The sequence below is a fragment of the Nycticebus coucang genome, chromosome 10 (assembly GCF_027406575.1).
Source record: "Nycticebus coucang isolate mNycCou1 chromosome 10, mNycCou1.pri, whole genome shotgun sequence".
In the NCBI taxonomy this organism is placed as follows: Eukaryota; Metazoa; Chordata; class Mammalia; order Primates; family Lorisidae; genus Nycticebus; species Nycticebus coucang.
This window is the reverse complement of record NC_069789.1, coordinates 115,157,809-115,283,796: the sequence shown is the minus strand read 5'-3', so window position 1 is coordinate 115,283,796 and position 125,988 is coordinate 115,157,809. Positions and strand designations below refer to the sequence as shown.

General features: G+C 49.8%; 4 protein-coding genes across 9 annotated transcripts; 2 read left to right on the top strand and 2 right to left on the bottom strand.

Moving 5' to 3' along the window:
- Nucleotides 1-8,197: 8,197 nt before the first annotated feature.
- Nucleotides 8,198-29,691, bottom strand: TSKS (testis specific serine kinase substrate). The gene is made up of 11 exons (XM_053607772.1): nucleotides 29,522-29,691; nucleotides 28,872-29,100; nucleotides 15,022-15,117; nucleotides 14,737-14,820; nucleotides 14,376-14,486; nucleotides 13,552-13,838; nucleotides 12,783-12,977; nucleotides 12,210-12,383; nucleotides 10,824-10,959; nucleotides 8,502-8,626; nucleotides 8,198-8,373 (listed from the first exon to the last, which is right to left on the bottom strand). Exons 1-11 carry the CDS (start codon nucleotides 29,689-29,691, stop codon nucleotides 8,217-8,219), a joined length of 1,764 nt encoding a protein of 587 aa, XP_053463747.1. The 3' UTR covers nucleotides 8,198-8,216.
- A 13,923-nt stretch (nucleotides 29,692-43,614) lies between these two features.
- On the top strand, nucleotides 43,615-85,717 carry AP2A1 (adaptor related protein complex 2 subunit alpha 1). Of its 2 annotated transcripts, XM_053604577.1 has the most exons (24): nucleotides 43,615-43,830; nucleotides 59,240-59,308; nucleotides 59,431-59,573; nucleotides 59,784-59,977; nucleotides 68,087-68,216; nucleotides 68,761-68,862; nucleotides 71,510-71,618; nucleotides 78,869-79,019; nucleotides 79,358-79,526; nucleotides 79,661-79,798; nucleotides 80,063-80,245; nucleotides 80,983-81,080; nucleotides 81,324-81,555; nucleotides 81,644-81,811; nucleotides 81,899-82,059; nucleotides 82,395-82,460; nucleotides 82,774-82,830; nucleotides 82,935-83,017; nucleotides 83,138-83,228; nucleotides 84,161-84,283; nucleotides 84,369-84,485; nucleotides 84,573-84,642; nucleotides 84,786-84,920; nucleotides 85,293-85,717. In XM_053604577.1, exons 1-24 carry the CDS (start codon nucleotides 43,764-43,766, stop codon nucleotides 85,368-85,370), a joined length of 2,934 nt encoding a protein of 977 aa, XP_053460552.1. In that variant the 5' UTR covers nucleotides 43,615-43,763; the 3' UTR covers nucleotides 85,371-85,717. The 2 variants fall into 2 exon arrangements, 1 of the variants encoding a protein (XP_053460552.1); XR_008382973.1 differs by lacking the exons at nucleotides 84,369-84,485; nucleotides 84,573-84,642; nucleotides 84,786-84,920; nucleotides 85,293-85,717 and having other exon boundaries at nucleotides 83,138-84,052; nucleotides 84,162-84,285.
- FUZ (fuzzy planar cell polarity protein) lies at nucleotides 85,506-101,404 on the bottom strand. Of its 4 annotated transcripts, none has more exons than XM_053604582.1 (11): nucleotides 101,283-101,404; nucleotides 92,056-92,177; nucleotides 91,707-91,791; nucleotides 91,433-91,501; nucleotides 91,039-91,143; nucleotides 88,632-88,829; nucleotides 88,380-88,475; nucleotides 87,750-87,856; nucleotides 87,613-87,677; nucleotides 87,460-87,534; nucleotides 85,506-85,984 (listed from the first exon to the last, which is right to left on the bottom strand). In XM_053604582.1, exons 2-11 carry the CDS (start codon nucleotides 92,136-92,138, stop codon nucleotides 85,761-85,763), a joined length of 1,107 nt encoding a protein of 368 aa, XP_053460557.1. In that variant the 5' UTR covers nucleotides 92,139-92,177; nucleotides 101,283-101,404; the 3' UTR covers nucleotides 85,506-85,760. The 4 variants fall into 4 exon arrangements, with proteins under 4 accessions (XP_053460557.1, XP_053460553.1, XP_053460556.1 ...); XM_053604578.1 differs by lacking the exon at nucleotides 101,283-101,404 and adding an exon at nucleotides 92,431-92,719; XM_053604581.1 differs by lacking the exons at nucleotides 87,460-87,534; nucleotides 101,283-101,404 and adding an exon at nucleotides 92,431-92,709.
- An 87-nt stretch (nucleotides 101,405-101,491) lies between these two features.
- On the top strand, nucleotides 101,492-121,409 carry MED25 (mediator complex subunit 25). Of its 2 annotated transcripts, none has more exons than XM_053606674.1 (18): nucleotides 101,492-101,683; nucleotides 101,779-101,824; nucleotides 102,106-102,230; nucleotides 109,757-109,855; nucleotides 110,554-110,674; nucleotides 111,117-111,279; nucleotides 111,427-111,557; nucleotides 111,833-111,920; nucleotides 112,013-112,206; nucleotides 112,656-112,784; nucleotides 113,336-113,421; nucleotides 113,497-113,554; nucleotides 113,684-113,791; nucleotides 116,066-116,254; nucleotides 116,641-116,712; nucleotides 116,835-117,053; nucleotides 117,336-117,516; nucleotides 119,652-121,409. In XM_053606674.1, exons 1-18 carry the CDS (start codon nucleotides 101,550-101,552, stop codon nucleotides 119,894-119,896), a joined length of 2,388 nt encoding a protein of 795 aa, XP_053462649.1. In that variant the 5' UTR covers nucleotides 101,492-101,549; the 3' UTR covers nucleotides 119,897-121,409. The 2 variants fall into 2 exon arrangements, with proteins under 2 accessions (XP_053462649.1, XP_053462650.1); XM_053606675.1 differs by lacking the exon at nucleotides 119,652-121,409 and adding an exon at nucleotides 117,940-118,072 and having other exon boundaries at nucleotides 101,499-101,683.
- Nucleotides 121,410-125,988: the final 4,579 nt, after the last annotated feature.

Sequence of the window (125,988 nt, the reverse complement as noted above, 5' to 3'; positions counted from 1 at the left end):
AGGAATGCCTTGATACTTGCCTTGCTGAGTTATTTCTACAGATGGAACAGACCCCAAGTTGCAAGAACATAGGAGATCCTATGATGTTAAAGAGGAAAATAACAAGTTTTTGAATGTTTATCTTGAACATGATCCCTTCTCTGAAATCCTTTGGAAATTCTAAGCTTTATCAAGAGATCTCTTCGACTTTTTCAGATAAGCAATCATTGCCTTTCCCTAATGTTTATTAAAGCTCTGGTTTCATGTCATATTGCATTGGTCAGTGTCTCCAAAATAATATAAACTCTGATGTAGTGAGAAATCTAACTCCATACCTGATTTGACCTTATGGTAACCCTCTTCAGAACTTAGGTTTGATCATTTCCTCTCTAATTCTCCCCTACACCAATTTCCCATTCCATAACTTCCATCTTTCTCAATTGTTGTCTCTAGGAGAAACATAGAAGGAGCTTAGGAGTAGACAAATATGTTGGAATACTGGTTATTTCACCCATATGTATCCTTTGTATACCTTTGTAAATGATTTATCTTTCTGGAGCTGTTCTTTCCTCTATGTCTTAAACAAGTCAGTTCAGGCTACTACACAAAATACCGCAGACTGAGTTCCTTAAACAATAAATAACATTTATTTCTCACAGTTCCATAGGTTGGTAAGTTCAAGCTCTAGATGCCAGCAGATAGAGCTCACGTCTGGTGAGGCCACTCTTCCTGGGTTGTAGATGGCTGCTTTCTTGTATTCTTGGGGGAGAGAGGAAGAGAGGAAGAGACAGAAGAAGAGGAAGATAAAGAAGAAGAGGAGGAGGAAGAGGAAGAAGAGGGAGAAGAAAAAAGTGGGAGGAGGAAGGAGGAAGAGGGAGAAAGAAGAAAGATCTTTTCTTTCTTCTTGAGACAGAGTCTTTGCCACACTCTATAGAGTACTATGGCATCATAGCTCAAAGTAACCTCAAACTCTTGAGTTCAAGAGATCCTCTTGTCTCAGACTCCCAAGTAGCTAGGACTACAGGTACCCAGCACAATGCCCAGCTATTTTCTTTTTTAGAGAAGGGGTCTTGCTCTAGCTCAGGCTGGTCTTGAACTCCTGAGCTCAGGCAGTTCACCCACCTCAGCCTCCCAGAGTGCTAGGATTATAGGCCTGAGCCACTGAGCCCAGCCAAGGAGAAAGATCTTATCTGTTCCTCTGTTAATGGAATTAATCCTCTGTGGAGGCTCCTCTCTTTTGACCTTACCTAAACTTAATTACCTCCCATAGGTCGCATCTCCAAATGCCATCACCGTGGGGGTTAGACCTTCAAGATATACATTTGGGGGAGAGGGTTGACATACTCTGTCAATAGCACTCTGTAAAATGAGAAGGATTATTCATCTTCTGAGAGCTTTCAGTTACCAGTTCTCAACATCTTTTGGATAGAAATGAGATTACATTTAAAAAGCTCAAATTTCCTAGTTTTGAATGTTTAATTCTATTGGGGAGAGTAACATCTTTATATAATAATATCTTACAAAGTATAAATAAGGTATAACTCCATTAAGGTCTCTAACTTCTCTTGATAATGTTTTAAAGTTTTCTATAAAGAAAGTGGCATATTGGCTCGGTGCCTGTGGCTCAAGTGGCTAAGGTGCCAGCCACACACACCAGAGCTGGCAGGTTCAAATCTAGCCCAGGCCTACCAAACAACAATGACAACTGCAACCAAAAAATGGCCAGGCGTTGTGGTGGGCGCCTGTAGTCCCAGCTACTTGGGAGGCTGAGGCAAGAGAATTGCTTAAGCCCAGGAGTTGGAGGTTGCTGTGAGCTGTGATGCCATAGCACTCTACGCAGGGCAACAGCTTAAGGCTCTGTCTCAAAAAAAAAGAAAGTGGCATATCTTTTGTAAGATTGCTAGAAATTTTTGAATGTTAAGCTTCTTGGTACCTTTAAAACTTATTTACCTTTTTTTCAGCTTTACTTGCTAAACTCACTGATTTTTTTTTTTTTTTGGATTTTGGCCAGGGCTGGGTTTGAACCTGCCACCTCTGGCATATGGGACCCATGCCCTACTCCTTGAGCCACAGGTGCCGCCCTAAACTCACTGATTTTTAAGTGTGTGTTGTTGGGTTCTCTGTTACTCTGTATGTGCACGATTATGTCAACTAGGAATAGTGATAGATTTTTTTCCCTTCCCAATTCCTATATTTTCTTACCTTTATGCAATGGTGCTACAAAAATAGAGGTGAAAGGGTAATGATTAGGAGGATATATGAAAGGAATTTGGGGGTTGCTGATAATGTCCTAAAGCCTGGTACTGGTTATGAGTGTGTCCATTTCATGATAATTCATTGAGCTGTTTGCAAACTTTTCTATTAATAGTATACTTCAATTAAAAGTTTTTCTTTTTTCGAGACAGAGTCTCAAGCTGTTGCCCTGGGTAGAGTGCTGTGGTGTCACAGCTCACAGCAACCTCAAACTCTTGGGCTTAAGCAATTCTCTTGCCTCAGCCTCCCAAGAAGCTGGGACTACAGGTGCCCGCTACAACGCCCGGCTACTTTTTTTGTTGTTGCAGTTGTCATTGCTGTTTTAGCAGGCTCAGGCCAGGTTCAAACCTGCCAGCCTCAGTGTATGTGGCTGGCGCCCTACCCATTGAACTATGGGTGCTGCCCCAATTAAAAGTTTTAAAATAGGCGGGGCACCCATGGCTCAGTGGTTAGGGTGCGGGCCACATGCTCTGGGTTCGAACCCAACCCGGGCCTGCTAAATAACAACAAAAAAATAGCTGGGTGTTGTGGCAGGCACCTATAGTCCCTGCTACTAGGGAGGGTGAGTCAAGAGAATCACTTGGGCTCAAAAGTTTGAGGTTGCTGTGAGCTATGACGCCATGGGACTCTGACAAAGGCGAAAAAGAGAGACATTATCTTCATAAAATATAAAATAAAATAAAAGTTTTCTTTTTTTTTTTTAATTTTATTTTTAATTTTATTTTTTTGTGTGTGTGTGGTTTTTTTTTTTTTTTGGCCGGGGCTGGGTTTGAACCCGCCACCTCCGGCATATGGGACTGGCGCCCTACTCCTTGAGCCACAGGCACTGCCCTAAAATAAAAGTTTTAAAATAGCAATACAGGCCCTGCGCCTGTGGCTCAAGTGGCTAAGGTGCCAGCCACATACACCTGAGCTGGTGGGTTCAAATCCAGCCCGGGTCCACCAAACAACAACGATGGCTGCAACCAAAAAATAGCCGGTGTTGTGGCAGGTGCCTGTAGTCCCAGCTACTTGGGAGGCTGAGGTAAGAGAATTGCTTGAGCCCAGGAGTTGGAGGTTGCTGTGAGCTGTAATGCCACAGCACTTTACCCAGGGCGACAGCTTGAGGCTCTGTCTCAAAATAAATAAATTAATTAATTAAATAAAATAGCAATACATATTTGCTATTATATATGCTACATACAGCATGCATAAAATATGTCCCAAAATTTGACATTCTCTTCAAAACATGCCTGCAAATTCTTTTTTTTTTTGCAGGGGCTGGGCTGGAACCCACCACCCTCAGTATATGGGGCTAGCACCCTACTCCTTGAGTCACAGGAGCCACCCTGTCTGCAAATTCTTTGACGTATGCCTTGGGTATAGTTTGGGCTTAGTGTCTTGTTTCTAATGAATATAAAAAGAGAGAAATGATGGTAGGCAACTTCAGGGACTATATCATAAGAGGCACTATGGCTTCCTGCTTGTTCTCATTTACACCACATGTTCTGGGAGAAGTTAGCTACCACGAGAAACTGAGACCTCTGGCCAATGGACAGCAAAGAACTGAGGCTCCAACCCAGAGCCATGTGAGTGTGCCCTCCTGGAAATACCTCCTGCAGTCCCAGTTAAGCCTTCAGATGAGTGCAGCCTTGGATGACATCTTGTCTGCAACTTCATGGAGATGCTGAGTCAGATAAGCCACTCCCAGACTTCTGACCCTCAGAAATTGACATATGTTTGCTATCTTTTTTTTTTTTTTTTTTGAGACAGAGCCTCAAGCTGTCACCTTGGGGAGAGTGCTATAGCATCATAGCTCACAGCAACCTCCAACTCCTGGACTCAAGTGATTCTCCTGCCTCTGCCTCCCAAGTAGCTGAGACTATAGGTGCCCACCACAATGCTCGGCTACTTTTTGGTTGCAGCTGTCATTATTGTTTGGCCGGTCCAGGCTGGATTCGAACCTGCCAGCTCAGGTGTATGTGGCTGGCGCCTTAGCCGCTTGAGCCACAGGCGCTGAGCTGATATGTTTGCTATCTTTTTTTTTTTTTTTTTTTTTGCAGTTTTTTGGCCGGGGCTGGGTTTGAACTGGCCACCTCTGGCATATGGGGCCGGCGCCCTACTCCTCTGAGCCACAGGCACCACCTATGTTTGCTATCTTAAGTGACCAAGTTATAGGGTATTTTTTCACAGAGCAGTAGGCAACTAAAATAATTATCACACTAAAAAATGCTGACTTGACTCAGCTCCCATAGCTCAGTGGTTGGGGCACCAGGCATGTACACCAAGGCAGGCAGGTTGGAATAAACAATAATGACAACTGCAACAACAACAAAAAAATAGCCAAGCGTGGCAGGCACTTGTAGTCCCAGCTACTAGGAAGGCTGAGGCAAGAGAATCGCTTAAGCCCAAGAGTTGGAGGTTGCTGTGAGCTATGATGCCACAGTACTCTACCCAGGGTGACAGCTTGAGGCTCTGTCTCAAAAAAAAAAAAGAAAAATAATTCTATACTCACATCTGAGTACAGAGACAGTCTCACTTTATTGCACTCGGTCGAGGGTTGTGATGTCACACAGCTCACAGCAACCTCCAACTCCTGGGCTTAGGCGATTCTCTTGCCTCAGCTTCCTGAATAGCTGGGACTACAGGCGCCCACCACAACTCCTGGCTACTTTTTTGTTGCAGTTTGGTCGGGGCCGGGTTCGAACCCATTACCCTTGGTATATGGGGCCAGAGCTTTATCTACTGTTCCACAGGTGCTGCCCTTGTGAAGTTCTATCAGCCGAATCTATGAAGCCAAACAAACTAAAACACCATTTTGATAGCAAGCATCCAAGCTTTGCCATCAAGGATACCAACTATTTTAGAAGCAAAGCTGATGGACTTAAGAAAGACACTTGACACTGATGGCAAGTACCACAAACAAAATGTAGCAGCTGTTGAAGCTTCATATTTGGTGGCACTCAGAATCGCCAGAGCTATGAAACTTCACACCATTGCTGAGTATTTACTGTTGCCAGCGTCCAAAGACATTGAGTTATGATCAGAGACGAATTTGTTACGATATTGAGTGCAATTTCCTTATCTAACGACACTGTCCTCAGAAAAATAGATGACATGTCTGCTGATATTCTTGGTCAGGTAATCCAGGGAATTAAATCTGCTCACTTCCAATATTTAGCATCCAGCTTGATGAATCTACAGACACTGCAAACTGTTCACAGTTACTGGTTTATGTGATGTATATTAATGATGACTTTAAAGATGAGTTTCTTTTTTGCAAACCTCTTGAAATGACAACTACTACACAGCGATGTATTTGACACAGTTGGTTCATTTCTGAAAGAGCGTAAGATCTCTTGGGAAAAGGTTTGTTGTGTTTGCACAGATGGTGCTTCAGCTATGCTAGGATGTTGATCTGGATTTCAACATTTGGTACTGAATGAGTCACCAAAAGTCATTGGAACTCACTGTATGATTCATTGGCAAATATTAGCAATGAAGATGCTGCCACAAAAGTTACAAGAAGTAATGAAAAGCGATTTTTGTTTTGTTTTGTTTTTTGTAGTTTTTGACCAGGGCTGGGTTTGAACCCATCGCCTCCAGCATATGGGGCTGGCGCCTACTCCTCTGAGCCACAGGCGCCACCCCAAAAAGCGTTTTAAGTTCTGCCAATTTTGTAAAGGTGAGCACTTTAAACAGTCGACTGTTTTTGCAACTGTGCAATGAGTTGGATGTGCCAAAATCAATGCTCTGCTATTTCACACTGAAGTGAGATTCTTTTTTTTTTTATTGTTAAATCATAGCTGTGTACATTAGTGCAATCGCCTGTACCCATTCTAAGATGCACCATAGATGTGGCCCCACCCATTACCCTCCCTCCCCCAAAACCTCCCCCCTCCCTTCCCCTTCCTTGGCCCTTTCCCCATAGTCTTGTGCTATAGTTGGGTTATAGTCTTCATGTGAAAGCTATAATTTAGCTTCATAGTAGGGCTGAGTACATTGGATAATTTTTCTTCCATTCCTGAGATACTTTGCTAAGAATGAAGTGAGATTCTTATCGAGAGGAAAACGTTTATTGTGTTTTTTTTAGGAAAAGTTTTAAAACGTGTTTCTGAGCTTCATGATGAACTCAAAACATTTTTTAATCAGAAAGCAAGACCGCAGTTCAAAGCACTTTTCAGTGATAAAAGTGAATTGCAGAAAATAGCTTACTTGGTTGACATCTTTGCCATCTTGAAAATTTGAGTTAAATTTTTATCACTGCAAGGACCAAATGCTACATGCCTCGATTTGTCTGAAAAGATCCGATCATTCCAAATGAAACTTCAGCTTTGGCAAAAAAAAAATTGGATGAAAATAAAATTTACATGTTGCCTACCTTATCTGCTTTGAGGAACATGACATTGAACCAGACAAAAGGATTATGATGATAATTTCTGTGAAGAACACTTGCACATGCTTGCAGATGAAATTTCATCAGATGAAAATTCATCATACTTTTTTTTTTTTTGCGTTTTTTGGCCAGGGCTGGGTTTGAACCCACCACCTCTGGCATATGGGGCCAGCGCCCTATCCCTTTGAGCCACAGGCGCCGCCCCTCATCATACTTTCTAAATCTACCTGACACCCCGTTTGCACTCACCAGAGTCCATTCACAGTCAAAGTTGAAGATGTTCCTGAGACAGCACAAGAGTTCACTGAATTTATTAACAGCGAAGCAGTGAGAACTGATTTCTTTACAATGCTAGTTACAAAATTCTGGATCAAGTGTTCAGTCATATCCTGTTCTGAGACTGTGTTGTGCCTTCTTCCCTTTCTAACAACATATCTTTGTGAAATAGGGTTTTCCAGCTTGTTAGTTATCAAGTCTAAATACAGAGGTAGACTTGTTGTGGAAGGTGATCTTCGTTGTGCTCTTGCAAAAACTGCCCTGAGAATTTCTGATCCGGTGAGAAAGATGCAATCTCAACCTTAGCACTGACATTGGCTTTTTACTCATACTGTCACAAAATGTAGCAATGTAGTTTACTGTTGTTATATTAATACTGTTACCCACGCTACACCATGCTTCAAGACAAAATTTCATTCATTTGTAATTAGAAATAAATATTTCACAATATATAATTACATATTGTTTTTGTGATTAATCACTATACTGTAACTATGTTTAATTTGTAACCATGAAAATACATCCTGTATATCAGATATTTACGATTCCTAACAGTAGCAAAATTACAGTTATGAAGTAGCAACGAACATAATTTTATGGTTGGGGGTCACCACAACATGAAGAACTGTATTAAAGGGTTATGGCATCTGGAAGGTTGAGAACCACTGTGTTAAGGAGAGCCGAATCCCTTCCCCATGCCCTTGTCACCAAGGTATTATATTACCATATAACAGGGGGTTTTTTTGTTTGTTTTTAAGAGACTGAGTTTCACTTTATGGCACTGGGGTAGAGTGCTGTGCCGTTACAGCTCACAGCAATGTCCAACTCCTGGGCTTAAGCAATTCTCTTGCCTCAGCCTCCCAAGTAGCTACAGGTGCTTGCCACAACGTCCGGCTATTTTTTTGTTGCAGTTTGGCCAGGGCCAGGTTCGAACCTGCCACCCTCAGTATATGGGGCTGGCGCCCTACTCACTGAGCCAAAGGCGCTGCGGAGGTATTTCTTATAGTTACAGAGTACTCCCAGCTTAATTCTTGCTTCTCCTTCCCAAGAGCCATATAGTCTGCTACAATAGTGAAACTCTATCTCAAAAAAAAAAAAAAAGAAAGAAATGCTGACTGGACAGGCCAAACTGTCCCATATAACCTTATTTCCAACTCCACCTCCTTCTCAAAGCACCATAAACTAAAACCCCTTTCTGTAAACCAAGACACTCTGGTTTGAGGACGAAATAAATCATAGCAGGCACAGGGGTGGTATGTGCTATCTGCACCATTCACTAGCCCTCTTTTGGTGCTAAAAAGGAGACAGAATTCATGCCAGCATGAGGGGCCATTTATTGTTCAGGGGCTGGGCCCCCACGTTTTGGGGGAGTTCCCCCACCACTACCTCCCCCCATTGTCCCTGCGGACCCCTCAAGAGGCAGGTTGCTGAGTTGGTCGTGGAGGGAGCACATCTTCAAGTGTAGATAGTCCAGAGCGGCCACCTTCTCCCTGTAATGACAGACAGTGGGGAATTGGTGCCCACAGGACTAGGTGCTGGGGTGCTGGAGCCGAAGGAGGGGTCAGGCCCTTTCCCTAAGACCTCACCCTCCTCCCACGCCCTCTGCCTCCTTCCTCACTCCGGCTTCATCTTGTCCGTCAGTAGCAGGTTCTTGGCCCGCAGAGCCTCGTCTTGGGCCAGCCGAAGGGTGGAGCTCAGGGCCTCTGCCCTGACATGTTTGGCCAAGGCCTGGCGCTCCAGCTCCTGGGGAGAGGAGTGTAGGCGCGGCTGGGCTTGCTGGACTGGGCTGGGGGTGGAGGGGGAGCTGGATCGCGGAGGGCAAGGGGCAGGGTCCCATGGGCCCACATTCCTTCCCAGAGCATCCCACTATGCCTTGAGTTTGAGACTGACTCCAGCACTCCATAATGCAGTGGCCTTCCAAATTCCTTCATGCTCCAAAGCTGGGTCTGTTCCACTGTCTGCCCCCTAATGTACTGGTCCACATCCCAACAAGCACTGAATCAGTATCTGTCATATGTATTGTCTCCTAAGCCAGTGAACAATCCTAAATTTGATATGTGTATGTGCCCTGGTATTCTTTTTTCTGAGACAGAGTCTCACTATGTCATCTTTGGTACAGTGCTGTGGCATCACAGCTCACAGCAACCTCAAACTCTTGGGCTTAAGCGATTCTCTTGCCTCAGCCTCCCAAGTAGCTGGGACTACAGGCGCCTTCCACAACACCTGGCTATTTTTGTTGTTGTTGTCATTGTTATTTAGCAGGCCCAGCTGGGTTCGAATCCGTCAGCCCTGGTGCATGTGGCCGGTACCCTAACCACTAAGCTACAGGCACCAAACCTGCCCTGGTATTCTTTCTCATGGTGATCTTCTATATTTCATAATTCACAAAACCCCAACCTCCTTATCCACTGGAATCTCACATTAGTACACTGGCTCTACACACCCCACAATGCACCAAGCCCCATATCCTCTCATGTACTGGTCCTGTAGTTGCCTCATCAATGTCCTGTATTGCCTCACTGGCCTATTTCACCCACTACAATTTGTAACCCATCATACACTTGGCCAATAACCCATAACACGTTAGTTTTTTTGCATGTGTGACAGAGTCTTGTTCTATCACCCAAGTTGTATAGTGACATTGTCATAGCTCATAGCAACCTCAACTCAAATCCCTGGGATCAAGTGATCCTCCTGCCTCAGCGTCCTGAGTAGCTGGGACTATTTTTTTTTAAGTAGAGCCTGGGTCTTGCTCTTGCTCAAGCTTGTCTTGAACTCCTGAGCTCAAGTGATCCTCCTGCCTTGACCTCACATTAGATCTTTTTGTTTTTTGTAGAGACAGAGTCTCACTGTACCGCCCTTGGGTAGAGTGCCCTGGCGTCACATGGCTCACAGCAACCTCTAACTCTTGGGCTTACGCGATTCTCTTGCCTCAGCCTCCCGAGCAGCTGGGACTACAGGCGCCCGCCACACGCCTGGCTATTTTTGTTGTTGTTGTTGTTGCAGTTTGGCCGGGGCTGGGCTTGAACCCACCACCCTCGGCATATGGGGCTGGCGCCCTATTCACTGAGCCACAGGTGCCGCCCAGATCTTTTTTTTTTTTTTTTTTTTTTTGAGAAAGAGTCTCAAGCTGTTGCCCTGGGTAGAGTGCTGTGACATCACAGCTCACAGCAACCTCCAACTCTTGGGTTCAAGAATTCACTTATGAATTCATAGGTCTTCTTACCTCAGTTTTTCCATTTTTAGTAGAGACAAGGTCTCGCTTTTGCTCAGGCTGGTCTCAAACTCCTGAGCTTATGCAGTCCACCTCGGCCTACCAGAGTGCTGGAATTCCAGGCATGAGTCACAGTGCCTGGCCCTCACATTAGATCTTAATATTCCACAATGCACCAGGACTCAATCTCCATCTATCAACTATTAGGCTTAAGTCTGTTATGAAATGCGCCATAAAGAGCTGTGGTTCCATTTCCCATAATGCATTGGAGCTTACTGTGTCCTATAGGCATTGAGTCCCCTATCTGACCACAGTATACCTGACCCCATTGACCCCATATAAGGCACTGCCTCTCTTAAGGTCTACAGAAAATCAGGCCCATGTCCCATGAAGCTTCAGACTGGTGCCTGTCTTCTGTGTCCCACAATGCACCAGATCCAATGTCCCATACTACTTTGGGCCCAGGTCCATCAGCCAAGGTTTCATAATAATCGGCTTGTGACTCACTAACCACCAAATTGCTTGTCCCTCCCCATAAGCATCAGAGCCAAATCTTCCCCTTGTGCCTGCTGTTCACAGCCCAGCCCCTCCTTTCCTACCACACTGCAATAGGATCCTTGTACTTGGGGCTCCTCTCCCCCTGCCCTAACATTAAAGTAGGGGCTCCTCTCCCCCTGCCCTAACATTAAAGTAAAGCAGGACCCAGTGGCCCATGGTCCCTGGTACCAGAATCTTCTTGTGTAGCCTTTGGCAGCTGGGGCAGGCAGGAGCCAGGCCTCTCTGCTTCACCTCATCCACTAGCGGGGTCAGTGCTCGCTCCAGCAGCTGCTGCAGGGACTCCGTGGACAACTGCTGCCCCTGGCTTGGGGGGGAATGGTCACCAGATGAAAGAAACCCAGTACTAACTCCATTCCCAGGATTCCCCATGCTCACCTGTCCAACCTCCATCTGGCCCCATTTCCACCCTGTGCAACCTTCTTCCCAAGCACAGGGCCATCCTATAGTGAGTGGATCAAGTGTCCTGTGGTTTTCACAGTGTGGGGAATTCCCACAGTGCCCTGGGTATCCCACTCACAAAGGGGGACAGCCCATGATTTCCTAAGGCCATCAAATCTCACATTTGGGGAGTGTCCCTTTCCTGCAATGGACCAAGCATGGTATCCGTTGGCTCCCACAATACATCAAGGGCTCAGTTTCCCAACAATGCACTAGGAAACACAGCCTCTCACCGTATACCACATCCCAACCTCCCCACAAGGCCCTGAAAATACATGAGGCTTGAAATTTATTAAGGCTTTCTTTTTTTCCTTTCCTTTTCTTTTTTTTTTTTTTTTTTGTAGAGACAGAGTTTCACTTTATTGCCCTTGGTAGAGTGCCGTGGCGTCACACAGCTCACAGCAACCCCCAACTCCTGGGCTTAGGCGATTCTCCTGCCTCAGCCTCCCGAGTAGCTGGGACTACAGGTGCCCGCCACAACGCCCGGCTATTTTTTTGTTGCAGTTTGGCCGGGGCCGGGTTTGAACCCGCCACCCTCGGTATATGGGGCCGGTGCCCTGCTCACTGAGCCACAGGCGCCGCCCTTTTCCTTTCCTTTTCTTTCTTCCTTTTTTTTTTTTTGAGACAGACTCTCACTTTGTCACCCTTGGTAGAGTGCTGTAGCATCACAGCTCACAGCAACCTCAAACTCTTGGACTCAAGCGATTCCCCTGCCTCAGTCTCCCAAGTAGGTGGGACTACAGGCACCCACTACAATGCCTGGCTGTTTTTAGAGAGAGGGTCTCACTCTTGCTTAGGCTGGTCTCCAGCCTGTGAGCTCAGGCCATCCATCTGCCTCAGCCTCCCAGAGTGCTGGGATTACAGGTGTGAGCCATCATGCCCAGCCTATCAAGGCTATCTTGAGTTCCTCAAGACATTAATTTTACTTTGTGGGTGGGGAAGAAATGTGACTCCCATAATGCATCAGGACTGGCTGGTCCTGCAATTAATTAGAACCCCTGCCTCCAAAGTGAGCAACCCCCCCATCCCTAGCTAATGCCCCATCTCCTTCAACATTTCCATTTATAAGGTAACCTAGAATTCAGCTGGAGATAGGCCCCATCCCGCCTTACTTACCTAGCACAACGGGTACAGGAGCCTTGGGAGGACCGATCCAGGTTCATGGAGAGATCAGACCCCCTTCGAGAATTCTGAAATTGCCGCCCCAGCTCTTCCAAAATCGGTTTCACTGGGCCCAGCCCCTCCAGTTCACTCCGCAGTGAAGCCACAGACACTGCTGACCGCTCCACCCTGAGACATCAGAGTAACCAGTGCTGCTGGTCGCCTCTAGAATTGTATAACCCTGGCAAAGCTCCACCCATTAACTAGCCCGGCGCTTGGGTCTCCATCTAGTCCGCAATTCTCCGTTCTGCCTACGCCTCCCTACTCCGGTTGGCTGCTCCTTTTGTATTTTAGTGTCTGGAATGTCCATTCTCGCCCTTTAATTGTATTTCCCCGTCCCACTTTTAAGGTATAAAACACCTGTACTTGGCTCCAACCTTCAGGCCTTATTAGGTACGGCCCACCCATCCTGCTCTCTATTGGCACTTCCCATCTGGAAAGCCTGGCCGCAACTCATTGGCCCATCCCTTTCCCTTAAGGCCTCGCCCTTCCTACAACCGCACCCCTCGCGCCGATCCCAGCCCTTACATGGTGCAGAGCTCGTCCGCCCGACCTCTCAGCTCCTGCAAGCCCCGTGCCGTCTGCGCTTGCTCGCGCTGCGCTCGCTCCCACTGACCCAGGAAGCCGTCGAGCCTGCCACCCAGGCCCCCGAGCAGCCTCAAGGCCTCCTGCACCGCCCCCTCCTCTTGATGCCACCGGGCGGTCAGCGAGGACACCTCTCTCCTGGAAGGGTAGAGGGAGGGAATGGGTCTGGACTCGGTTTAGACATCGGCCCCCCGCGCCAGGACCATACTGGTGGCAACAGACTCACAGGGTTCCCAGATTCTCTCGGTGAAGTCTACTTATGTCCTCCAGAACTCGGCCTTTATCACTTTATCAACAGTCCTAGCCTTTTCCCGGTCAGGTCCCCAAGCTCCACCCTGGCTCTTCCTGAAACTGCCTCCTCAGGGCATCGCCCACCCGATCTTGCCCCACCCGGCTCCTCCAGGACTGGCCTTCTCCCAAGCCCTGTCCACCTCAATTTAACCACATGCGAACTTTCAGCCCCCAGCCTTGAACTAAAAAATTAGTTCAAGTCCTCCCCTCCCAGATCACAACCCCCAGCTAGTCTCCTTGGGAACCCACTCCTGGGCCCCACCCCCTATGACGTTTACGCTCCACCCTTTGGTCCCTCCCACTTCAGCTCCCCGAGGCTCCGCCCCAGTGCCCCGCCCACCCCAATTCCTCGAAGCCCTGCACCTGTGTTGCGCCCATTTCAACCTTTTGAAGCTCCCCACCCCTTTGTGTCCCGGCTCACCTCAGCTCTTCCAGGCCTGTTGATACCTTCTGCAACTCCTGCTCGCTCACGTAAGGGCCCTCTCCTGCCCGGGGGCCCATTCCCCAGCCGCCGGGGGCCAGACTGCGCGGCCGCGGGGGTTCGTCCGGGCTCCCAGGAGGGCCCGAGCAGCCCTGGGGCTGGGTAGAAGGGCCCAGGCCGTGCCGGGAGAGACCGGCCTCCAGCTTCTGCTCTAGCTCCTGCAGCTCGGCCTCCTGCCTCCGAGGCGTCTCATCCTGCAGTTGCTGTTGCAGGTAGCGCAGCTTTTCCTGGGCGGGGAGGGAGAGCGGGCGGGGTCGTGACGCGTGGCCCCTTTTCTCCCGCAACCATCTCCGCCCCAGGAATCCCCGAGATTGGAAAGTAGATGCACGTGAGGACAGGATAGTGGGAAGTCCCGCTTGCTGTCATTAGGGAGGGGATGCACCATTTGAGGTCCTCTGCTAGCTTGCCTCCAACCCTTCACCCCTCTGGTGTCAAATACCAGCCCTTGACTCTTAAGAAGAACTGAAGCTTTCTCGACATTTCGTTGGAAAACTTGTGTGCATGTGGGCAGCAGGGCCTTCTTAGTCGAAGTCCAACTCGAGTCAGACTTTCTGGGACTTGATGACACTGCATGGAGGAGTCCCCTAGCTGGTGTTGGAACCCCTTTCAATTCCCTCTTATTAGTGGATTCTAAGTGTGACCGTGTTCGAAGGGGCAGTGCGATGGCGGTGGCAGGGTAGCAAGACCCAGCTAAAGTGTACCTCAAGTACTCGTGCGTCCAACTTCCTCCCACAAGTCCTGGGACACCCCCGCCACCCCCTTACCTCCAGCAGGGCAGAGTTCTGCTTCAAGACGTTGGTTTTGATTTCAGCATCTTCCACCGACCGGGTCACCTTCCGGCAGTTCTCCTGGGTCAGGATACCAGGGCAGGAGCCCTGCCTTCCCATTCCAGTTCCTTCTCCAGACCCTTAGCCTTGCTATCTCCATGTAGGCTCCGCCCCGCACACTAGACACACCCACTTACCAGCCCGTTTCCCCTGGCTAACCAGAGGCCTTGGTCCTCAGCAACACCTGTCTTGGCTCCCCCTCTGCTTTTTCCCGTCTCGCTCAGGCCCACCCAGTCCATTCCTCTCTTTTCACGCTCATTCCTTCTCCCTACTCAGCTCCCATTCCCTCATGACTCACCTTGAGTTGACTACAGTACCCCTCCAGTTCTTCAGCCTCTTGACGCCTTCTCTCTAGATTCTCACTCAGCACGGAACACTCACTCTAGAGCAAGGAAGGGAGGTGAGGTTAGCCAGGGAGCCACAAATGGACAGCCCATCCAGAGAGGATCTGGGCCTGGGAAGGTCCCTTTTCCTCCTGAGCCTCAAGCTCCCTAATTGGGTTATGGGTGCATTGGGCAGGCTCTTAGAGGGAAACTTTTCCTTGGATGGAAGGGAGGGATAGGGGGAGAGAAGGTCCTCACACCTGCAGGGTTTGCACATGCTGGTTAACCCGGGTGGTCTTTTCCTTCAAGCTAGTGATGGAGTCTTTGGCGCGGACCAATCCACTGTTGACTCCATTCTGGGAAAGAATGAGAGATAGGTGGGCCCATGGTTAATTGGGGGGAGGGGGGCACAAACCTCAACCCCACGAAAAACTCTAGAACTGGGACACTGTGTTTATACCTTGATTTTGCCCTGGAATGGCTGTGTGACTTTGGGCTAGGGGCTGAACCTCTTTGATTCTTAGTTCCTGCTCAGTAAACCAAAGGGATGGACTATACTGCTTTGTGGTAGTCTGAGAGGAAGAATATGTAGGATCCAGGAGGGACTGGGGTGCTCAGACATGTTGGGAGAAGAAGTATGGTCTCAACCAAACACTGAGAGAAGTGCCCTAGGGACCCACACACATAAAAAAATAAAGTGTTAAAATACATACTCCATCTTTCTCTTCAGGAGCAGAAGAATGATAAAGGAACCCACTTTCCAGATTTGAGTACTCTCTATGCACCAGATCACTTACACGTCTTCTCTTTCATTCCTCACAACCACAACTTTTGAAGTTATTTGGCTCATTTTGCAAAGGTACTGGCCTCACATACCGAGGGTGGCGGGTTCAAACCCGGCCCCGGCCAAACTGCAACAAAAAAATTGCTGGGTGTTGTGGCAGATGCCTGTAGTCCCAGCTACTCAGGAGGCTGAGGCAAGAGAATTGCCTAAGCACAGGACTTGGAGGTTGCTGTGAGCTATGACACCATAGCACTCTACCAAGGGTGATAAAGTGAGACTCTGTCTCTATAAAAAATAAACAAATAAATAAAAGAATTTTAGGGCGGCGCCTGTGGCTCAGTCGGTAAGGCGCCGGCCTCATATACCGAGGGTGATGGGTTCAAACCCGGCCCCAGCCAAACTGCAACCAAAAAATAGCCGGGCGTTGTGGCGGGTGCCTGTAGTCCCAGCTACTCGGGAGGCTGAGGCAGGAGAATTGCTTAGGCCCAGGAGTTGGAGGTTGCTGTGAGCTGTGTGAGGCCACGGCACTCTACCAAGGGTAATAAAGTGAAACTCTGTCTCTACAAAAAAAAAAATAATAATAATAAAGAATTTTACAGGCCAAAGATAACATCTTCTACCTTACATAAAGTATGTTTTCTGATCTCAGTGATGTCAGTAGAGCAATCAGAAATCATTATCAGGCTCGGGGCCTATAGCACAGTGGTTACAGTAACAATCACATACACCAAGGGTTTCTGGTTTGAACCCAACTGGGGCCAACGAAACAACAATGACAACTGCAACAAAAAATAGCCAGGCACTGTGGCAGGTGCCTGTAGTTCCAGCTACTTGGGAGGCTGAGGCAAGAGAACAGCTTAATCTCAAGAGTTAGAGGTTGCTGTGAGCTGTGATGCCTCAGCACTCTCACTATGTAGTGATATAGTGAGACTCTGTCTCATTAAAAAAAAAAGCAATATCAGAAAGAATATGGAGAACACACAAATATGTGGAAATTAAACAACACACTCAAAACACCAAAGGGTCAAAGAAAAAAATCACGAAGGAAATTATAAAATTGTTTGGGATGAAGAAAAATGAAAGTACAGCATTCCAAAATGTAAGCATTGCAACAAAAACAATGCTTTAAGGGAAATTTATAGGTGTGACTACATTAAAAAAGATGATCTCAAAATCAATAAGCTAATGTACCATCTTAAGAAACGAAGAAGGGGGTGGCGCCTGTGGCTCAGTGAGTAGGGCGCCGGCCCCATATGCCTAAGGTGGCGGGTTCAAACCCAGACCCGGCCAAACTGCAACAAAAAAATAGCCGGGCGTTGTGGCGTGCGCCTGTAGTCCCAGCTACTCGGGAGGCTGAGGCAAGAGAATCACATAAGCCCAAGAGTTGGAGGTTGCTGTGAGCCATGTGAGGCCACGGCACTCTACCAAGGGCAGTACAGTGAGACTCTGTCTCTACAAAAAAAAAAAAAAAGAAAGAAACGAAGAAAAGAGGCAAACTAAACCCAAAGCTAACAGAAAGAAGGAAATTATAAATATTAGAGCAGGGGAGAAATGAAATAGAGAATAGAAAGACAATAGAAAAAAATCAACAAAACCAAAAGTTGATGTATTGAAAATATCAACAAAACTGACAAATTGTTATGGAGACTGACCAAGAAAAAAAAGAGGAAACTAGGAGAACTGAAAAATCTGAAAAGACCCATAACAAGTAAAGAAATTGTTAGTAATTTTAAAAACAAAATCAAAAAAACTTCTAACAAAGAAAATCCCAGGACCAGATGTCTTTCCTGGTGAATTCTACCAATCTTAAAAAAAGAAATGGCAGGCCAGGCACAGTGGCTCATGCCTGTAATCCCAGCACTTATGAGGCTGAGGCAGGTGGATTGCCTGAGCTCACGAGTTTGAGACCAGCCTGAGTCAGAGTGAGACCCCATCTCTAAAAAATAGCTGGGTGTGTGGCAGGCGCCTGTGGTATTAGCTACTTGGGAGGCTAAGGCAAGAGGGTCACTTGAACCCAAGACTTTGAGGTTGCTGTGAGCTAAGATGCCATGGCACTCTACCAAGGGTGACCAAGTGAGATACTGTCTCAAAAAAAAAAAAAGTGGCACACAGTCATCTCAAACTCTCCCAAAATATAGAAGAGGGAGTAGTTTCTGACTTATTCTATGAGGCCACTATTGCCTTGGTACCAAAATTAGATAGAAACACCACAAGAAAATAGAACTACAGACCAATATCCTTTATCAATATAGTCACAAAAATTTTCAACAAAATGCTAGCAAACCAAATCCAGCAGCATATAAAAAGGATTATACATCATGACCAAGTGGGAACTATTCCAAGAATGCAAGGTTGGTTCAACATATGAAAATAGGGCCGCCGGGCGCGGTGGCTCATGCCTGTAATCCCAGCACTGTGGGAGGCTGAGGAGGGAGAATTGCTTGAGCTCAGGAGTTCCAGACTTGCGTGAGCAAGAGTGAGACCCCCAACCCATGAAAAAAATGGAAAAACTCAGCCAGGCACAGCAAGCACCTGTAATTCCAGTGGCTTCTGGAGGCTGAGGCAGCGGGATGTCCACAGCCCGAGTCTGAGGTTGCAGTGAGCTACCATGACCATTGCACTCTGCTCAGGGGCATAGGGTGGGACTCTGTATTAACAAAAAAAAAAAAGAAAGAAAGAAAATAGGGCCAGGCAGGCTCAGCACAGTAGTTGCAGTGCCAGCCACATGCACTGAGGCTGGAGTGTTCCAACCTGGCCCGGGCCAGCTAAAGAACAATGACAACTACAACAAAAAAATAGCCAGGCATTGTAGCAGGCACCTGTATTCCCAGCCACTTGGGAGGCTGAGGCAAGAGAATCATTTAAGCCCAGGAGTTAGAGGTTGCTGTGAGCTGTGATGCCATGGCATTCTACAGAGGGCAGCACGGTGAGACTCTGTCTCAAAAAAAAAAAAGAAAGAAAGAAAAAAGGAAAAGAAAAGAGGACCCAGCAAGGTGGCTCATGTAGGTAATCCTAGCACTCTGGGACCCTGAGGCAGGTGGACTGCTTGATCTCAGGAGTTTGAGACCAGCCTGAGTAAGAGTGAGACCCCTTCTCTACTAAACAGAAAAAACTAGCCAGGTGTAGTGGCATATGCCTGTAGTCCCAGCTACTCAGGAGGTTTAGGAAAGAGGATCTCTTGAGCCTAAGACTTTCAGGTTGCTGTGAGCTATGATACCATGGTGTTCTACCTAGGAAAAATGAAAGAAAGAAAGAAAAGTACACCTAGTAAACAGAATAATCTGGAAGTGATGATGTATGAGTTAAGGGGCTAGTTCATAAAAGAAACTGTTTCAGGCTCAGCACCTGTAGCTCAGTCGCTAGGGTGCCAGCCATATACATCAGAGCTGGCAGGTTCGAATCCAGCCTGGGCCTGCCAAACAAAGACAACTACAACCAAAAAAATAGCCGGGCGTTATGGTGGGTGCCTGTAATGCCAGCTACTTGGGAGGATGAGGCAAGAGAATTGCTTAAGCCCAAGAGTTGGAGGTTGCTGTGAGCTGTGACACCACAGCACTCTACCCAGGACAACAAAGTGAGATTCTGTCTCAAAAAAAAAAAAAAGTTGGCTCAGTGCCTGTGGCTCAAGTGGCAAAGGCACCACCCACATACACCTGAGCTGGCAGGTCTGAATCCACCCCAGGGCCGCCAAACAACAATGACGGCCGCAACCAAAAAATAGCCGGGCACTGTGGCAGGTGCCTGTAGTCCCAGCTACTTGGGAGGCTGAGGCAAGAGAATCACTTGAGCCCAGGAGTTGGAGGTTGCTGTGAGCTGTGATGCTGCAGCACTCTACCCAGGGTGACAGCTTGAGGCTCTTTCTCAAAAAAAGAAAAAAAGAGAGAAACTGTTTCAGCCAGGCACTGTGGCTCATGCCTGTAATCCCAACACTTGGGAGGCTAAGGTGGGTGGATTGCCTGAGCTCACGAGTTCGAGACCAACCTGAGCAAGAGTGAGAGCCCATCCGTTAAAAAATAGCCGGGCGCTATGGTGGGTCCCAGCTACCTGAGTTTGAGGTTGCTGTGAGCTAAGATGCCATGGAACTTTACTGAGGGTGACCAAGTGAGACGCTGTCTCAAAAAACAAAACAAAACAAAACAAAAAACCTGCCTTAGCCAGATGAAATGGCTCACGCCTATAATTCTAGCACTTTGGGAGGCTGAGACAGAAGATTTGCTTAAGATCAAAAGTTCGAGACCAGACTGAGCAAGTGCAAGACCCATCTCTGTCTATATTTTTTTAAAAATTAAAATTTAAAGGAAGGAACTATTTTCTATCTGTTGTCTCTTGTTCTGGTGAATGATAGTTGCCACGTCATATGCAGCCATCTATGGCAAGGCCCATGTGTCAAGGAATGAACTGAGGCCTCCAACCAAGGTGCCATATGAGGTGCCATCTTGGTAGCACAACCTCCAGTCCCAGTCAACCCTTCAGATGAATGCTACCCATGCCAAAATCTTGACTGCAACCTCTTGAAACACACTGAACCCGAGGTACCCAGGTGAGCTGCTCCAGGTCTGTTTGAGGTTTTGGGGTAATTCAAAGCAATTGATAATCATTACACAAAGTGCCTTTCTTTTTTTTTTTCTTTTTTCTTTTTTGCAGTTTTTTTGTTTTTTTTTTGGCCGTGGCTGGGTTTGAACCCACCACCTCCAGCATATGGGGCCAGTACCCTACTCCTTTTTTTTTTTTTTTTTTGTAGAGACAGAGTTTCACTTTATGGCCCTTGGCAGAGTGCCATGGCATCATACAGCTCACAGCAACCTCCAACTCCTGGGCTTAAGCGATTCTCTTGCCTCAGCCTCCCAAGTAGCTGGGACTATAGGCGCCCGCCACAACGCCCGGCTATTTTTTGGTTGCAGTTCAGCCGGGGCCGGGTTTGAACCCGCCACCCTCGGTATATGGGGCCGGCGCCTTACCGACTGAGCCACAGGCGCCGCCCAGCACCCTACTCCTTTGAGCCACAGGCGCTGCCCATTTCTTTTTTTTTTTGAGACAGAATCTCACTTTGTCACCCTTGGTAGAGTGTTATGGCATCTTAGCTCACAGCAGCCTCAAACTCTTGGGTTCAAGCAATTCTCTTGCCTCAGCCTCCCAGGTAGCTGGGACTACAGGCGCCCGCCACAACACCCAGCTATTTTTTAGAGATGGGGTCTCACTCTTGATCAGGTATCTTTCTAAACTGAAGAGTTGGAATGCCTATGCTGAAAACTGAGGGAACAGATCCTGGGGACTGCTCATTTCTCCCACTTACTAGTTACATGAACTCAGGGAGGGGAGTTCCTGTGTTTCCTGACCTGTAAACTATAAATCTGATCAACAGCTACCTTAACAGGGTTGCTATCGGCACAAACATGTGCTGGCACAGAAGCCATTGGTCAACACTTCTCTGAAAAAAACGCAGTTGCAGCCAGAGGCCCTGGATGAGAGTTTTAGGAAGGCAGAGACTGCCAGCCTTTGCTGAGAAGTAAATGCCATGGTAGGAACAGCCAGGGTCTTGGGACACACTTCTGCTCGGCCACCCACATACTGTGAAACTCTCAGCCAACCAATTTCCCTCTTGGAGCCTGCCTCAATTTCTTTTCCCGTAAAGTGGGAATAATGATAGCTTGTTTAGATGGCAGTGAGGAAGGATAAACAACTTGATATAAGAGCCTCGCTCATAGCTCAGTGGTTAGGGTGCCGGCCACATACACCGAGGCTGGCGGGTTCAAACCTGGCCCAGGCCACCTAAAACAACGATAACTGCAACAACAACAAAAATAACCAGGCATTGTGGCAGGTGCCTGGAGTCCCAGCTACTTGGGAGGCGAGGCAAGAGAATTGCTTGAGCCCAGGAGTTTGAGGTTCCTGTGAGCTGTAACGCCACAGCACTCTACCCAGGGTGACAACTTGAGACTCTGTCTCAAAAAAACAAAAAAACTTGATACAATCAATAAACCTAGTACAGTGATGAGTATCAGTGCTGTTATAAGTAGGCGACAACAAAGCTGGTGCAGCAGCAGGTGCCTGTAGTGCCAACTGCTCAGCCAACTGCTCAGAAGGCTGAGGCAAGAGGATTGCTTGAGCCCAGGTTTTCACATTGTCGTGCCCTGTAACTGTGCCTGAGAACAGACACTGCATTTCAGCCTGGTCCAGTGTGGGTATGATGAAGTGAGACCTAATCTCTAAAAAATAACAATTGTTGGGTGCAGTGGCTCAAGCCTGTAATCCTAGCATTCTGGGAGGTAGAGGTGGGCAGACTGCTTGAGCTCAGGATTGGAGACCAGCCTGAGCAAGAGTGAGACCCTGTGCGTACTAAAAATAGAAAAACTGAGGCCAGAGGAACTCTTGAGCCCAAGATTTGAGGTTGCTGTAAGCTACAATGATGGCATGGCACTCTACCCAGGGTGAAAGACTGAGACTTTGTCTAAAAAAAAAAGAAGAAAGAAAAATTATAATGACAATAGGACAGCATCTACAGTAAGGGAATTTAGCAACATATACCCTCACTGTGGCCTCAGAGAAATCTGCAGACAGTGAGCAGGGGTCCAAAGAATTGTCCTGTCAATCTCCAAAAAGCAGTATAACCTTCTTAGCTGCATCCTTTAGCCTCCAAAAAACATCATAGCTTATGACAGGAGCCAATGCTGTCTGCTGTGCCATCCTCCTGCCTCCCTCTTCCTACCTGGTACTCATGACTCTCTCTCCATCACCTCCTGTTTCACTGATCCCCACTTCTCTCTGGTGTCTGTTCTTTCTCTTTCTCGGGGTCTCTGTTCTCCTTCTCTATCTCTGGTTTTCTGTCTCTCCTCACTGGTCTCTGCCGTCCAAATCTCAACGTCTGTCTCCCTTTCTCTGAGTCTCACTTCTTAGGCTTTTGTCCTCTTTCCCAGGTCTCTGTCCCCCTTTCCAGGGGGGACACTGTCTCCCACAGTTTCTGAGTCACTGACTCTGTCTTGCTTCTATGTCTTCCCCCCTTTGCCTTTTGGTCTCCCCTTTCCTGGGCCTGCATTTTCTGTTTCTTGTTTACCTTTGTCTCTCTGGGTCTCTCCCCACCCTTGGAGTCTCTATCTTTCCCATCTCCAACGTCCATCCCTTTCTCCAGGTCTTTATTTCCCTCCTCTGTGATGTCTCCATCTCTCTAGGCTTCTATTCTCGTCTGTGGGTCTCTGTCCCCCCACTTTGGGTCAATTTCCTTTTTTTATCTCTAAGTCTTCATCATACCCACACTGGACCAGTGACACCCTCTCTCTGGGTCTCTGTCCCGCCTCCCCCCAAAACAAGTCTCTGTCTTCTCCCCTCTGAGTCTCTTACCCCCTGTTTCTGAGTCTCTGTTCCCCCCACCCTGACCTCTGTCCCCTCCATTTTCTGAGTCTGTACCCCCCATCTTTGTCCCCTTCCAGCTCTGCATCTCTATCCCCACCCTCCTCTCTCTGGGTCTCTGACCCCTTCTCTCTCTGGGTTTCTGTTCCCCGGGGTCTCTACCCCTTGCTTTTTGCCTGTCTCCAGCTTTCTTTCTGTGTGCCGCTGAAGTGCTGGGTGATGGAATCTGCTCTTGCTGTTCCTCCTCACCTCTCCTGCACGCACCAGAGGTGTCTGCTCTCATTACTTTTTCCATTTCACAGGGAAGAAAGCTGAAGCCCAGGGAAGCTGAAACTCCCAGCAGCACCACTCAGCTGTGTCAGGCCCAGGGCTCTTTCTCAGGCTTCACCATCCACTGGGGGATGAGACTCAGAAATAGCTCTGGTGGGAGGCAGACAGCTGTGAGAGCTGCCTGAGACACTGGCTCACGGAGAAAGGGAGGAAAACTGTTCTGTCTGGGGGAGGAGATGTCTCCAGGGCTGTCCATTCTATCCCCAGTGCCCTCTCCCTGCTCTCTTCTCTCCAGCTGTTCCTCCTTCCCCACCCCTGCTGGCCTCCTCTCCTGTCCTCAATGTGTCCCTGTAACTGTCCCCTCACCTGGCCTAGAAGTCTTAGGGAAAGGACTTTTGCTTCAGCATCAAACCCACTAGCCGTGTAGTTCTGGGTCTGCAGCTTATAAGCTCTCTGACATTGCCCTTGCAAAGGTTACTCTACCTCTTTCTACCTCAGTTATTTTTATTTTTATTTTTTTTTGAGACAGAGCCTCAAGCTGTCACCCTGGATAGAGTGCTGTGGCATCACAGCTCACAGCAACCTCCAACTCCTGGGCTCAAATGAGTCTCCTGCCTCTGCCTCCCAAGTAGCTGGGACTACTGGTGCCCATGACAATGCCCAGCTATTTTTTGGTTGCAGCCATCATTGTTGTGTGGCGGGCGCAGGCTGGATTTGAACCTGCCAGCTCAGGTGTATGTGGCTGGCGCCTTAGCCATTTGAGCCACAGGTGCCGAGCCTATCTCAGTTATTTTTATTTTCATCTTTATCCTGGGTAATTTTAACAATTCCCTTATGGAAGTTACAAGAGAGGAAAATGAGATCCCCAACATAAGGAACAAAGCATGGCACCTGCCATGTGGTAGGGCAGCAGTTCTCAACCTGTGGGTCGCGACCCACAGGAACTGTATTAAAGGGCTGTGGTGTTAGGAAGGTTGAGAACCACTGTGGTAGGGGATTCCTAAATAGAATGGAGCCCAAATCTCAAGTCCTCTCTCTCTCTCTTCCTTGAACCTGTCCTGACTCCCCACTGCCCTCAGGAGAAAACTCATTTCTCAGCTTGTGTGGCCTGTGACCTGGCCTCCTCCAGCCTCATCTCTCTCACATGCCACATGTCAGCTTTTAGGGACCAACTACAGCTTCCTACCCTGGGTTCTTTTTGGCTCCTGTCCATTTGCACATGCTGTTCCTGATAGCTGAGACACCCTTCCCTGCCACCTTCCTTATCTTCCTTATCTTCAAGGTCCAAGTGTGTGTGGCCTTTTCTAGAAAGCCTTCCTTGACTATGGCTGGCTGGGCCATGGCTTCCCTCCTCAGGGTTCTCACAGTGATCTCTACTGTTCCCATCAATGCAAGATGACACACTTCCCTGTACTCCTAAGCCTGGCCTCACCCCTGTCAAGCTGTGTGACCTTGGGTATGCTATTTAACCCTTCTGGGTCTCAATATCTTCCTTGCTGCGTGAATGAACTATGCTTCATTCTCACAGCCCCCTCATGAGGTGGGGACTGTTGCACCTAGAATTCTGTCTTGGGTGCTGCTGCATTTCCTACTTCTAGACCAGTCCATGGCACATCGTAGCCATTCAAGAAATACTCGTTAAAACAACAAATGCATGGCTGGGTGCAGTGGCTCACACCTGTAATCTTAGCACGCTGGGAGGCCTAGGCGGGTGGATCACTTGAGCTCGGGAGTTAGAGACCAGCCTGAGCAAGAGGAGAGACTCTGTCTCTACTAAAGATAGAAAAACTGGCTGGGGGCGGGGCACTGTGGCTCAAGCTTGTAATCCTAGTGCTCTGGGAGGCCAAGGCCAGTGGATAGCCCTGGATTCACAGGTTTGAGACCAACCTGAGCAACAGCAAGACCCCCGTCTCTAAATTAACTGGGCATTGTGGTGGGTGCCTGTAATCCCAGCTACTTGGGAGGCTGAGGCAAGAGAATTGCTTGAGCCCAAGAATTGGAGGTTGCTGTGAGCTATGATGCTATGGAACGCTACCGAAGGTGACAGACAGAGTGACATTCTATCAAAAAACAAAAAAAAAAGGCATGGATTTCTGTTTTACAGATGGGGAAACAGACTCCCAGAACATAGAAAGGGCTCTGTGGAAAAAAAAAAAAAAAAGAAGTCACCAAGACTCCTAGAAGTCATCAAAAAATACAGTAATGTTTCAGGATATAAAATCAATGTCCACAGGTCAGTAGCCTTTGTATACACCAATAACAGTCAAGATGAGAAGTTAATTAAGGACACAACTCCCTTCATCATAGTTTCAAAAAAAATGAAATACCTAGGAATATACCTAACGAAGGAGGTGAAGGACCTCTATAAAGAAAATTATGAGGGGCAGCGCCTGTGGCTCAGTGAGTAGGGCGCCGGCCCCATATGCCGAGGGTGGCGGGTTCAAACCCAGCCCCGGCCAAACTGCAACAAAAAAATAGCCGGGCGTTGTGGCGGGCGCCTGTAGTCCCAGCTGCTCGGGAGGTTGAGGCAAGAGAATCGTGTAAGCCCAAGAGTTAGAGGTTGCTGTGAGCAGTGTGACGCCACGGCACTGTACCTGAGGGTGGTACAGTGAGACTCTGTCTCTACAAAAAAAAAAAAAAAGAAAATTATGAAATCCTCAGAAAGGAAATAGCAGAGAATATTAACAAATGGAAGAACATACCATGCTCATGGATGGGAAGAATCAACATTATTAAAATGTCTATACTTCCCAAAGCAATCTACCTATTCAATGCCATTCCTATCAAAATACCAACATCGTACTTTCAAGATTTGGAGAAAATGATTCTGCATTTTGTATGGAACCGGAAAAAACCCCGTATAGCTAAGGCAGTTCTTAGTAATAAAAATAAAGCTGGGGGCATCAGTATACCAGATTTTAGTCTGTACTACAAAGCCATGGTGGTCAAGACAGCCGGTACTGGGGCGGCGCCTGTGGCTCAGTGAGCAGGGCGCCAGCCCCATATACCGAGGGTGGCGGGTTCAAACCCGGCCCCGGCCAAACTGCAACAAAAAAATAGCCGGGCGTTGTGGCGGGCGCCTGTAGTCCCAGCTACTCAGGAGGCTGAGGCAGGAGAATCACCTAAGCCCAGGAGTTGGAGGTTGCTGTGAGCTGTGTGATGCCACGGCACTCTACGGAGGGCAATAAAGTGAAACTCTGTCTCTACAAAAAAAAAAAATAATAAAAATATAAAAAGACAGCATGGGGGCGGCGCCTGTGGCTCAAGGAGTGGGGCTCCGGTCCCATATGCCGGAGGTGGCTGGTTCAAACCTAGCCCCGGCCAAAATTAAAAAAAAAAAAAAAAAAGACAGCATGGTACTGGCACAAAAACAGAGACATAGACACTTGGAATCGAATTGAAAACCAAGAAATGAAACTAACATCTTACAACCACCTAATCTTCTATAAACCAAACAAGAACATACCTTGGGGGAAAGACTCCCTATTCAATAAATGGTGTTGGGAGAACTGGATGTCTACATGTGAAAGACTGAAACTGGACCCACACCTTTCCCCACTCACAAAAATTGATTCAAAATGGATAAAGGATTTAAATTTAAGGCATGAAACAATAAAAATCCTCAAAGAAAGCATAGGAAAAACACTGGAAGATATTGGCCTGGGGAAAGACTTCATGAAGAAGACTGCCATGGCAATTGCAACAACAACAAAAATAAACAAATGGGACTTCATTAAACTGAAAAGCTTCTGCACAGCTAAGGAGACAATAACCAAAGCAAAGAGACAACCTACACAGTGGGAAAGGATATTTGCATATTTTCAATCAGACAAAAGCTTGATAAGTAGGATCTATAGAGAACTCAAATTAATCCACATGAAAAAAAGCCAACAATCCCATATATCAATGGGCAAGAGACATGAATAGAACCTTCTCTAAAGATGACAGACGAATGGCTAACAAACTCATGAAAAAATGTTCATCATCTCTATATATTAGGGAAATGCAAATCAGAACAACCCTGAGATATCATCTAACCCCAGCGAGAATGGCCCACATCACAAAATCTCAAAACTGCAGATGCTGGCGTGGATGTGGAGAGAAGGGAACACTTTTACACTGCTGGTGGACTGCAAACTAGTACAACCTTTCTGGAAGGAAGTATGGAGAAACCTCAAAGCACTCAAGCTAGACCTCCCATTTGATCCTGCAATCCCATTACTGGGCATCTACCCAGAAGGAAAAAAATCCTTTTATCATAAGGACACTTGTACTAGACTGTTTATTGCAGCTCAATTTACAATCGCCAAAATGTGGAAACAGCCTAAATGCCCACCAACCCAGGAATGGATTAACAAACTGTGGTATATGTACACCATGGAATACTATTCAGCTATTAAAAAAATGGAGACTTTACATCCTTCGTATTAACCTGGATGGAAGTGGAAGACATTATTCTTAGTAAAGCATCACAAGAATGGAGAAGCATGAATCCTATGTACTCAATTTTGATATGAGGACAATTAGTGACAATTAAGGTTATGGGGGGGAGGAAAAGCAGAAAGAGGGATGGAGGGAGGGGGGTGGGGCCTTGGTGTGTGTCACACTTTATGGGGGCAAGACATGATTGCAAGAGGGACTTTACCTAACAATTGCAATCAATGTAACCTGGCTTATTGTACCCTCAATGAATCCCCAACGATAAAAAATAAAAAAATAAATAAATAAAAAAGAAGAAAGAAGAAAAAAAGAAAGAAAGAAAGGGTTCTGTGAATGCTAGTGAATCTTCCTGGCATCATTATGATCCTAGTTATTCTTGGTGTAATTCTCAGCGTCAGGGTGGGGCTCAGTTCAGGTCTGGCTTAGGAGAAGCCTGATGAGGGGTAAGGTGTGTGCGAGGGGTGTGGGGGTTAAAGGAGCACTACAAGCTTTTTTCAAGAATTTCTAGATCCATAAAAAAGAAAAAAAAATTTCTAGACCTTAGCTTTTAGTTTTGCTCCAAATTCATAGGTGACCCCCTCAGAGAACTCCTACTTATCTGTCAAGACCCAGTTTCAACACTGCCTCTTTCAGGAAAGTTTCTCAGATGCCCCCAGCTGGTTTCAGAGGCCCTCTGACAAATTTCACAATGGAATGGAATGGAACCTCAGTCTGTTGCCTTCATCAGATGGCGATCTCCACAGAGGCAAGGACCCTACCTGAGTCCCATCTATGAGTCAACCCTCACCTGGGACACTTGGGAGTGATCAAATGAACTAATAATAACTGACTCCCAGATTCACGGCTGGCTGTCAGGAAAGGAGGAAGCAGCTCCTCTTGGTCTCAAGGAGTGACTAGAAGTTTCTCATTTAAAACTGGGAACACATGGGTGGCACCTGTGGCTCAGTTGGTAGGGCGCCGGCCCCATATACTGAGGAGGGTGGCGGGTTCAAACCCAGCCCCGGCCAAACTGCAACAAAAAAATAGCCGGGCCTTGTGGCGGGCTCCTGTAGTCCCAGCTGCTCTGGAGGCTGAGGCAAGAGAATCGCTTAAGCCCAGGAGTTGGAGGTTGCTGTGAGCTGTGTGAGGCCACGGCACTCTACCGAGGGCCATAAAGTGAGACTCTGTCTCTACAAAAAAAAAAGAACTGGAAACACAGGGTGCCCCCTCTCCTTGGTATTTGCCCACTACCAGGTTGAGGAGCCTGTTTCTCCCCAGCTGGGGGCCCCTCACCAGTATTTCTGTGATGTCTGGGTCATCAGGAACCCAGGGTTGGGTGGGGGAGGCGGGGGGCCCGGGCAGTGCAAGTGGGCCACTGCTGTCTTCTGTGGTTGAGTCTGTCCCGGAGGAGTCAGTGGGCTCCATGGCGGCCAGGTTGAGCAGTGACACATTGGTGCAGGCCGAGGACCGTTTGAGGTTCAGGCACCAGTGCATTGGCTCGTGGGACGTCCGGGGCTCCACCCTGGAGAGGAGAAACAGGCAGGAAGGTGGAGATGCAGCCCCACCTGGTGGGGCCTCTCCTGCCTTCCTGTCCCCACATCACTGCTCCCTCTGACTCCAACCTCACTGCCTACTTTCTCCATCTGCTCCTTCCTCACTGCCTACTTTCTTCCCCCTTCATCCGTCCCACTGGCTGGCTAAGTTCTTCCTTCACTAGCCCCCCTTCTTCTTCCCACTTCTCCCTCCCTCCCTCCATCCCCACTGCCTTCATCCTCTCTACCTCCCTGACTCTTGATTTCTCTTTCGCAGCCACCCTCTTGCCTGACTCCCATCCCCTCCTCTTCTCCCCCTCCCCTTCCTCCTGCACCCACTGTGGGACTTGTGTTCTGTTGGAAGCAGTGCTGGGCGCTAGGACCGTCCCCGACAGGGTGCGACAAACCCACCCGTGGAACGACACGGCCTTCTTTTTCTTCGTGATCCCCTTGGCTGGGATGGTCACCCCCCCAGGAGCCTCAGGGACGAGCTGGGAGCGGCTCTCGACCCCTGCAGGGGGGTCTCCGGCCTCATGGATCTCTTTGGACTGCCAGATCGTCTTCACCACCACGCTCGCCATGGCATGGGGGGGGGGGTCCTGCTCCCAGGGGTTCCTTCCTCTGAGAAGCCCCACCTACTCTGACCACCGACCCTCAGAGTCCCCTGTCCGCTGCAGCTTGCCTCACAAAGGACCCAACCACTGGACCCCAGTGAGTGGGGGGCAGGGATAGGTGCCGGCTCAGGTCTGTCCCCCAGGGGGCTGGGTGAACTCTTCCTGCTCAAGATTCTAGTTCCACAGTGGATGGGCCCCTCTTCTTTAGAGCTGCCATGTGGGGTCTTTCCAGCACCACACCCTGGCCTTGGCATTTGCCTGGGATCTGAGAGCCTGTGGTGGTCAATGAAGATGGAGGTTCAGGCTCTTCTCAGGAGAATCTGATATTCTATGGGGCTTGAGGTGGGGTGGGGAAGGCAACAGACAGATGTGCAAGCAAGAAAATACCAGAGGTTGGTAAATAATATAAAGAGAATCAAAATCAGATGACCGCATTTGCCAAAACTCACTGATTGTAAACTTGGATTTGAGCCTTTTACTCCTTGCCTATTAAAACAATCATTGAACTATAGTTAATGATATGCATTTGTTGACATATTTGGGGGTCATATTAGTTTCTTGGGGCTGCCATAGCAAAGAACCACAGATTAGGTGGGTTAAACAAAAGAAACACTGTCACAGTCCTGGAGACTAGAAGTCCAGGATTAGGTGTTGGCAGGGCTGGATCCTTCTGGGTTCCATGAGGGAGATGTGTTCTAGGCCTCATTCCTCTGCTCTAGCTTCATAGGCTCTGATGTCCCCTTGGCTTGTAGATGCCCATCTTCCTCTTGTGTCTTCACATTGTCTTCCCTTTGCATGGGTCTGTGTCTGGGTCCAAATTCTCCCCTTTCTTTTTTTTTTTTTTTTTGTAGAGACAGAGTCTCACTGTACCGCCTCGGGTAGAGTGCCATGGCGTCACACGGTTCACAGCAACCTCTAACTCTTGGGCTTACGCGATTCTCTTGCCTCAGCCTCCCGAGCAGCTGGGACTACAGGCGCCCGCCCACAACGCCCGGCTATTTTGTTGTTGCAGTTTGGCCGGGGCTGGGTTTGAACCCGCCACCCTCGGCATATGGGGCCGGCGCCCTACCCACTGAGCCACAGGCGCCTCCCTCCCCTTTCTTTTTTTCTTTCTTTCTTTTTTTTTTTTTTGCAGTTTTTGGCTGGGACCGGGCTTGAACCAACCACCTACGATATATGGGGCCTGTGTCCTACTCCTTTGAGTCACAGGCACCGCCCAATTCTCCCCTTTCTTTATTTCCTCCCTCTTAATGTTCCCAACTTCATTCCTACCAGATTCCCTCCCATTTTAAGGACACTGGTCATATTAGATTAAGCCTACCCAGATGACCTTATCTGAACATGACCATCTGAAGAAGATTGCATTAGCAAATAAGGTCACAGGTACTGGGGGTTAGGACTTCAATACTTTTTTTTTTTTTTTTTTTGAGACAGGGCCTCAAGCTATCACCCTAGTAGAGTGCTGTGGCATCACAGCTCACAGCAACCTCCAACTCCTGGGCTCAAGCAATTCTTCTGCCTCTGCCTCCCAAGTGGCTGTGATTACAGGCACCTGGCCACAATGCCCGGCTATTTTTTTGGTTGCAGCCATCATTGTTGTTTGGTGGGCCTGGGCTGGATTCCAACCCACCAGCTCAGGTATATGTGGCTGGCGCCTTAGCTGCTTGAGCCATAGTTGCTGAGCCAGGACTTCAATACTTTTTTATTTTTTTAAAGACAGAGTCTTATTATGTCACCCTTGGTAGAGTGCTGTAGCATCACAGCTCACAGCAACCTCAAACTCTCGGGCTTAAGCAATTCTCTTTTTTTTTTTTTTTTTGTAGAGACAGAGTCTCATTGTACCGCCCTCGGTAGAGTGCTGTGGCGTCACACGGCTCACAGCAACCTCTAACTCTTGGGCTTACATGATTCTCCTGCCTCAGCCTCCCGAGCAGCTGGGACTACAGGCGCCCGCCACAACACCCGGCTACTTTTTTGTTGCAGTTTGGCCGGGGCTGGGTTTGAACCCGCCACCCTCGGCATATGGGGCCGGCGCCCTACTCACTGAGCCACAGGCGCCGCCCTTAAGCAATTCTCTTGCCTCAGTCTCCCTAGTAGCTGGGACTACAGGCACCTGCCACAACGCCCAGCTAAACATCTTTTTTTTTTTTTTAGACAGAGCCTCAAGCTGTCACCTTGGGTAGAGTGCTGTGGCATCACAGCTCACAGCAACCTCCAACTCCTGGGCTCAAGCGATTCTCCTGCCTCCACCACCCAAGTAGCAGGGACTACAGGCGCCCGCCACAATGCCTGGCTATTTTTTTGGTTGCAGCCATCATTGTTGTTTGGCGGTCCTGGGCTGGATTTGAATCCCCCAGCTCAGGTGTATGTGGCTGGCACCTTAGCCGCTTGAGCTACAGGCGCTGAGCCTAAACATCTTTTATTTTAAGACAGAATCTCAGCCGGACTCAGTGGCTTATGCCTGTAATCCCACCTGAGGAGGGTGGATTACTGGAGCTCAAGAGTTCCAGACCAGACTGAGCAAGAGCAAGACCCCTTCTCTACTAAAAATAGAAAAACTGGGGTGGAGCCTGTAGCTCAGTGAGTAGGGCGCCAGCCCCATATACCGAGGGTGGCAGGTTCAAACCTGGCCCCGGCCAAACTGCAACAAAAAAATAGCCGGGTGTTGTGGTGGGCGCCTGTAGTCCCAGCTACTCGGGAGGCTGAGGCAAGGGGATTGCTTAAACGCAATAGTTAGATGTTGCTGTGAGCTGTGATGCCACAGCACTCTACCAAGTGCGACAAAGTAAGACTGTCTCAAAAAAAAAAAATTTAGAAAAACTGAGGGCATCGCCTGTGGCTTAGTGAGTAGGGCTCTGGCCCCATATACCGAGGATGGTGGGTTCAAACCTGGCCCTGGCCAAACTGCAACAAAAAAATAGCCAGGTGCTGTGGCAGGCACCTATAGTCACAGCTACTCGGGAGGCTGAGGCAAGAGAATCACTTAAGCCCAAGAGCTGGAGGTTGCTGTGAGCTGTGACGCTACAGCACTCTACCGAGGGTGACAAAACGACTGCCCACTACGACTGGCTATTTTTTGCTTGCAGTTGGCCGGGGCTGGATTCGAACCCTCCAGCTCCGGTGTTTGTGGTTCGCACCCTAGCCACTGAGCAACAGCCCAAAACTGATTTTTGGAAGGCCGGTGCAGTGGCTCAACCTGTAATCCTAGCACTCCGGGAGGCTGAGGTGGGTGGTTTGCCTGAGCTCACTAATTTGAGACCAGCCTAAGCAAGAGTGAGACCCTTGTCTCTATAAATAGCCAGGTGTTGGGTGGTGCCTGTGGCTCAAAGGAGTAGAGCACCGGCCCCATATGTCTCAGGTGGCAGGTTCAAGCCCAGCCCCGGCCAATAAAAAAAAAAAATAAATAGCCAGGTGTTGTGGGGGGCCTGCAGTTCCAGCTACGTAGGAGGTTGAGGCAAGAGAATGGCTTGAACCCAAGAGTTGGAGGTTACTGTGCGCTATGATGCCATGCACTTTATCAGAAGCGACAAAGTGAGAATCTGTCTCAAATAAAAAACAAACTGATTTTTGGGCTGCAGTAGCTCAGGCCTGTAATCCTAGCACTCTGGGAGGCCCATATGGGTGGATCGCTTGAGCTCACCTGTTGGATACCAGCCTGAAGAAGAATGAGACCCCATATCTACTAAAAATGAACAAGAGTATCACTTGAGCCCAAGAGTTTGAGGTTGCTGTGAGCTATGACCCCAGGCTACAAAGTGAGACTTTGTCTCAAAAAGAACAAAACAGGGCAGTGCCTGTGGCTCAGTGGGTAGGCCCCTGGCCCCATATACTGAGGGTGGCGGGTTCGAACCCAGCCCCGGCCAAACTGCAACAAAAAAATAGCCAGGCATTGTGACCGATGCCTGTAGTCCCAGCTACTCGAGAGGCTGAGGCAAGAGAATCGCCTAAGCCCAGGAGTTGGAGGTTGCTGTGAGCTGTGTGACACCAGGGCACTCTACCCAGGGCGATAAAGTGAAACTCTGTCTCTACAAAAAAAAAGAACAAAACAAAACAAAAAACAATTGTTTCTGGTCTCCTCCAAACTTGGAACTCCTCCCAGGCAAGAATGAGACCTGGTCTAGGCTGGTGAATTGCTTGAGCTCAGGAGTTGGAGACCAGCCTGACCAGGAGAGAGACCCCTTTTCTAAATATAGCCTGGCAACGTCACAGGCCCCTGTAGTCCCAGCTGCTTGGGAGGCTGAGGCGAGAGAATCACTTGAGCCCAAGAGTTTGAGGTTGCTGTGAGCTGTGACAAAGTGATACTCAGTCTCAAAGAAAAAAAGGGGACCTGGCATTGAAGAGTTCAGACACCACTTGATTAAAAAAAAAAAAAAAAATACACCACTTGGTAAAGGAAGGAATGGGTGTATCTGCTTTGGCCCAGCTCCTACTCCCCCACCCCCGCCCCCCAGACTCTGGTAAACTGGCTTCAGAGGAGGCTAAGCCGCCAGAACACCAACGCCCCTGGGCTATTGAGAAATTTGGGGCAAAGGGAACTGGAAGAGCCCATTTCTGTCACAGAATCCCACCTCGCTATCCTTTTCTAATCTCAAAAACCAAGTATTCCTGGAATGAGCTTTGGGGGTGAGTTCTGGGTCCTGGGAACGTCCGCTCATAATCCTGGGGAGATGGGGATGAGATTGAGAGGAGTCCACCTTCCAGGTTCAATGGTTCCATCCATTTGGGTTTCCAGGAATGGGCTTGGGAAAGTCCATTCTGGATTCCGAGAGGGCACATATTGCTCAGCAGTTTTAGTGACGGGGAGAATCCATTTCTAATATGGGAATGGGGGCTATGTGCCACAGGATAGCCCCACTCAAAACAAAACAAAAATTATTAGTATGTATGTACAAGGACTTGAAGAAGTCCTTTTTATAGAAAGACACATTAAATGTTCTAAGAATTGGAGGAGTTCATTTATGAAAAGGGAGGAAGCACTTTCTCTCTGAGTAAAATACCATTAAAAATATATAATAAAGTTTGAAATAGTCCCTTTTTGAGGGATGAGAGAAGCTACACTGAGGAGCTCAAGAAAAAGAAAAGCCTGTCCCTAAATAAAGGGAGAAAGCCATGCTCTCCCTAACCTTCTACCTTCCTTCTCACCCTTCACCTTTCATCATTCACCCTGAGCCCACCTGGGAGTAAATGGAGTTAACTCTGGGTTGTAAGGAAAGGATGTCCTGATTCTAGGTCCTGTCAAGGGCAGGTGGGAGAATGCAGTTCTCCCCACCACCCCACAGAGCCCATGAATGAGCTGAAAATTCTGAAGACTGGGCCTGTACAGCAATGTACAAAGACTGGGCCTGTACAAAATTACAGAAATGGATTTCAGTAAGACCATTCTGGTTCTCAGAGTTTGGGCTGGTTGAGACACTGCAGCACCCCAAGGACTAGAAGAAACCTCAGGACTGACATGGGGTACATCCAGCTCGCCAACCAAAGGGAGTGTGCCCCCAGTTACCCAGCTCCAGTTGCAACATGTAACCTTTATTGTTTTTTTGTTTTTTTTTTTTTTTTGTAGAGACAGAGTCTCACTGTACCACCCTCGGGTAGAGTGCCCTGGCGTCACACGGCTCACAGCAACCTCTAACTCTTGGGCTTACGCGATTCTCCTGCCTCAGCCTCCCGAGCAGCTGGGACTACAGGCGCCCGCCACAACGCCCGGCTATTTTTTGGTTGCAGTTTGGCGGGGGCTGGGCTTGAACCCGCCACCCTCGGCATATGGGGCCGGCGCCCTACTCACTGAGCCACAGGCGCCGCCCGTAACCTTTATTGTTTCATCCGTAAACCACTCCATCTCACTTCCCCACCTCCCACCCCCAGATTATGTTTTTATTTATTGTTTATTTTTTTTAAGGGACAGCGTCTTAAGACCCTGGTCTTACAGACCCAGCCTGTAAGATGGGGTTTTTCTCTGTCACACAGGCTGGAGTGCAGTGGTGTGATCAGAGCTCACTGTAACCTCCAACTCCCAGGTTCAACCAATACTCCTGGCTCAGGTTCCTGAGTAGGTGGAACTACAGGCCCGTGGTATCACATCCAGCTATTTTTTTTATTTCTTGTACAGACGGAGCCTCACTATGTTACCATGTTTCCCCGAAAATAAGACAGTGTCTTATTTTAAGGTGTGCTCCCAAAGATGCACTAGGTCTTATTTTCAGGAGACGTCTTATCTTTCCTGTAAGTAGGTCTTATTTTCAGAGGATGTCTTATTTTGGGGAAAACAGGGTACTCAGGGTGGTCTCGAACTCTTGCTTCAAGCCATCCTCCTACTTCAACCTCCCAAAGTACTGGGATCACAGGCACGTGCCACCAATCCTGCCTCCCACTGGATTATTTTAAACCCAGTTCCTCCCATCATACCATTTCACCTCAACACTCAGTTATTATGAAAACATCTAGATCTTCATGCAGCCCCTGTGGCTCAGTGGGTAGGACGCCCCACTGAGGGGGTAGTCCCATATACCGAGGGTAGAGGGTTTGAACCTGGCCCTGGCCAAACTGTTACAACAACAACAACAACAAAAAAAAAAAATAACCGGGCATTGTGGTGGGTGCCTATAGTCCCAACTACTGGGGAGGCTGTGGCAAGAGAATCGCCTAAGCCCAAGAGTTGAAGGTTGCTGTGAGCTGTGATGCCATGGTACACTACGAGGGCAATAAGGTGAGACTCTGTCTCTAAAAAAAAAAAAAAAAAAGGAAGAAAAAAATGTCTAGATCTTCAGACAGTCAAAACAACTGTATACCCACTTCGATTCTGCCATTAACATTTTGTTCTCTGTCAAGTATCTGGCCATCTGGCCATCTCTCTCATCATGCAGAGATCTATCTTGTGTTTTTCATGGAGTCACAGTAAATTGTAAATATCAGGCTAGGCATGGTGGCTCATGCCTGTAATCCTAGCACTCTACAAGGCTGAGGTGGGTAGACTGCTTGAGCTGAGGAGTTTGAGACCAGCCTGACCAAGAGCAAGACCCTGTCTCTAAAAAGTAGCCAGGAGTGGGTGGTGCCTGTTGCTCAGTGGGTAGGGTGCCAGCCCCGTATACCAGGGTGGTGGGTTTGAACCCGGGCCCGGCCAAACTGCAGCAAAAAGATAGCTGGGCTTTGTGGCAGGCGCCTTTGGTCCCGGTTGCTCGGGAGGCTGAGGCCAGGGACTCGCCAGAGCCCAGGAGTTGGAGGTTGCTGTGAGCTGTCACACCACAGCATTCTGCAGAGGGAGACAAAAAAAAAAAAAAGCCAGGAGTTGTGGCAGGCACCTGTCGTCCCAGCTACTTGGGAGGCAGAGGCAAAAGGATTGCTTGAGCCCAAGAATTTGAAGTTGCTATGAGCTATGAGCCCATTGCACTCTAGGCAGTGCAACTGAGGGAGACTCTATCTCAAAAATAAATAAGTAAATTGTAAATATCAGTATGACAAGTGCAACAAAAAAATAGCCGGGCATTGTGGTGGGTGCCTGAGGTCACAGCTATTTGGGAGGCTGAGACAAGAGAATCACTTAAGACCAAGAGTCTGAGGTTGCTGTGAGCTGTGATGCCACAGCACTCTACCCAGGGCGACAGCATGAGACTCTGTCTCAAAAAAATAAATAAATAAATAAACAAACGAACATCAGTATTCTTCACCCCTGTTATGAGTTGAATTGTGTCCCCTCACAAATTGAGTTCCCAAAAAAGATGTAGGTGCAGTAGCTCAGGCATGTAATTCTAGCACTCTGGGAGGCTGAGGTAGGAGAATCATTTGAGTTGGAAATCAGCCTAAGCAAGAGTGAGACCTCATTTTCTTTTCTTTTCTTTCTTTCTTTTTTTTTTTTGTTTTGAGGCAGACTCTCACTATGTCACCCTTGGTAGAGTGCGGTGGCGTAGGCTCACAGTTCACAGCAACCTCAAACTCTTGGGCTCAAGCAATTAATTCTCTTGCCTCAGCCTCCCAAGTAGCTGGGATTACAGGCACCTGCTGCAATGTCTGGCTATTTTTGTTGTGGTTGCTGTTGTTGCAGTTGTCATTGTTGTTTAGCTGGCCTGGGCTGGGTTCAAACCTTGGTGTATGTGAGTGGCGCCGTAACCACTGTGCTATGGGAGCCAAGTCGAGACCCCATTTCTATTTTCTTTTTGCAGTTTTTGGCCAGGACTGGGTTTGAACCCACCACCTTTGGCATATGGGGCCGGCGCCCTACTCCTCTGAAGCCGCAGGCGCCGCCAAGACCCCATTTCTAAAAAGTAAAAATAAAGCTGGGCGCAGTGGCTCACACCTGTAATCTTAGCACTCTGGGAGGCCAAGGCGGGTGGATTGCCTGAGCTCACTGGTTCCAGACCAGCCTGAACCAGAGCAAGACACTGTCTCTAAAAATAGCAGGGCATTGTTATGGGTGCCTATATTCCCAGCTACTCAGGAGGTTGAGACAAGAGAACCGCTTGAGTCTAAGAGTTTGAGGTTGCTGTGAGCTATGATGCCTCGGCATTCTACTGAGGGTGACAAAGTGATACTCTGTCCCCCCAAATAAACAAATAAATAAATAAATATAAAATAAAAATTAAAAAAATTAGCTGAGTATAATAATGTGCACCTGCAGTCCCAGGAGGTTGAGGCAGGAGGATCACTTGAGCCCAAGAGTTGGAGGCTGTAGTGAGCTATGACATCTCTGTATTCTAGTCAGGGCAACAGAGTGAGAGTCTTTTTTTTTTTTTTTTTTTTGAGTCAGAGTCTCAAGCTGTCACCCTGGGTAGAGTGCCGGACCATCATAGCTCACATCAAGCTCCAACTCTCAGGGTCAAGCAATTTTCTTGCCTCAGTTATTTATTTATTTATTTATTTATTTTTGTGGTTTTTGGCCGGGGCTAGGTTTGAACCTGCCACCTCCGGCATATGGGACCGGCACCCTACTCCTTGAGCCACAGGCACTGCCCCAATTTATTTATTTTTTTAGAGACAAAGTCTCATTTTGTCACCCTCGGTAGAGTGCTGTAGCGTCACAGCTCACAGCAACCTCCAGCTCTTGGGCTTAAGTGATTCTCTTGCCTCAGCCTCCCGAGTAGCTGTGACTATAGGTGCCTGCCACAGCACCTGGCTATTTTTTTGTTGCAGTTTGGCCAGGGCCAGGTTTGAACCCACCATCCTCGGTATATGGGGCCAGAGCCCTACTCACTAAGCCACAGGCGATGCCCTCAGTTTTTCTAAATTTTTTTTTTTTGAGACAGTCTTACTTTGTCGCACTTGGTAGAGTGCTGTGGCATCACAGCTCACAGCAACATCTAACTATTGCGTTTAAGCAATCCCCTTGCCTCAGCCTCCCGAGTAGCTGGGACTACAGGCGCCCACCACAACACCCGGCTATTTTTTTGTTGCAGTTTGGCCGGGGCCAGGTTTGAACCTGCCACCCTCGGTATATGGGGCTGGCGCCCTACTCACTGAGCTACAGGCTCCACCCCAGTTTTTCTATTTTTAGTAGAGAAGGGGTCTTGCTCTTGCTCAGTCTGGTCTGGAACTCTTGAGCTCCAGTAATCCACCCTCCTCAGGTGGGATTACAGGCATAAGCCACTGAGTCCGGCTGAGATTCTGTCTTAAAATAAAAGATGTTTAGGCTCAGCGCCTGTAGCTCAAGCGGCTAAGGTGCCAGCCACATACACCTGAGCTGGGGGATTCAAATCCAGCCCAGGACCGCCAAACAACAATGATGGCTGCAACCAAAAAAATAGCCAGGCATTGTGGCGGGCGCCTGTAGTCCCTGCTACTTGGGTGGTGGAGGCAGGAGAATCGCTTGAGCCCAGGAGTTGGAGGTTGCTGTGAGCTGTGATGCCACAGCACTCTACCCAAGGTGACAGCTTGAGGCTCTGTCTAAAAAAAAAAAAAGATGTTTAGCTGGGCGTTGTGGCAGGTGCCTGTAGTCCCAGCTACTAGGGAGACTGAGGCAAGAGAATTGCTTAAGGGCGGCGCCTGTGGCTCAGTGAGTAGGGCGCCGGCCCCATATGCCGAGGGTGGCGGGTTCAAACCCAGCCCCGGCCAAACTGCAACAAAAAAGTAGCCGGGCGTTGTGGCGGGCGCCTGTAGTCCCAGCTGCTCGGGAGGCTGAGGCAGGAGAATCATGTAAGCCCAAGAGTTAGAGGTTGCTGTGAGCCGTGTGACGCCACAGCACTCTACCGAGGGCGGTACAATGAGACTCTGTCTCTACAAAAAAAAAAAAAAAAAGAGAATTGCTTAAGCCCGAGAGTTTGAGGTTGCTGTGAGCTGTGATGCTACAGCACTCTACCAAGGGTGACATAATAAGACTCTGTCTTTAAAAAAATAAAAAAGTATTGAAGTCCTGGCTCAGCAACTATGGCTCAAGCAGCTAAGGCGCCAGCCACATATACCTGAGCTGGTGGGTTGGAATCCAGCCCAGGCCCACCAAACAACAATGATGGCTGCAACCAAAAAAATAGCCGGGCATTGTGGCCAGGTGCCTGTAATCACAGCCACTTGGGAGGCAGAGGCAGAAGAATTGCTTGAGCCCAGGAGTTGGAGGTTGCTGTGAGCTGTGATGCCACAGCACTCTACTAGGGTGATAGCTTGAGGCCCTGTCTCAAAAAAAAAAAAAAAAAGTATTGAAGTCCTAACCCCCAGTACCTGTGACCTTATTTGCTAATGCAATCTTTTCAGATGGTCATGTTCAGATAAGGTCATCTGGGTAGGCTTAATCTAATATGACCAGTGTCCTTAAAATGGGAGGGAATCTGGTAGGAATGAAGTTGGGAACATTAAGAGGGAGGAAATAAAGAAAGGGGAGAATTGGGCGGTGCCTGTGACTCAAAGGAGTAGGACACAGGCCCCATATATCGTAGGTGGTTGGTTCAAGCCCGGTCCCAGCCAAAAACTGCAAAAAAAAAAAAAAGAAAGAAAGAAAAAAAGAAAGGGGAGGGAGGCGCCTGTGGCTCAGTGGGTAGGGCGCCGGCCCCATATGCCGAGGGTGGCGGGTTCAAACCCAGCCCCGGCCAAACTGCAACAACAAAATAGCCGGGCGTTGTGGCGGGCGCCTGTAGTCCCAGCTGCTCGGGAGGCTGAGGCAAGAGAATCGCGTAAGCCCAAGAGTTAGAGGTTGCTGTGAACCGTGTGACGCCATGGCACTCTACCCGAGGGCGGTACAGTGAGACTCTGTCTCTACAAAAAAAAAAAAAAAAAGAAAGGGGAGAATTTGGACCCAGACACAGACCCATGCAAAGGGAAGACAATGTGAAGACACAAGAGGAAGATGGGCATCTACAAGCCAAGGGACATCAGAGCCTATTGAAGCTAGAGCAGAGGAATGAGGCCTAGAACACATCTCCCTCATGGAACCCAGAAGGATCCAGCCCTGCCAACACCTTAATCCTGGACTTCTAGTCTCCAGGACTGTGACAGTGTTTCTTTTGTTTAACCCACCTAATCTGTGGTTCTTTGCTATGGCAGCCCCAAGAAACTAATATGACCCCCAAATATGTCAACAAATGCATATCATTAACTATAGTTCAATGATTGTTTTAATAGGCAAGGAGTAAAAGGCTCAAATCCCAAGTTTACAATCAGTGAGTTTTGGCAAATGCGGTCATCTGATTTTGATTCTCTTTATATTATTTACCAACCTCTGGTATTTTCTTGCTTGCACATCTGTCTGTTGCCTTCCCCACCCCACCTCAAGCCCCATAGAATATCAGATTCTCCTGAGAAGAGCCTGAACCTCCATCTTCATTGACCACCACAGGCTCTCAGATCCCAGGCAAATGCCAAGGCCAGGGTGTGGTGCTGGAAGACCCCACATGGCAGCTCTAAAGAAGAGGGGCCCATCCACTGTGGAACTAGAATCTTGAGCAGGAAGAGTTCACCCAGCCCCCTGGGGGACAGACCTGAGCCGGCACCTATCCCTGCCCCCCACTCACTGGGGTCCAGTGGTTGGGTCCTTTGTGAGGCAAGCTGCAGCGGACAGGGGACTCTGAGGGTCGGTGGTCAGAGTAGGTGGGGCTTCTCAGAGGAAGGAACCCCTGGGAGCAGGACCCCCCCCCCATGCCATGGCGAGCGTGGTGGTGAAGACGATCTGGCAGTCCAAAGAGATCCATGAGGCCGGAGACCCCCCTGCAGGGGTCGAGAGCCGCTCCCAGCTCGTCCCTGAGGCTCCTGGGGGGGTGACCATCCCAGCCAAGGGGATCACGAAGAAAAAGAAGGCCGTGTCGTTCCACGGGTGGGTTTGTCGCACCCTGTCGGGGACGGTCCTAGCGCCCAGCACTGCTTCCAACAGAACACAAGTCCCACAGTGGGTGCAGGAGGAAGGGGAGGGGGAGAAGAGGAGGGGATGGGAGTCAGGCAAGAGGGTGGCTGCGAAAGAGAAATCAAGAGTCAGGGAGGTAGAGAGGATGAAGGCAGTGGGGATGGAGGGAGGGAGGGAGAAGTGGGAAGAAGAAGGGGGGCTATTGAAGGAAGAACTTAGCCAGCCAGTGGGACGGATGAAGGGGGAAGAAAGTAGGCAGTGAGGAAGGAGCAGATGGAGAAAGTAGGCAGTGAGGTTGGAGTCAGAGGGAGCAGTGATGTGGGGGCAGGAAGGTGGAGAAGCGGGCACCTGTAGTCCCAGCTACTTGGGAGGCTGAGGCAAGAGAATCGCTTAAGTCCAAGAGTTTGAGGTTGCTGTGAGCTGTGACGCCACAGCACTCTACCGAGGTTGACATAGTGAGACTCTGTCTCAAAAAAAAAAAAAAAAAGTCGGCTCAGCACCTGTGGCTAAGGCGCCAGGCACATACACCTGAGCTGGAGGGTTCGAATCCAGCCCGGGCCCGCCAAACAACAATGACAGCTGCAACCAAGGAATAGCCGGGCATTGTGGTGGGCGCCTGTAGTCCCAGCTACTTAGGCTGAGGCAGGAGAATCGCTTGAGCCCAGGTTGCTGTGAGCTGTGATACCACACACTCTACCCAGGGCGACAGCTTGAGGCTCTGTCTCAAAAAAAAAAAAAAAAAGTCAACGTATATTGAAAAGTGGTTAAAAACTAAAATACAGTTTAAATTCCTATTCTACTTCCAAAGTGTGGACAAGTCATTCAACCTCTCTGGACCTCAGTTTTGACCTCTGCTTAATGGGACTAGCCTTGAAACAGTTCTCTAAATCCAGGATTCTAGGTCTCCCGGGAAATACCGAAACACACGCAGCAAAGCATGGGGGGAGGGGTAAGAAAAGGCTTTCATGAAGATTTTAGCAGTAGGGGGAGAAGGAGTGAGTGGGGAATAAAAGGAACACAAAGACGCTTGCGCAGTAAACACCTCACGCTCCATTGCCCCGCCTAGCCCCTGCTCTGCAGCAGGGAATTGCAGGCTTCGCTCCACCTATCCCAGACCAGCGGAGTGACACCTTTTCTTCTTTTCGTCTCTACGGTTCTTCGCCCTTCTCCCGCCCCCAACAACTGCCCAATCGAGGGCGGAAGTACAAAAGATCCACGAATCCGCAACGCCAGCGGGGGCGATCTATTCGCCCATTGGTTCCAGTCAACACAAGTCCCTCCTTCTCAATCCCGTTTCCCCGCCTTCCTTCACGTTCCCCACCCCCTCCGTTCTTGGAAAGGGGCTAGATCCAATCGCTGTTGAACCTGGGCGCGCGGAGGGGGCGGTCCCAGGATACGTAATCGATCCCTGCCTGTCTCTCGGGCAACGCCTTCTCCCTCACGCTCCCGAACGGAAATAGCCAAGGACTGGACCAATCGTAGTGTGGTGCCTTTGCCCAGAGGCCAATGAGAGTAAAAGTAGGGGGGATGCGCCCGAACCTGAGCGGCAGTAGCTAGAGCCAATGGACGGCTGAGTCCTCCGGACGAGGGAGCGTAGGGGAGGGTCCAGGGGCGGTGCCTCGGCCTGCCAGCCCGCCCGCCCGCCCGCCCGCCCAGCCAGCCAGCCTTCCCCCTCGGCCGGCTGGGCTCCTTTGCGCTGCCTGGGGTCCTTTCCGCCCGGTCCCCGCCTTCCAGTCCTCGCTGTGCTGTGCCCCGTACGGCCAGGCCTGGAGCCGACACCACCGCCATCATGCCGGCCGTGTCCAAGGGCGATGGGATGCGGGGGCTCGCGGTATTCATCTCCGACATCCGGAACTGTGAGCGTGCGGTCGGGGGGCACTAGGGACGCGGGGGTGGGGGAGATCATAGAATTGAGAGGTTCGGGGTCAGAGAGGGACCCGGGGGATAGAAAGTCTTTGCTATTGTAGAGGGAGAGGATAGATGGGCCCCAGGGAGAACTTTGGGGTGGGAAGAATGCAAGGGTTTGAGGTGTCAGAGTGCCTGTTGAGGTGACAACACGGAGTAGCAAAAGGGGTCTGGGAGGGTCTAAAAAGGGAGTAGGGTAGTGAGATTCCAGGAATGGGAGCATAGAGGTGTCCCCTGGGAATGATAGAAAAGACTAGGGAAGCCTATAAACGATAGGGTTAGAGCGATTCCTGATGTAGATAGAAAGGGAAAGAGGTTCATGGGGAGGGGGTACCCTGTGGAGCGATGGAAAGGGAAGAGGTCAGGGGGACATGGAAGAAATGGAACGCAGGAAGCCTCTTGGGGCCTGGCTTGAGGTCCTAGACAGGGGGGTTCATGGAGGGGAAGGGGCTCTATAGGGCACTGAGGCTCATGTGTAGTAGCATAGAGGAGGTCTGGGAGTGGTTGGAAGTCCCGGGGTTTGGGAAGGAAAGAGAGGAAGGAGGAGAGACTATGGGGAGACAGTGGTGAGGAATAGAGGGGCCTCAAGATGGGAGATTGCTTGGATGACATGGGAGTCATTGGGGAAGGGGTTTGAGGGGCTACTGAGGAAAAGGATGAACCCAAGGAATACTGAGGGGAGGAACTGCAAGTGTAGAGTCTTGGGAGAACCTGAGACAGGGAATGGGGACCTGGAAAGAAGAGAACATTATAGAGTGGGGCCTTGGAGGATGTGTCAGAAAAAGGGCAGCCAAGACCTCAAGGAAGGAGTCAGGGGGCCTAGAAGGTTTAAGGGGTAGAGATCTGGAAGGCTGGAAGATAGGGGAAGCCTAGTTCTAGAAAAAGGTCAGGGGTCAGGGAGGAGGACCAGGCCTGTGTCTGAACTCTCCCCTATCTGACCACATCAATATGGGGACTATGATCCCTGCTAGGAAGGGTTGATGTGATGAGGGAAGACCTGGCAGCAAGTCACCTCTCAAGTCTGGGAGCAACATCTTTTGGTGTTTGGAGCTGCCAGGAGTCTTCAGAGGCTATATCTACATGTGCTTTGGGGTCAGTCAAAAGGTCAGACTTGGGTTCAAGTTGGAGTGCTGCCACTCCCTAGCTCTGTGACCTTGAATGAGGGACTTCACTTCCCAATTTCCTCATCTATCAGGAGAGACTGCTGGTGTTGCCTTCCTGAGGGGGTTGTTGTGATAATGTGTGTGAGTAAGGCCTTTCACACATTCCAGGCACTAGATGGATCTTGGCTATTGTTGATATTTGGCTGGATCTGAAGAGCTGCTCCTGTTAAGTGCCCAGTGATTATTTTAGAACTTAGTAATTATGGAAGGACCTGGCATGTAGTAGGTGCTCAGTGAACAGGAGGGGTGGAAACTGTTGGCTATCAGTTGGAGGAGAGATGATGTTGTTGGGAGTGGCACTAAGAGGGGTTATGGACTACAGGGACTGCTGTTCAGAGTAGGTGTGCATTGCCTCTACTACCTACCAGCCACTCAGCAAGTTATTTAACCTCTTTGAGGCTGAGTTTTCTTGTCTGCAAACTCCATAAATGGTAGCATCTTGTCTCTGAAGGTTCCTTTATTCATTCATTCAGAATATACTTTTTGATTATAGTGTACCAGGGCCTGTTCAAGATGCAGAGGCTACAGCAGTGAGAAAGAATCCCTGTTCTTGGGCGCTCCCATTCCCAGAGGGAGAAAATAAACACAGAGAACATACTAAATGATACAATTGCAGATGATGACTGGTGATGTTAAGGAAAGCAAGGAAGGAAAGGAGGAGGAGGGTGACCGGGATTGACAGGGTGCTCCGAGAAAGCCTCACTGAGGTGATATCCAAGTGGACCAAGCCCTGTGGATTTTGGGGGAAAGGAGTCCAGGCAGAGGGTTGTTGCAGTCAAAGTTCCTGACATTGTAGCATGCATGATGTGTGCTCAAACAAGAGGAAGATTGGTGTGTCTGGAGTCAAGAGAATGAGCGGGAGAGAGGGCAGAGATGACGGTGGAGAGGGGGCAGGATCAGGAAGGGCTTTGCAGGCCATGGCAAGTGCTTTGGCCTTTGTCTGAGCAGAGGAGGAACGTGGCTGATTGATGTTTTAAAATAATTCGTCTGGCTACTGTGAGACTCTAGAAGCAGAGATGGAAGCAGGGAACCAAATTAGGACAGTGTTGCAGACTTCCAGCTGAGAGACAGTGTTGGCTTGACTGGGTTCAGAAGGGACTGGTCAGACATGGGTTTGGTATAAATGTAGAAGGAAAAGCCAAAGTATTTGCAAACAATTTGATAATGAGGGTTGAAGGAGGACAGAGAAAACAGGCGAGTATTACTGGGGGGCCCCAAATGGGAGACTTGGACTTGCTTAGCCACAGGGATCAGGGTTGGAGAATCAAGGCTTCTTCTTGTCCCTTTCTTAGCAAGTGTATATTGAATGGCTGGTCTGTCTCAAGCCTTGTTGTGGGCACTAGTGACAGAGTGGTGAACAGGATGGCCTCATTAATGCAGCTCCCAGCCCCTGTTGGGGAGAAGGTGCTGCGTACAAATTGCACACATTCTTCTCACAAACACTTAACACTTGTACATGGGTGTTCATGGCTGCATTGTTTATGATAGTGAAGAAAATGGAAACAACCCAAGTGTCCATCAGCTGATGAGTAAAGAAAATGCAGTCTGTCCACACCATAGAATATTACCGGCCCATGAAAACGAAGGAAGCATCGACTCTTGCTATAGCACAGATGAACCTCAAAACCATGATGCCAAGGGAAAGAAGCCAAGTACAAGTGGCTGGGGATTGTGTGATTCCATGTAGATGGAATGTCCGGAATAGGCAAATCCATAGAGGCAGAAAGGAGATTAGTGGTTGTCTAGGGTCGGAGGGAGGGGGTGACTACTAATGAGTACAGGGCTTCTTTTGGGAGTGCTAAAAACATTCTGGAGTTAAACAGTGGTGATGGTCGCATGGCATTGTGAGCATACTAAGGAGCCCTGAATTGCATACTATAAAAGGGTGCGTGCATTTTATGGTATGTGAATTGTATCTCAATTTTTAAAAAAAAAAAAGGAAAGATTTTGTGGCTGTCTAAGGCCAGTGAGGATGAGGGCCACAGTGCTGAGAGAATGGGGGCTCTGTCTGGTTAGGCTTGGCTTTGTCTCAAGAGGGACCCTCAGAGCTGTGCAGACTGGATGTGGAGGAGTTAGCCAGAACGGGTCGCACAGAAGAGCTGCAGAGGAAGAGGAATAGCAAGTGTAAAGGTCCTGAGGCCTGGATGAAGCTCTACAGAAAGGCTACAGTGTGTGGCAGAGGGATGTGAGTGGTCAAGTACTGGGGAGGGTTTTTTGTAGGATCGAGAGAAGAAAAGGGATGTGTATGGGTGGGGCAGGGCTGGAGATGAATGGGGGTGGGGTGGAGAGGGATTGGGGGGCTATCCTGGGGGAGGATCTGAAGGGCATAGTGGGTCTCAGGGAGAAGGGTCTAGAGCAGGCGTCCTCAGACTGCGGCCCGTGGGCCACATGAAGCGGTGTGAATTGTATTTGTTCCCGTTTTGTTTTTTACTTCAAAATAAGATATGTGCAGTGTGCATAGGAATTTGTTCATAGTTTTTTGTTTTAAAACTATAGTCCGGCCCTCCAACCATCTGAGGGACAGTGAATTGTCCCCCTGTTTAAAAAGTTTGAGGACACCTGATCTAGCGTCTAGACTCTAGATTCTAGAAAGAGAAAGGCAGGCTTTAAGGAGGGCAAGGCAGGACAAATTCTGCAGATAAGAAGGGGGAGAGGTTGAGGCTAGACTCAGCCTAAGGGCGTGGTCCTGTCCTTCTGCCTGAAGCAAGAATCCATCTGAAGTCATTTATTTGACAGGTAGATACTTAGGGGAAGGACTGGGGCTGTGTCCTATCTAGGGCCTCAGCTCATCAGGGAGTGTCTGGCTGGAGAAGACCATGGAGAGTCTGCCAAGTGAATAGGAGCCGGGAGGCTGGCTGCCACCGGGCTCTAAGCCTCTCCACAGGGGATCCATTGTGGGGATCCACTGTAGTATTGACACCTCCCCCAGCCCATGGCACTCAGACCCTGGGTCTCACCCCTCCTGGTCCCCAGGTCTACCCTCTGCAGGTCCTGGCCCATAAGAGACCTGAGGATATGTTTGCTAATTGACTGAGTGGATAGATGGATGATGGAACAGTCCTTATTGAGCTCCAGCTGAGAACCAGGCACTGTGCTAGGTGCTAGGGTTACAGCAGTGAAGAAAAGTCCTGCCCTATGTGCTCACCTTCTAGGGGGCAGAGGGACCAATACACGGGTGAGTATATCAAGTGACTAAATAGGTGACAGGAGATGTTGGGGGGAAGATAAATCAAGAGAGGGCTGTGGAGATGAGGACAGGATGGTGTACCTATATGGGCTGCTCAAGAACCTCTTGCTCAAAAGGTGACATTAGGGCAAAGAATCAAATTTGGTAGCTGAATTGGGTATACATACATCTGGAGGAGGATATCCAAGCAGAGGGAACAGCTTGTGCAAAAGCCCTGAGACAGGATTGAGCTTGGAGTATTGCAGGAACTTTGAGGAGGAGACACAGTGGCCATTGTTGTAAGGGGAGCGAACAGGAGAGAAAGGGAAGAGGGTGAATGGTGCAGGCCCTTGTGGGCCATGGTGAAGATTTTACATTTACTTTGAGCCAACTGGGAGTCATGGAAGGGTTTGGAGCAGAAAAAAGAAGGGGCCTGACTCAAGTTTTCATAGGATGCTACTGTGGAGACTGCAGAAAGGCAACCAGGGTCTGCTTTGATGTTTCTCCAACATTAGTGTGCCATTGGGAAACTCCCACCTTCACCCCAGGTCTGAGCCCCAGTACCCCTTCTTCCACCTGGGTGTTTTCTTGTGGCCTTGGTCCACAAATTTGCATTCAATGCCTTCCTGTGCCCAGCTGTTCTGGAGCCTGGGAGCACTGGTGGGACTGGCACAGCCATACATCCCTGCTTTCAGGGCCCTGGGGTTCTTGTCTGGGAAGTGAGAGTTGGCCAATCAGCAGGTGTACCCTTAATATGTTAGGAGGCAGCTCAGGCAGGGTCTCAGTGGCTTGTACTTTTGGCCTGTCTTAGCAAGGGAATGATGGGGTGGGCCTTTGTTGTTTAAGGAGAATATATGTATCTGATCACTCAGGGATAGTGATGACATTAATAATTTGAGGAGTTGGCTCGGCGCCTGTGGCTCAAGCGGCTAAGGCACCAGCCACATACACCTGAGCTGGCGGGTCCGAATCCAGCCTGGGCCTGCCAAACAACAATGTTGGCTACAACCAAAAAATAGCCGGGCATTGTGGTAGGCACCTGTAGTCCCAGCTACTTGGGAGGTGGAGGCAGGAGAATTGCTTGAGCCCAGGAGTTGGAGGTTGCTGTGAGCTGTGATGCCATAGCACTCTACCCAGGGCAACAGCTTGAGGCTCTGTCTCCAAAAAAATAAATAAATAAATAAAAATAATTTGAGGAGTGACTAACCCAGGGATGTGAGGAAAGTCATATATATAAATTTAAATTTAAATTTCTTGCCATATTAAAAAAGCCAAACAACCAGTGAAATGAATTTTAATATATTTTATTTATCCCAATATGTCCAAAATATTATTTCAACATGCAATCAATATTTTAAAATTCATTAGTGATAGTTACATCCGCTTTTCTTTCTTTTTTTTTTTTTTTTGTAGAGACAGAGTCTCACTTTATGGCCCTCGGTAGAGTGCTGTGGCGTCACACGGCTCACAGCAGCCTCTAACTCTTGGGCTTACGCGATTCTCTTGCCTCAGCCTCCCGAGTAGCTGGGACTACAGGCGCCCGCCACAACGCCCGGCTATTTTTTTGTTGCAGTTTGGCCGGGGCTGGGTTTGAACCCGCCACCCTCGGCATATGGGGCCGGCGCCCTACTCACTGAGCCACAGGCGCTGCCTATTACATCCTTTTCATACTAAGTATTTTTTTTTTTTGAGACAGAGTCTTTGGTAGAATGCTGTGCCGTCATAGCTCACAGCAACCTCAGACTCTTGGACGTAAGCAAGAGGCTCTTGTCTCAGCCTCTCAAGTAGCAGGGACTACAGGCGTGCGCCACAATGCCTGACTAATTTTAGAGAGGTCTTGCTCTGGCTCAGGCTGAGCTCAGGCAATCCATCTGCCTTGGCCTTTCAGAGTGCTAGGATTACAGGCGTGAGCCTTCATACTAAGTCTTTGAAATCTAGTCTGTATTTCATACTCAGCGTTTCTCAGTTTGTAGGCTATCGTCTCAGAATATTTCGTATTGTGTATTAATATTTCATAAAATTTAGCTGGGTACTGTGGCTCACACCCATATTCCCAGCTACTTGGGAGGCTGAGGCGGAAGTATCACTCAAGTCCAGGAGTTCTAGTCTAGCCTGGGCAACATAGTGAGACCGCCATCTCTCTCTCTCTCTCTCTCTCTTTTTTTTTTTTTTATAAAGACAGAATTTCACTATGTTGCCCTCAGTAGAGTACTGTGATGTCACAGCCCACAGCAACCTCAAACTCTTGGGCTTAAGGGATTCTCTTCCTTCAGCCTCCCAAGTAGCTGGGACTACAGGCGCCCACCACAACACCCTGCTATTTTTTTGTTGTTGTCATTGTTATTTAGCAGGCTGGGGCTGGGTTTGAACCCACCAGGCCCCGTGCTTGTGGCTAGCGCCCTAATCACTGTGCTACAGGCGCTGAGCCAAGACCCCCATATCTTAAAAAAAAAAAAAAAAGATTTCATAAAACTTAGGGTTAAAAAAAAGATTTATGAATATTCAAGTTCCAAACAAACTTTTCCAGTCGCTGAATCAAGGATCAGTTAAGCTTAGATCTACTAAATTTAAATGAAATAAAATGAGAAATTCAGTCCTTTAGTCCATTTCAAGTGGCCAGTAGCCTGCCTCCTAGAGCCCTTTCTGACGGCTCAGGGCTGTTGGGACTTATGCAAGAAGGACAAAAAGCCACAATCCTAGTAATGGGATGTCCAGATTCTGGAAAGTTCTGAAAGATTTTGCTGTGGGCCTGTGTTACCACCACTAAACATACTCTTCTTCCAGGGCAGGCCCCAGGTGTGTCAGGATGATTACTGTGGGTGGTGGCAACAGAGTTACCCTGATGCCTCAGGGTAGTGAGGCTGAAATGCTGAGGAAGGGCATTATCTTCCCCAGCCAGAAGGCCCAAGGTCAGGCAGATCCCTGGGGCCATCAGCATTTTCCTTGGCCTTGCCCCACTTTGACCTGTAGCAAGATGGTGGCCTCCTTTCCACCTGCAGGGCCCTAGTAGTATGTAACAGCCACAGGCAAACCTGCTGTCTCCCATGGCTCTCCAGCACCCTAGAATACCCAGGAGTGGTTTGACCCCTTGCTGTCGGCTGTCTTTTATCAGGTTCCTGACCCCTCCCTTCCCATGTGTTGTAATACCTGCCGTCATATCTCCAGGCCTTTGCACATGTTGGTCTTTCTTCTGGAAACCACTTCCTCTTCTTTCTGCCTGTTCTGTCAACCTCATCTTTTGATTCTCAGATCCCAGGAGCTGCCTACCAAGAAGACTTTCTCCTTGGTCTGATTTGAGCGTTGGAGCCCCCACAGTGTTTGCCTCTTTCAAAATACATACCATTGTCCCAGTCTGTCTCCTCTCCTGTCTAGGGGCTCCCCAAGAGCAGGGCAGATGTGACTCATCCCTGAGATAGGCCCAAGAAATCCCTTTGTAAACAAGAGAATCCCTTTAAAGCTCTCTCATATGCTTGCTTGCATGCCTCCTCTGACAGAGAGCTCACTCCTCTTTGGCTGGCTTGCCCCGAGTACTGGATGGTTGTCCTTTCCATTAGCCCAAGCTGTCAGCTGCCTTCAACCCTTTCTTATTTTTTTTTTTTTTGGGACAGAGCTTCACTTACTAATCCTTGGTAGAGTGCTGTGCTGTGACAGCTCACAGCAACCTCTAAATCCTTGGGCTGAGGCAATTCTCTTGCCTCAGCCTCCCGAGTAGCTGAGATTACAGGCACCCGCCACAACGCCTGGTATTTTTTTGTTGCAATTTGGCCGGGGTTGGGTTTGAACCCACTACCCTCGGTATATGGGGCCGGCGCCCTACTCACTGAGCCACAGGTGCCGCCCTGCCTTCAACCTTTTCATAGTTTCTGGCTGGGGCTGGGTTTGAACCTGCCACCTCCGGCATATGGGGCTGGCACCCTACTCCTTTGAGCCACAGGTGCCACCTCTGCCTTCAACCTTTTCTTCATGCTTTACCCTTAGTGGCACCCATACACTGTCCCCAGGCTCCTGGGCTATTATTTACCTTTAGCCAGCCTCTGCTATATACCCCCCCTTCAAGACCACAGCCCCTTTTCTTTTTTTTTAGAGAGACAGAGTCTCACTTTGTCACCCTCAGTAGAGTGCCATGGCATCACAGCTCATAGCAACCTCCAGCTCTTGGGCTTAGGCGATTCTTTTGCCTCAGCCCCCCAAGTAGCTGGGACTACAGGTGCCCGCCACAACGCCCAGCTATATTTTGTTGCAGTTTGGCCAGGGCCAGGTTCGAACCTGCCACCCTTGGTATATGGGGCCGGAGCCCTACTCACTGAGCCACAGACACTGTCCCACAGCCCTTTTTTTTTTGGAGAACTGGTACTTTTGTTCTCTCTCTGAAGTCTTTTTCATTCTTTGTGTTTTGTTTTGTTTTTTTAAAGAAATGAATATCTCACTGGGTGTGGTATCCCCCCTGTAATCCTAATACTCCGGGAGGCTGAGGCAGGTGGATTGCTAGAGCTCAGGAATCAACACCAGCCTGAGGCAGAAGGAAACCCTGTCTCTACTAAAAATAGAAAAACTAGCTGGATGAAGTGTAGTGGGCACCTGTAGTCCCAGCTACTTGGGAGGATGAGGCAAGGTTGCTTGAGCCTGAGAGTTTGAGGTTGCTATGAGCTATGACACCACAGCACTCTACCGAGTATGACAAAGTAAGACTCTGTCTCTGGAAAAAAAGAAAAGAGATAGGGAATCTCACTGTGTTTCCCAGGCTGTTCTGGAACTCATGGCCTTAAGCAGTCTTCCCACTTCATGTTCTTGAGTAGCTGTGATTGCAGACATGAGCTCCCACACCTGACCTGAATTCTTTTTTATAGTGAAGTATATTATGCTGAAAACACTATCAGATTGATGTGGACAATTTAGAAACTGTTTAAAGAAAAAAACATAAACATACATATACATATGTGTGTATATGTGCAGTAGAACCTCTGTAAGTTGACCGCCAAGGTAGTATGACCGCCAAGGTAGTATAACAAACTGGTCAACATATAGAGGTGGGAGATGGTCAGCATAAGGAAATAGGCATACTATAGTGACACATACACGTGGTGCATATCTGGTCTATGAAAATTAGTTCCAAGTAAGGTAGTCAGTGTAGGGACATAGTCAGCTATGGAGGTTCTACTGCATATGTAAATATAATTTAAATACAATTTAAAGAATTTTTTTTTTGAGACAGTCTCATTATGTCACCCTTGGTAGAGTGCTGTGACAACACAACTCACAGCAACCTCAAACTCTTAGGCTTAAGCGATTCTCTTGCCTCAGCCTCCCAAGTATCTGGGACTACCTGCGCCCATCATAATGCCAGGCTATTTTTTGTTGCAGTTGTCATTGTTGTTTTAGCTGCCCTGGCTGGGTTTGAACTCGTCAGCCTTGGTTATGTGGCTGGCATCATAACCACTTTGCTATGGGTGCTGAGCCGAAAGAATATTTCCAAAATGGATATTCCAGCTGAGTGCGGTAGCTCACACCTGTAATCCTAACACTCTGGGAGGCCAAGGCAGGTGGATTGCCTGAGCATGGGAGTTCAAGACCAGCCTGAGCAAGAGCGAGACCCTGTCTCTAAAAAATAGCCAGGCATTGTTGGCGGGCACCTGTAGTCCCAGCTACTTGGAAGGCTGAGGAAGGAGGATCGCTTGAGCTTAAGAGTTTGAGATTGCTGTCATCTGTTGCCATGACACTCTACCAAGGGCAACAAATTAAAACTCTGTATCAGAAAAAGAAAAAGAAAAACTTTAAGAATATACACACATATGTTTTTAAACACTCTTTATTTTATTTATTTTTTTTTTATTAAATCATAACTGTATACATTGATATGATCATGGGGCATCATACACTCGCTTCATAAACCATTTGACACATTTTTATCACAGTGGTTAACATAGCCTTTCTGGCGTTATCTCAGTTACTGTGCCAAAACATTTACATTCTACATTTACCTTTAAACACTCTTTAAATTGTTCCGTATCTGTTTGAGGCTGTCTTCTGTGTAACTGATAAACTTCACTATACAACTATATCATATGAATGTGTATGAGTTATTTTATTTATTTATTGCAGTTTTGGGCCAGGGCTGGATTTGAACCTGCCACCTCCAGCATATGGGGCCGGCGCCCTACTCCTTTGAGCCACAGGTGCCGCCCCGTATGAGTTTATATATAAATATATTAATGTACATCCACATACATATGTGAATAGCATAACTATAAAAAAGCCCACAGATCACGAGCATCCAGACTGGCAAATTTTCCAGGATGGAACCCAGACTTGTAATTGGCACCAGAAAGAATATTCCTAGCTCCCCAGCACCCACCTTGAGCCCCCTCCCAAGCCTCCACCACCCCCACAAGGATAACCTCTACTCAGTCATTCAGTATCAGAGGGAGGTTTTTTATTTTTTATTTTTATTATTTTTATTTTTTATTTTATTTCGTTGCTTGTTTTTTTTTTTTTTTGGTTTTTGGCTGGGGCTGGGTTTGAACCCGCCACCTCTGGCATATGGGACCAGCGTCCTACTCCTTGAGCCACAGGCGCCGCCCATCGTTGCTTGTTTTTTATTTCTTTACTTTTTTTTGTTGTTGTTGAGACAGAGTCCCACCCTATGCCCCTGAGCAGAGTGCAGTGGGCATGGTAGCTCACTGCAACCTCAGACTTGGGCTGTGGGCATCCCACTGCCTCAGCCTCCAGAAGCCGCTGGGATTACAGGTGCTCACCGCGGCGCCTGGCTGGGTTTTTTCATTTTTTTCATGAGTAGGGGGTCTCACTGTCACTCAGGCGAGTCACGAACTCCTGAACTCAAGCAATTCTCCCTCCTCAGCCTCCCACAGTGCTGGGATTACAGGCATGAGCCACCGTGCCCGGCTCAAAGGGAGGTTTTGCCTACTTTGTTTTGAGGCAGAGTCTTACTCTGTTGCTCTGGGTAGAGTGCTGTGGCATCATCATAGCTCACAGCAACCTCAAACTCGTGGGTTCTAGCAGTTCTCTTGCCTCAGCCCCTCTAGTAACTGAGACTGTAGGCGTCTACCACAATGCCTGGCTAGTTTTTCTTTTTCTTTCTTTCTTTCTTTTTTGAGACAGAGTCTCTGTTGCCCTCGGTAGAGTGCTGTGCAGTCACAGCTCACAGCAACCTCAAACTCTTGGGCTTAAGTGATTCTCTTGCCTCAGCTTCCCAGTAGCAGGGACTACTACAGCACTACACCTGGCTATTTTTTTGTTATTGTTGTCATTGTTGTTTGGCAGTCCCTGGCCGGGTTTGAACCCAGTGCATGTGGCTGGCTCCCTAACCACTTAGCTATGGGCTACGAGCCCTTGGCTAGTTTTTCTATTTTTATTAGAGACAGGATCTCATATTTGCTCAGGCTGGTCTGTAACTCCTGAGCTCAAGGAATCTACCCTTCTTGGCCTCCCAGAGTGCTGGGATTACAGGTGTGTCAGCCTCCTGAAGCTTGTAATAGAGCATAAAATGATGACCAGAGAGGCCTTTAGCCCGGGAAACATAATTGCTTTTCCCATTTCTGTCTACTTACAACAAAGTTTAAGCAGCCACCAGGTGATAATCTGTTTACAAAAGATAGTGCTGGTTTTTTTTTTTTCTGGTTCCTACAGAGTAATTTTCAGGCAAGGTGAGGAAGAGAGCAGCATGCAAGCTGGTTCTGAGGGGCCTGGTGCACACTCTCCCGAGGCGCAGGGTCACTCTCTCATGTGCATTCCTCACCCAGTGGCTCAGTTCCAGCTGCCCCTTGCTCCTGAGCTGTCACTGAACCTCCTCATGTTTCTAGGTCTTCCTCAGATATCTCCTCCCCTGGTGGCTTCCACCAAGGGCCCAGGCAGTACCAGGGCAAACTCCATCCCTGTACCTCAGGTGTGGCTGACAGAATCCCCCCCTTTCAAATCCCCCTGCAGTCCAGGAGCTCCTCAGGGGCTGATCAGAAGTGCTGGGTGCCCCTAGCAGCAATGTCCTGCTCAGGCCTGACCCACAGGGCCTCTGGAACCATGTAATTAATAAATGAAGGATCAGGTGGCCTCTGAGGGACACAGCCAAATACAGCTCCTCACTGAGATACAGGGTATTGCTATGTGGTCCAGGCTGGGGTCCTGTGGCACAATCATAGCTCTCTACAGCCTTGAACCTCTGGACTCAAGCACTCCTCCTGAGTAACTGGGACTGCAGGTGTCCACCACAAATCTGCCTGGCAGATTTTTCTATTTTTTTGTAGCTGTGGGGTCTTGCTATGTTGCCCAGGCTGGTCTTGAACTCCTGGTCTCAAATGATCCTCCCACCTTGGTCTCCCAAAGTACTGGGATTACAGGCATGAGTCACTACACCTATTCCATTCATTTCTTTCATTCATTCACTGAATGCATACTTGAGCCTCCTGGAGGCCTAAGCATGGGCTGAGAGATGTGGCTGGCAAAGACGTGGGTCAGAGCAGGTTTCCATCCTTTAGATATCCAGACATTGACAGAGCACCTGCTGCATGTCAAGCATTGTTTTAGGAGCTCCTTCCTGATGCTCATGGTCTGAAGTGGGAGCTAAGGTTATATAGTAAAGATAAATAAAATAGATACATGGTGTGAAATGTACTAGGGAGGACTTCTTTTTTTTATTTCCTGAGACAAAGTCTCACTCTGTTGCTCCAAACTAGAGTACCCTGGCATCAGCAACCTCAAACTCCTGGGCTCAAGTGATCTTCTTGTCTCAGCCTCCTAAGTAGCTGGGACTACAGCTGCCCACCACCAAGCCTGGCTAATTAATTAATTTATTTTTTGAGACAGAGTCTTAAGCCATTGCCCTGGGTAGAGTGCCATGGCATGATAGCTCACAGCAACCTCAAACTCTCAGGCTCAAGTGATCCTCTTGCCTCAGTTTTTCTATTTTTAGTAGAGACGGGGGTCTCACTTTTGCTCAGGCTGGTCTTGAACTCGTGAGCTCAAGCAATCCACCCACCTCAGCCTCCCAGAGTGCTAGGATTACAGGCGTGAGCCACTGCACTCGGTCAATTTTTCTATTTTTAGTTAGAGGTAGGTCTCACTCTTCTTCAGGCTGGTCTTAAACTCCTAAGCTCAAGTGATTCTCTTGCCTTAGCTTCCCAGAATGCTAGGATTACAGTGTGAACCACTATGCTGGCCAGACTTTTTGTTTAAACACTAGAAGCAAAATTAGAAGGAATTAACTTCATTTATTTATTTATTTATTTAGAGACAGAGTCTCACTGTCACCCTGGGGTTGATTGCTGTGGCATCATAGCTCGCAGCAAACTCAAAACTCTTGGCTTGAGCTATCCTTGTCCCTCAGCTTCCCAAGTATAGGTATCCATCACAATGCCTGGCTAATTTTTCTATTTTTAGTAGAGATGGAGTCTCACTCTTTTTTTTTTTTTTTTGTAGAGACAGAGTCTCACTTTATGGCCCTGGGTAGAGTGCCATGGCCTCAGACAGCTCACAGCAACCTCTAACTCCTGGGCTTAAGCGATTCTCTTGCCTCAGCCTCCCGAGCAGCTGAGACTACAGGCGCCCACCACAACGCCCGGCTATTTTTTTTTTTTTTTTTGGTTGCAGTTTGGCCGGGGCCGGGTTTGAACCCGCCACCCTCGGTATATGGGGCCGGCACCCTACCGACTGAGCCACAGGGGCCGCCCGAGTCTCACTCTTGTTCAGGCTGCTCTCCAACTCCTGAGCTCTAGGGATCTGCTGCCTCTGCCTTCCAGAGTGCTGAAATGATAGGCGTGACCCTCCACATCTGGCCAGGAATTAAATTTAAAGAAACGGTCAGGAAAAGGCCTCTGGATGAGGTGGCAGGACCTGAGAGCCAAATGAAAGGCAAATAACTGGAGGAGGCCCCAAGCAGAGGGCATAGCATGTGCAAAGGGTCTTGAGGCAGGAAGGGGTAGAGGCAAGTGGGGTGGGACTTGCCAAGAGAGAGATGATAATGGTAGGGTGACTAGTGCAGGGCCAGAGGGTTTTGTGGTAGAGAGGGTGGAATCAGGTAACTTGTGTCACAAAAGTCCCCCACATAGAAATGAGAGGGAGGCAGGGAGGTCAGAGAGGAGGCTTCTGTACTGATTCGAGTGTGGGGTCTGAGTGCGGTGGTCACGGTAGAGGTGTACAGGGACACATTCTGAAGCTTGATACAAGAGGAAGAAGTAATGGCTTGAGTGAGTGCTGGAGACTATCAAGGGCGAGATGACGAAGTCTGGGGCAAGTGAACAGACTCATAGGGGACATGAGAAGCAGAGAGGGCAGCTGGGACCTGGTCATCATGTAGTCAGAGCATGCTCTGAAAGGGGTGCCTCAGGGCACTGGGAGTACAGAGGAAGCATGGGACCTAGCTTGTGGGGTTGGGGGGCTTTCTGGAGTCAGTCCACAAGAAGGTCTTATCAAAGGTGTAGGAATGTCCTAGGCAGACAAGTTGAGAAGAGGCTGGTGGCCAGAGGTGGCAGGCAGTAGGGAGCAGGCCAGGCAGGACATCATAAGGCCATGGCCATGAGGAGGGAAGGGTCAAGGACAGCACTTGAGGTTCTGACCTGGTAGACAGTGGGACCTTAATGGGATTGAGAACTAGGGGAGGAGACACCTTTAGGGGTGGGGTCGTGAGGACAGCCAGAAGGCAGCTAGCTGAGCTTCATTCATTCATTGGTCACCTACTTATTATGTGTGCTGGGGGCTGGTACTGGAGCCCTTAAGGAAGGCTTCCACAGCCCTGAGAGGTGAACAAGAGAGCCCCAGGAGCCCGCAGGGCAGGGCAGGGGCCACAGTGAGAATTGGAAGGAGAGAGAAAGTTAAGGACAGCCCAGAAGTATGAACTGGGCTTCTCTGGTTCAGTGTGCCCTGGTTCTTCCCTCTGAAGCTCCCAGCCAAAGACAGATCTGCCCAAAGCCCCAAGGCCTGGAGCCCAGGGTGGAAATCTGCCTTCTAGCTGGGCGGGGCCGTGCCAGGGACAGTGACTGAGCTCTCCGGGCCCCTCACCACCAGCCTTCCTTCTCCTCTCCCCAGGTAAGAGCAAGGAAGCGGAGATTAAGAGAATCAACAAAGAACTGGCAAACATCCGCTCCAAGTTCAAAGGTAGGTTGGGGGCTCAGACTCCGATTCTGAGGGAGAAGGAAGCTGAGAGCCAGGACTCCTGGAATTTGTACTGTGATCTTTCCTCATTTTTGGCTCCCTTTTCCTCCTTCCACTGGCCCCAGGGGACAAAGCTTTGGATGGGTACAGTAAGAAAAAATATGTGTGCAAACTGCTCTTCATCTTCCTGCTTGGCCATGACATTGACTTTGGGCACATGGAGGCTGTGAACCTGCTTAGCTCCAATAAGTACACAGAGAAGCAGATAGTAAGTCTGGGGAGGAGGAATGAGGGGCTGGACCCGTGGCTCTGGGGGAAGAAGGGCTAGGGGGCTGGACCCCTGGGTCTGAGGGAAGGGTATCTGGACTCTGGGGCTGAGGGAAAAGGGGCTGGAAGTACAGCCTCTTAGGGCCTGAGGATTGGGGGCTGGGTCCACTTAGGCACAGGCTCCCAGACATCTACCTCCCTCCCTACCCAGGGTTACCTGTTCATCTCTGTGCTGGTGAACTCAAACTCAGAGCTGATCCGGCTCATCAACAATGCCATCAAGAATGACCTGGCCAGCCGAAACCCCACCTTCATGTGCCTGGCCCTGCATTGTATTGCTAATGTGGGCAGCCGTGAGATGGGCGAGGCTTTTGCTGCAGACATCCCCCGCATCCTGGTGGCCGGGTAAGGCCCTAGGGACCCCTTGGGCAGAGGGCAGGGGAATATGGAAAATGACCCAGCCAAGTTTGCGTCTCAAAGAGGTTGTGTCTCCCAGCTGGGGGCTGATGCTGGGCTAGGGACCTCAGTAGTTGTCTCTTCTCATCTCACCAAGCAGACTTGCTGGTGTTTCCCTTGCTGCTTTTCCCTTGAAAGCCAGTGGGATACTGTTAAAGCCCTAGGCAGAGCTTTAACATCTTGTATACATGGGGATAACCTTAAGCTATGTTGGTGACAGCCCTCAAGAACTTCTGCATCTTCTCTAATCATTTGACAAATGTTTTTTGAACACCTACCATGTGCCAGGTACTATGCTGATTGCTGGGGGATATGGCCATGACCAGAGATGGACATGGTCATTGCTCTCCTGGTGTTCATAGTCTAGAGTAGGAGATAAATAATGATGGAAAAATTGCAGGATATAATGTAGAATTCCTCTCTTGAAACTATGGTTTGGAGTACAGATTCCTCTAAGGGGACTTAGTAGAACTACCTGACCTAGCTGGGGGATCAGGTAGGGCCTCCCCAAGGAATTGGCATCAGGCCAAGACATTTGTGAGGAGTCGTATTTAGCCACAGAAATACTACATGTAGGGAAGTGGGATTGGGCAGTGGGGAGATCCCGAGGCAAGAAGTCAGTGAGCAAATCTTTCTTGACAATCTACAATGTACTGGCTGCTGTTTGGGACCTGGGAGGCAGTCATTACAACAGGGAGTCATGTCCCCCCTTGGGAGCTTCATCTAGTGGGGGACACAGGCAGCAGATACATAAGTAAAGAAGATGAGTTCAGGCAGTGACAAATGCTGTGAAGAATAACCGGGATATCAGGGGCAACAGGGGTAATGGGGGAGGCTATTAAGTTAGACTAGCCAGGGAAGGCCTCTCCAGGGAGCTGATGTGTAATTTGAGACTGGAATGATGAGAACAAGATAATCATTTTAAGAGTTGGAAGAAAGTGTCCCAAGCAAAAGGGTTAGCAAGTGGCAAAGAATCTGAGGTAGGCACGAGCTTTCCACTTACTTCTCTGTGGCAGGAGTACAAGTGAACATGAAAGACAGTTAGACGGGGTTGGAGTTATTCTAACTGAAATGGGAGTGATTGGTGTTTTATTTTATTTTAGAGGCAGAGTCTCATTTTGTCGCCCTTGGTAGAGTGTTGTGGAGTCACAGATCACAGCAACCTCCAGCTCTTGGGTTTAGGTGATTTTCTTGCCTCAGCCTCCCGAGTAGCTGGGACTACAGGCACCTGCCACAATGCCGAGGTGCAGTTTGGCCAAGGCCGGATTCAAACCCGCCACCGTTGGTATATGGGGCCAGTGCCCTACTCACTGAGCCACAGGCACCGCCCGACTAGTGTGAGCACAGGTGGGATTTCTATTTCTGGAGCTGGTTGACAAGGTCCCAGACAGATGAGGTTTTTGGTTTGTTTTGAGACAGAGTCTTATTATGTCACCTTTGGTAAAGTGCTGTGGCGTCACAGCTCACAGCAACCTCAAACTCTTGGGCTTAAGTGATTCTTTAAGCGATTCTTTTTTCTTAGCCTCCCAAGTAGCTGGGGCTACAGGTACCCGCCACAACGCCAGGCTACTTTTTGGTTGCAGTTGTCATTGTTGTAGCAGGCCCGCGCTGGGTTTGAACCCACCTGCCTCAGTATATGTGGCCAGCACCCTAACCAGGGCTACAAGTGCTGAGCCCAGACAGATGTTTTTGTTGAAACATCAGTATTGGGCGGCGCCTGTGGCTCAGTGAGTGGGGCGCCGGCCCCATATACCGAGGGTGGCGGGTTCAAACCCAGCCCCGGTCAAACTGCAAAGAAAAATAGCCGGGCATTGTGGCGGGCGCCTGTAGTCCCAGCTGCTCGGGAGGCTGAGGCAGGAGAGTCGTGTAGGCCCAAGAGTTGGAGGTTGCTGTGAGCCGTGTGATGCCACGGCATTCTACCTGAGGGCGGTACAGTGAGACTCTGTCTCTACAAAAAAAAAAAAAAGGAAACATCAATATTATGTAAAAGAGAAAAGAAAGTATCTTTTCATGGATTCATGAGCTAGCCAGAAAATAAGGAGCACATGGGCCACAAGCTAAGAGAAGTCTGGCACCCAGAGAGATGAGCAGAATTGCAGAGGCAGATTTTCTGAACTGAGTGAACCCGGGTATTAGTTTGGAGGCCCTGTAGCCTCTGGGAATAGAAGGAAGTTTATCTAAGAAGAGGCTTTGTACACCTCAAAGTGAGAATGACCTAGAAATAAACCCCTTTGGGGACTTTAAGCACAATTGCCTGTCTCAAACCTTGGCAAAGAATAGCTCTCGGACTGGTTCTCAGCCTGATTTTACCCTACCTGGATAGTTCAAAAATCCCAAGTCAACCTTTAATTTAAAGTGATGCAAACCAGTGATAACTCAGTGTCTAACAGAACCAAACATAAGAAACTCATTTTCACCACAGGCCTCGATATCTTCCACAGATGAAGCTCTAAGCTATTCATCTGTGACATGAATAGTTCACAGCCAAAAATCACTAAACACAGGATGTAAGACACCATGAGGAGAACCAACAGAAATAAAACTGAAAATAACATTAGAATTAGAATTATACAGAATGTAAAATAAGTATGTTTAATATGTATTTTTTTTTTTTTGCAGTTTTTGGCCGGGGCTGGGCCCGAACCCGCCACCTCCAGCATATGGGGCCCATGCCCCACTCCTTTGAGCCACAGGCGCCACCCAATGTTTAATATGTTTTAAGAAATAAGAGGTTTAAAAAGATGACGGGTGGCGCCTGTGGCTCAGTCGGTAAGGCGCCGGCCCCATATACTGAGGGTGGCGGGTTCAAATCCGACCCTGGCCGAACTGCAACAAAAAAATATCCGGGCACTGTGGCAGGCGCCTGTAGTCCCAGCTACTCGGGAGGCTGAGGCAAGAGAATCGCCTAAGCCCAGGAGTTGGAGGTTGCTGTGAGCTGTGTGAGGCCACGGCACTCTACCGTGGGCCATAAAGTGAGACTCTGTCTCTACAAAAAAAAAAAAAAAAGAAAAAAGTAATGGAAGGCTTGGTGCCTCTGGCTCAAGCGGCTAAGGCGCCAGCCATGTACACCAGAGTTGGCGTGTTCGAATCCAACTCAGGCCCACCAAACAACTACAGCTGCAACCAAAAAATAGCTGGTTGTTGTGGCGGACACCTGTAGTCCCAACTACCTGGGAGGTGGAGGCAGGAGAATTGCTTGAGCCCAAGAATTTGAGGTTGCTGTGAGCTGTGATGCCATGGCACTCTACCCAGGGCAACAGCTTGAGGCTCTGTCTCAAAAAAAAAAAAGTAATGGAAAATGTAATTGGATTTTTAGAAAGTTAAGTGGTGCAGTTTAACAGCAAAATAGACACAGCCAAAGCCATAATTAGCAAACAGTAGACTGAAGGAAGTCATCAGAATGTGGCATAGGGAAACAGAGATGGAGATTTTAGAAAGAGAGACTAAGAATCATGGAAGACAAAGTCTAACATAATGCTATTTAGCGTTTTAGAAAAAGAGAAGGGAAAGAATGTGAACAGGTGGGTAAGTGATGGCAGACCATTCCTCCATGTGATGAAGACTAGGGTAGAACTAATCAGGGAGGGCAGGAGCAGTGTGTGGTTTGGCCATGGAGAAATTGAGGTGCATATTAGACCTCTGAGCAGAGACTTTAGGGAAGGAGTTGGACTAACAGGTGTTGGGTGAGAGAGAGATCTGAGTGAGACTGCTACTGTGCAATAAAAATATTAAAATGCCACATAGGTATTTTTCTTTTGCTTTCTTTTTTTTTTAGAGACAGAGTCTCACTTTGTCACCCTCGGTGGAGTGCTGTGGTGTCACAGCTCACAGCAACCTCCGGTTCTTGGGCTTACGCGATTCTCTTGCCTCAGCCTCCCGAGTAGCTGGGACCACAGGCGCCTGCCACATCGCCCAGCTATTTTTTTGTTGCAGTTTGACCAGGGCTGGGTTTGAACCTGCCACCCTCGGTATATGGGGCTGGGGCCCTACTCACTGAGCCACAGGCACCACTGACGCATAGGTATTTTTCTATTTCCTAGGATTTACTGTTTAGCTATTTATTTGGCATTCTTTCTTGGTGCTAACTTTTCATAATCCCACATATGATTTGCATACACCTTGCATTTCAGTTTGGACTCATCATAGTTCAAATGCCCCGTAGCCATAATGGCTGGGGGCCATCTGACCAGACAGGCAGGGATAGATAGCCATTAAAGTCACAGGCTGGAGGAAGCTCCTTGGGGAGGATGTGAACAGGGAAGAGAAGCACCTGAAGGCTGAGCCATGGGGTAGCCCAGTGTGCAATTCTCTGGCAGAGGGGTGGGAGGTGTGATCAGATTGTGGAAGGAAAATGAAGAACAGGCTGTAACTCAAAACACCAAGAACTTTGATGGAGGAGGGAGTGGTCAGTTATGGCAAATGCTCTCACCAGTGTTAAGATAAGGACAGGCAGTCAGCATTGGCTTAGGGAGACAGAAGTCGCTGGCCACCCTGAGGGGGAAGGAGATGAATATGGCAAATGCATATGGGGGCTGATTATGGTATCCCAGTATGCTTAGGGGGCAGTACCCTGCCAGGGTGCAGCGGTGGGGAAGGGAGCTGTCTTGAGTCTAAGCTGGGCTCTCAACAGAAAGTTGGCCTTGGCAGTGACAGAGGAACAGAGGAACTTTTCTTTTTCTTTCTTTCTTTGATTTTTTTTAGAGACAGAGTCTCACTTTATCGCCCTCAGTAGAGTGCCGTGGTGTGAGAGCTCGCAGAAACCTCCAAATCCTGGGCTTAGGTGATTCTTTTGCCTCAGCCTCCCGAGTAGCTGGGACTACAGGCGCCCACCCCAACAGCTGGCTATTTTTTGTTGCAGTTTGGCAGGGGCCGGGTTTGAAACCACTACCCTTGGTATATGGTTCTGGTGCCCTACCCACTGAGCCACAGGTGCCGCCCAGGAACTTTTCTTGTAAGGAGGATCTTTAACATTTTTTATTTTATTTTATTTATTTATTTATTTATTTATTTATTTTCTTGTTGAGGCAGAATTCTACCCTATGCCCTGAGCAGCTGCAATGGCATTGTAGCTCACTGCAACCTCAGACTCAGGCTGTGGGGATCCTGTTGCCTCAGCCTCCGAAGCCACTGGGATTATAGGTGCTCACTGAAGTACCCGGCTGGGTTTTTCTATTTTTTTCATGAGTTGGGGTCTCACTCTCACTCAAATAAGCCTCAAACTCCTGAGCTCAAGCAATCCTCCTGCCTCAGCCTCCCACAGTGCTGGGATTACAGGTGTGAGCCACCATGCCCGACTATTTCTATTTTTTTTTTTTGACACTGAGTATCTCACTTTGTTGCCTCCAATAGAGTGCTGTAGCATCGTAGCTCACAGCAACCTCAAACTCATGGGCTCAAGCGATTCTCTTGTCTCAGCCTCCAACGTAGCTGGAACTCCAGGTGCCCACCACAATGCTCGGCTATTTTTAGTGAAGAGATGTTGCTCTGGCTCAGGCTGGTCTTGAACCTGTAAGCTCAGGCAGTCCACCTGCCTTGGCCTCCCAGAGTACTAGGGAGGCTTTTTTTTTTTTTTGAGACAGTCTCACTATGTCGCCCTTGGTAGAGTGCTGTGGCGTCACAGCTCACAGCAACCTCCATTTCTTGGGCTCAAGCGATTCTTTTGCTTTAGCCTCCCAAGTAACTGGGACTATAGGCGCCTGCCACAACACTCAGCTATTTTGTTGTTGTTGTTGTCATTGTTGTTTAGCTGGCCCAGGCTGGGTTCGAACCTGCCAGCCTCAATGTATGTGGCTGGTGCCATAACCACTGTGCTATGGGGCCGAGCCTTTTTCTTAATGGAGATAAACAGTTCAGTGGTATTTTAGTATGTTCATGATGTACAACCACTACCACTAATACCAAAATATTTTCATCACCTCAGGAAAGAGACCCTATACCCATTAGCAGTAACTCTCTATTACCCCACTGCACCTAGGCCTTGGCCACCACTGGTCTGCTTTCTGTCCGTGGATTGATCTGTTCTGGACATTGTGTGTGAGTGGAGTTTATTTTCATTCATCAAAAATCCTCTACCAGCTGGGCATGGTGGCTCGCGCCTATAATCTCAGCAGCACTTTCAGAGACTGAGGTGGGAGGATTGCTTGAGGCCAGGACTTTGAGACCAGCCTGGGCAATAATAAGACCTTATCTCTACAAAAGTATTTGTGTGGTGGTATGGGCCTGTTGTCTCAGCTACTGAGGAGGCTGAGACGGGAGGATCACTTAAACCCAGGACTTGGAGGGTACAGTGAGCTATGAACGCCTGTAGTCCCACCTACTCGGGAGGCTGAGACAAGGGAATCGCCTAAGCCCAGGAGTTGGAGGTTGCTGTGAGCAGTGTAACGCCACGGCACTCTACCGAGGACAATAAAATGAAACTGTCTCTACAGAAAAAAAAGGGGCGGTGCCTGTGGCTCAGTGAGTAGGGCGCTGGCCCCATATACTGAGGGTGGCGAGTTCAAACCCGGCCCTGGCCAAACTGCAACAAAAAAATAGCCAGGCGTTGTGGCGGGCTATAGTCTCAGCTACTCAGGAGGCTGAGGCAAGAGAATCGCCTAAGCCCAGGAGTTGGAGGTTGCTGTGAGCTGTGTGACGCCACAGTACTCTACCAAGGGCATTAAAGTGAGACTCTGTCTCTAAAAAAAAAAAAAAGAAAAAAAAAATGAAAAGAAAGAAAGGATGATGCAGTGGGTCAGAAAAGAAGGGATTTACTAGAGAGCACACGGCCTCAGGCACCAGCCCTGCTGACCACAGGCTGCTCAGTGTCCTCTTGGGCATTTCATTAGCAAGTCAAACCTGGGCTTCCACCTGGTGTGTCTTTCTTGCCTTAGGCGCGCATGCAGCAAACACTTTCATCACTCACCATATCTCTTGGGTCAGAAGCCTGAGGGTCACTTTGTCCCCTCTTTCCTCTTCCTCTTCATCTAGCTCACAGCAAGCTCAGCTGTTTTCACCTTAAAAAATATACACAGAATGTAACCATTTTTCACCTGCACAGTTGCCAAAGTCAGCTCTGGGAACAGCCACCAATAACTGTACCATTTTCTAGTTTGTTGTGAAGATAAAACAAGTGTGTTAATCCATTTAGGGGCCTGTGATAGAGCGGGGTGGGCTGGAGGGCTCTAGGTGTTATCTTTTATAGCTGTCATGTTAGCGTCACCTTGCTTCTCTGCCCACCTGCAGTGGCTCCCATCTCCTACTGGGAAAAGCAAAGTCCCTGCTGTGACCCACAAGGTCCTGCATGATCTGACCTCTGTCCCCTCCCTGTCCTATCTGCAGTCCTCTCCTCTCACAGCTGAGGGCTTTGGCATAGGCTGTTCTCTCCACCTGGGACATTCTGCTGCAAAGGATTTGCGATCTTGCCTCATTAAGTTAGTCAGGTTTTTTTGTTTTTTTTAATTTTTGGAGACAGAGTCTTGCTTTGTCACCCTCAGTAACTGAGTGCCATGGCATCACAGCAACCTCCAGCTGTTGGGCTTAGGCAATCCTCTTGCCTCAGCATCCTGAGTAGCTGGGAAGTTAGTTTTTTATTCACCTGTCACCTTATCAGTGAGGCAATCCTCCAAAATAGCACCCCCAGCCCTCTGCTCCTATTTGCTTCAGTTTGGTCCGAAGCACCAAAGCCCAGCAGCATCTGGTGTGTGTGTCTTTGTGCAGAAGCTAATTGCCCTGGCTGGAGCACATGCCCCAAGAGCTGAGCCATTGGACCACTTTGCCCTCTTCTCTCCCCAGGCAGGGCCCTCTGCCCAGCAGGTGCTCAGTGCAAGCTTGGCGAGCACAGGAAGGTGCAAAGCCAGGCTCCATTGTTGTGCTAAGCCCCGCCAATCACCCAGAGGTTGCTTTGGGACAATCAGGTCTACAGGTGGAGAAGGCTGAGTCCTAGGGGATGAACATCACTGGACTTGATCCTGGGTCAGCTGGACTCTCTATCTTCCTGGGAGGAGCAACAGAGGAGAGGAAGTATGGGGTGCTGGGGTCCCACTGACTCCAGCGGCCTCCACCCCATGTTGCCTCCCACAGGGACAGCATGGACAGTGTGAAGCAGAGCGCAGCCCTGTGCCTGCTGCGGCTCTACAAGGCCTCACCCGACCTGGTGCCCATGGGCGAGTGGACAGCCCGTGTGGTACACTTACTCAATGACCAGCACATGGTGAGGCCCCGGGCCCCTAATCATGCTCACCCAGCTTCTCAGAGACAACCCTCCCTGCCCTCTCCACCCCTGATGCCTGAGGTTCCCCACTTTCATCCCTGACATTGGTCCAGGTACCCAGAGACCCTGATCTCCAGTGCTCATTACCTAAGGTAGTGCCTCCTACCCCCATTCCTGAGCTACCTGGTTGCCCAGGGGTCCCTTTCATTGATCCCAGCACCCATCACTTGTCCAGCCCTCAGTTGCTGTGGAATCTCCAGGCTAGCCTCTTCTCCTAGACTGGAGATTCCACAGCAACTTCCATCACCTGTCCAGCCAGCACAAAAACTCTAACCTCTGTCCCAGCCCCAGTCCTACTATTGCTATTGCTCCTTACCTGGATGCCTGGAACCCTCTCAGGGGCACCTCAGACACCTAGGTCCATGTTGGTGATGGTCCCCTCTGTCTCCTTATCCCATCCCAAGTGCACACATGCCTCAGCCTGATACCTGTCCCTGGTCAGACCCTCCCCCAGGCCCTGACCTGGCTCACTTGCCCCCTGTAGGGAGTAGTCACAGCCGCTGTCAGTCTCATCACTTGTCTCTGCAAGAAGAACCCAGATGACTTCAAGACATGCATCTCCCTGGCCGTGTCTCGCCTGAGCCGGGTAGGAGAAGTCTAGGTGCTGGCTGTGGGAATGGCACTGGTATCCCTGTGTCCTCTGATACCTCCCCCTCCCTTTCTCTGAGAGGCAGCCAAGGCCATTGGTTACAAACTCAGGGAGAGGAGGCTGGAGTCATTGACTCCTTCCTGGCTGAGTGGCCCTAGGCAAGTGGCTTCACCTTTCTGGGCTTCAGTGGCCCCATCTGTTCAGTGGGGATAATAGCAGTGCTGGGAATGATGTGCTCTGAGTGAGGCCTGGGCAGGCCCCCTGGGAAGCAAGAGCTGCCCTCCTGTCTCCCTCCTCCTGTCCCCTCTTCCTCAGATAATCTCCTTCACTCCTGTCTCCTTCACTCCTGCCTTGCAGACCTCTCACCTCCTTCACACCTGTCCTGAAAACATCCCCTGAGGCCTCCTGTGTGCTAGGCTCTGTGTGGGATGACACCAAGGACACAAATGAGTCAGACCAAAGCTGTGCACTCTAGAAGCTCCCTGTCCTGCTGGGGAGAGGAGCGTGTTGCAGGGGAGGTGACTCAGTCACAGATTATCACAAAAGGGTGGTTTGTGTGATGATGGAGGCAGCGTAGGGCTCCCGTGGGAGGTGGGTTTTGTTTTTTTTTTTGAGACAGCCTCAAGCTGTCGCCCTGGGTAGATTGCCGTGGTATCACAGCTTACAGCAACCTCCAACTCCTGAGCTCAAGCGATTCTCCTGCCTCCGCCTCCCAAATTGCTGGCCACAGGCACTTGCCACAATGCCCAGCTATTTTTTTGGTTGCAGCCGTCATTGTTGTTTGGCAGCCCGGGCTGGATTTGAACCCACTAGCTCAGGTGTATGTGGCTGGTGCCTTAGCCGCTTGAGCCCCAGGCGCTGAGACATTTTTTGAGACAGAGTCTCACTTTATCGCCCTCGGTAGAGTGCTGTGGCGTCACAGCTCACAGCAACCCCCAGATCTTTGGCTTAGGCCATTCTCTTGCCTCAGCCTCCCAAGTAGCTGGGATTACAGGCACCCACCACAACGCCCGGCTATTTTTTGTTACAGTTTGGCCGGGGCTGGGTTCCAACTTACCACTCTCTGTATATGGGGCCCAGCGCCCTACCTACTGAGCCATGGGCACCACCCACTGTGGGAGGTGTTTAACCCAGCCTGCAAGTCCATGAAGACTTCCTGGGGGAGGTGATCCCTGAATTGAGACTTGGAGATTCAACATGTTTCCTGGGCAAGTAGGAAGAGAACACCATGCTGGCTCCTGCATTCAATCATTATTATATTCAGTCTCCACATATCTGAATATCTGTGTGCCAGGCTGGTGCAGGAGACACAGTGACAGTGGGGACAGTGCACATCCAGCTTGGAGGTGGTGCAGAGCATTGTGGGAGTGCTTCCTGAAGAGGGTTTAGTTTTTTGTTTTGTTTTTTTTCTTTTTGTCTGGGGCTGGGTTTGAACCCACCACCTCCGGCATAGGGGACCTGCACCCTACTCCTTTGAGCCATAGGCGCTGCCTTCCTTTTTTTTTTTTTTTGTAGAGACAGTCTCCCTGTACCGCCCTCGGGTAGAGTGCCGTGGCCTCACACAGCTCACAGCAACCTCCGACTCCTAGGCAATTCTCTTGCCTCAGCCTCCCGAGCAGCTGGGACTACAGGCGCCCACCATAAAGCCAGGCTATTTTTTTGTTGCAGTTTGGCTGGGGCCGGGTTTGAACCCGCCACCCTCGGAATATGGGGCCGGCGTCTTACCGACTGAGCCACAGGCGCCGCCCAAAGAGTGGGTTTTAAAGGTAGAACTAGAAGTCCACTATGAGGAAAAACAAGTCACATGACCAGCTCAGCGCCCATAGTTCAGTGGTTAGAGTGCCGGCCACATACACCGACCCGGAGCTGCTACAAAACGACGACAGCTACAACAACCTGGCCCAGACCTGCTGAAAAAACAACTACTATAACAATAACAGAATACATATACAGCTGGGCATTGTGACGGGCACCTGTAGTCCCAGCTACTCAGGAGGCTGAGGCAAGAGAATTGCATAAGCTGAAGAGTTTAAGGTTGCTGTGAGCTGTGATACTACAGCACTCAATTGGAGGTGACATAGTGAAACTCTGTTTCAAAGGAAAAAAAGTCACATGACCTTTGGATCTTTCTCTAATTCACCACCTCTTCTCTGAATCTGCTTCCTGTCTGACCTGGTATTAGGCTTAGGGACCCAGCTGGACCGAATTCCTGCCCTGAGTAGCTTACAGCCTTGAGGGAGAGCTGCAAGGAAACCACCCCAGAGAGTCAGGGTGTTATGCATGCTAATGAAGACAGCCTGAGGCAGTGGGAGGCTCAAGAGTGAGGACCTGGCCTGGGCAAGGGACTATCACGTGGAAGGGAATCAGCAGATACTTCCTGCCCACCAGGCACCAGCATTACTTGGAAAATCAATCAGCCCTGGGCTTAATCCCATTCCCTCCCACTGTGTACCTGTATGTACCTGTTTGTGGTGTCAGTGCCCAAGGCTTTCCTTCTTGCTCCCTGAGCTTCAGTTTCCTGTTCCCTAAAACTATTGCAGTGACAGTGCTACCCAGTGCAGTGTTTGTTGTGCCCCAGCCTGTGGGCCGATGAGGCCCCCACCAGCCTCCACCCTCCCATTCCTCACCCATCTTCTCCCCCCAGATTGTGTCCTCGGCCTCCACGGACCTCCAGGACTACACCTACTACTTTGTCCCAGCGCCCTGGCTCTCAGTGAAGCTTCTGCGGCTGCTACAGTGCTATCCCCCGCCAGGTAACACCAGACCCCCAGGCTGTTTGCCATCAGGGTATGGGGGACTGCGACCCCATGGCAGGGCAAGTGGGGATTTCTCCTAAGCTGGTATAGTGCCTCTAGCCCCTGTTCTGTGCCCACAGGGGTTAGGGGCCAGGCACCCCTGATCCCAGAGCCTGGCCTGTGCAGCTCTGGAGACCAGACATTTGGCTGTTCCCCTGCTACAGGCCAGGGTCCCCGTGACCCCAGTGAGAACTGCAGCACTGTGGTTGGAGTTGTTATTGTGCCTGTTTTATAGGGAGGAAACCTAAGGCTTGAAGGTTTTCTTAGAATTCCTTGCCCAGGTTTGCCCAGCCAGTGGTGGGCCATTTGAGTTAGCATAGCTCTGACAGGGGTTTTCATATCTGGTGGGGAACTGTCCCTTGCTGCTCACACAGCTGCTGACATGTATGAAGCTCCTATAGTGAGCCAGGTTCTCTGCAGGGGAGTCTACACCTGCCCCACAGAGCTGGCGAGAACAAATAGACAGTGAAGGGTGTGAGCAAGGAAACTGAAGCTTGAAGGTGAGACATCACTGTTCCAGGCATGGACAGCAAGGGAGTGGCAGAGCCTCCCTCTAGACTCTGTGCTCTAAACCCCTCCCTGTGCACTGGGGCTGGGCTCCCCAGAGCAGCCAAGCTTTGTTGCCTCAGCTATCTCAGCTCACCCAGGAGTTTTTTTTTTTTTTTTGTAGTTTTTGGCTGGTGCTGGGCTTGAACCTGCCACCTCTAGCATATGGGGCCAGCACCCTACTCCTTTGAGCCACAGGTGCTGCCCCACACAGGAGTTTTGCAGGACCCTGTGCCCAGGGCTTGGTGTATGGAAGGTGCTTATGTACCACTTCCCTTCAGTCCAACAACATATCCCCAGCCAGGTGTGCACGTGTGTCTCTGTGTCAATATGTATCGATGTGTGTGCATGTCTGTGCACCCCTCTGTGCAGATTTGGATATGTCTGTGTGTCTGTATCTGCCAATGTGCATGATGTCTGTCCATCCCTCTGTGTGCATGGGGGTGTGTGTGTGTGAGACATGATTGGGTACGTGCGTGTATGTACCTGTGTTCGTGTCTTGTGTGTCTGCACATCTGAGCGTATCTGGATGTGCATGTCTGTTTGCTTGTCAGTATACATGTGTATCAGTGTACCTTGTGTGTGGGTGTGTGCAACATGGTGACGGAGTCTATGATGTAGACAATGCCAGAAGCCACTCCCAGCTTGTAAAGCCAGGGGTAGATGCTGCTTGGTAGCCCCAGGGAAGTCCCTGGCCTTCTCTCGGCCTCTTTTTCATCCTGTAAGGAAGGGCTTAGGTCACTCTTAAGTCCTCTTCTATCTCAGAAGCACCAGCTGGTATTCTGGGGTATACCCAGGGCAGGTACCTCATTTCCTCTCACCCTCAGCATTGTAAGAACTGCAGACATCGCCCTGCTCCTGGGCTGGACCACAAGAACCTCCAACCCCGTGTCATCCCCTTTCAGCAGATGGTAGTGGGCTACCTCCAGTTCATTGCCAGGCAGTTGTTTTGTTTTGTTGAAAAATTTCCCAGTATCTGCCAGAAGTGGCTCAAGCCTATAATCCCAGCACTTGGGAGGCCGATGCGGGTGGATTAGCCGAGCTCACTGGTTCCAGACCAGCCTGAGCCAGAGCAAGTCCTTGTCTCTAAAAACAGCTGGGCATTGTGGCAGGCACCTGTAGTCGCAGCTACTAAGGAGGCCAAGGCAAGAGAATCTCTTAAGTCCAGGAGTTTGAGGTTGCTGTGAGCTATACCATGGCACTCTTACTCATAGTGACAAAGTGAGACTCTGTCTCAAGAAAAGAAAAGAAAGAAAAATTTCCCAGTATACAGATAACTAGAGACACTTCATTACCTCAACTTCAGATTTTATCTGTGTTCATACTCTTTTTTTTTTTTTTGAGACACAGCCTCAAGCTGTCACCCTGGGTAGAGTGCCATGGTATCATAGCTTACATCAACCTCCAACTCCTGGGCTTAAGCGATTCTCTTGCCTCAGCCTCCCAAGTAGCTGGGACTACAGGCACCTGCCACAATGCCCGGCTATTTTCTTTTTTTTTTTTTTTGGTTGTAGTTGTCATTGTTGTTTGGCAGGCCTGGGCTGGATTCAAACCTGCCAGCTCTGGTGTATGTGGCTGGCGCCTTAGCCGCTTGAACTATAGGCCTGTGCCGAGCCTGTGTTCATACTCTTGATTTTTTTCTGAGATATTTAGGAGTAAATCACAATTTTTTTTTTGAGACAGAGTCTCACTATGCTGCCCTGAGTAGATGAGTAGAGTGCTGTGGCATCACAGCTCACAGCTACCTTAAACTCTTGAGCTTAAGCAATTCTCTTGCCTCAGCCTCCCAAGTAGCTAGGACTACAGGCACCCACCACAGTGGCCCAGCTATTTTTTGTTAGAATTGTCACTGTTGGTTAGCTGGCCCAGGCCAAGTTCAAACCCACCAACTTTGGTGTATGTAGCTGGCACCATAACCACTGTGCTACAGGTGCCACGCCAAATTTACCTTTATATATATATATATATTTTTATTTTTTGAGACAGAGTCTCACTTTGTCGCCCTCAGGGGAGTGTTGTGGCGTCATAGCTCACAACAACCTCAAACTCATGGGCTCAAGCAATTTTCTTGCCTCAGCCTCCCAAGTAGCTGGGACTACAGGCGCCACTACAACGCCTGGCTATTCTTTGTTGTTGTTGTTTACTAGGCTGAGGTCAGGTTTGAACCCGCCACCCTATGTGTATGTGGCTGGTGCGCTACCCACTGAGATACAGGCACCAGCCTATATTTTTTTTCTTTCTTTGTTTTGAGACAGAGTCTCAAGCTGTTGCTCTGGGTAGAGTGCTGTAGTGCCATAGCTCACACCGTCTTCCAACTCTTGGGCTCCAATGATCCTCTTGCCTCAGGTTTGTTTTTTTGGGTTTTTTTTTTTTTTTTGAGACGAAGTCTCACTTTGCTGCCCTGGGTAGAGTGCCATGTCACAGCTCACAGCAACCTCAAACTCTTGGGCTTAAGTGATTCTCTTGCTTTAGCCTCCCAAGTAGCTGGGACTACAGGCGTCTGCACACAATACCCGGCTATTTTTTTTTTTTTTTTGGTTGTAGTTATCATTGTTTGGCAGGCTTGGGCTGGGTTCGAAGTCTACCACTTCTGGTATATGTGGCCGGCACCCTAGCCACTGAGCTATAGGCACTGAGCCAGATTTTTTCTTTTTTGAGACAGTCTCACTTTTTTTTTTCCTTTTTGAGACAGTCTCACTTTGTCACCTCCAGTAGAGTGCCGTGGTATCATAACACACAGTGACCTCAGACTCCTGGGCTCAAACAATTCTCTTGCCTCGGCCTTCCGAGCAGCTGATATTACAGGGGCTCACCACAACTCCTGGCTATATTTAGAAACAGGGTTTCTAGCTCAGGCTGGTTTTGAACTCCTGAGCTCAGGCAGTCCACCTGCCTTGACCTCCCAGCATGCTAGGATTATAGACGTGAGCCATCGTGTCTGGCCTTAGGGAAAGGGTCTTGCTGTTGCTCAGGCTGGTCTCCAACTCCAGAGATCAAGGGATCCTCCCACCTTGGCCTCCCAGAATGCTAAGATTGCAGGTGTGAGCCACCGTGCCTGGCCCAAATTTGAGTTTAAAATAAAATTTTTTTTTTTTTTTTTTGAGACAGAGTCTCACTGTGTCACCTCTAGTATAGTGCTGTGGCATCACTGCTCACAGCAACCGCGAATTCTTGGGCTTAAGCGATTCTCTTGCCTCAGCCTCCCAAGTAGCTGGGACTACAGGCACCTGCCACAATGCCCAGCTTTTTTTTGTTGTTGTTGTTATAGTTGTCATTGTTGTTTAGCAGGTCTGGGCCAGGTTTGAACCCACCAGCCCTGGTGTATGTGGCTGGCACCCTAGCCGTTGAGCTATAGGCACCGAGCCTAAAAAAAATTTTTCTTTTTTTTTGTAGAGATAGGTCTTACTTTATCACTCTCGGTAGAGTGCTATGATGTCACAGCTCACAGCAACCTCTGACTCCTGGGCTTAAGCGATTCTCTTGCCTTAGCCTCCCAAGTAGCTGGGACTACAGACGCCCGCCACAATGCCTGGCTGTTTTTTGTTGCAGTTTGGCTGGGGCTGGGTTTGAACCCACCACCCTCAGTGTATGGGGCCGGGGCCCTACTCACTGAGCCACAGGTGTCGCCCTAAAAAAATTTTTTTTTTGGCCGGGGCTGGGTTTGAACCCACCACCTCCGGCATATGGGGCCGGCGCCCTACTCCTTTGAGCCACAGGCACCGCCCCTAAAAATTTTTTTTTAAAGACAAGCTCTCAGCTGGGTGCCACAACTGTAATCCTAGCACTTGAGAGGCCAACACGAGTGGATTACTTGAGGTCACGATTTCGAGACTAGACTAAGCAAGAGCGAGACCCTGTCTCTAAAAAATAGCCAGGTGTTGTGGGGAACGCCTATAATCCCAACTGTTTGGGAGGCTGAGGGAAGAGGATTGCTTGAACCCCGAGTTTGAGGTTGCTGTGAGCTGAGACGCCAGGGCACTCTACTGAGGGTGACAAAATGAGACTCTCTTTTTTGAGACAGAGCCTCAAGCTGTAGAGTACTGTATCATCACAGCTCACAGCAACCTCCAACTCCTGGGCTCAAGAGGTTCTCCTGTGTCTGCCTCCCAAGTAACTGGGACTATAGGCGCCCGCCACAATGCCCAGCTATATTTTGGTTGCAGCTGTCATTGTTGTTTGGTGGGCCCGGGCTGGATTTGAATCTGCCAGCTCATGTGTATGTGGCTGGTGCCAAGCCGAGACTCTGTCTTTAAAAAAAAAAAAAAAAAAGAAAAAGACAGGGTCTCCCTCTGTTGCTCAGGCTGGAGTACAGAGTGCAGTGGCTAGTCACAGGTGCAGTCAGTAGTGCACTGCAGCCTGCAACTCCTGAGTTCAAGTGATCCTCCCCCTTTGAACTCTTAAAACAGTTTCAAATATAAAGATAACTTAAGAGTGCTGGGCACTGTGTCTCACACCTATAATTCTAGAACTCTGGGAGGCTGAGGCAGGTCAGGTATATCCCTTGAGCTCCAGACTTCGAGACCAGCGTGAGGAAGAGTGAGACCCCATCTCTACTGAAAATAAAAAACTAGGCTCAGCGCCCGAGGCACAGTGGTTACAGTGCCAGCCACATGCACCAAGGGTGGCGTGTTCGAACCCAGCCCAGGCCAGCTAAACAACTAAACCAAAAAATAGCTGGGCATTGAGAATCGCTTAAGCCCGAGAGTTGGAGGTTGCTGTGAGCTGTGATGCCACGGTACTCTACCAAGGGCAACCTAGAGAGACTCTGTCTCAATAAAAATAAATAATAAAAATAAAAAACTAGCTTGATGTTGTGATGAGCCCCTATAGTCCTGGCTACTGTGAGAGACAGAGCCAGGAGGATCATTTGAACCCAGGAGTTTGAGGTTGCTGTGAGCTATAACACGATGGCACTCTGCCCAGGGGGATGTAGTGAAACTGTCTCAATAAAAACAAAAATGATAACTTGGCCGGGTGTGGTCCTAGCACTTGGGAGGCCAAGGTGGGTGGATTGCCTGAGCTCATGGGTTCGAGACTAGCTTGAGCCAGAGTGAGACCTCGTCTCTAAAAATAGCTGGGCATTGTGGCAGGCACCTATAGTCTAAGCTACTTGGGAGGCTGAGGCAAGAGAATTGCTTGAGCCCAAGAGTTTGAGATTGCTGTGAGCTATGACACCATGGCACTCTACCAAGGGTGACAAAGTAAAACTCTGTCTCAAAACAAAACAAAAAAAAGGGCTCAGCGCCTGTAGCTCAAGCGGCTAAGGTGCCAGCCACATACACCAGAGCTGGCAGGTTCAAATCCAACCCGGGGCCTGCCAAACAACAATGACAACTACAACCAAAAAATAGCTGGGCGTTGTGCTGGGCACCTGTAGTCCTAGTTACTTCAGAGGCTAAGGCAAGAGAATCGCTTAAGCCCAAGAGTTGGAGGTTGCTGTGAGCTGTGATGCCACGGCACTCTGCCCAGGGCAATGCTTGAGGCTCTGTCTCAAAACAAACAAAAAAACTTGAGAGGACAGTATAACACTGTTGCCCTTCACCTAGACTCACAGTGATTGTTAACACCTTGCTGTGTTTGCACTCTCACTCACTCTCTCACCCAAACTATTTCAAAGCATATTACAGACATCATAATGCTCCCCCAACTCCCAGATGTTTCCCCACATGTCCCCACAAGAGCACTATAAAGCCACAGTGCCATTATCATACCTTAGAAGACTCAAAATAACTCTAGTGTCATCCATTGTCCAGGCACCGTTCATACTCTTAATAAGTGTCTGTCTGGCATTATTTTTAAGACTTTTAGAGTATAGCTGGGCGTTGTGGCGCGCGCCTGTAGTCCCAGCTGCTCAGGAGGCTAAGGCAAGAGAATCATGTAAGCCCAAGAGTTAGAGGTTGCTGTGAGCCATGTGACACCACGGCACTCTACCTGAGGGCTGTACAGTGAGACTGTCTCTACAAAAAAAAAAAAAAAAGACTTTAGAGTAAATTAAAGGATTACATATTCAATTGGATTACAGGATTACAGCTTTGTGATTTCTTCTAGCCTAGTATGTATACTCCGCCCCACCTGTTTTTGGAGAAACCAGGAGTGTTGTGTAGCTTTGTGTCCAGAGGTCTGGTTTTAGATGATTGCTACCTTGCGGTGTCCTTTAATTTGACCTCTAGCTGGTTCATGTCCAGATTCGGGAACAACACTTTTTAGAATACTAGACAGCTTTTCTATATATTGATGACACGTCATATTCCAAAAAATGTCAGTTATTAGTATTTGTCTGTTTCATGGTGATAGACCTGGCGGGGGTCTTTTACTAGGCAGGCAGCTGAATGGCCAGTGCGTCCTCATTGAATGATGCTCAACATTCAGACTGCTCCTTGGGATTGGCTGGGTTTGGGGATGTCTCTAGGGAATGTCCCTAAAGCTTTCTTTGCTCTGCACTTCAAAAGGAGAAACTGAGCCTCACAGGGGTGGTACCTCTTGCCTAGCAGAGTCAGCGCAGAGCAGGATGAGAACCCAGGTCTGGAGGTGTATCTGCTGTCTCCAGAGGTGCCTTCCCTCACCTCCCCTGGGGACCTGGGAAGGGTCAAGGGACCTGCAGGGCCAAAGGTGGGCTGGGTGGGCATGACACTTGGTCCTCAGGTACCCCCCCATTTCCCCAGAGGATGCCGCTGTGAAGGGGCGGCTGGTGGAATGTCTGGAGACTGTGCTTAACAAGGCCCAGGAGCCCCCCAAGTCCAAGAAGGTACAGCACTCCAATGCCAAGAACGCCATCCTCTTCGAGACCATCAGCCTCATCATCCACTATGACAGGTGCCCCCCTAGGCCCCACAGGACCTGATGCCTGTAGCTGGGAAGAGGGACCTGGAAGTGTGGACTCCTGGGTCCTAGGGGAGGGTCTGGGAATCCCGACTTCCAGGTAGGTAGGATGGGGGAGGAAGGTGTTTCCCTGTGAGGTTGGTGCTGGGGCCCTCCCTGGAGGACACAATTGCTAGATGTCTTTCTCTGGGTGCAGTGGCTCAGATGTCTGGGTCACCAGGAGGGCTGGGTCAGGCGGGAGTTAAGACCTAGGTCCTCAAGGGGTCCCAGTCCTCCTCCCCAGTCTCTATCTCTGTCTCCCTCATGCTGCCCTCTCTTTTGGCCCCCCCTAGTGAGCCCAACCTCTTGGTGCGGGCCTGTAACCAGCTGGGCCAGTTCCTGCAGCACCGTGAGACCAACCTGCGCTACCTGGCCCTGGAGAGCATGTGCACACTGGCCAGCTCTGAGTTCTCCCATGAGGCAGTCAAGACCCACATTGACACCGTCATCAATGCTCTCAAGGTGTGGCCTCTGGGAACCCGCCTCTGGCCCTCCACTCCCCTCAGAGAGACCATGAGCTCAGAGGCCCTTTGGTGGCCAGCCCTGTGCCAAATGAGAGCCTAGAATACACCCCAGGCCCTGCTTTCCTCCCTCAGACGGAGCGGGATGTCAGCGTGCGGCAGCGGGCAGCTGACCTGCTCTATGCCATGTGCGACCGGAGTAATGCCAAGCAGATAGTGTCAGAGATGCTGCGGTACCTGGAGACAGCAGACTATGCCATCCGTGAAGAAATTGTGAGTCCTGGGGAGGCTGGGGCTGGGACCTCTGCATCTAAGGGAGGAGAAGACTGGGGGCCTGGAACCCTGTGTCTGAGAGAGGAAGGGGCTGAGGGCCTGGCCTCCTGGTCTAAGGGAGGAGGGGCTGGAGGCCTAGACTCCTGGGTCTCCAGATAGAGGCAGTGGAAGGCTCAGATCCTAGTGAGTCCAAGCCTCATTTTCCCCCGTGGGTCTGCTCACAAATATACACACATGCCCACGTGTCTTTCTTCCTGGTGGCAGGTCCTGAAGGTGGCCATCTTGGCTGAGAAGTATGCAGTGGACTACAGCTGGTATGTGGACACTATTCTCAACCTCATTCGCATCGCAGGCGACTACGTGAGTGAAGAGGTGTGGTATCGTGTTCTACAAATCGTCACCAACCGTGATGATGTCCAGGGCTACGCTGCCAAGACTGTTTTTGAGGTCAGCATACCTCACTTACCCTGACCCCCATGATAGGACCTGGAGGGGCTGGGTGAGGACTCCTGGGGATGGGGGCTGCTGCCTCCAGACCACCATCTCTCTTGCTCTTCTACATCACTGGCAAAAGGCACTCTGAGCAGTGACTTTACCTCTCTGTCCCACCCAAGGGATCCAGGGACTGTGATCTCACAGTCCAGAGTATAGTTGTCCAGAGTATAGTCGCCTGTTCCCAGATCTTGTTCTTCTCTCTCTGTCCTAGGAAAGAGGACCTAGTGATACTCTTTTCATTACCTGTGAGCTCAAGCCAGTCTCTTTTTTTTTCTTTTTTTTTTTTTTGTAGAGACAGAGTCTCACTGTACCGCCCTCGGTAGAGTGCCGTGGCGTCACACGGCTCACAGCAACCTCTAACTCTCAGGCTTACGCGATTCTCTTGCCTCAGCCTCCCGAGCAGCTGGGACTACAGGCGCCCGCCACAACGCCCGGCTATTTTTTTGTTGCAGTTTAGCCGGGGCTGGGTTTGAACCCACCACCCTTGGCATATGGGGCTGGCGCCCTACTCACTGAGCCACAGGCGCCGCCCTCAAGCCAGTCTCTTAATCTCTCCATACTTCAGTTTCTCCACCTGTATTATAAGAGCTGTGAGGGTCCCTGCTTGCAGGTCAGTAGCCTGCATGCACTGGGCACTCTGAAGCAGGGCACTCATTCTGGCCTTGCTATGCCCCTCCCTGCCCTTCCAGGCACTGCAGGCCCCAGCCTGTCATGAGAACATGGTGAAGGTCGGCGGCTACATCCTTGGGGAGTTTGGGAACCTGATTGCTGGGGACCCACGGTCCAGGTGAGGGAGCCTCGGGGCTGGTGATGATGGGGTTCTAGGAATTTTCTTGGTCTCTTAATTTTTGGGAGTAAGATCTTGAAACCAAGTGTTACAGTGACCACTGTTCTGCAGCCTCAGGAATTGTCAGTCCCCTGGAGGCAGTGTGTGGTCCTGGAAATGGTCCCTTTGAGGGACCTATTGAGGAGTTCTCAGGAGGGACCAGTGGAGCTCAGTCCTTCACTGATGACTGCCCCCACCCCACAGCCCCCCAGTGCAGTTCTCCCTGCTGCACTCCAAGTTCCACCTGTGCAGCGTGGCAACGCGGGCCCTGCTGCTGTCTACCTACATCAAGTTCATCAACCTCTTCCCTGAGACCAAGGCCACCATCCAGGGTGTGCTGCGGGCTGGCTCACAGTTGCGCAACGCTGACGTGGAGCTGCAGCAGCGGGCTGTGGAGTACCTCACCCTCAGCTCAGTGGCCAGCACTGATGTCTTGGTCAGAGCCCTGGACCCTGTCCCCTGCCCCTGCCCTCCTTCTTCTCCTAATGACTGGCATTGACCTGTCCCCCCGATCCCCCTGCCAGGCCACAGTTCTAGAGGAGATGCCACCCTTCCCTGAGCGAGAGTCATCCATTCTGGCCAAGCTGAAACGTAAGAAGGGGCCAGGGGCTGGCAGTGCCCTAGATGATGGCCGCAGGGACCCCAGCAGCAACGATATCAATGGGGGTGTGGAACCCACCCCCAGCACTGTGGTAAGTCCCACAGGGTGGGCCCTGCAAGGTCAGCAGGTGCCAGGGCAGCCAGGGCCTTCTTCTCACCTTTATCTGCACTTCTCACAGTCTACACCCTCACCCTCCGCCGACCTCCTGGGGCTGCGGGCAGCCCCTCCCCCAGTGGCACCCCCAGCTCCTGCTGGTGCAGGGAACCTTCTGGTGGATGTCTTCGATGGCCCAGCTGCCCAGCCCAGCCTGGGGCCCACCCCCGAGGAGGCCTTCCTCAGGTACCTCTACTTGGCCTGGCCCCTTCTCTAGCAACCCCAGACCTGTCCTCTTTCCTCTCAGCACCGCCACCTCCCCTCTCGTACCTTTCCCTGTCCCCTCAGACAGTCCCTGCTGCTGCCTCCCCTGCCCTGGCCTCCCCGCTTCCTCTGGCCACTCTGGATGCTGCTGACCCTGGCCACCCTGTGTTTGTCCTTTCCCATCACTGTTTCTCAGCCTGCTCTTCCTTCTCTCCTTTCCTTCTCCCTCTTTCTCTTCGGCCTTCTTGCTGCCTCTCTGGGATTGGCTGCCTGCCTCGCCTGTCTTCTCTTGTCTGCTCTGGGCTTGGACGGCCCAGCGAGCTGGAGCCGCCTGCCCCTGAGAGCCCCATGGCTTTGCTGGCTGATCCAGCTCCGGCTGCTGAGTAAGGGGTGGCCTGGAGGGCTGGGGGGCAGACTCTGGTGTCCACAGGGAGGGTAAAGGGGAGTGGGACTCTCATCAAGGGGTTCCTTATGAGGGGCAGAAGTAGGGACTTGGGAGGAAAGTAACATTGGGTCCTCTGATAGGGGCACATTTGCTTTTGAGGTAACTGCTGGTCTGATTCTGGGGTTCTTTGAGGCTCTGTGGGAAGTCTGGGTCTGTGATTCTGGGGTTCTGTCCTTGCAGGGCTTGTCTCACTCCCATTAGTTCTAGGCCTTTCCCTCCCCGTCCCATCTTACTCCTCTCCCTGCCTCCAGCCCAGGTCCTGAGGACATTGGCCCTCCCATTCCAGAAGCTGATGAACTGCTGAATAAGTGAGTCTGGGATAGATGGGGGAGGGAAATGGGGACCGGTAGGGAGCCCAAGCCAGGCACAGACTGGTACCCAGCATCCTGACCTCCCTGCCACCCCTGCCCAGGTTTGTATGCAAGAACAATGGAGTCCTGTTTGAGAACCAGCTGTTGCAGATTGGAGTCAAGTCAGAGTTCCGGCAGAACCTGGGTGTGTCCGGGTGGACTTTGGGGACAGGGTGGGAGGGAGATTTTGGCTGGGGTTGTGGCTGGGGACAGGGTCAGAGGAACTCAGATGGAGCTTTGGCTCTCCCTGCCTCACCCACTGCAGGCCGCATGTATCTCTTCTATGGCAACAAGACCTCAGTGCAGTTCCAGAACTTCTTGCCCACTGTTGTCCACCCGGGAGACCTCCAGACTCATATCCTCTCAGGCTTGGCCCAGCCCCCTGGCTCTAGCTTGGTCTCTCTTACTGTGAGAGGTCAGTGAAGAGAGCTGTGAAGACTCAGCGTCTTCATCTGTGGGACAAGAGATGACCACAGATGATGAGCAGGAGGCATTATTTCCACAACCCTACCTGCCCAGGACCTCAGTTTGGCCATGTCAGGCACCTTGGATGTCCTAACCTTGTCCTCCACTGGGCTGCATGCCCACGATGCTGGGGGTGTCCTGCATCTGGGAGCCAGGCCTGGGGATCTAGGTGCTCACCTTCTAAATAGGCCCTTCTGTGTGACCTGGGCTGAGTCACTTTGCCTCTCTTGAGCCCTTCTAGCCCTTCTGTGTAGATGCTCCTCTTCCTTCTATAGTGTTGTGAAGACCAGAGCAGTTGGAAAACCCTGGAAAGGTAGCTGGTAGTGGCAGTCCTCTCTTTCCTTTCTCTGGGCCTCCATTTCCACATCCAAGAAATTAGAGAGGCTCCAAAACTCTCAGGACTGTTTCAGTTCTTTGCTGCATTTATTCCTCCATCATTTCCTAAGGCTGTAGGCAGCTCTGCGCCAGGCATGGAGTGGGGCTAAAAGAGGTTAAGTGGCTTGGTGGTAAGCCACTTAACCTAGGTTCACAGTCACTAGGTGGTAAGCACTGGGATTCAGACCCAAGTCAGCCTCCAGAGCCAATGCCCTTATGTCTCAATGTGATGTTACTTGTGCCGCAATAGGGTCACTGAGATCACTGTGGAGGCCATACGAGACGTTTGGGGGCAGTTCAAAGGTTACATGGGAGAAACTTTGTGGTTGGGCTTTGTAGGGTAAGTCCACTATTGTAGGCTGTGACTGCCCAGAAGCCAGGGATTCATGGCAAGGACCCCTTCAGGCCATCTCTTCTGTTTCTGCCTTCCTTGACCATGGTGGGCACAGCTGGCCGTGCAGACAAAGCGCGTGGCGGCACAGGTGGACGGCGGGGCGCAGGTACAACAGGTGCTCAACATCGAGTGTCTGCGGGACTTCCTGACGCCCCCGCTGCTGTCTGTGCGTTTCCGGTGAGTTGGACGCTGCCCTACAGAGGGACAGGGATAATGCGGCGAGGGGCGGGGCCTGACGGAGTGCTGCTGCCTCCCACGCCAGGTACGGTGGCGCCCCACAGTCCCTCACCCTGAAGCTCCCAGTGACCATCAACAAGTTCTTCCAGCCGACAGAGATGGCGGCTCAAGACTTCTTTCAGCGTTGGAAGCAACTGAGCCTGTAAGCAGAGGGGCGGGGCCCGGCCATGCTTGGGCAGGGCGGGGCCAGGACCTGGGGTGGATGTCGCTGACCTTTCCCTATTCCTAGGCCTCAACAGGAAGCACAGAAAATCTTTAAAGCCAACCATCCAATGGATGCTGTGCTCACTAAGGCCAAGGTGAGAGTCAACAGGGGCTTGGGTGTTTCTGGAGCCTGTTTTCCCGTCTGTAAAGTGGGGCCCCAAGGTTTTTTGGAACCGGGCTGTCATGGTGTGAGTGGTAAGAGCTCCAGCACTCTGACAGCTGCTCCTCTCCTGCCCAGCTTCTGGGGTTTGGCTCTGCTCTTCTGGACAATGTGGACCCCAACCCTGAGAACTTCGTGGGGGCTGGAATCATCCAGACTAAAGCCCTGCAGGTGGGCTGTCTGCTCCGGCTGGAGCCCAATGCGCAGGCTCAGGTGAGTTGGTGTGGGAGGCCCTGAGGTCCACAGGGAGGGCGCCTCTCAGCCTCCCTGGTCCACCCCTCTGACTCCCATCAGTTAGCTCCCTCCTCCCCCATACAGTGGTCTTTCCCTCCCTTTCCTGATTTCTGAACTTCCATACCCTTTCCTCCTTCCTTTGCGGGTCTCCTCTTTCATTGTCTCCCTCCTCTCTGGCTCCTCTTGCTTTCATTCCTATCTCCTGTCTCTTGTATCACTTTTCTGGTCCTTTTACCTTCTTCTACTTTTATCTCCTCTGTGTCCTCTTGTCCTCTTCTCCCTGGCACTCCATCCCCTCCCATGTGGCCTTGTCCACCCCCCCGAGTCCTCCCCTCATCTCCCCCAATCCAGATGTACCGACTGACCCTGCGCACCAGCAAGGAGCCTGTCTCCCGTCATCTGTGTGAGTTGCTGGCCCAGCAGTTCTGAGCCCTGGATTCTGCCCCCGGGGAAGTGGCCAGTGCTGGGCAGCTCCTAGGACTGAGGCAGCTTTGGTGGATGGGGGACTTCCACTGGTGACAGTGAAGACCCCAAGGGTGAAAGAGACACCTGGGACCTTCCTCTGGCCTTTGTATTTTTATTTTTGTTTATCTGCTGCTGTTTACATTTTGGGTGGTAAGGAGGAGTCCCCTCCTCTCTTTCCCCTCCAAGCACAGAGGGGAGAGGGGCCAGGGAAGTGGGTGCCTCCTCCCCTCCCCCCCATTATAGCCCCTCCTACCCTCTTCCCCATCCAGGGGCTGTGTATTATTGTGAGCGAATAAACAGAGAGATGCTAATAGCCCCGTGTCTGTCCGTTGCCAGCTGCCCACTCCCTGGTGGTCAAAGAAGTGGGGTGAGGGCATGCAGCGTGTGGGTGGCCAGGTTTCGAAGTCCATGGGTGGGGCTCTGAGGACACAGCAGGAGCAGCAGCTGCCTATGCCCCAACTGCAGGGCCACCAGATGCAACCCTGTGTCTGGTTCCTCGGACCCCAACACCAGATAGCAGGCTCTGGGTAGCTGTTCCCCCTGGACTGCATCTTCTGTCTTCTCTAGTGGTCCTGGCTCTGGGGAAAGGACAGGGAGTGCTAAGATGACAGTTAGGATGCTAACCTTTAAAATCCTACCCAGGCCTGACGCAGTGTCTCACACCTCTAATCCTAGCACTCTGGGAGACTGAGGCAGCTGGATTGCTTGAGCTGAGAAATTTGAGAGCAGCCTGAGCAAGAGTGATACCCCATCTCTAAAACTAGCCAGGCGTTGTGGTGGGTCCCTGTAGTCCCAGCTACTTGGGAGGCTGAGACAAGAGGATCACTTGAGCCCAAGAGTTTGAGTTTGCTGTGAACTGTGACACCAGAGCACTCTACCAAGGGTAACAAAGGGTTAGGGTTAGAATTCTGTCTCAAAAAAAAAAAAGGAGGGTGGTGCCTGTAGTTCAGTGGGTAGGGTGCTGGCCATATACACTGAGGCTGGCGGGTTCGACATGGGCCAGCTAAACAACAATGACATCTGCAACAACAACAACACAAATAGCCAGACATTGTGGTGGTTCCCTGTCGTCCCAACTACTCGGGAGGCTAAGGCAAGAGAATCGCTTAAGTCCAAAAGTTTGAGGTTGCTGTGAGCTGTGATGCCATGGCACTCTACTGAGGGCGATATAGTGAGACTGTCTCAAAAAAAAAAAGAAAAGGCCTAAGTTCTGAAGGTGAGGGGGCCTCCTACCAGGGGAGGCCACAGGGCTTTAGCCAGGTGTTAGTAACCTGAAGGCTACCCTCTTCCCACCCACCCTTGGCCTCTGTTTTCTAGGGACTACTGTCTGCAGCCCCAATCTTCTTAACATATACCATACACTTCTTAACATATACCATACACCATCTGATGCAGCTGACATCAGATGGTGGCCTGTATCACACCAGGTTCAATCCCCCCAGGATCCCACCCCATTTTACAGGGGGAAGAGGTGGAGTTGCAGGGCTAGGAAGGGGTGTGGCCCTGAGATAGAGCTTGGGGGCTTCATTGCAGTTGCAGCACCACCCTAGGTCCCTCCCTTTTGTCTTTCTGTGGCCATATGGGTTCTACAACAATTCTTCCTAACCTGGAATCTGACATCCTCCAGGGCACCCCACCACTAGGCTCTCAGCAAAGCCTGGGCTTGGGGCAGTCATATGGCAGGGTGGGTGTGTGGATGCGGAACCAAACTGCCTGTGTTTGAACCATGGCTCTGCCACTTACTAGCTGAGCATCAATTTCCTCATATGTAATTCTCACCAGTGAGGATAAAATGAGTCATTACATAAAAAAGCAATGGCAAGAGATCTCGGTGTCAGGTGTTATTAAATACTAGGATTACCCAGGAGGTTCAGAAACCATCCAGGGACCTCCTTTTCTCTCCCTCCCTGTCAATGTTCAGTTTTCAAGGAAAACCATTGCTAGATATATGCTGAATTCTCTTTCCAGTTTCTCCATCTCTCACTTCCACCTTGTGCAACCCAGAACTCAGTGTCCCTGCCTGTGCAGTGGGAGCACTGTGCTTGCCACTGACCTGGAGAGAAGTGTGTCTCAGTGACCAGTGTGTAAAAGTTGCGAAGGTGGTGCCGGCGCTGTTCAGGGGAAGGTTCTGGCAGAGAAGGGACAGGGTGATGGAGACCCCCTCTCCGGGCCATACCCCTCCTGGGCCTCCCTCAGCTTCAGTCACCTTTATCTCCCAAGGGCTCAACAGTAAAGAGGCAACGTTTCAGTTCCATGTGGAGAAGCAGCAGTCTGTGGGAAAGCAAGTGTCATGGCCAGGGAAGGGGATGAGTACCCCAACCAACTCCCCCATCAGACCCCTACCCAAGGATGTCCTTGTGCAGGGGGAAGCCATCAGGCAGGACTCGATTTCCCAGAGGTAGGCAGGCCCGCAGTGGGTCCAGCAGTGGCTGCCACCAGCGCTCCAGAAGCTGCAGGGGGCATCATCAATGGGGCTTGGTCACATGGGGAGCCCAGCCCCCACGGGTAAGGTCAGAGAGTCATCAGAGAGTCGCCCAAGGAGGCGTGGCAGGTGGGGAATAGAGAGGAAAGGAGGGATGAAGGGAAGGGAACATGTAAGGGATTCCGCCTTGAAAGACAGATGGAGCTGCTTGTAGTTCTGGCTACTTGGAAGTCTTAAGGCAAGAGGTTCACTTGAGCCCAAGAGTTTGAGGTTGCTGTGAGCTATCACGCCACAGTGAAACTGATGCTCAGCTAGTAAGTGGCAGAACTGTGGTAACCCCAGGGCAACTGGGTGAGACTCTGTCTCAAAAAAAACAAAAAACAAAAAACAGGTAAGCAAATTAGCTGGGGGTCAGGATGACTGGAGCTCAGCCCAGGCCAGAGCTGGAGGAAGGAAAAGCTGCTGGCTTGCAGGGCTCAGTGGTGAGAGAAGGGGCTTGCAGGGAGAGGGTACAGTGGGGGAGTGGGGTGTGGGACAGAATGAGGATTCACCTGTGGATATAGCTGGCTGAGGGGTGGGTGCGGGCCACAGAGCAGACATAGCTCCAGGCCCGGCAGCAGCGTCAGAGTCAAGAGCCGGTGAGGGACCTGCAACAGGCATAGGTCGGGGCTGACCACAGTTCTGCCCCTTTCCACGGCAAATCCCACCCCTTCACAACTCTGCCAATAGTTCTTATCCCTCCCACACTTATCACAGTCCTCGCCTTGCCCTGTCCCACCCCCCTGCCGGCCCCATCCACTCACCGTGGGACTCCCATGTGGCAGGTACACTGGATAATCACGAGCGGCCTGCTGTGGTAGGGACCCCACCAACCAAGGTAGCAGCACAGCCTCGGGCGTCCCCAGCTGCCACCAGCCCTCTGTTGCTGCCACCACCCGGCCTGACACCACCAGACTGACGAAGGCTGTACCCACTGCCTCAGCGAACCCAGAGAGAGCTTCCTGTGTAAGGGAGGCAGGTAGACTGGGAATCAGAAGCCTGGGGGCGAAGGTGGGGGCGGGCAGCAATGGCTTCCCAGGTGGGCAAGGAATGGGAAGAGACAAGCAACCCAGAGCTTGCTGAGTGTCCACCCTCATGTGGCTTACCCTCTCTGAGTTCCTTCACTTGAAATCACAATACCCAACTTACATTGAGAAGTTTTGGGGATGTTTTTAGACAGTCTCACTTTGTCACGCTCAGTAGAGTGTTGTAGAGTCACAGCTCACAGCAACTCCAGCTCCTGGGCTTAGGCGATTCTCTTGCCTCAGCCTCCCAAGTAGCTGGGACTACAGGCGCCCGCCAGAACGCTCAGCTACTTTTTAGAGATGGGGTCTCACTCTTGCTCAGGCTGGTCTCAAAATCGTGAGCTCAAGCAACCCACCTGCCTCAGCCTCCCAAGTGCTGGGATTACAGGCTTGAACTATGGTAGCTGGACTGTTTGTGTTGTGGTTGTTTTTTTTTTTTTCTTTTTTTAAGACGGAGTCTCGGCTCAGCGCCTGTAGCACAGTGGTTACGGTGCCAGCCACATACACCAAGGCTGGCGAGTCAGAATCCGGACCAGACCAGCTAAACGACGACAACTGCAACCAAAAAAAAATATCTGGGCGTTGTGGCGGGCGCCTGTAGTCCCAGCTACTTGGGAGGCTGAGGCAAGAGAACAGCTTAAGCCCAAGAGTTTGAGGTTCATGTGAGCTGTGATGCCAAGGGCGACACAGTGAGACTCTGTCTCAAAAAAAAAAAAGACAGAGTCTCACTCCACTGCCTTAGTGGTTGAGTGCCATGAAGGCATAGCTCACAGCAACCTCAAACTCTTGGGCTCACGTGATCCTCTTGCCTCAGTGTCCCAGGTAGCTGGGACCACAGGCACCTGCCACAATGCCTGACTATTTTTAGAGATGAGATCTCGATCTTGCTTAGGCTGGTCTTAAACCCCTGAGCTCAGGCAATCCACTGGCCTTGGGGTCCCAGAATGCTAGGATTACAGGCATGAGTCACTGTACCTGGCTGATTAAAGTACCTAGCCTGACCTGTGCAAATGGAAGCCGATAATTTTAATAACAGCAGCTCTAGTTTTTTGAGTCCTATTATGTGTCAGGTAGGCACAATCAGTATTCTACTGAAGCTCAGAGAAGTCAAGACACACTGCTGGGAGGTGGCCCCACTAGCCAAATTAACGAGCAACATTCTGGGCAGCGCCTATGGCTCAAAGGGGTAGGTCGCCGGCCCCATATGCCGGAGATGGTAGGTTCAAACCCACCCCCAGCCAAAAACCACAAACAAAAAAAACCGAGCAATATTTAAGGAAGGGTAGAGATTCTCCAGGTGGAAGGAAGAACATGTACCAAAGAAGTGAAGCTGAGAAATTGTTGGGATCTGGCTGGGCATGGTGGCTCACTCCTGTAATCCTAGCACTCTGGGAGGCTGAGGTGGCTGGATAGCTTGAGCTCATAGGTTCGAGACCAGCCTGGGCAAAACCCTATCTCTACTAAAAATAGAAAAACTGAGGCAAGATGATCACTTGAGCTTGAGTTGGAGGTTGCTGTGAGCTATGATGCCACAGCACTCTATCCAGAGTGACAGCTTGAGACTTTGTCTCAAAAAAAAATTGTTGGGGCGGTGCCTGTGGCTCAGTCGGTAGGGCGCCAGCCCCATATACCGAGGGTGGCAGGTTCAAACCCGGCCCCGGCTGAATTGCAACCAAATAAATAGCCGGGCGTTGTGGCAGGCGCCTGTAGTCCCAGCTACTCGGGAGACTGAGGCAAGAGAAGCACCTAAGCCCAGGAGTTGGAGGTTGCTGTGAGCTGTGTGAGGCCATGGCACTCTACCCAGGGCCATAAAGTGAGACTCTGTCTCTACAAAAAAAAAAAAATTGTTGGGATGTATGGATCCCATGTGGCAGCTGGTGAAGGGAGGTTGTGGATTTAGCAAAGGTTGGCTCATGGCACTAGGCTGAAGGCCTAGGACCTTGTTCTGAGGGAGATGGAGGCTGTGGGAGGGCTATGAACAGAGGAGGGACAGGGCCATCTCTAGAGGTGGAAGGATTCTTGTGGGGCTAAGTGGGGGTCAGAACAGAAGTAGGATAGGAAGAGATGGGGACAGTGGTCCAGGGGAATGAGAATGAGCACTGAGCCAGAGGAACAGATTTAAGAGTTTCTATAGCATCCCCAATACCTGCAGGAGGGACCCATCTGGAGGAATCACACAGTCCACACACTGAGTCAGGTCCCCGATGAGCTCCGAGTCCCCTAGGAAGCTGTCAATAAGGTGGTAGCTGGCCTAGCAGAGGGAGAAGGGAGGAGCCTGGGACCCACGTGGGCCTCAGACCTGCTGCCTCCCCCTCAGAAAACTGGCAATTCTGGGCCTAGCTCCAGATCAAACAACAAAGTTGCCCCAAGAACCCAAGGGGTCAGGCTGCCCCAGGGGCTGCTGGCAACTTAAGTTCCTGAATAGCAGTGCCCAGACAACAAATTTGCCCCAAGAACCCAAGGGGTCAGGCTGCCCCAGGGGCTGCTGGCAACTTAAGTTCCTGAATAGCAGTGCCCATCCTCATGTCCTGCAGCCTCACCCTCAACTCCTTCTTCACTCTCTCTACATTGCGGATATTGGTCAGTTCTTCAAGTCCCACAAAAAGAACCTAGAAGAATCACACAGAAGAGCAGTGGCCTTGGAACCCAAACTTCTGGGTCTGAAGGAAGAAATGTCTTGAGTCTTGGGCAATTGGGACCAAGGCCCAGGATTCCTGAGTTCTGAGGGAGGAGGATGGGGACATGCACTGGGTGGGCAGGACACTAAGAGCTCAAATTCCAGGGTTTGGGAGAATAGAGGCTGAGGAGTCTCACCATGGCCCCAAACACCATCTGGAGTAGTCTCTCCAGCCTCAGCTCAGAGATGCCCTCCTCAGATGACAGAACGATAAGGGTGATGCTGTGAGAATGGAATGTGAGAAGAAAGAATGCAATGTGCCCAGGCCCTGGAAACCACGCAGGGGGTACAGTGGGTTCTGCCCATTGATCCTAGAATGCCAGATACATCCTTCCTTTTTCTCTCTTACAGAGAAAATCTTTCGACCTGAGAGATTCCACAGCCAAATAAACAGCTGTCTGCAGAGAGTTGGAAAGTCTCCAGGATCATCTTCAACAGGGGACATCACCCAGCCCCTATCCCTATCCCCAACTCCCGCCTGAAGACCTGTCATGGAAGCTTTTCCACACCACAGTTGTGTCCTCAGTCCTCGCAGAATTCAGTTGCACCTCCAGATTCTGCCCAAACATGTGGACTCCATTGAGAGAGCCGATGACAGAGAACGGGAGCTGAGGAGGAGTAAGGGGCATTAGCCCGGAGCCCCCAATCCCCTCCTCCTTGGCACCAAACGTCGAGATCCTAGCCCCCTCTTCTTTTCAGGGGGCTAGGTCCTCATGGGGGAACCAGGATTACTGGTCCGTTACCCCCTCGGTTCTATAAACTCAATACTGAAGCCTTCCCAGCCCCTGCTCCCTTGAGGACCCGGAGTCAAAATGTCTAACCCCTTCTATAGTATTTAGATTCAAGCGACCAAAGCCCCACCTGCTGACGGGCGGGGGAGCCGCCACGGCTGCTCCTGCAGAACAGGGGGACCCCGCTGGAGGATGCAAGGCACAGCAGATGCACCGTGCTCCCGCTACTCTCCTCCCCCATTTGGAACCCTTCCCGCTGCCCCCGACGTGGCGACAGTCAGTGCTGGTCTTGGAGCAAGCCAGTAATCACTGTAAATCGGCCTGCTGTCTGGAGCCACCATAGGGCGAGACCGATAACTGATTGGAAAAGAACTAAATTCCCGCCTTCTTCATCCGACCCTAATCCCTATTCCAGCACCTCCCCCAAACTCATTTACATTCACTTCCACTTCAACCGGAAGTCGAAGTACCCCTAACAATCATGGCGGTTAATTATATTTGCAAAGCTTTGTAGTTTATCCCTTAAGTGGTTTGCCTCAATTTAAAAAGAACGAAGAAGAAAACAAAGAAAACAGGAGAGAGACCGGTTTGAAAAGGCTGATTGGTCCAAAGTGTTACCTAGCAACCATTCGGTAAGCTATACATTGTAAATTGCAAAAAATAACTAAATAACTAACTAACTAAATAAAACAACCTAGCTACGCATTGCCCAGCAACCACATTCCATCCAGCTTTCCACTTTAAGGTGATAAACATTGTGTCCTATTCAAAGATGGCGACAGTGCCAGAGCATTGCTTAGCAACAACATTCTTCGAAAGTGGTAAACACCTGTGCCCTGTTCAAAGATGGCCGCATGTAGACATCTAAGCACCCCTCTTCACGTGAAGTCGAGAAAAACACCGCTCCCCATTCACCTTGGTGGTTTGGTCCAGCAAGCGTTGCCTAGTAACCACCAAAAGAGATGATTGTTTTTGTTATTAGAAAAAGAGAAGACTAGACCCTGTGGCTCAAGAGGCTAAGGCGCCAGCCACATACACCTGAGCTGGCGGGTTTGAATCCAGCCTGGGCCAGCCAAACAACAATGATGGCTGCAACCAAAAAATAGCCGGGCCTTGTGGCGGGCGCCTGTAGTCCCAGCTACTTGGGAGGCTGAGGCAAGAGAATTGCCTAAATGCAGGAATTGGAGGTTTCTGTGAGCTGTGATGCTACAGCACTCTACCGAGGGCGACAGCTTGAGGCTCTGTCTCAAAAAAAAAAGAAAAAGAAAAGAAAAGAAAAAGAGAAAATGCTTTGTTTTCCCGTATAATAAAAATAACTTTTTTTTTTTTGAGACAGTTTCACTATCTCGCCCTGGGTAGAGTGCAGTGGCATCACAACTCACAGCAACCTCCAACTCCTGGGCTGAAGTGATTCTCTTGCCTCAGCCTCCCTAGTAGCTGGAACCACAGGTGCCTGCCACAGCTCCCAGCTATTTTTGTTGTTGTTGTTGCAGTTGTTACTGTTATTTACCTGGCCTGGGCCGGGTTCGAACCCATCAGCCTTGGTATATGTGGCTAGTGCCGAAACCACTGTGCTACAGGGGCCCGAACCATAAAAATGACAAATTTTAATAACTATTTTTTTTGAGACAGTCTCACTATGTCATCCTCCGTAGAGTACTATGGCATCACAGCTCACAGCAACCTCAAACTCTTGAGCTTAAGCGATTCTCTTGCCTCAGCCTCCCAAGTAGCTGGGACTACAGGCGCTCACCACAAAATTTTTTGGTTGTAGTTGTCATTGCTGTTTGGCAGGCCCGGGCTGGATTCGAACCTGCCAACTCGGGTGTATGTGGCTGGTGCCCTAGCCGCTGAGCTACAGGCACCAAGCCAAAAAGAACATTTTCCAAATGAACTTATACACGATAATGTGAAAATACTCCTTCCCAAATTCTTTCCTTAAACTACAGGTGGTTTACCACAAAATATTCATACTTTTTATGATCATTGTACTAACTTCTCATACTTTCTTGTAAAAGATAAATCCACTTTATCTTTTTGATATATATATATATATATATTTTTTTTTTTTTGTAGAGACAGAGTCTCACTTTATGGCCCTCAGTAGAGTGCCATGGCATCACACAGCTCACAGCAACCTCCAACTCCTGGGCTTAAGCGATTCTCTTGCCTCAGCTTCCTGAGTAGCTGGGACTACAGGCACCCGCCACAATGCCCAGCTATTTTTTGGTTGCAGTTCAGCCGGGGCCGGGTTATGAACCCACCACCCTCGGTATATGGGGCCAGCGCCTTACCAACTGAGCCACAGGCGCCGCCCTTCTTTTTGATATATTTTTATAATACATTTTATGGATGTAACAAATTGATTTAACCAATTCTGTATTGACTGAAATATGTTAGGTTTTTTCCTGTGTGTATTTTGAGTCAGTAATTTAATCAGCTAGACATCTTCTTTTGGTGTAAGAACAGTTTCCTTAATCCATCCAAGCATATTTACAAAATATATAGTAATTTACTAAAAAACATTTATCTTAAAATGTTTGCTTACATGGGAGGCGCCTGTGGCTCAAAGGAGTAGGGCGCCGGCCCCATATACTGGAGGTGGTGGGTTCAAACCAGCCCCAGCCAAAAAAAACCCCCAAAAAACAGTTTGCTTACATTCAGATTTCATTTTCAATAGCTGTTACGAAGAAAAAATGTTTACCCTGCAGTTCAATTAATTAAACTTCTAGGCTACTGATTTTTTTTTTTTTCTTTTTTTGAGACAGAGTCTTACTTTGTCGTCCCAGTAGAATGTTATGGAGGCATAGCTCTCAGCAACTTCAGACTCCTGGGGTCAAGTGATTCTCTTGCCTCAGCCTCACATGTTGCTGAAATTACAGGCGTCCACCACAATGCCTGGCTATTTTTAGAGGCAGGGGTCTTGCTCTGGTTCAGGCTGGTCTGGTCTTCAGCTCAGGTGATCAGCCTGCCTCAACCTCCTAGAGTGCAACCTCCAACTCCTGGGCTTAGGCAATTCTCTTGCCTCAGCCTCCCGAAGAGCTGAGACTACAGGCGCCTGCCACAAGCCCTGGCTACTTTTTGTTGTTGTTGCAGTTGTCATTGTTGTTTAAGCTGGCCCTGGCTGGGTTCAAACCCGCCAGCCATGGTGTATGTTGCTGACACCCTAACCACTGAGCAACAGGGACTGAGTTGAAAATTTTTGAAGATCATTAATTAAATTATTTTTGAAATAAATTCAAAACACAGTAAGTATATTGTTTTTCAATCCCTTTTTTGTTGTTGTTGTTGTTTTTTTGTAGAGACAGAGTTTCACTTTATTGCCCTCGGTAGAGTGCCGTGGTGTCACACAGCTCACAGCAACCTCCAACTCCTGGGCTTAGGGGATTCTCTTGTCTCAGCCTCCCGAGTAGCTGGGACTACAGGCGTCCTCCACAACGCCTGGCTATTTTTCTGTTGCAGTTTGGCTGAGGCCAGGCTTGAACTCCCCAGCCTCAGTATAAGGGGCTGGCGCTGCCCTTCACTCCTTTTTTTGATCAACATGATTTAAGTATGCTGCAGAAATTTAACTATAGGTTCAAATGTGCCTTGAAATGAAAAAGGTTGAAAAATACTGCTCTAGTGGCATAAAAGGGTATGTAAAATAATTAGGAATTCCTTCTTGTAGTTCCATGAATTTTTTTCTTTAGTCCATTTATATTTCTTCTTGTCTTGCCTTTTCTTTCTTTATTTTTTTGAGGTAGAGTCTCATTCTGTCTCCCTGAGTAGAATACTGAGACATCATAGCTCATAGCAACCTCAAACTCTTGGATACTGAGACATCATAGCTCATAGCAACCTCAAACTCTTGGGCTCAAGTGATTCTCTTGCCTCAGCTTCCTGACTAGCTGGGACTGCGGGCATCCACCACAGCACATAGCTAGTTTTTTTCTATTTATAATAGAGAAGGGGTTTTGCTTTGTTCAGGCTGGTCTGGAACTCCTGAGCTTAGGCAATTCATCCAAGATGGCCTCCCCAGAATACTAGGATTACAGACATGAGCCACCATGCCCAGCCTTTGTCTGGCCCTTTAAATGCTTTTTTTTTTTTGCAGTTTTTGGCCAGGGCTGGGTTTGAACCCACCACCTCCGGCATATGGGGCTGGTGCCCTACTCCTTTGAGCCACAGACGCCACCCTAAATGCCTTTTTTCTTTCTTGCCCATTTCTGAATCAAATTTTATTTCTTATTTTCTTAGAGATAAAGTCTCACACTCTGTTGCATAGTTTCAAGTGCTGTGGCACAATCATAGTTCTTTGTAACCTTGAACTCCTGAGCTCTGTGGGATGTTGGTAATTTGGGTACTTCCTATATGTGTTTATGATTCCACCTCAACCTGCTGAGTAGATGGGACTATAGGCCTGCACCACCACACCTCACTTGGATTGAATATTTTAGTTTTTCTCAATCCATTCTTTCTCTCTTTCCTTTTGTCTTTTTTTTTTTTCTTGAGACAGAGTCTCACTCTGGCACCCTCGGTAGAGTGCCATGGCATCATCATAGCTCACAGCAACCTCGAACTCTTGGGCTCAAGTGATTCTCTTGCCTCAGCCTCCTGAGTAGCTGGGACAACAGGCTTCCACCACAATGCCTGCTATTTTTTTTTTTTTTGTAGAGACAGAGTCTCACTTTACTGCCCTCAGTAGAGTGCCATGACGTCACAGGCCTCACAGCAACCTCCATCTCTTGGGCTTCCGCGATTCTCCTGCCTCAGCCTCCCAAGCAGTTGGGACTACAGGCGCCCTCCACAACGCCCAGCTATTTTTTGGTTGCAGTTCAGCCGGGGCTGGGTCCGAATCCGCCACCCTTGGCATATGGGGCCGGCGCCCCACCAACTGAGCCACAGGCGCGGCCCTTTTTTTTTTTTTTTTTAATTGAAACAGAATCTCACTTTATCACCCTCATTAGAGTACTGTAGAGTCATAGCTCAGAGCAACCTCAAATTCCTGGGCTCAAACGATTCTCTAGAATCAGCCTCCCTAGTAGCTGGGACTACAGGCTCCCGCCACAAGGGCCCACTATTTTTTTTTTGTTTAGCAGGCTAGGCCATCAGCCCCAGAACATGTGGGTGGTATCCTAACCACTGAGTTACAAGGCTCCCAGCCTAGCTAAAGCAATCTGCCTGCTTGGCCTCCCAGAGTGCAGGATTACAGGCACAAGCCACTGTGCCCAGCCATTTCTAATTCTTTATTCTTTTTTCTTTTTTTTTTTGAGACAGAGTCTCACTTTGAGGCCCTCAGTAGAGTGCCCTGGCATTACAACTTACAGCAACCTCAAATTCTTGGGCTTAAGTGATTCTCTTGCCTCAGCCTCCCAAGTAGCTGGGACTACAGGTGCCCACCACAGCACTCGGCTATTTTTTTTTTTTTTTGTAGAGACAGAGTCTCACTTTATCGCCCTCATTAGAGTGCCATGGCATCACACAGCTCACAGCAACCTTCAACTCCTGGGCTGAAGCGATTCTCTTGCCTCAGCCTCCCGAGTAGCTGGGACTACAGGCGTCCGTCACAACGCCCAGCTATTTTTTGGTTTGCAGTTCAGCCGGGGCGGGGTTTTGAACCCGCCACCCTCGGTATATGGGGCCGGCGCCTTACTGACTGAGTCACAGGCGCCACCGGGCTATTTTTTTTGTTGTTGTTGCAGTTTGGCCAGGACTGAACCTGCCACGGTCGGCATATGGGGCCGGCGCCCTACTCACTGAGCCACAGGCGCCGCCCAAGCACTCGGCTATTTTTAAGGATGAGGTCTCCCACTGGCTGAAGCTAATCTCCAACTGTGAGCCTTGGCCTGGCCCCAAAGTGGGGGCATTTGATTAGAGATAGTGTGAGATGATACTAAGTGGTTATGTAAGAAAATGTTCATAAATTTTAAAAAATGCCTGCCAAGCATGTTAAACTAAAATGATATGAGGTAAAATGATTTTAGGGATTTGCTTTAAAAGACTTGAGCAAAGAAAATGAAAGCAAAAAGGACATGTTCAAGCCTAGCACTCTGGGAGGCCAAGGCAGGTGGATTGCCTGAGCTCAGGAATTAGAGACCAGTCTGAGGTAGAGAGAGGCCCCATGTCTAAAAATACCAGGTTTGCTAGGTGCTCAGTGAGTAGTGTGCCAGCCACATAAAACAAGGCTGGCGGGTTAGAGCCCGGCTGAGGCCTGCTAAACAACAATGACAACTGCAACCAAGGGCCGTGCCTGTGGCTCAAGGAGTAGGGCGCTGGTCCCATATGTCAGAGGTGGCGGGTTCAAACCCGACCCTGGCCAAAAACTGCAAAAAAAAAAAAAAAAAAAGACAACTGCAACCAAAAAATAGCCACATTGCGGCAGGTGCCTGTAGTCCCAGCCACTTGGGAGGCTGAGGCAAGACAATTGCTTAAGCCCAACAGTTTGAGGTTGCTGTGAGCTGTGAAGCCACAGCACTCTACAGAGGGTTAGGCAGTGAGGCTCTGTCTCAAAAAAACAAAAGAAATAAAAAAATAAAAATAGCCAGGCAGTGTGGTTGGTGCGTGTAGTGCCAGCTTCCTAGGAGGCTGAGGCAAGAGGATGTCTTGAGTCCAAGAGTTTGAGGTTGCTGTGAGCTGTGATGCCATGGTACTCTACCTAGGGTGACAAACTGAGACTCTGTCTGAAAACAAAGAAACAAACAATAAACAAAAAAGGAGATGGAGATGGTTAGGGCTGGGCGCTGTGGCTCACACCTATAATCCTAGCACCCTAGGAAGCCAAGGTGGATGGATTGCTTGAGCTCACAGCTTTGAAACCAACCTGAAGCAGAGTGAGACCCCGTCTCCAAAAATAGCCAGGCATTGTGACAGTCGCCTGTAGTCCCAGCTACTTGGGAGACTGAGGTAAGAGAATTGCTTGAGCCCAAGAGTTTGAGGTTGCTGTGAGCTATGATGCTACAGCACTCTACCGAGGGCAACAAAGTAAGGCTCTGTCTCAAAAAAAAGAGATGGATAAAGTATTAATAAATGTGACAAAATGATAAAAATGCTGTCTTCAAAGGGAATGGTCTCTTTTACCTGAAAAATACACTGCCAAATGGAATTGGAGCCAATTGTCCTGTCTTACATGTACCCATGTCTGAGACTACTAATTTCGCCCATACCCTCCCACCTCCACAGACATTATTCTTTCCAAATATAATTAACATGAAAAGGCAAAATGCAAAAGTATTTTTTTTTTTTGAGACAAAGTCTCACTTTAAGGCCCTCAGTAGAGTGCTGTGGCATCACAGTTCACAGCAACCTCAAACTCTTGGGCTTAAGCAATTCTCTTGCCTTAGTCTCCCAACTAGCTGAGACTACAAGATGCCCCAACGCCTGGCTAAGTACTTTCATTTTTTGTATTTTTTGAGACAAAGTCTCACTTTGTTGTCCTCCATAAAGTGCCATAGTGTCATAGCTCACAGCAACCTCAATTTCCTGGCTCAAGTGATTCTCTTGCCTCAGCTTCCCGAGTAGCTGTGACTATAGGCGCCTGCCATAACACTGGGCAGTTTTTAAAAAACAGGGTCTCGCCCTTGCTCAGGCTGGTCTCCAACCTGTGAGTTCAGGCAGTCCACCCACCTTTGCCTCCCAGAGTGTTAGTACTGTTCAATTGGCAAAAATAATCAGTTTTCAGATGGTTTTTGGCTATTTAATTTTTTTGTGTGTAATGGAAAAGCCTACTCAAGGTTTCTTTTCATTAAAAAAAAATTTTTTTTTTTCGGCCGGGCGCGGGGCTCATACCTGTAATCCCAGCACTCTGGGAGGCTGTGGCGGGCGGATTGCCTAAGCTTACGAGTTCCAGACCAGCCTGAGCTAGAGCAAGACCCCTGTCTCTAAAAATATTATAATAATAATAGCCGCGTATTGTGACGGATGCCTGTACTTCCAGCTACCAGGGAGGCTGACGCTAGAGAATCGCTTCAGCCAAGAATCTGAGATTGCTGTGAGTTATTACGCTATGGCACTCTACCAGGGGCGACAAAGCGAGACTCTGTCTCAAAAACAACATTTTCTGTTTTTCTAAATTGTTATTGATTAGTAGGAGTTATTTGTGTAGTAAATATGTTACAAAGATTCTTCCAGTTTGTTGCTTATTTTTTTCTTGGAGACAGAGTCTCATTCGTCACCCTGGGTAGAGTGCTCTGGCGTTACAGCTCACAGCAACCTCAAACTCTTGGGCTCAAGCGATTCTCTTGCCTCAGCCTCCAGAGTAGCTGGGATTACAGGCGTCAGCCACAACGCCAGCTATTTTTCGAGGCGGGGTCTCGCTGTTGCTCAGACTGGTCTCCAACCTGTCAGCTCAAGCAATACACCTGCCTCGACCTCCCAGAGTGCTAGGATTACAGGCGTCAGCCACCGCGCCTGGCCCTTGTCGCTTTTCTTTTTTTTAAACTTGTTTTATGCAAGCCTTGCGGACAAATTGATCAAGATTTTACGTGTTCTGGCTTCACTATAGTGCTAAGAAACTCTATTCAGGACTTCAAAAGTATACCACGTATTTCTTTTTCCTTCAGATAGTTTTAGGAGTTCATTTGTAGCGTTTGCATTTTTAATCCACCTGTAATGTATTTACGTTCTAGGCCAATTTCTGGCTCCTCTTACAGAAAACAATCAGGTGTTGCTTAGCAACCTCCACTGGGATTGGCGTTCGGCTTCTTTTCCGAGGGGAAAAACAGCTGCTCCCTCTTTCAAGTTGACGCAACCTCAGAGTGTTGCCTAGTAACGTCGTTCCAGACAATGTGATTGGACCCTTCTCACATCCCATTTCCCCCGCCGCCCCCCACCTCCAGCTCCAGAAAGAAGAAAACTGGAAACTTAATCTCTTGGTTAGAAAACAAGGGCAGTTTACTCGTTGCATAGCAACCAGGTCTCCTGACGCGCCCTTTGAGACCTGAGTCTGAAACAAGCGCCCCGCTCAAAGATGGCGACAGCTTCTATCCCATTCAATTTATTTTGTACCTGATAGTCCTGACGATAATTCAGTTTTCCCCAGAAGGCCTCAGAAGGGGCTCTAGGTGCCCTTTCTCAGTCTTCCACGCGGCGTTTGTGAACGATGGAGATAAAATAAACGCTCTCTGAATGCCCCACACAAATATGGTGGCCGGCGCGGTAGCGGCGCCACGAAGCCGCCCGGCGCGGGTGCGTGCGCAGCGCAGGCGCACTTCCGCCCATTCCCCGGTAGCGGCGGCGGCGGCGGCGGCGGCGGAGGTGGCTGCTGCGCGGGGCATGGTCCCCGGGTCAGAGGGCCCGGCCCGAGCCGGGGGCCTGGTGGCCGACGTGGTGTTTGTGATCGAGGGTACGGCCAACCTGGGACCCTATTTCGAGGGGCTTCGCAAGCACTACCTGCTCCCGGCCATCGAGTGAGTGGGATTTCTGCGAGCCCATCCCCACCTCCCGACTTTAGTTTCTCACACCTTTTTGTCTGACCCCGACTTTTCACCTGCGACCCACACAGGTATTTTAATGGTGGTCCTCCTGCTGAGACGGACTTCGGGGGAGACGTGAGTTTTGGGGCTATTGAGTCTGAGGGAAGAGGGCCTGAGCGCCTGAGGGCCTGAGCGCCTGGACTGCCGGATCCGAGGGAGAAGGGGCCCGGACTCCTCAGTCTGAGGGTGGAGGAGGGGTTGGGGGTCCAGACTCTTGGGTCTGAGGGAGGAGAAGGCTGAGGAATTCTTGGTTCTGGAGAAACAGGAAGCTGGGAGCCATGATTCCTTATTTTGAGGGAAAAGGGAGTTGGGAGTCCCAGATTCAAAAAGTTTTTCTGTTCTCTTTTCGCCCCCAGTATGGGGGCACCCAGTACAGCCTGGTGGTGTTCAACACGGTGGACTGCGCTCCAGAGTCCTATGTACAATGTCACGCTCCCACCAGCAGCGCCTATGAGTTTGTCACTTGGCTCGATGGCATTAAGTGAGCTTTTCCTCTAACTTGGGGCAGGTTGGGGGACTTTGTGAAGGAGAGGGAATGAATGGTTTGAGCTGTAGCAACCATTCCTTCACATTGGGTGGCTGAGAGGAGTGTGAGGGTGATTGTGTTTTTACCCCTAAGGCACTTATGTGTGCTTAGCAATGTAGCCATCTGGTTTAGAAGCAGAAAACACTTCCCATTCAGGGAGGCTTGGCAAAGCTCCAGCAGCCACCTGGTATTCCGTGTGTGAGTCATCCCTTTCTGTCACCTATTTCCCTTTCTGCTTCACTACTTCCTTTTTTTCTTTTTTGTCGCCCTTGGTAGAGTGCTGTAGTGTCATAGCTCATAGCAACCTCAAACTCTTGGGCTCAAGCGATTCTCTTGCTCGGCCTCCCTAGTAGCTGGGACTACAGGCACCCCCCCACAATGACTGGCTATTTTTAGAGAGGAGGTCTTGCTCTGTCTCAGGCTTGTCTCAAACCCATGAGCTCAGGCAATCCACCTGCCTCAGCCTCCCATGGTGCTTCCACTACTCCTTTTTCAGATGGGTACATTGAACCCCGAGTGCAGTGGAATGTGGCTAGGCTGGGATAGATGCTCTGTAGTTTGGATTGGATCTGAGTCAGACTCAAATCAGGTGTCCTGGGGCCAAATGATGGCTTTTCCACAACAGAAAATTCAGACTCAGGAGTCCCTGCCCTCCTCTGTGGCTGCTAGAGCTCATCTCCAAAGTGGGCATCTTAATGGTACTCAGATTGGTTTTTCATTCTTTCTCCTTTGCTGTGTAACAGATTCCCCCCAAACTTAACACCACACAACTACAAGTGTTTAGCATACTACAAAGTTTCTATGAGTCAGGCAGGAATTTAGGGGTGGGTTAATGGGATGTTTGGGCTCATAGTTGCTCAAGAGGTTGCAGTCAGGATGTGGGTTGGGCTGTAGTCATCCGAGACTGATAGGCTGGAGTCCACGGTGGCTCACTTAGCCTCTCTGCAGCTGCTTGGCTGGGCTGACCTGGAACTGGCTTTCATCAGAGTAAGTGATTCCATAGAGCAAAGAAGCCACCAGGCTTTTTATGATCAAGTATGGAAGTCACACACTGTTACTTCTGCCACATACTGTTTTGTGTACAAAAGTCTTTCTTACTCAGTGTGGGAGGGAACTACACAGGAATATGAGTACTGGGAGGTGTGTTGCCTTCTACAATCTCATAGGGCTGTTTGGAGAATTAAATGAGTTGATGACTGTGTGTGTGTGCGTGTGTGTATTTCTTTTCTTTTTTTTCTTTTTTTTTGAGACAGAGTCTTTCTCTATTGCCAAGGCAAGATTACCATGGTGTCAGCCTGGCTCATAGCAATCTCAAACTCCTGGGTTCAATTGATCCTCCTGCCTCAGCCTCCCAAGTTGGTGGGACTATAGGCATGCACCACAAAGCTAGTTTTTTCTATTTTCAATACAGATGGGGTCTTACTCTTGCTTAGGATGGTCTCAAACTCCTGAGCTCAAAGGATCCTCCTGCCTCAACCTCCCTGAGTGCTGAGATTACCAGCATGAACCACCATGCCTGACCAATGATTATATTTAAAATAGTGCCTAGGGCAGTGCCTGTGGCTCAAAGGAGTAGGGCGCCGGCCCCATGTGCCAGAGGTGGTGGGTTCAAACCCAGCCCCAGCCAAAACTACAAAAAACAAGGGATGGCGCCTGTGGCTCAAAGGAATAGGGTGCAGCCCCATATGCCGGAGGTGGCGGGTTCAAACCCAGCCCCAGCCAAAAACTGCAAAAAAAAAAAAACAAAATAAAATAGTGCCTGGCACATATTAAGTGCTATGTAAATGTTTTTAGTATTTTGTGCCTCGGTTTCCTGGCTTGCAATAAATGGATAACGGTGTGCATATCTCAGTGTTGTTGGAAGAATCACAGGAGCTAATTTTTGTGCTGTGTATAGTTCAGCGTCCATGAACCAGCAGCACTGGTTCATAGCTGCTGTTACCTTTGCACATTTGTGCTTCATTGCAGGCTGTGTGTGCATATGCTGGGTGCAGACTATACTGTAGAAAGTTGACAGATAAGTTGCCCTTCGTGGTCGTTAGAATGATTAGTTAATATAGAGCAGAGTTTCTTGCCTTTTGCGCTGTTGACACTGTGGACTCCATCATCCTTTGTTGTGGGGCTATCCTGGGTATTGTGGGATGTTTAAGAGCATCCCTAACCTCTGGATGCCAGTAGCATCTCAGAGACAGACAAAAGTTAACACATCATTGGCAGTACCTGTGACTCAGTGGGTTGGGGCCAGTTCCATATACTGAGAGTGGTGGGTTTGAACCCAGCCAAACTGCAACAAAAAAATAGCTGGGGGCATTGTGGCGGGTGCCTGTAGTCCCATCTAGTTGAGAGGCTAAGGCAAGAGAATTGCCCAAGCCCAGGAGTTGGAGGTTGCTGTGAGCTGTGATGCCATAGCACTCTACCGAGGGCGATAAAATGAGATTCTGTCTCTAAAAAAAAAAAATATGATATTTCACATCATGAAAATATAACTACACTAGAAATAAAGCTGTAAAAAAAATGGATGCTCCCTTGAGTCCAAGTCTGATCAAGTCCCTAACACCCAGCTCAGAGCATGTTGCAAGAGAGGCCTAAGGAAAAATTTTATTGAATGAATGAATGTCCAGAATGCAGTTCATACCCTAGTAAACTCCTATATAACCTTTAAGACCGCAACTCAAATGTCTTTTACTCTGGGAAACCTTCCCTGATTCTTGCAAGCAACCAGTTGCTCACTCTCTTCTTTGTGACACTCCTGGGTTTTTCTGTCATAGTACCACAGTAGATGAGGACTGTGCATGTCCGAGTCCCTGGGTATTTCCCTTGCCATTTTCTTCCAAATGGGACTTGGCACTCAGGGAGCCTTAGGAGCCCTTGGCTAGATAAATGAATGAGTGAAAATTATAGGGAGATAATTAACAAGAAACCAAACTGGTAGGTGTTTAGATGTCAGGAGAAGCAGTCAGCCTCTCTTATTTTATTTATTTATTTTTTTGTAGAGATAGAGTTTCACTTTATGGCCCTCAGTAGAGTGCCATGGCATCACACAGCTCACAGCAACCTCCAACTCCTGGGCCCAAGCGATTCTCTTGCCTCAGCCTTCCGAGTAGCTGGGACTACAGATGCCCGCCACAACACCGGCTATTTTTTTGTTGCAGTTCGCCGGGGCCGGGTTTGAACCCGCCACCCTCGGGCGGGTTCTAGCGCCCTACTGACTGAGCGACAGGTGCCGCCCCAGCCTCTCTTATTAGAAGCTTGAAGGATAGGTGGTGCCTGTGGCTCAAAGGCGCAGGGCGCTATACTGGAGGTGGTAGGTTCAAACCCAGCCCTGGCCAAAAACTGCAAAAAAAAAAGAAGAAGAAAAAGAAGCTTGAAGGATGCTAGGATGATTAAGTGGGAAATGTTTTCTGAATATCTTAATCAGGAACTCACATCCTCCCCCTTATCTCAGAATACACTGTACCTTGAACCAAATAAAAACGTTTTGTATCTTTTTTTTTTTTTTTGTAGAGACAGAGTCTCACTTTACTGCCCTCGGTAGAGTCCTGTGGCGTCACACAGCTCACAGCAACCTCCAGCTCTTGGGCTTATGTGATTCTTTTGCCTCAGCCTCCGAGCAACTGGGACTACAGGCACCCGCCACAACGCCTGGCTATTTTTTTGTTGTTGCAATTTGGCCGGGACTGGGTTTGAACTCACCACCCTCGCCATATGGGGCCGGCACTCTACTCACTGAGCCACAGGCGCCGCCCAACGTTTTGTATCTTGCTGTAGAATCCTAATCTGCTAGCAAACATTTAAACCATTATTTAATCACAGTAGTCATTGTTTTTTTTTTTTTTTTTTGCAGTTTTCGGCCGGGGCTGGGTTTGAACCCACCACCTCCAGCATATGGGGCCAGCACCCTACTCCTTTGAGCCACAGGTGCCACTCATCATTGTTTTCTTAATTTCTGTATAACAGTCTGAATTCAGTGTCTGTGACATTCCAGGCGGGTCTGTAACAGAGATTACTAGAAAGTCAGCAAGTTGTATTCACACTTAGAGAAATCTTATTTTCGCCCTGGATTGTCCTTTACTTAAGGAACAAAGCATGCATTGTGATTTTTCAAATGTCCTTGTTTGGGGAAGATTCCTTTCTGATGTTGTATTTCTTCTCTTACCAGGGGACATCCCCTCCCTTCTATAGCTAGTGATCAGAGAGAACAGAGGTAGAAGAAAAATAAACCCAGTGTTGGCCAGGCACAGTGACTCATTTTTATAATCCTAGCACTCTGGGAGGCTGAAGCAGGTGGACTGCTTGAGCGCACAGGTTCGAGACCAGCCTGAGCAAGAGTGAGACCCTTGGCTTGGCACCTATCGCTCGAGTGACTAAGGTGCCAGCCACATACACCAGAGCTGGCAGGTTCGAATCCAGCCCAGGCCTGCCAAACAAAGACAACTGCAACCAAAAAATAGCCAAGCGTTGTGGCGGGTACCTGTAGTCCCAGCTACTTGGGAGGGTGAGGCAAGAGAATCGCTTAAGCTGAGGAGTTTGAGGTTGCTGTGAGCTATGACATCACAGCACTATACCCAGGGCAACAGCTTGAGGCTCTGTCTTAAAAAAAAAATGTGAGACCCTGTGTCTACTAAAAATATAAAAACTGGGCGATGCCAGTAGCTCAGTGGGTAGGGAACTGGCTGGTGGGTTCGAACCTGGCCTGGTCCAGCTAAACAGCAATGACGACTGTAACAAAAAAATAGCTGGGTGTTGTGGCGGGTACCTGTAGTCCCAGCTACCTGGGAGGCTGAGGCAAGAGAATTGCTTAAGCCCAAGAATTTGAGGTTGCTGTGAGTTGTGACGCCCCAGCACTCTACCGAGGGTGACATAGTGAGACTTTGTCTCAAAAATAAATAAATAAATAATAAAAATAAAATAAAGATAGGAAAACGGAAGCAAGAGGATTGCTTCTGCCCAAGAGTGGGAGGTTGCTGTGAGCTATGATGCCACAGCACTCTACCCAGGGCAACAGCCTGAGATGGTCTCAAAAATATATAAATAAATAAATAAAAAATAAACCCAGGGTGGCATCTGTGGCTCAGTGAGTAGGGCACCAATCTCATATACCGAGGGTAGCGGGGTTCAAACCTGGCCCCGGGAAAACTGCAACAAAGAATAGCCGGGTGTTGTGGTGGGCGCCTGTGGTCCCAGCTACTCGGGAGGCTGAGGCAAGAGAATCGCCTAAGCCCAGGAGCTGGAGGTTGCTGTGAGCTGTGATGCTACAGCACTCTACCGAGGGCAACAAAATGATACTCTATCTCAAAGAATAAAAAATAAATAAATAAACCCAGTGTCTTCTCCACAGCATTATGACAGCTGGCTTGTTCATTCAGTTGTTTACTCACTCATTCAACAGACATTTGTGAAGCAATCTGTCCCAAGTACTGAAAGGTTAGTGTATACAAGATAGGGAAGGTCCTGGCCGTTGTAGGGTTTGCATGTGGTAGGGGACTAGCATGCAGGAAGCCCTCAGTCATGGGTAGCTGCAGTTAATGTTCCTTCATTTTAACCAGTACCTCCTGGGGCCTCTGGGCATATATTAGCCCAAGAGAGTAGCCAGTGAAGACGGAAGGGAGTGATACTGGGATGAAACAAATGAGGTTTATTCAATACTCATTTCCTAAGGACTCCTATGTGCCAGACTGTGGTGGCAAGGCTGGGGGCGAGCAAGGACCTGTCTATGTAGGAGCAGAAATGAACTCAAGAGACCACAGTTCATGGGGATAGGGCCCTCGGGGCTTCTCACATGTCCCCTGCAACAAAGGTCAGCCTCTTGAATACCTGACCTGAAGAAACATGGGACAACAGCTGTGTTTGAGTAGAGGTCTTCTCTGAGCCCCACCCTGTGTTGGGATGGGTGCTGGTGACTGTAGAACAGGTAAAGGAGATACTTGAGTGTCCGTGTGTATTAGCTTCCTAGGGCTGCCCTAGCAAAGTATTAGAAAGCATGTTATGGGGCGGCACCTGTGGCTCAGTCGGTAAGGCGCTGGCCCCATATACCGAGGGTGGCAGGTTCAAACCCGGCCCTGGCTGAACTGCAACCAAAAAATAGCCGGGCGCTGTGGCAGGCGCCTGTAGTCGCAGCTACTCGGGAGGCTGAGGCAAGAGAATCACTTAAGCCCAGGAGTTGGAGGTTGTAGTGAGCTGTATGATGCCATGGCACTCTACCAAGGGCCATAAAGTGAAACTCTGTCTCTACAAAAAAAAAAAAAGAAAGTGTGTTATGGGGTTCAAGGAGTAGGGCTCCAGCCTCATATGCTGGAGGTGGCGGGTTCAAACCTGGCTCTGGCCAAAACTGCAAAAAAAAAAAAAAAAAAAGCATGTTAGAAGGACAGAAATGTGCTGCCTTCAAGTTCTGGAGGGTAGAAGTCTGAAATTAAGGTGGCGGGGTGGTCGTCCCTCTGATAGCTGTAAGGGCTTCTCCCCATTGCTGGCATCCCTGGCTTGTATTACATCACCCCAGTCTACCCATAACCACCTTCCTGTGTCTTCATATCTTCCTTGTGTGTGTGTCTGTGTCCAAATTTCTCCTTTTTATGGAGATACCAGCCTTGTTGGATTAGGGCCCCCTAGTTTAACTTGATTACCTATGTGAAGATCCTACTTACAAATGAGGTTAAGGAGCTCAACCTGGCTTTTCAGTGGGAACACATTTCAATCTGTAACACTGTGGGAGGACAAAAGTGGCCCTGGTCTCTGTCTAGGAATGGAAAGTTGAGGCCAGGGCTAATTTTAAAGATGGAGCAGCCAGTCGAGGTGGCTTGTGCCTATAATCCTAGGATCGTAGAGAGGCTGAAGCGAGTGGATTGCCCTGAGCTCACAGGTTCGAGACCAGCCTGAGCAAGAGCCAGACCCCATTTCTTTTTTTTTTTTTGGCCGGGGCTAGGTTTGAACCTGCCACCTCCGGCATATGGGACCGGCGTCCTACTCCTTGAGCCGCAGGTGCCACCCAAGACCCCATTTCTAAAAATAGCCAGGCATTGTAGCAGGTGCCTGTAGTCCCAGTTGCTTGGGAGGCTGAGGCAAGAGAATCTCTTGAGCCCAAGAGTTGAAGGTTACTGTACACTGTGATGCCACGGCACTCTGCTGAGGGTGACAAAGTGAGACTCTGTTTCAAAAAAAGAAAAAGAAGCAGATGTTCCTGAGTTGGGAAGGGATGTCAGGAGAGTGGACAGGGAGTTAGTCACACCAGTGTTGGGACTCAGCACAGGATCTCAGGGTTGGTGTACTAGGCCTTTTCCCATTCCCTTCCAGGCCTCATAATTAAGACAGCAAGTGTCCCCTGCCCTCTGTGGGTCTGATGTTAGCACAGCACCAGAGAGAGAGGAGGGAATTCAATAGTGTCCCGTAGTCCCAAGGTGCATAGCATGGGAGCAAGGGTGGCTTGGGGGCTGGGACAGTGGAAACCCTGGGGAGCCCTTAGGGTCTGACCATCTGGCCCCCTGCAGGTTCATGGGCGGGGGTGGTGAGAGCTGTAGCCTCATCGCAGAAGGCCTCAGTACCGCCTTGCAGCTGTTTGATGATTTCAAGAAGATGCGGGAGCAGATGTGAGTGCCACCTCTGTCTGGGGCTGTGACCCTCTCTTTCCACCTGTCTGGTAGCACTTTGCCCCGTTGAGCGACCCCACCTTATATCCCACAGTATAGGTGTGGTAGGCTCTGTGTCCCTGAGAACTCTGAGCTGGGAGGCCAAAGGTGTGGCCCAATGCCCGGTCTCAGTGCCCTCACTTCTGCCCACTCTGGGTCTGTCTCCTGCTGCCCCTGCCTGCTGGGAGACTGAGAGTGAGTCTTGGAACCTCTTATAGCCTCTATATTTTTGGCTGTGAAATGGGGGTGTCACTCCTGACTCCACGGGGGGCAGAGTGCTTGTACCCCTGCCATGTTGCATGCTGCCTCTTGTTCCCTCTCAGAGGCCCTGTTGTGCTTGCTTCATATCATTTCTTTTTTTTTTTTCATTTTTGTCTGAGACAGTCTTGCTTTGTTGCCCTGGGTAGAGTGCTATGGTGTCACAGCTCACAGCAACCTCAAACTCTTGGTCTTAAACGATTTTCTTGCCTCAGCCTCCCAAGTAGCTGGGATTACAGGCGCCTGCCACAATGCCCAGCTATTTTTAGAGACGAGGTCTCTCTCTGGCTCAGGCTTGAACTTGTGAGCTTAGGCAATCCACCTGCCTTGGCCTCCAAGAGTGCTAGAATTACAGGCGTGAGCCACTGTGCCTGGCCCATATCATTTCTTATCTGTGGCAGTGGCCAGACACACCGAGTCTGCCTCCTCATCTGCAACTCGCCCCCATACCTGTTGCCTGCTGTCGAGAGTACCACATACTCTGGGTACACCACTGAGAGTCTCGTGCAGAAGATTGGGGAGGTGAGGACCCCCAGGTCTGAAGGAGGAGGAGCTGTGGGCCCAGATCCCTGAGTCTGAGGAAGGAGGGGCTGGGAGTCTGGGGAATCCTGACTCCAGGTCTGAGGGAAGAGTGCCTGGGGGTAGATCCTTGGGTCTGAGGGAGAAGGGGATGAGGGCCTGGACCCCCAGGTCTGGGGGAGAAGGGGTTGGAGGCCCAGATTCCTAGGTCAAAATAATCATGGACTTGTGGCCACCTCTGCTTATTCTCTGTGAAAGGACTATAACCCAGAGTCTCCTGGGGCAGCTAAAACCAGGTCCCATAGTCCTTGCCCTGAAGCCTGATGGGAATTGTGGTCATAGGGCTGTGGCTGTCCACCAACAAATTGAGTGGTGGTAGCCTGGAACCAGCCCTAGCATCTCAGTGGCAGTGCCCCTTCCTAACTGCCTGTCCCTTACCCTACAGCGGGGGATCCATTTCTCCATCGTGTCTCCCCGGAAGCTTCCTGCCTTGCGGCTTCTGTTCGAGAAAGCAGCTCCCCCGGCCTTGCTGGAGCCACTTCAGCCTCCGGCAGATGTGAGCCAGGACCCCAGGCACATGGTGCTGGTGCGGGGGCTTGTCCTGCCTGGTGAGGCCAAGGTGCAGGCAGGGATGGGAGGCTTGGGGCCAGGGCCAGGGGTCGCCAGCTCCCTCTGACTTGGATTTTGGATTTCTTTCCCCTGTCTTCACCTGGAACCCCTTCTCATGGGGGTATGCTCATCTATCCTGCTCCCAGTCGGGGGTGGCTCGGCCTCAGGCCCCCTCCAGCCAAAGCAGCCGGTACCCCTGCCTCCCACTACACCCTCGGGTGCCACTCTCTCAGCAGCCCCCCAGCAACCGCTACCCCCCGTACCCCCACAGTACCAGGTATGGACATCAGCAGGAAGGACCATTACTGGGGCCTTGCAGAAGCTGCAGCCCCCTGGAAGAGAGCTCATTGGGGCTTGTAGGGTGATGGGAGTTCCCCTTGGGACATCAGGAGGGTGGGACGCTAGAAGTTCTGAGTCACCTCTCTTGGGTTGTGGGCTCCTGAGCTACCCCAGCTAGAGTGGCTGTGCCTTGTGGGAGCTGGGTGGTGTGGCCTTGTGAGACTCAGGACTGGGGGCACATGATCCTCACCAGTCCCCTCCCCTTTAACCCAGGTTCCTGGGAACCTGAGTGCAGCTCAGGTGGCTGCCCAGAATGCTGTAGAGGCTGCCAAGAACCAGAAGGCTGGGCTGGGCCCACGCTGTGAGTCCACGGGGGAGGCTGCAAGGTGGGAGGGGTGGACAGGACCCTTTCTGCACACCTGTCCCCTACTACTACCTTGGTCTCTCCCACAGTCTCACCCATCAACCCTCTCCAGCAAGCTGCTCCAGGAGTAGGTCCCCCCTTCAGCCAGGCCCCAGCTCCACCATTACCCCCAGGACCCCCTGGTGCCCCAAAGCCGCCTCCTGCTTCCCAGCCCAGCCTGGTCTCCACTGTGGCCACTGGCCCGGGCCTTGCCCCCCCTGCACAGCCAGGGGCAGCATCTATGGTAGGTGCTACACACTCTATCCCAGTCCTTTCCTCCAGCTGGCGGGCAGGACTATGAGAGGATGAGTAATCGGTGTGCCTGAGGAATGCCTGGGGAGGGGGGGATCTGTGGTTCTGGGGCTTCTGGAGGTGTGTTAAAAGATGATTCTGAGATGAGTGGGCTTGGGGTTAGAATGTTGAGGCTTGTGGCTCCAGGTGGGGTCATAGTGGCCCCGAAGAACCCAAGGGACCTGGTGTCTGCAGATCTGGGAGTCCAAGGCATCAAGGTCTTTAAAGGGCCTCAGATCCTACAGAATCAGAGCATTTGGGGTCTTAGGGATGGCAAGTGCTATTCTGGAAATGGGGATGCAGAAGAAGAGAACTTTCTTGGTTTGCACGTCTTATGGGACAGTCCCTCGGAGGAGGCCATTTGTTCCCACCCTCATTGCCTTCCTTCCTCCTCTCTGGCAGGCAGCCACGGTGGCCCCAGGAGGAGTAAGCGGCCCTTCTCCAGCCCAGCTAGGGGCCCCAGCCCTCAGTGGGCAGCAGTCAGTGACCAACAAACTTCTGGCCTGGAGCGGGGTTCTTGAGTGGCAGGAGGTGAGTGGGCTTGATGCACTGGGTGTGTGTGACTGCAGAATTCAGAGTGCTGGGATTGGTGGGATTCCTGCTGCCAGACATGTAGGATACAGGTCCAGGTTGGGGGGGGTAAAGGGTGTGGAGTTCTGGGACTTATAGTCCAGATGAGAGTCCTCAGGAACCACAGGATTGTTGGCTTAGTTCGGGACTAGAGGGGTGTTAAGAATTGTGCTGCAGGTGAAAAACCCAAAAAGGCCTAGGACAGGGGTCCTAGGAATTGTGGCATCTGGGGAACAGTGTCCCCAGGGGAGCAAAGGTCCAGACAGGGGTCCAGGGAATTGTGGCATCTGGGGAACAGTGGATTGTGGGATTTAGGGGTCAGAAGAGAAGCCCCAACATTTGTGGAATTTGGAGGCTAGAGGAGTATGGGATTTAATGGTCTGGAGGAGGGGTCCAGGACTTGTGGGTAATCCTGGACGTCCTGAGCTTTGGGGCTACCACAGTAGGATAGGAGAGTCAGACGACTGAGCTGTAAGGCCCTTTTTACTGTGAGTGTCCATCTTGCTCTTCAGAAACCTAAACCTGCCTCAGTGGATGCCAACACCAAGCTGACACGGTCATTGCCTTGCCAGGTTTATGTGAATCATGGAGAGAACTTGTAGGTGACTATCAGGGGCAGGGTGGGGTGAGGCTGGGGGTTGCCCCTCCTGACACCTCCTGGCATTGCTCCCAGGAAGACCGAGCAGTGGCCCCAGAAGCTGATCATGCAGCTCATCCCCCAGCAGCTTCTGGTGAGTACAGATGGGGCCCCACCCTACCAGAAAGCTCTCACCCTGTTCTCTTCCTCTCTTTCTGTCTGTTTCCTGTCCCCTCCTCACTTCTCCACACAATACACTGGCTGACTTCTCTGTCTCCCCTAGACCACCTTGGGCCCTTTGTTCCGGAACTCAAGGATGGTCCAGTTCCATTTCACCAACAAGGACCTGGAGTCTCTAAAAGGCCTCTACCGCATCATGGGCAATGGCTTCGTGAGTACTGGCAGGGCAGGGCAGGGTGGGGCTGGGGTGCTGACTTGTTAGTCCTCCATTCTTCTATCCTTCTTATCCAGTGTCCCTGGGGCTGAGGTAGCCATGTTTGATGGTTGAATGGCCTTGTGAGCTTAGGTTTCTAATCTTTCCTCAAAGTCTTAACTTTTATTACCATTATAATATGTACGAGATTGAGGTACATTCCACATTAAAAATGTGACCAGGTGTGACAGGAGCAATTAGGAGGAAGCTATTGATTCTGATGGGTTTATGGGTACGCATAGGTTTCTTTTCCTTTCTTTTTTTTTTTGAGACAGCACCTCAAGCTGTCGCTCTGGGTAGAGTGCTGTAGCATCACAGCTCACAGCAACCTCTAACTCCTGGGCTCAAGCGATTCTTCTGCCTCCGCCTCCCAAATAACTGGGACTACAGGCACCCACTACAACGCCTGGCTATTTTTTGGTTGCAGCCGTCATTGTTGTTTGGCGGGCCCAGGCTGGATTTGAACGCACCAGCTCAGGTGTATGTGGCTGGTGCCTTAGCCATTTGAGCCACAGCTGCCAAGCCAAGGCCATAGTATTTTTAAGGCTCTCAGGCAGGTCCTTATTGCCTCTTCCAGCTGCCAACCTCAGGCTTTAGGGAGCATTGCTCCAGTCTCCTTGCCTTCATTGTCACACACTGTGTTCTTTCTGTGTCTATTGTCATATGGCATTCTCTGTGTGTGTATCTTTGGGACACCAGTCATTTTGAATTAGTCCACTCTAATGACCTCATCTTACCACATCTGCAACAAATAAGGTCACCTTCACAGGTGCTGGGAAATTGGAACTATGACATAGCTTTCTGGAAGACACTGATCTACTCCTAACACTGGTAAAGGGCTTTTTTAAACAGGAGCAGATCCAGTTACTGTCTATATACCAGATACCTTTCCAGGAGAAAAGACTTGAGGTAGATTACTCGAGCTGTTCTTCCAAAGACTGTAGAAGCTATTCTTAAGAGGAAGAATGCTTTCAGCAGCAAGTAACATAAACCTATCCAGCAGCATTTTCAGTACAAATACATAATTAGGGTTGGGGGCCAACATTCAAAAATTTTCTCTTATAATTCTGTGGGTCAGCTGGGCTTAGTGGATCATTCTATTTTTCTTTTTCTTTCTTTCTTTTTTTTTCTGAGACAGAATCTCATTTCATCGCCCTTGGTAGAATGCCATGGCATCACAGCTCACAGCAACCTCAAACTCTTAGGCTTAAACAATTCTCTTGCCTCAGCCTCCTGAGTAGCTGGGACTGCAGACTTCTGCCACAACAGGGTCTCCCTCTTGCTCAGGCTGTTCTCCAACTCCTGAGCTTAAGCAATCCACTAGCCTTGGCCTCCCAAGTGCTGGGATTATAGGTATGAGCCACCTCACCCAGCCTAGTAGACCATTCTTTCTTGGGAACTTGGACGGGGTTGCCATCAGATGGCAGCTGAAACCATGGTGATCTGAAAGCTGAACTGTTCAAAATGGCCTACTTACATGGTACTAGCTGTCAGCGGGGGCTTAGCTGGGACTGTCGATCTGAGTATCTGCATGTGCCCTGCCTGTGTGGCTTGGGCTTCTTCATAGCATGGGTTCTGAGAGTAAGTGTCTCAGGAACAAACATTGTAAAAGCAGGCATTTAGAACTGGGTAGGAGGCTTATGTCTGTAATCCCAGCACTCTGGGAGGCCAAGGCAGGTGGATTGCCTGAGCTCAGGAGTTCAGGACCAGCTTGAGCAAGAGAAGACTCCGTCTCTAAAAATAGTCAGGTGTTGTGGCAGGTGCCTACAGTCCCAGCTACTCTGGAGGCTGAGGCAAGAGAATCATTTGAGCCCAAGTGGTTGCTGTGAGGTATGCCATGGCACTCTACTGAGGGCAGCAAAGTGACTCTCAAAAAAAAAAAGGGGTGGGGGGGCAGGCATTTAATTTTTACAAATAACAGGGTGTCTAGAGATGAGCAGCTATTAAGAGTTGGATTTTTAGCTCCATGGTGTCAGGCCACTTGCCCCTGTGGTTCTCTTGACCTCTCCCTCCTGGTCATAAAGTACCTCTCAAGGCTATAGGCATCCTGTGTTCTATGATGAAGGATGGCAAGGGGCAGAGTGTCACTGGCCATGTGTGTCCCCTTAGGATCTCTGGTCTCCTCAACCTTTTATAACAGAAACCTTTCTTCCCCTTGCCTGTGGAGCTTCCAGAACCTTCTAGAATGTGGAAAGGTAGGACTGTACTTCTGAAGAGCTTCTGTCCCCCTAGGCGGGCTGTGTGCACTTCCCACATACGGCTCCCTGCGAGGTGCGTGTGCTTATGCTGCTGTACTCATCCAAGAAGAAGATCTTCATGGGCCTTATCCCCTACGACCAGAGTGGCTTTGTCAATGGCATCCGGCAGGTCATCACCAACCACAAGCAGGTCCAGCAGCAAAAGTTGGAGCAACAGCGAGGGGTGAGTGATGACAGCCCTCTCAACTCTGTGCTCCTCCTCCTTCCGTCCTGGGCCTCCAGAGCTCAGACAGCCAAGTCCCCCAGTGGCCCTCCTGGGTCTCTGGTACCACAACTGTTTACTGTTCTCCCAAGATGTAGCCTTCCTGAGCTTAGTCCCACCCCATATTTTCTTGTAACCATACTTTCCCTTTTCAGCATCAACTTCAAATCCCTGGCACACAGCCTCTTCCTGGGGACCTGGGAGCATCAGTCTGCCTTCTTAGACTGCTCATCCCCAGAGAAAATGTCCCCAGTTCCTACGAGTTCCCTTCAGGGTTAAGGATCTTCCTGTCTCAGATTCTTCTACCCTACTCCTGTCACTGACCTGCCCCCTCTCTTCCTGTGCAGATGGGGGGACAGCAGGCACCTCCAGGTCTAGGTCCCATTTTGGAGGACCAACCGAGGCCCTCGCAGAATCTGGTGAGGACAGGGCTGGTGGGGTCAGGGATGGGGTAGGAGAGGTCACAGAGGATGCCCATCATGCCCATATGGGGGTTAGGGAAGCCATCCCCTTCTCCCTCACCCTTCTTTCTTTCTTCCAGCTACAGCTTCGCCCACCACAGCCCCAGAATCAGGGCACCGTGGGGGCCTCTGGGGCCTCAGGGCAGCCCCAGCCCCAAGGTACTACCCAGCCTCCTCCAGGTGCTCCTCAAGGCCCTCCTGGAGCTGCCCCTGGCCCACCCCCTCCTGGACCCATCCTTCGACCCCAGAACCCTGGGGCTAACCCCCAGCTGCGAAGCCTTCTGCTCAACCCACCACCGGTGAGATGTGGGGGTGGGTGAATAGGAGCCTCTGACATTTTGGTCCTTTTACTTGGGAGGAGAGAGGTTGGCTTTAGTCAGGTGTGAATGGAGACACAATAGGGCTCCAGGCAGACCGCTTCCTCCTCTCCATCCTCTTACATGGGCTTCTGCCAAGAGCCTTTGAAGAGAGGCCTTCCCATACTTCTGGTTCTGTGGGTAGCATCTGTGCCAGAGGCAGGATGGCAGAGGGGTAGGGGAGCTTTCCCCCAGGAGCCTCTGAACCACCCTCTGTTCTCCCAGCCCCAGACTGGGGTGCCCCCACCCCAGGCCTCCCTCCACCACCTCCAGCCCCCTGGGGCTCCTGCGCTGCTGCCTCCACCACACCAGGGCCTGGGGCAGCCCCAGCTGGGGCCTCCTCTGCTACATCCGCCACCTGCCCAGTCCTGGCCTGCACAACTTCCTTCTCGGGCTCCACTACCAGGTAAGGGGGCATAGGGGAGGGCAGAGGTCTGGACTGAGTATCCCAGCAGCCCCTGGGCTAGAACACCAAGACCAAGGGCTCCTGGGAAGTAAAGTCCTGGGATCCAAAATCCTGGGGTTTCCCCATGGTCCTTGAGGGGCTCTGAGGGCTATTGGCAAGTCCAACTAATGGGTCTAAGGACCTAATGGGTCAAGAGGTCTTCCCGTGATCCTCTCCTATGTATCCTGAGGTTGCTGGGAAATGTGATATTAGGGCCAAGAAGTAGTTTGGGGGAAGGGCTCCCAGAGTCTTATGGGAAAGAACATATCTGTCAGAAGGTACCTCTGATGGGTCCCCTAGGGCTTTCTAGAATACTGAGTACCCCAGGGCCTCCAAGGCCCCAGGGACTACTGGGAGATGCAGTCCCTTCCCACTGCCCCCCAGGTCAGATGCTGCTGAGTGGGGCTCCCCGGGGCCCGGTCCCCCAGCCGGGCCTGCAGCCCAGCGTCATGGAGGACGACATCCTCATGGATCTCATCTGAACCCCCAGCACCCAATAAAGTTCCTTTTTAACACATGCCCCGGCTCCCGTCACTGACGTCCCCCAGGACTGGGCAAGAGGAGACCTGGGGGAGACATTTCTATTCTTGTTCTCACTTCAGCAGACATCCGTGAGGCCCTGGGTTTGTGATACTTGGGCCTCAGTGTTGAGTCAGAGGCAGTCTGGTCAGCCTGGTCTGGGGGAGATGGCAGGGGCAGGCAGGTAGCACTCACAACACATGCTGTCATGGAGGCAGCAGGGGCCACGTTGGGAGCCTGGAAGAGGTGACTGACCCAGACTGGGCTCTGCAGAGTCTTGAAAAAGAAGGAGCTATCAGTGAGGTAGGAGGGAGGTAGGCACAGGACAATCTGGGTACAGGGAACAGCAGAAATGAATGTGCAAGGCAAGAGGAAGCCTAGGCTGTTAAAAGGAGCAAGTTGATGGATGCTTCTGGAGCGTGAGGGAGAAGCTGGAGAGATGGGCAGAGTGTGAGGGGCTCAGATTCCAAACCAAACAGCTGGAGATTTGTCCTGGGTACATAGGAGCCATAGGAGACTGTAACCAGGGGGTGGCTCTGGGTGTCAAAACATTGCTGAACTGTGGAGTGTGACAATGCAGGGCAGGAAGCCAGGAGGGGTGAGGCTGGGTATTGGGCCATACCAAGGAAGTGGGGTTAAGTGGGGATGGGGTCAAGGGTGGCTTCTGGGGCCAGGCCTGGGTTATGGTAGATGATGGGGGTCCTAGGAGAAGGAGCTGATAGTACAAATTGTCCTAGGGACATCCAAGTAACAGGTGCTATGTTAGGAGCTGAGGACATGTTCTTAGGGGATAGTGTATATGTGGTGGTTGAAGCCCTAGAAGCAGACAGGATTGTATGTGGAGAGGACAGGCTCTGGGTCCTAGTTAGAGGCTGGCCTGGGGCTTTGAATGGGGTGGCAGTTGGGCTGTCCTCAAGATAGAAGACCTGGCAGGGAACAGGTTGGTTTGGGATGTGGTGAGGTGAGGGACCTGAAGGATGGCCTCAGAGATGTCCAGGGGACAGCTGGATAGAGACAATCTGAAGTGTAGGGTGGTCTCTCATGGAGGTACAGAGTTAGTTGTCTCTTGTCAGAATCTGAACCGGTGTTGCTTGGAGTGTAGTCCACACCTGGACTTCCAGCATCTGCATCATTTTGGATGTTGGTTAACATGCAGATTCATACGCCCCGCCCCAGGAGAGAGGTTGCAATCTGGTGGCCTATGGGCCACTCTACAGATGAGTTTTGTTTGGCCTTCCCTGTGTTAGCATATGTGGTACTTTTTCCTTATGGGTTAGTTGTAAAAATCGGAGTCATTTGTACACACACACACAAAATCTGTAGTCTTGGTTTCTCTTGACAAGTCAGAAGATTTGGCACCCCCGGGCCTGCCCTTGTGCCTGGCAACAGCGGGCTGGAGCTGCCCCTCTCAGTGGGGCGTGTGCTCTCCAGTTCGCTACAGTCCCCACCACTCCCTCTTGCTCCCCCATGAGGCAGAGGGTCACTGCTTTTGTCACTGGGCTTGCACTGTGGTTGTTCCTGTGGTAGCTTTCAGAGGAAAGTGAAATCTTTCTTGTACCCATGTCTCTTATCAAAAGTGGCAAAACGAAAGAGAGAAGGAGAGGGCCGCGTGTTTCGAGAAAAATGGGAGCGAGCCTATTTCTTTGTGGAAGTGAAGAGCATGCCTACGTGTTTAATATGCAAAAAAATCGTGTCTGTGTTGAAAGAATACAACCTGAAACGTCATTATGAATCAAAGCATAGTAAGAGCTATGACCAGTATACGGAACAGACTCGAGATGCGATCCTCAATGAACTGAAGAAGGGACTGAAATGTCAATAGTGTTTGCTTTGGAAATGAGTACTAGAAGTGGCATGGCCAGAGTATGCCATGCCAGAGTAATGAGAAAAGAATTATCTGGGCATTAAAACCTACAACAGATGGCGAAACATACGACTGTCCCATTATTTAAGTCCAATGGGCATTTGTGTTGCACAGTGAGTTGAAGATAAATCGGAGGATTTACAAGTCCTGTTGCTTGAAAGAGTCAAATCAATTGTGGCCTTTTCTATCGCTGCTCATAAACTATTACCACCCAGTTAGCTTTATTTATTTGTGGTGTTGAGAATTTTGATGTGACCGAAGAAGTCTGTGACCTGGTGCCAAGACAGGCCCAATGCTGGGAAATGAATTATTTTTTGTGTATTGAGAAAAATTCACATAGACTGGCAAGAATTCTTAAGCACAACTGTGGACGGTTGTGGTAATCACAGGAGACTTGGCAGGACACTTTGATCCAAGTGGAAACATTTGGCAAGGACACGGGGGTAGGTCCTTGCATCTATCACCAGGAGTTGAATTGTTCTAAGAAATTAAATAGAACACATCATGGATTACCTGGACACTTATGTCCTGTGCTTTAACCGTGAGCAAGTTAATGGTGGCTTGACCCTCAGTGTATTTCACAGAAGCTCTGTGACCTGGTTGTGGAACATATCTGAACTGTTGAAGTTAATCAGCTTGGTTCATTTTAAATCAGGCCAAAAAAAAAAAAGCCACACTTGGTTCCCCTGAGAAGGTTTACCAAAAACTGTGGTGGAGGTTACAACCCTTCTGAACACTGAATATTTTTCCACAAAGATGTTCACAAACAGCTACTTGAATGTATGATCATATTTGTTCAGTCCTGACAAAATGGGGAAGCTACTGGCAAGGTAAAATCTGACTTGTCTTTGCTGCAGTTGGTTTCCTGAAAAAAAAAAAAAAAAAGGTGATGGCTGGGGCTGTGTTCATCCGAGCTGTGGGGCTGAAGACCAAATTACCCCAAAGGCTCTCTGAATCCAGACTTTAGGAAATGAACTAAAGCTGTCCAGTTTGCCTGTGTTGGTTAATACTGATTATGCGGATGCAGATGGCGGTGAAGTGGGTGCTACTTCCTAAATACAAGTTTGTATGAAGATGGTGAAATGCCCCAGCCATCTCTAGGAGTTGTCCCAACTGTCCGTGTTGGGAAGTGCCCATGTTTGTGAACAGCTGTTTTCCGTTACAAACCCGAATCAAATGAAATACTGCTCCCAGTTTAAGGATTCAAGGTTGAATTCTAAATTGCCCACCCCACTGTGCCATCCAAGGCCTAATATGGATGTCTTGATGTGGTAGGGAAGATGTCAGCCTTTCGGCTTCAACTCAAAGGCGCAAAGAATTATGAAAGAGAAAATTTTAATAATTAAATATTTCTATTTTTCAATTTGTATTTTTTCAATTTTGAATTTAAAATATAAATTCTAGTATCGTACATGTTTGTATTATGTTCCATGAATTCACCATAGTTCAGTAAAGATACGATTTAATTATATATCTGGCCGTTGACTGTTCTTATACCTGGCTAGTTCACTCATTTATGTGACCCGCCTGGCCCCTGTAGGCATTTGAATGTTCTGTCCCTGGCCTAGAACTGTTGAATCAAATCTGGGAGGGGGTGACTGGGAATCTGCATTTTGAATAACCTTTGGGTGATTCTTATGTGTATGAGTGATGGCCTAGGAGAATCTGCTGGTAGCTGAAGACTTATAAGTGGGTGAGATTTCCCAGGCAGTCTGTGTCACAGGGGTTTTTGAAATCTCAGATGGCTTCAGGGACCAGGCAGGTGATGAAAATGTGTGAAGCGGACGGGTGTAAGACAATAGGGAATGATGGGGACTGTGGCGAACTTGGAGAGTGCTTGCCCCGCCTACTGGCATTCAAATTAAAAACAAAAACACTGTGAGGACCAAACAAAATCTGCCGGTGGATCTAATGAGGCCGCCGGGCTGCCATTTTGCGACCTCTGGAAGAAGGAGAAGATTCGAGAACAAGGACAGAACCCTGAGAAAGACCCACTTGTCAGAGTTGGTCAGGGAGCCGGAAGACAGGCGGAGAACCAGGCAAGTGTGGTGTTCTGGAAGCTGGGAGTGTTTTTTTTGAGAAAGGAGTAATGGACACACCAAATGAAAGGGGCCCTGGCAGCCATTGCTGTTTTCCACCAGGGTGGAAATCCCCCTTCAGGGAACACGGATGTGGGGCCAAAACAAATTGGTCAAAAAGAAATGTTTCCAGTCTCCAGTTTGGCCATCTTCGGCCAGTGATGTACCCTTCTTGTCCTTAACACTAAATTAGATGAACCAGAGGGGCTGTCATGGCCTGATCCTGCGAGCATATTCTCATGAGTGAGGCAGAAGAAAGCCCGTGGTTATTGGAGTGCCCCAAGAGATCCAGACACAGATCTGAACACAACTCACAGGTCGGGTGCCCAAGAACCAACCAACACCAATACAACAAATTCTTGTTTATTGAATGTTTTTCTCTTGAATGCAAGGTGCTCTTGAAGCTGCCTAAGTGTAGAAGAAATTGTGAAAACCTTAGAACAGGAGGGTTTAGGCCTCAGCTCTGTGCCCTTGAGCAAGTACTTGCACTTTCCCCATATTGTCAGGTAGTTACTACCCCACAGGATTGTTGGAAGGAATAGTGTGGTTTAGCACAGTCCTGGACATGGGAGAGCTGCAGGTAGCCACTGCTGTCACTGGCTGGTATGATCTCTTAGAAAGCAAAACGTAGTGGGCAGGAATGCTTCTAAATATTCATCCCAACTGGCATGGAACACCAGTGTCCAGAAAGGTTATAACTCATTTGTTGGAAACATTTTCTTTTTGACCAGGTTAGTTTTGGATCATGCATCTGTGACTGAAAGCAAGACTGGGAATTCCTGAGAACTCTTACAAATAAACAGATCTGGCACAGTGCCAGGACATAATTGGAAAAACTTGTGTTTTAAGGCAAAAATGATAAAACACTAACATATTAATAGTTGTAAACTTGTCTTGGGGGAAAGAAAAATTAGGAGCTGGGTATGGTGATGCCTGTATGTAGGCCCTGCTACTGGGGAGGCCAAAGTTGAGGGAATGCTTGAGCTTAGGAGTTTGAGGCCAGCTTTGGCAACATAGCAAGACTGTCTCTAAAAACAAATACATGAAAAAAAGAAAAATTATGAGAAAAATGACAACTTCTGTAAAGCAATATTAATATATCTGTTTAATAGTACATAGTAACTCAGTGAGTAGGGCACTGGCCCCATATACCAAGGGTGGCAGGGGCTCAGCACCTGTGGCTCAAGCAGCTGAGGCGCCAGCCACATATACCTGAGCTGGTGGATTCAAATCCAGCATGGGGCCTGCCAAAGAACAATGACGGCTGCAACCAAAAATTAGCCACGCTGTGGCGGGCGCCTGTAGGCCCAGCTACTTGGCAGACTGAGGCAAGAGAGTCGCTTAAGCCCAGGAGTTGGAGGTTGCTGTGAGCTATGATGCCACAGCACTCTACCCAGGTGAAAGCTTGAGGCTCTGTCTCAAAAAAAAAGGGTGGCAGGTTTGAACCAGGCCCCCACCAAACTGCAACAAAAAATAGCCGGGCATTGTTGTTGGCACCAGCAATGGGAGCTACTTGGGAGGCTGAGCAAGAGAATTGCCTAAGACCTAGAACTAGACAGTTGCTGTGAGCTGTGATGTAACAGCACTCTACTGAGGGCGACAAAGTAAGACTGTCTCTGAAAAAAAGTACACAAAACTCAATATTTTCCCATCATCTCAGATTTTTCTTTTTTTTTTTTTTTTGTAGAGACAGAGTTTCACTTTATCGCCCTCGGTAGAGTGCCGTGGCCTCACACAGCTCACAGCAACCTCCAACTCCTGGGCTTAAGCGATTCTCCTGCCTCAGCCTCCCGAGTAGCTGGGACTACAGGCGCCCGCCACAACGCCCAGCTATTTTTTGATTGCAGTTTAGCCGGGGCCGGGTTTGAACCCGCCACCCTCGGTATATGGGGCCGGCGCCCTACTCACTGAGCCACAGGCGCCGCCCTCAGATTTTTCTTAAAAATTCACTTTTAGGGGCGGTGTCTGTGGCTCAAAGGAGTAGGGTGCTGGCCCCTTATGCTGGAGGTGGTGGGTTCAAATCCAGCCCCAGCCAAAAACTGCAAAAAAGAAAAAAATTAAGTAGCGCCTGTAGCTCAAGCGGCTAAGGCGCCAGCCACATACACCAGAGCTGGCGGGTTCAAATCTGGCCCGGGCCTGCCAAACAATGACACCTACAACTAAAACATAGCCGGGCGTTGTGGTGGGCACCTGTAGTCCCAGCTACTTGGGAGGCTTAGGCAAGAGAATCGCTTAAGCTTAGGAGTTGGAGGTTTCTGTGAGCTGTGACACTATGGCACACTATCTAGGGCTGTAGCATGCGGCTCTGTCTCAAAAAAAAAAAAAAAAATTCACTTTTAAAAGGTATCATAGGGCAGCACCTGTGGCTCAAGGAGTAGGGCGCTGGCCCCATATACCAGAGGTGATGGGTTCAAACCCAGCCCTGGCCAAAAACTGCAAAAAAAAAAAAAATTATAACACATCAGTAGAGACTCATACAATGAAAGAACCCTAAAGTGTGTGGAATGAAAAGTCTCCCTGTACACCTCACTCTCCCCTCTGTCATCCCAAACACGCACCCTAGGCAAACCACTTTCTTTCCCAACGCGGATAAACCAGTTTGATGTTTGAATTTACATATATACGGTTGTAGACACATCTGGTTTCTTTCTTTTTTGAGACTCACTTTGTCACCCTGTGAATGCCGTGGTGTCACAGCTCACAGCTACCTCAAACTCCTGGGCTTAAGTGATTTTTCTAGCCTCAGCTTCCCAAGTAGCTGGTAATACAGGTGCCTGTCACAACCTGGCTATTTTTAGAGACAATGTCTTGCTCTTGCTCAGGCTGGTCTTGACTGGGAGCTCAGGTAATCCACCTGTCTTGGCCTCCCAGAGTGCTAAAATTATAAGCATGAGCCACTGCGCCTGGCCTGGTTTCTTTTATATATACATAAATAAAAGTGGGATCAATGTATTTTGTTCTTTCTTCCTTTTTTCTTTTGCAGTTTTTGGCCGGGGCTGGGTTTGAACCCGCCACCTCCGGCACATGGGGCCGGTGCCCTACTCCTTTGAGCCATGGGCACTGCCCTATTTTGTTCTTTCTTTCCCCCCCACCCCAAGTAGTACCCATTTGTCTACATGATTCATTACATGTGGCTGTATGTCTTGTCTTGAAAGGATTGTCTCAAGTAGTTAAATGGATACATTTTTTTTTTTTTTTATGAGACAGTCTCATTATGTCGCCCTTGGTAGAGTGTTGTGGCGTCACAACTCACAGCAACCTCAAAATCTTGGGCTTAGGGATTCTCTTGCCTCAGCCTCCCAAGTAGCTGGGATTACAGGCACCTGCCATAGCACCTGGCTATTTTTCACAATTGTCATTGTTTAGCCGGCCCTGGGCCAGGCTTGAACCTGGTAGCCTGGGTGCATGTGGCTGGCGCAGTAACCACTGTGCTACAGGTGCGGAGCCAAATGGATGCATTTTAATCCCACAAACCATCCTGTCTGTGTAAGTTGTCTATTGATACGTATGATACCCCATCACTCCATGGCTCAAAACAGCAACCATTTATTGTCTCACAGTTGCTGTGGGTCAAGAATCTAGGCTTCTCTTAGCTCTGGGCCTCTGTGAAGGTCTCTCACAGTTGTAGTCAAGCTGTTGGCTGGGGCTGTGCCTTAATCTGAAGGTTCAACAAGGGAGGGGCCGCTTCCAAGCTCACTCACATGCACATTGGTGGGATTCAGCTCTTCACAGGTAACTGGGCCATGAGCTTTTTAGTTCCTTCTTGTTGGCCAGAGGTCTCCCTTAGCTTCTCACCTTTGTAGGCCTCTTCACAGGGCAGTGCACAATGTGGCAACCAGCTTCTCTAGAAAGGAGAGAGGGCCCTGAAGGTAGAAGCTGCAATCTTTTTGTATCCTAATCTTGGAAGTGATAGCTCCATTACTTGTTCTTCACAAGTCACAAGTCATTTACCAGCTCACACATAAGCTGAGA

Excerpts from the sequence above, each read along its gene's own strand:
- FUZ (XM_053604578.1), bottom strand. The coding sequence starts at position 92,541 with ATGGGGGAGGAGAGTAGCGGGAGCACGGTGCATCTGCTGTGCCTTGCA. Across the intron at positions 87,535-87,612 it reads TGAGCCCTTGGGAGATAAAG|AACCTTCCCCTGAACAGCGC; the intron begins GTGACTGAAGCT and ends CTTCTCTGCCAG. Across the intron at positions 85,985-87,459 it reads TGAGACACACTTCTCTCCAG|AGCCAGGACCACTAGAGAAG; the intron begins GTCAGTGGCAAG and ends TCCTTTCCCCAG.
- MED25 (XM_053606674.1), top strand. The coding sequence starts at position 101,550 with ATGGTCCCCGGGTCAGAGGGCCCGGCCCGAGCCGGGGGCCTGGTGGCC. Across the intron at positions 111,280-111,426 it reads GCGGGGGCTTGTCCTGCCTG|TCGGGGGTGGCTCGGCCTCA; the intron begins GTGAGGCCAAGG and ends TCCTGCTCCCAG. Across the intron at positions 117,054-117,335 it reads TTCTGCTCAACCCACCACCG|CCCCAGACTGGGGTGCCCCC; the intron begins GTGAGATGTGGG and ends CTGTTCTCCCAG.
- AP2A1 (XM_053604577.1), top strand. The coding sequence starts at position 43,764 with ATGCCGGCCGTGTCCAAGGGCGATGGGATGCGGGGGCTCGCGGTATTC. Across the intron at positions 59,978-68,086 it reads CCCCGCATCCTGGTGGCCGG|GGACAGCATGGACAGTGTGA; the intron begins GTAAGGCCCTAG and ends TGCCTCCCACAG. Across the intron at positions 68,217-68,760 it reads TACTCAATGACCAGCACATG|GGAGTAGTCACAGCCGCTGT; the intron begins GTGAGGCCCCGG and ends TGCCCCCTGTAG.
- TSKS (XM_053607772.1), bottom strand. The coding sequence starts at position 29,691 with ATGGCGAGCGTGGTGGTGAAGACGATCTGGCAGTCCAAAGAGATCCAT. Across the intron at positions 15,118-28,871 it reads CAGACATCACAGAAATACTG|AATGGAGTCAACAGTGGATT; the intron begins GTGAGGGGCCCC and ends ATTCTTTCCCAG. Across the intron at positions 14,487-14,736 it reads GGTACTGTAGTCAACTCAAG|GGCTCCTGCCCTGGTATCCT; the intron begins GTGAGTCATGAG and ends ATGGGAAGGCAG.